Source organism: Rhinoderma darwinii, chromosome 4 (assembly GCF_050947455.1).
Source record: "Rhinoderma darwinii isolate aRhiDar2 chromosome 4, aRhiDar2.hap1, whole genome shotgun sequence".
NCBI classification, from domain to species: domain Eukaryota; kingdom Metazoa; phylum Chordata; class Amphibia; order Anura; family Rhinodermatidae; genus Rhinoderma; species Rhinoderma darwinii.
The window spans coordinates 228,269,040-228,413,218 of NC_134690.1; the positions used below are offsets into that span (position 1 = coordinate 228,269,040).

The window sequence follows — 144,179 nt, forward strand, 5'->3', positions numbered from 1 at the left end:
GTAAAATTATACATTCAGACTCTAAACCTACACAGTGTGAACAAGGCTTCGGGTTTTAGTGGCCATATGTGTACGTGTAACTAGTTTGCTTTATTTTCCAACCTACACTAGGTTCGATCTGACTGGATGCTATTGGTAACCCTAGACAGAGAGTGTTAATGTAGAATACTATTGTACTATCAAGAAGAAAAGAGATCCTGGCTTTTAATAGAAAACAGTGGTACATCACCAAGATGTCTATATATGTGCACTAATTTATGAATGTATGTCATCATTATGTCAATAATACACTCAGTTGTGTCCTCACAAAATAGATACTGAACATTTGTAAAATGATACATTACAATCTGCATTGTGTATATCACATGTTATAGCACCTTTTACTAATACAGTATATGATATGTTACTACACCACTGATATGTATATGGCATGTGATTAAAGTACTGATATGTAAATGGAATCTTATTACAACACTTATGTGTAATGTAGAGTATGTTATTGCGCTACTGATATGTATATCGAACGTTATATCTGTAAAGTTTTCATTTTAAAAGGTTTTTATTAGATTAGTGGTTTTGGACAGTTTCTATGTATAATATGGTTCTGTTCATTTTTTTTGTGGCTCATCCCACTAGTACAAACTACTATAAAAGTGTTATTTCGCAGCAACTGTCCTTTAAAATCTATTTGTATTTTTGTTGGTAGTTTTGTGAAGAAACAATACAATTTATTCATGTTAAAACAATGTTCAAGCTTTATTTAAGGGGTTGTCTACTACCAGACAACTGATGACCTTTCCACCGGATAGGTCATCAGCATTCGATCGGTGGGCGTCCGAAACGCGGACACCGCACCGATCAGCTGCTACGGCTGCCTCCGGCGCCATATGTCCATGCCGGAAGCAGTTGGCTCTGGTCACGGAATAGAGGCCGAGCTGCATTACTGCTCCTATTCAAATGAATAGGAGCAGAGCTGCAGTTCGGCAGCATGGCCGCTATGCAATGTATGGAGCCAACTGTTTCCGGCTTCGTACATACTGTGCAATAACATCCGGTGCCCGCAGGCAGCCAAAGCAGCTAAACGATGCGGGGTCCGGGTGTCGAACCCCCACCGATCATATACTGATGACCTATCCAGTGGATAGGTCATCAGTTGTCCATTAGTGGACCCTTAACCACAATTTTCAACCGCCCAACCCAATCTCAAACTAACATATAGGGAAAGTGGCGCAGCTATTGGGTGTGCAGAGGTAGCATTCATACCCGGGCCCTGGTGCCTCAGGGGGCCCAAGGGCCCCTCTACTATATAACATGACACTAGTATTATAAATAAACCATCAATCAACAACCAAATGAGTCCACAAACACAAGTCCAACGTTGTGGGTGTATAATCCCTCTCTTTCTCCACCTTGAGGAAAGGCAACAGTACGATGAGCAGGCTTGTTTGATGTTGGTTAACTGGGCTTTGAAGTTCTATCGCCGTCTCACTCTCTTCAAGCAGACCTGATTTGAGAGAGCTGACAATAGAATAGCACCGCCAGCCTAGCGTAATTATTTAAGGTTTATTGGTACTCCCAAAAGGTGGTACAGTTGTAGCCATCTTTATCTGGACTCTGATAATTTGCAGCGTGATATCACACAACAAAAGTAATTGAAAAAGTCAAAATAAAGAACCTTGCCACTGTGTATTTAATGTGTAAAAAAAGTCAAGATAAAGACAGCTACATCTGTATAAAACAGCATATAACAATAAAAACGTAGCACTCCAAGTCTCTGCTCAACCCTGGATTTTGCAGTGTCGGCTTCTTCTGGGGTCGGGCGTGCTAAATTTTTTTATTGTTATATGCTGTTCTATACCTCCTTTTGTGAGTATCAATAAACCTTGAATTGTTATGCTAGGCTGGCGGTGCTATTCTATTGTCAGGTCTCTCAAATCAGGTCTGCTTGAAGAGATTGAGATGGTGATAGAACTACAAAAGCCCAATTAACCAACGTCTAACAAGCCTGCACATCTTTGGGCATGTTCACACTGCTTATTTCGTGGATATTTTTCGGACCGTAAACGGTCAAAAAACCGTTGAAGAATTGGAATCAGAACTCCTCTAAACATCTGCCCGTTGATTTCAATGGAAAAAACAGCGTTCTGTTCCGACGGGGCGTTTTTTTACACGGCCGTTTTGAAAAACGGCCGTGTTAAAAAACGCCCGCGAAAAAGAAGTGCAGGTCCCTTCTTGAGCCGTTTTTGGAGCCGTTTTTCATTGACTCTATAGAAAAGCAGCTCCAAAAACATCCGAAAAAGACACAGCGAAAAACGTGAGTTTGAATAAAAAATGGCTGAAAATCAGGAGCTGTTTTCCCTTGAAAACAGATCCGTATTTTCAGAAGTTTTTTGCTAAGCGTATCAACATACCCTAACTGTTATCTTTCCCCAAGGTGGATAAAGTGAGGGATTATACTCTCAGAACGTTGAACATGTGTTTGTGGACTCATTTGGTAATCTGAGCAGCTACGTATATTTTATTTGTTGATTGTGAATTTTAAGGGAGTTTTGGACAACTCTTTGCTTAGCCTGCTCTGACCATTTTAGAGAGTGTGTGTAGTATCTTCATTGATTGCTAGTATTATAAATAGCACATGGTGGGTAGGGGAACCTGTTACATGTTTTGCATTGGGGCCCAGGAGCTTCAATTTATGCATCTGTTAGGTTGGTTTCATTCAGTGTGGATCCAAAAGGAAGCAAAGGTATAAAGAAAAGACGGATGTATCTCCTTTATTTTGTGTCTATTTCTGTGTTTGGCTAAAAAAAACTGTGCCGAAAACCGCATCAAAACTGTGTGTGTGATCCTGGCCAAAGAGGAATTATTTGTCTGGATCCCTACAATGGAGAGCTGGTGATATTTGGTAATTTTGTTTCCATGACTAAAAAATAGCAGAACTGCAAGGTCAATGTCATTTGTAATTTGATTTTTAAAGGGCTTTTTCCACAAAACACACTTATCACTAATCCACACACCCGCACATCCGTCGTGAGGAGTAGTTACAGAAAAAGTTGAGCACTGGACTTGGCGATTTACATTACTTCCATAACTCTGTATGGAGCGGCAAGATGCATGCTCAATCCGCGCTCCATGAAAGCGCTTTCTCAATGCGGTCATGGGTGATCAGTGGTGAGGCCCCCAGCAATAAAACATTTATAACCTATTCTGTGGATAGGTGATAAATGTTTTTTGTGAGAAAATCCCTTTTAAGGATACGTTCTCACGCAAAACAAAAAACGGCTGTGAAATACGGAGCTGTTTTCAAGGGAAAACAGCCTCAGATTTTCAGCCGTTTTTTATGCATCAAGTGGTTTTTGATGCCTTTCTTACGGACGTTTTTGGAGCTGTTTTTCTATTGACCCAATGAAAAACTTAACCAAAAACGGCTCAAAAAGTGACATGCAGTTCTTTTTTAAGGGGCGTTTTTAGAGCACTTAGAACACTTCATGCTTCCCTCTGCTGACCATTTTTATGGAGATGCGGATTTCATTTTTCAGCATGACTTGGCACCTGCCCACACTGCCAAAAGTACCAATACCTGGTTTAATAACCACAGTATTACTGTGCTTGATTGGCCAGCAAACGCGCCTGACCTAAACCCCATAGAGAATCTATGGGGTATTGTCAAGAGGAAGATGAGACACCAGACCCAACAATGCAGACAGGCTGAAGGCCGCTATCAAACCAACCTGGGCTTCCATAAGACCTCAGCAGTGCCACAGGCTGACCCCCTCCATGCCACGCCGCATTGATGCAGTAATTCATGCAAGAGGAGCCCCGACCAAGTATTGAGGGCATATACTGTATATACTTTTCAGTAGGCCTACATTTCAGTATTAAAAATCATTTTTGAAATTGGGCTTATATAAAATTCTAATTTTCTGAGAGACTACATTTTGGGTTTTCATTAACTGTTACCACAATCATCAACATTAAAAGACAAAAATGCTGGAAATAGATCACTCTGTGTGTAATGAATCTATACAATATAGGAGTTTCACTTTTTGAATTGAATTACTGAAATAAATTAACTTTTTGATGATATTCTAGTTCATTGAGAAGGACTAGTGTATATATGTATATGCTAAATTAATAGCTTGTTAGCTTATAATTATTGGTTAAGAGTTAGAGAGGAGGAAGTATTCGCTTTACAGGCTCCTAGATAAGGACTAGAAGAAGTAATTGGTGGGATCCCTGGAATGAGAGTGGGCAGGTAAGTAAAAGTTTGGGGAATAAACAGTCCCATAAATTTGTAGCTGAATTTCCAGTTTAGACCTTATAAGAAACATTAGCATGAAAACATTTATTTGATTGTTTTATGATAGTTTTTCATTTCCTAGTAAAAGAAATGTTTATTCTTGTAATAAAATGTTGCCTAACTCCACAAGCAGTGTATGCATACATAAATACCTCAGTTTAACTGCATACAGCAAGCTTCTACATATATATCACTGTGTACAGTAGACACCCACCATGATAACTGTTACATATTGCTAGTACAAAAATGACTGTGGTTATGGGACAGCTACAACCATCCCTACAAGCATTGTGTGCCAGCTATATAAAAATGTATTGTGTCAGAGAAATGTGATATACTTGCAATACAAAGCTAATACTTTAAGGTTTTTGAGAGTTTAACGTTCATATGGCAATTATTCATTTCATATTGTCAATATAATATCTTATAGCACCTGCTGTACAAAGAGTTTGGTGTTTTGCTTGCGATTCCATGCTAGTTATGCCAATGTGTTACAATAGCCATCTACATTTATGTCACCCACATTAAGTGCAATGACCTGTACACCTCTTCAGTAATAAAGATTGGCCAATATGAAAATGACACAACTATTTTACACAAGCCTATGAAAAATAAAAAAAGGTGTCAGAATGGCCTTTCATAAGGCAACATGTTACAAATCTACCATGTTACAGTATTAATGCTATTTAATGATCAGAATTTTGCTTGTTTCAGCTTATCGATATGGTAACAAAGTTTAAGGGCAGGTCCCAGTTTTAGTCCCAGATACTTCATAACCATGTCACTCCTCAGAAGAAGCAAGGCATTACCATCAATCTCCTACAGAAAAAGAAGAAACAAATAATTACAATGAGGCAGTTTTTGGTGTATACCTGTGCAGTTGATGATTTTTTTCTTTTTTTAAAGTAGTTGTCTGGTTTCAGAAAATGAATGCTATTTTTTGTATAATAAAAATGTATACAATTTTCCAATATTATTTTCCTCCTGGTTTTCAAGATCTCTGCTTGTTTTTTTTTTTTTTTTTAATATGAACATTCATTGTTTACTTGCAGTGGATACAATTGTTTATTCCTGTACCATTTCATGATCATTGAGACATGGCATTTTTGGAACTAAGCATTAGATAAAAGTTTGGTTCAAAAAAACTCATCCTGATGAGAGTTGCTGTAGCTTTGTGGTAGGAATGTTCATTTAATCTGATCTCTCTTCATGTACAATCTTTCTTAACATAAATACAGTGCTAGCTTTAAAGGATTCATTTCTCAGCTGCTATGAAATCTTTATTGTAGAGACATTTTTCAAGGGCTAGTTATGTTAAAACATCATTTAAACAGGGCAATACATAGAGCAGAGGGGCTCTATAGCATAGATTCAATTCAGGTGTCCATCTAGTACAGGTATGCATACCTCCCAACCAGGGGCGTAACTAGGAAAGACTAGGCCCCATAGCAAACTTTTGACTGGGGCCCCCCCTCCCCTGGGTGTCACACAACCCCCCCCCCCCTTGTAGCTAGTGCCTTTTTTACAGCCCCCCCTGTAGAGAACGCCATACAGCCCCCCTGTAGATAACGCCATACAGCCCCCCTGCAGAGAACGCCATACAGCACCCCTCTGTAGATAGCGCCATACAGCACCCCTCTGTAGATAGCGCCATACATCCCCTCTGTAGATAGCGCCATACATCCCCCTGTAGAGAACGCCATACAGCCCCCCCTGTAGAGAACGCCATACAGCCCCCCCTGTAGAGAACGGCATACAGCCCCCCCTGTAGGGAACGCCATACAGCTCCCCCTGTAGGGAACGCCATACAGCCACCCAACCCTGTAGGGAACGCCATACAGCGTTCCCCCCCCTGTAGGGAACGCCATACAGCGTCCCCCCTCCCAAAAAAATAATGTGACCTACAGTGTGTCCTACAAAATACATGTATCCCCTCTCCACAGGACATGTGTGATCGCTGGCATTGATAGGGAGAACGGGGGACTGAAAGTCCCCTGAACTTCTCCATGACAAACCTCTGACTTCCGGCGTCTGCGCAGCTCAATAAAAATGAAAGGAGCGCTGGTCACGCATGCGCACAAGCACGACCGGCGCTCCATTCATTTCTACGGAGCTGCCTACACAGACCCCGGAAGTCCGAGGTTTGTGATGGAGAACTTCAGGGGACTTTCAGTCCCCCGTTCTCCCTATCAATGCCAGCGATCACACATGTATCCCCTGTCCTGTGGAGATCCTGTGGAGAGGGGATACATGTCTTTTGCTCTATTTTGCGCCTTCAGGACCAGACACCGTTTAGCCGTTTAGCCATTTTTAGCACGTGTTAGTTAAATGGCTATAACTTTTTTATTTGTTCGGCTAACGACGTGATTTTTGCGACGTTTTTTCCGTAGACAATGCAGGTTTCATTTTTTATCGTTTTTATACACACCTTTTTTGCTATTTTAGAATTTTTATTCATAAAGTTTGAAAATAATAGTAAAAAAATAAGCTTTTTTACATTTCAGCTATTTTTTTTTTGGTAATAACATAGTTTTACCCTAAAATAGACCTTTTATTTGTGATCGTCATTGTCTACCGTAAACTTTTATATATTACATGTCTATATTAGGGTAATTGGGTCAGCACTAGCATTACAACAATGATTGGCGGGGGGGAACGTTTTTTTTTTGGGGTGGGTATTTTATGTGTATTTATTATTTACATTTTTTTTGCACTTTACTTTATTCTTTTTTTATTACTATGGTCTGTCCCCCAAAGGTCAAAGAAGAAAATTGGGGAACTTTATATATATTTTTTCTTTCTTTTACACCATGTTTTTCCACTGTAACTGGAGCTGCACAGCAGCCCCAGTTACAGGGGAAATCAGCCCTCTCATAGTGACGATTGTCACTAATAGGGCTGTGCTGGGTCTAGTAAGACCTAGCAGCAGTCTGCCACTAATGGCACCCGGCGATCATGTGACCAGTCACATGATCACCGGGAGGAATAGAGACAGCGCCGCTGCTGCTGTCTCTATTCCTGTACACAGCGCGCATTGAGCGCTGTGTACAAGTGATCAGAGAAGACAGAAGCAGCGAAATCTGCTTCTATCCTCTCCTCAGGGTCCCCGGCAGTCACTGACAGCCGGAGACTCGACATTCAGCTGCCCGATCGCGCGGGCAGCAAGTTAAAACCCGAGCCGTAGAAAGTCTATGGCTCGGGTTTTAAGGACCCTGACCGCTGGCCGTAAAAATACAGCCAGCGGTCGGGAACCAGTTAATGGCAGAGCGGGGAGATACCTCCCTGCTCTGCCGTAGTGTTCAGTGGCGTCCCGCTGTAGCAGCCATAGCGGCTGCTAGCGGAGCCTCCGGCCATGGTGGGGGCCCGTGCCGGCGGGCGACACGGGCCCCCTCATGCCGCGGGCCCCGTAGCAGCCGCTACTGCTGCTACGGCGGTAGTTATGCCACTGCTCCCAACCGTCCTGGATTCAGCGGGACAGTCCCGGATTACGGGCGGTGTCCCGCTGTCTGGGGCGTCCAGTGGTATGTCCTGGTCTCAAGTGTATTTGCATACTCAGAACGCAGATAAAGTTGAGCCCCCTGCTTCAGCATTAGTACAGAGCGGAGGAGCAGAGGGAGCACTGCCACTCGTCGTGGACTCCCCGGGCCCAGCGCTAATTTAAGCGCTGAGCCCGGGGAAGCCCTTGACCTCTGCGGCTCCTCCAGGAGCAGAATCCCCTGCCAGAGCATTGCCAACACTCTGGTCTGGGATTCTGCTCCTAGAGGGAACCCCTGAGGTCACTGTCCATATATGGACAGTGACATGAGGGGCTACTTCTGGAGCAAAATCCCCTGCCAGAGAACTTCAGATGCTCTGGCCAGAGATTCTGCTCCTAGAGGGAACCCCTGACATCACTGTCCATATATGGACAGTAACATCAGGGGCTCCTCCAGGAGTGGAATCCACAGCCAAAGCGTTGCCGACACTCTGGCCGTGGATTCCTCTTCTGGGGAAGCCCCTGGCGTTATTATCCATATATGGACAGTGACGTCAGGGGCTACTCCTGGAGCCAAATCCCCTGCCAGAGCCTTGTCGATGCTCTGGTCGGGGATTCCGCTCCTAGAGGGAACCCCTGTCGTCACTGTCCATATATGGGCAGTGACGTCAAGGGCTACTCCTGGAGCAGAATCCACTGCCAGAGCATTGCTGGTGCACTGGCCTGGGATTCCGCTCCTAGACGGAACCCGTAACAGTGTGGCCGATGCTCTGGCTGGGGATTCTGCTCCTAGAGGGTGCCCCAATGACTCTATGTACAGGGGGGCAGCGCTATGTACATGGGGTGGCGCTATCTTCGAGAGGGTGTGGTACTATCTACATGGGCACTGTGGCACTAAATAGGGGCACTATCTACAGGGGACAATGTGGCGCTATCAACATGGGCACTGTGTGTACTGTGGCACTATCTACATGGGCACTGGCACTTTATATGTGGGCACTGGCACTAAGGGCAGCTAAGGGGGCACTATACTGTATGGTGGCAGCTAAGGGGACATTATACTGTATGGGCGAATACATTGAGGCAACTGTGGGGCATTATACTGTATGGTGGCAGCTGTGGGAGCATTATACTGTATGTTGGCAGCTAAGGGGGCATTATGCTGTATAAGGGCAGCTGTGGGGGAATTATACAGTATGGGGCAGCTATGGGGCATTATACAGTATAAAGGCAGCTATGGGGACATTATTCTGTATTGGGCAGCTATGGGGCATTATACTGTATGGGGCAGCTATCCGGGAATTATACTGCATGAGGGTAGCTATGGGGGCATTACTCTGTATGGTGGCAGCTATGGGAGCATTATGCTGTATGGGGGCAGATATGGGGCATTATGCTGTATGGGGGAATTTGTTTGGGCATTATATTGCATGGGGCCATCTTTGTGGGCATTATATTGTATAGGGGCATCTGTAGTGGGCATTATACTGCATGGGGGCATCTGTGTGGGCATTATACTGTATGGTGGCAGCTAGAGAACATTATGCTGTGCTACTTGAACCACATCGCCCCTCTTTGCAATACTTGAAAGATGGTAGGTATGCCAGTATGTTTACACAGGCCGGATACACTGCGTAAAAGTACACAGCGTATCTGCCCTGGACGCCATAGGGAATTCCGACTGAAAAGCCATACCAAATTGTGGTGCTGTTTTTTGTCCGGAATGTCTGCTACGGAAAATAGCAGTAAAAAGAAAAAAAAGTTCATACTTACCTGTAGGCATGACGAAGCGTCTCTCTTACTTTCTGCAGCCCGACCTCCATAGAAAACGTTTTATCCTATGCGACCGCTTCAGCCTGTGATTGGCCGCAGCAGTCACATGGGATGAAGCATCATCCCTGGAGCCCGGGCTGGATGCAGAAGCAGAGAGTTCTGGGTGAGTATAATCTTTTTTTTTTTTGTGTTGCGATTTTTGCGGTGGAATCGCAGCTTTTCTGCCGCAAAAATCGCATTTGTTGTGGGTTTTATCTTCCCATTGAATTCAATGGGGTGAACCCGCAACAGAAAACAGATTCCGCAGCGTCTGGATGAGATTTGTTCAAATCTCTTCCACCTTGCTGCTATTGCAATATGCTGCGGATTTTCCGCAATGAAATCTGTTGAAGACAATTTGAAGTATTTACACTACGTGTGAACACGGTCTACATGTCAATACCACTACACATGTAACCAACTTAGACAACAGGACTGTATGTTTTTTATACCCAATGACCTTTCCATGATCTTTGGGTTAATTGCCCACAGGACCTGCAATTGGCCAGGTTACATTTCCTAGGGGGCTCCTGAGGGCAGGAAGCCCAGGAGAAAATTAAAAACAACCAATACTATTTAGAGCTGTAAGGTGGTAGAGTTGAATTGCATTATTATGTGGGCTCTTTACGGCAATATTATGGGGCTCTTCAATGGAGTGTTAATTGAATGTTGTATATTATTTTGGAACTATATGGTGGTGTTCGGTGGGCTGTATATGACAGTAATGTCTTGGCACTCTATCACAATATTGTTTAGTCTAAAATTATGAGGAAAACAATATCATATTTTTTTTCATAAATCATATCCTGTGTACGGTAAATTTAGAATGCATATAGTGCTCAGGTAAATTGTCCCTATTTATATAAAACATTATGTGTACAATTTTCAGATAAACATGTCAGCTAAACATGTAAGCATTAAAAGGTGGCAGTTCTTACACATGTGAGAATTACATGGAGTCAGTGACTATACAGAAATCTTCAAACTATAGATGCAGGAAGGTTAGAAGTGTTCCATGGGCTCTGTCGTTCTAGTGATTAGTGGGGTGAGACGAAGAAATCTTTTATCTCTACAGCATGTAAAAAACTATAGCTGCAATGTGTAGCTGAAACAAAATGGAACACTGTAGCCTTGCTTGCATGCCCTAATATATTAGGGTATCATAAGCATGACAAGCAAAAAAAAAAAACAACAAATAAACAAGTAGACTGTCCCAATGACCATGCTGCCAGAGTGGCATTAGGTGACAGACTTAGAGGGGTTGTCCCAAAATTAATGAAAAAAAAAAAGATTCAGACATAATATAGTGCATGACAATCTCTTTGTTACAAAGCTTGAAACAGCCCTGTATCTTACATGGATCCAGAGATCTCCCCATTCATTGCTCGACTTGATTTTTCATAGGTTTTATAGGCAGATCGTTTCACTGCCCCCCCCCCCATTACATGTCTTTACAAAGGGAGAGCCCAGTCTTTTATAACTCAAGAAGAGGGAGAGCCTGCAGCTTACACACAGTGAGAGGGTGAGCAGGAAAGGGGAGAGCTCCACACTGTATGTAAGCAGTACTTTAAGCAGGCTCTTTTTGTTTATCTGAGAAAACTGCTGGTTTTTACTGTATGAGTCTCTATTCATATTACAAGCTCTACTTCTGAATAAAAGCTTCTCCTCTACTTCTTTATTGACAAGCAGAGAAGGCATTTTCTATTGGCTGGTGGCAGTTGATGAGTGGAATTAAACTAAGTAGGAAGACTCCCTAATTCAGCTAAGTAGGAAGACTTGCACATTACTATACAGATTGAACACCAAGGGGCGCCATTATAAGGACGTAAAGCCAATATCTCGCTAATGGAGCATCTTTATAATATAAGGCAAATTACAAAAAAATTATTTTAATGCTGAATTATATTGTAATAACATTTAATACTGGGACAGCACCTTTAAACGGAGCTGAGCTACAATACCAGACACAGTTTATGGACAAGAGTGTTGTTGTTCCTGGGAAAAATTGGAGACCCATTTTTCTAATCCTAGCCCAAATTTGACTTACATGTTTTCTGAAAAGGTCAACATGTGGGCCCAATGACTGTGGATCAGCATCCTTCACAAACCAGACGACATCTTCCACAGTCCAATTAGATGGATCCTTGCTAGATGGTCTTCCTGTCTCCTGGTTTTCAGGACAAGGGCTTGAGGCTAATAAAAAAAAACAGCAACACATTAGAGCTCATCTGTCCAACATATTTATCTAAAATTTCCACAACCATTGGAAAAATAAGCAAATAAATTGCTATGTCAATACAGATTATTTATATTGATATGCAAAAGCAATGCAGAAATGCAGAGATTAAGCCAAAAAAATGCAATAAAAAATATTGGATACTGTTATGAAAATATCAGAATTCTCCAAAGAGTTTTATGACCATATAAAAATAAGAGGTTTTACCCGTTAGTGATCGCCCCATAGTGTTTTTACGTCGGTCACAGACTTTTTACGTCACTGCATCAGAATAAATAAACAGAGCAGGGAGCTGTCAAATCTCCCTGCTCTCAGCTACCAGATATAGCTGAGGGCTGAGGGCATCCCTGCTTGAACGTGCGAGATCGATATTAGTATTGATCTCACCCGTTTATCCCCTCAGATGCGGCGCTCAATAGCATGCGCCGCATCTGAGTGGTTTTGGAGAGGGGGACGGAACTCCCTTTCATGCCACTGACATCCGGCGATAAGATCACCTAGTGTCTGTGTCTCCGATGGCAGCCGGGGGCCTAATAAAGGCCCTCAGGTCTGCCTGTAGTGAATGCCTGCTAGATCATGCCTCTGGCATGACCTAGCAGATGCCTGTCCGTTTTACACGGACAGGCATAATACACTGCAATACAGAAGTATTGCAGTGTATTATAAATGCGATCGGATAATCGCATACTGAAGTCCCCTAGTGGGACTAGTAAAGAAGTAAAAAAAAAGTTTAATAAAAAGTGAAAAAAAAAATGGAAAACCCACTTTTCCCCCTTACAAACTGCTTTATTATTAACAAACAAAATAAAGTAAAAAAAAGTTACACATATTTGGTATCGCCGCGTCCGTAACGACCCAAACTATAAACTTATTACATCATTTAACCCGCACGGTAAACGTAGTAAAAAATAAAATAAACAACCATTCAAAAATTTTCTTAGAATCCAGCCTTAAAAAAAAGTGATAAAAAGTGATCAAAAAGTCGCATCTACTCCAAAATGGTACTGATAAAAACTACAAGTCGTCCCGCAAAAAAAAAGCCATCCTACAATTGCATTGGCAAAAAAATAAAAACGTTACGGCTCTTCAAATATGGAAACACAAGAAAAACATACAAAATCGAAACAAATTTGGTATCGTTGCAATCGCAACAACCCACTGAATAACGTTATTGTGTTATTTATACCACACGGTAAACGGTGTAAATTTAGGACGCAAAAAAGTGTGGCGAAATTTCTGTTTTTTTTCTATTCCCCCCAAAAAAAAGTTAATAAAAGTTAATCAATAAATTCTATGTACCCCAAAATGGTGCTATTAAAAATTACAATTTGTCGCACAAAAAACAAGACCTTATACAGCTATGTCGACACAAAAATATAAAGGTTATAGCTTTTTGAATGAGACGATGGAAAAACTGAAAAAATGGCTTGGTCATTAAGGACTAAAATAGGCTGGTCATTAAGGGGTTAAGGTTGTAGAAGGAGAGGGCGCTTTCCTGACCGGCATTGATAGATACCCCTCCTCCTTTTCAATGATAGGGTCTGTAGCAGCTAAAACGTGTGTATTATAATGTTCTGTAGTCAATGGAGCACACTATTATACATTGCAGATGCTAAAGAACCTGTGATCAGTTTAAGGTAGCCACAGTTTTCTCTATATAACAACACCTTTCTTTGTTACCTGGACTGTCTGCTTAACCATAGAGCTATGTCCTTCTGGATGAGTGCTCATTTGTCCTTGGACTAGTTTATCTCAACTTCTCCACCTCCTTTTTTATCTCTATCTTCCCCTCTTCCTCTGTTTCATTGTTCTTTCCCTCATTTCTATTGTCTTCCCTCTTCTTTGTTTCCTTGCTTCCTCATCAGAAAAGTTTACATTGAGACTAGTGTTTAATGTGGATGTAACCCATGACCTGCCATGTCTATTTACACAGTCTAGTGACATTATTATGTCAACCTCCTACTTTCTACGTCAGCAGCGCATAGCCAATGAAGGAAGTGATATGTCGTGGGCTGGCTTGGTGGGTATATAAGGTGTGCTATAGGCTGTCTGAACACATATCACTCGTTTTTGACATGGGTAAAAGGGGTGATTTATCAGAGTTGCAAAAAGGAATGATTATTATCTTTCGGGCCAAGGGTGGCATTATTTCTCAGACAGCGCAGTTTGTGAACTGTTCACGTGCTGCTGTGGTGAAAGTATATCGTGAGTGGACAAATGGCACCATTGGGAATAACTGACGTGGAAACAGTGGAGCACCACGTGCCAATAATGTGGGAGGTGAACGTTGGCTACGAAGCTGCGCGAAGGCTGAACCACAAGCTACAGTGGAACAGCTCCCCATGAAAATCAACCAGGGGCTACCAGACCTTGTGTCTAAAACAACAGATCAGCGAACCCTACTGCGTATGGGCCTCAGAAGCAGACGGATGGTCACTGCTCCTATGCTAAAAAAAGGTGCATCGAAAAAAAGGCTTTATGTTGCACAGCGGTATCGTAATTGGACCACCGATCACTGGAAAAGGGTTGCCTTCTCCGATGCGTCACATTTTCTGCTTCATCGAATGGATGGACGTTGTCGTGTCAGACGAGCAACATCATAAAACAAACACCCTGCATCCACTGCAGGAAGAACACAAGTTGGTTGCGGCAGCGTCATGGTCTGGGGAAATTTTTCATGGCATTCTCTGGACCCACTCATCCATGTGGAAGGCACTCTGAACTGATTTGGCTATGAATCCATCATTGCAGATCACGTCCACCCATACACGATGTTTGTCTTTCCTCGGGCAGACGGAATCTTCCAGCAGGACAATGCGACATGTCACATGGCTAGAAATGTCCGACAGTAGTTGAAAGAGCACGACCAAGACTTCCAAGCACTTCCCTGACCCCCTAATTCGCCAGACTTGAACCCAATTGAGGATCTGTGGGACCACCTAGATCGTCTTGTTTGCTCTATAGATCTTCCCCCACACACCTTCCAGCAAATGTGGGCTGCACTGCAGTCAGCATGGCTCCAGATACCGGAGACAATCTACCAGCACCTTATTGAGTCACTCCCAGCCCGTCTAGCTGATGTCCATCCAGCACATGGTGGTTACTCTGGGTATTAGCTGGTGGTCATAATAATGTGACTCCTGTGTAAATCTGAGCTGTCATCCATGCCATCACTGGCACATTGCTCTATATTTACGGTACATTGTTCATCTGCTTATATATATATTTTTGTTATGTGAAAGTTTAATTAACTCTGATTTACTCTACAACTGGCTACTTGTTAAATATATTAGAAAAAGGATGAAATCCTATTGACAATAATAAATTAAGGGAAAGGCAATAATAAAAAGGTTATAGGTTTTTTTTGTATGTCTCTAAATTACCAATACTAAAACAGAAGTTGCAAGAAAACAAAATTAGGTAGTTATTTCAGTGGGTTTAAATTACCCTAATATAAACGGGATTATTTACTGATTGCCTCTACAAATACTATTGGAAGTTTTATGACAATTCATAAAAGTAATTTTTTATTATTTTATCTTGTAGGAAGCAAAAGGGATTTCTATTTTCTGCCCTTTTGGCAAGCAGTAAATAATGTGATTATAACCTCAAACCTATCGGGGGCACACTCATACAATATAGCACATAGTACATTTGCTTGTTGTTCAGTTGATCGTTGGGCCATTTTAAACTGGAAGAGGATTGGGAATGGGCGCTCTGTTTACCATAAAATAATGAAAGGCTAAATGTAACTATTGAAGGGCAAGAGAACAATAAAGCTGACCGATTTAGATGTCCTCAATAAAAAGGACACAGAAATTGTGTACATAGAAAGTGAATTAGTTTGAAAAATATCATTAATTGGTATTGTGATAAATGTATAATGTAATATAAGTTTTAGGCCCCATGCACACAAATGTGCTTTTACAGCCGCAATTCCCCCGAAAATCCACGGGAGAATTGCGGCCCCATTAATTTCTATGGGCCCATGCACACGACCGTGGTTTCCACGGTCCGTGCATGGCCCAGGAGCCTGGACCGCTGAAAGAACGGACATGTCTTATTAGGTCCAGGCTCATAGAAAATAATGGATGCGGCCATGTGCACGGCCCGCGATTTGCGGGCGACTCGCCGGTGACACTCCTCGGCCGGCAGACCCGAAAATCAGGGCTGTGAACATAGCTACTGTCGTGTGCATGAGGCCTAAGAATCAAAGAAGAACCAATGTGCTAAATCGGGATTTAATAGTGTCAACGGCTGTGCAAGAAAAAATGCAAATAACAAAAATGTGAGCAAAGCTAAAACAATGTAATGCCATTGAAAGTAAGCTTAAGCCAAAAGTTACATGTACAGTGCATTAATAGTTCAAATAATAAAACTCAATAATAATCTTGGAAGATATAACATAAGGCTAAATGCTGAAGAATAAAATAAACTCATCATTAAATGTACAGACTCACTTTGAGATTTGCTACATGGACATTGGTCCTTAGCAAAATACTGCAAACCATCACGCTCTTATTAACAGTACATGCTTAAAAAAATTAAGTTTTTAGTCTTTTGCTAATACACATCTGCCAAAGGCTCAAGTGTCAAACATCAGCTAATAGAAAGTCCCCAGTCCCCAGTCCCCCGGCTATACGCCCATGTATACTGTGGGGAATTTACTACTCTGAAAGATAGAGATCGATCTTAAAGACTATCATTGAAAGTGAACCGATCATTAGATTTTAGGGCACTCAACCACCAGCTTATCGTTAGACTGCTGGGGTTCTGGGTCCTAAACATGCCCTTCTCAAAACTGTCCATTTTAGCATTGTGTCTAAAAATAAGTTATATATTACAGCATGCGCTGTATGTAAAATATCAAAAAAGAATCTTGAGCAGCATCCTGTCCAAGCTCTATGCGCAAATGAAGCGGAGGCCAGTACACCTGGACTCATCTCAGGACTCTTCTCTGGTAATTTACATACTGCGTCCGCTGTATTATAACTTCTTATTAGACAAAATGCTAAAACTTCCCTTTTTAGAACGCTAAACCCGAGCAGTATAATGACATTCTGATGGTTTAGTGCCATAAAATCTAGTGACAGGTTCCCTTTAATGACTCAATTGTGACATGCAAGGCTAGCACACACCGGAGTAAAAGAAATGTGGTGTTGAGAATTATCTTATTTGTTGCCATGTTTTAATGGTTTGCCATCCAGGAATATGGTCTCATAATACAATATCAACATGGGTTTATCAGGCTGATTCTGTCAAAGCAATCCGATAGGCTTATATGAGGACCTAAACTGCATGATGGTCATGCCGTTGACATGGTATTTGTAAGTGCCCAAAGTTTTGATACAATCCCAAGTAACAGATTGATGTCGTCACTCATGTAAACATACAAAGATTGGGTCACAGTATTAGTTGTAGCGGGTCCAGTATTGAGCTTTGCTTACAATATATTTATTAAGTAGCTTTTTAGTTGACTTGGAAAGTAAACCATTCATATGTACAAATTATGTTTAACTGCATAGGGCAATTGTATTAAAAAATAATGTATCACGTTAAGATTATGATATTAGGCTATAAGAAGGAATGTCATTCAACTGTATAAATAAGGTCCAGGCCAAGTATTGACATGACATAGACTGTAGCTAGCAATCTGGAGTTACATCTGTAATAAATTCATTATCATAGTGTTAGAAAAGTTTTACATTTATGATTACTTTATCTAATGAAGACTAAAACTGTGTATCTGTAAAGCCTTGACTAACAAAATGTCTAGTATGTTTTATTGTTAAGATAACTGATATTATATATGAGGAGGGGGTAGCTGAATTCCTAAAAAGGGAGATTAAAATTTCCAGACAAAGGTTCAACTTCTAATTAGTTGTCAATTGTGATATATGAAGCAAAATGTAACAAGAACTAGTCCAGACATATTATTCTCAGAATATGTATAAAAACTCTGTCATTCAGGATAGAGGCAGACAGAGACTGAAAGATGACGTTTTGTCTCCTCGTTAACAAGAATAAAAGGCCGCAATACTTCAATTTGTTCCAGTGACTCCTTGAATCTCATTGATAGATACAAAAATTCTTCTAACAATTGGTGCATTGGCCGGGAATCCAACACCTCCTGACCCCTCGTCTACCCGAGGTCTGCATACCGTGCACAGGGTGAGTTATTCTATGGACTCACTAAAAATAAAGACCTCCAGCTGAATTGCTGTCAAGCAGAGGCCAGTCTGATGGGACGCACGGGGTTGGAGTGAAGGATTCTAAAAGAACCTATAGAGAGGAATTGAGGATTCAAGTTTTCATCTGAATAAATTTTGTTTATATATGTTTTTATTATTTTTCATATTTAGATGTATAAGGTTATGTGATAAAAACCTAAGTTGGATTTTAGTTACTAAGACTGGGTCTTAGTTATATTAAGCACAGGTCTTAATATAAAAACCTGGGAATAACGGTTCTTGAGGTTAGTAGTCCATAGCCTCTGTGAGCAGGCTACAGGTAATAAATAACTCTGTGCAGCGCGTAAAAGATAAAGTACTTGGAGATTTGGAGGATCTCCTATAGATTAAGGATTATAGAGTATTACGATTATTTGTTGTGTAAAGTTCAATATTGTGGTTAAAAGTATTGAATGATTGAGATATGAGGGTAACAGCTGTTTGTCTTTGTAAGTGTCTGAATTGTGCTGTGTAAGGTAATAATGTGTATAGGTTTATGCTTCTGTGAATGTAAAAGCCTGGATGAGATACACTGCAATCCAAAATAATAGGACTAACTGTATCACTTGTGCAACATCTAGGCCACATCTGGGTACTATACCTTTCAGGCTATAAGATAAGGAGAACCCACAAGGTCTGCAATGTGTGTTATCTTTATATAATGCATCATATAATCCAGGTGATAAATTATGCAAGACATTGTCTCTATTGTACCCACCTGTGGGGAGAGATGAAATCCCTCCCTTAGTAGTTGCTTACCCAGGCAACTACACCTGCTTTCTGAGGAATGGGCACGGTAAGAAAGTAGGGAACCTCACTGAAGAGTTTTGTGAAACCACCATAGATATTGGTACCGATAATGGTAATTACTCCTCTAATATGTTTACCAACCAGACAAGGGCAAGGACTGATCTCTGATGGCTATTTGGAGAAAGGAAGCTGAGACCTAGGCTACTGGCCAAGTGGCAGGGAAGCTGTAATCTGGTTCAGCTTCTGATGACATCCACTTGTTTTCAGCCCCTGAGTTTCAGAGAATGACAAAATAGCCCTGGAGACTATCTGAATCGCTATAAGCGGTCTATCCCTGGAGGTTCCTTTGACCATAGAATATACATAGATGAAGTAGGAGTACCCCGAGGGGTGCCAGATGAGTTTAAGGCCCGAAATCGGATTGCATCAGGCTTCGAGTCTGTATTTTTCTGGTGGTCTACGATAAATAAGAATGTCGACTGGATTAATTATATCTAAAAAGAATCAACAGAGATTTGTTAACTATACGAGAGATGCAATAATGTGATTTGCAGATCAGTTGGGACCTATATCTTTAATGACATGGTGAAATAGAATGGCTCTCGATATATTACTAGCAGAAAAAGGGGGTGTCAGCAAAATGTTTGTATCTTCTGTTGTACTTTTATTCCCAATAATACAGCTCCTGATGGTAGTATTACCAAGGCAATGGAAGGACTCAATTTCCTGTCCGAAGAGCTTGCGGAAACTCCGGAATAAATGACATCTTCACTAACTGGCTTGGAGGATGGTTTGGAAAATGGAGTAACCACATATCCAGTCTAATGATTTCCTTAGCAACCGTGGCAGCCATACTTGTAACTTGTGGATGTTGTTGCATTTTTGGAATAAGGGGACTAATTCAGAGACTCATTCACACTTCAATTACTAAAACAATATACCAAAAGATTCCAAATGAGGACTTAATACGATGGCTTGGAAACACCTCATGATAAAATTCTGATGTATGAAAATATTGGTGAAAACTTAAAGAAGAAAATCTGTTTTGGATGTGTCACAGAACATTCCTTAACAAATTTACAACAGGGAGGAATGTTAGAAAAGTTTTAAATTTATGATTACTTTATCTAATGAAGACTAAAACTGTGTATATGTAAAGCCTTGACTAACAAAATGTCTAGTATGTTTTATTGTTAAGATAACTGATATTATATATGAGGAGGGGGGTAGCTGAATTACTAAAAAGGGAGATTAGAATTTCCAGACAAAGGTTTAACTTCTAATTAGTTGTCAATTGTGATATATGAAGCAAAATGTAACAAGAACTAGTCCAGACATATTATTCTCAGAATATGTATAAAAACTCTGTCATTCAGGATAGAGGCAGACAGATGCTGAAAGATGACTTAATCTGATGTCGTTTTGTCTCCTCTTTAACGAGAATAAAAGGCCGCAATACTTCAATTTGTTCCGGTGACTCCTTGAATCTCATTGATAGATACAAAAATTCTTCTAACAATAGCAAGAAATAAATTGAGCTTTACCATTTCGGTTTCCCTCAAGGTAACTTCCACTTCTGGTGGGACTTGATGTTTGGCGCCTTAATCCTGTTGATGATTGAACTCCTGAAGACATCTGACTTGATCTATGGTTACATGAAGAAGAGGAACTTCCAGCACTACCACCTCCGAGCCGTCCTTCTCCATTGTTTTGTCTCACAGGGTAAAGAGATCCCATGTAGTTGTATGCAGAATCGGAGGGATCAACACTGTATCGTTTTGTATTCACAGGATCAACCAAGTAATCTTCTGGAATAACAGTTTCTGCTGAGGGAAAGGTAACTTAGTAAGTATTATAGTAATTAAATACATATTAAACGGGTTATACGTATTCTGAAGATTTTTTTTATTATCAATGGCTGCAAATTAGATATATAAGCATAGGAGGCAGTAATTACCTACCTTTTCCTATCCTATCCAGCGCTGATGTTTCGGCTGCACTCCCAGTTATTGTTTATATGCATGTAGTATGTGACCTTTGCACCGGGGCTAAGCGCTGACGAATCGTACAACTCATGACCGCTGAGCCCCCTGATTGGCTGCAGAGGTCACATGCTACGTGCATGTAAATAATCACCCGGAGTGCCACTGGAGTATCAAAGCTGGATCGCCAGAAGAAAGAATAGATAAGTACTTCTTATGCTTATTTATCTCATTTGCAGCCATTACCAAAACATTTTCAGAACCCAGATAACCCCTTTAATGCTAAGCAATGTAGATGGCCATTATGGCAAAGATCTACCTGGTAAACATAGGAACGCTTCTCTGGATAGATTATTCAATTGTTGTTTGGTAAGTAACTATTAAAATCTGAACATAACTATGAACAAAAATACACTCATGCCTTTATTATGATCATATATATATATATATATATATATATATATATATATATATATATATATATATTTATGTGTGTATAGATATATATATATATATATATATATATATATACATAGCATCACATACAACAGGGGTGCAGACTAACTGCTTTTAAGGAATTCCAATTATAGCTAGCTTCTTTTCAGGAGTGTAGAATTCTATGAGAATAGAAGCAAATTTCCCAGCACATTTTCCTGGTGTATCCCCATTCCCTGTTACAGTGGCCACAACTCGAAAACTCATCATAGTTGTTATCCTAATACTAAATTCTCTGAAAGCACAGACTTAGCGGCACCACTAACGCTCCTAAATTGTTCCAAATGGTAATGCTTATTGCAGATTATCCCCGAACTAGGGTCATGTAATACCTACACAGTGATGCCACTATTCAAATTATACACACTAAAGTGTCTACACAGTAATGCAAGCTAACTAATAACCAGCACAATAATAACATCAAAACAGAGTTGCTATTACCAAATACAAAGTGTGGAAAAATACAAAAATAGTACTTTTCCAAACTCTGTATTTGTTTGAATGTTGTATAATTTTTTTTCAAATGTATTATGATAAATGCGGTTTATGAAAAATAATTGTGACAATCAATTGTTTTTATAATTGTATTTATAAATTTTTATACCTTTTTATAAACTTTTCGAATCCACCAATCACATTCAAGTGATGTCAGCAACCAATACTGACTTCCCGGTCAGTGGCGTAACTACCACTGTAGCAGCTGTAACAGGGCCCGTGTCATGAGGGGGCCTGTGCCGCCGCCGACACGGGCCCCCCATGCCCGGTGGCGCCGCTAGCAGCCGTTATGGCTGCTACAGCGGTAGCAATGCCACTATGGAGCCCACGTCACCAGGCCCCTAACATTTATGGGCCGGGCAGCACGGGCCCCCTCTTGCCTGGTGCCGTCACTAGCAACAGTGCTAGCAACAGCCACATTCACTCAGGACGCAGATACAGTTGGTCACTATAGGCTGAAGGCCACGTTAGGCCTGCAGCATATAAGGCGATGGAAAGACTCCATGCGCAGGCCGGCGTGATTACGTCAATGCATCCTGCTGGCCTGCGCAAACGTCTCAACAGGAGGATGCGCAGTGCTCCATTCGTGGCACTATATACAAGGGGGGCTGTGTGGCACTATATACAGCAAGGTAAGTACAATATTTATTTTGGGGGGGGGAGAGCCGTATGGTAATATACATAGGAGGTTGCTGTTTAGCACTATATACAAGGGTGGAAGCAGGGTGGCACTATATACAAAGGAGGGTCGCTGTGTGGTCCTATAGACAAGGGGAGGGCTGCGTGACACTATATACAAGGGAGGGGGGCTGTGTGACACTATACACAAGGGAGGGGGGCTGTGTGATACTTTATACAAAGGGGGCTGTATTGTAATATATACAAGGGGGGGCTGTGTGGCACTATATACAAAGGACAGGGGCTTTGTGGCACTATATACAAGGGGGAGATGTGTGGCACTATATACAAGGGCGGCTGTGTGGCACTATATACAAGGGTGACTGTGTGGCACTATACACAAGGGGGAGCTTTGTGGCACTATACACAAGGGGGAGCTGTGTGCTACTATATACAAGGGGGCAGGGCCGGCTCCAGGTTTATGTGGGCCCTTAGGCAACACAGACTTAGTAGTGCCCTTTGCGGGGGAACTCACGGCGGCAGTGAAATGGCAGGAAATGTCACTTTGTGCCCCCATATAGAAGTTAGGCACCCAGTTTGTACCCCCATAAATTTCGTGCCTTCTGTAGATGTGGCACACAGCCCCCCTCCCAGGTAGTGCCACACATCTCCCTCCCAGGTAGTGTCACACAGCCCCCCTCCCAGGTATTGCCACACAGCCCCCACCTCCCAGTTAGTGGCAAACAGCCTCCGCCTCCCAGGTATCTATAGGGGTCTGTGTGTGGCGCAATCTACAGGGGTCTGTGTGTGGTGCAATCAACTGGAGTCTGTGTATGGCGCAATCTACAGGGCAATGTGTGTGGCACAATCTACAGGGGTCTGTGTGTGGCGCAATCTACAGGGGCGTGTGTGTGCCGCAATCTACAGGGTTCTGTGTGTGGCACAATCTACAGGGGTCTGTGTGTGGTGCTATCCACTGGAGTCTGTGTATGGCGCAATCTACAGGGCAATGTGTGTGGCACAATCTACAGGGGCCTGTGTGTGGTGCAATCTACAGGGGCCTGTGTGTGGTGCAATCTACAGGGGCCTGTGTGTGGCGCAATCTACAGGGGTCTGTGTGTGGCGTAATCTACAGGGGTCTGTGTGTGTGGCGCAATCTACAGGGGTCTGTGTGTGGCACAATCTACAGGGGGACTGTGTGTGACGTTATATAAGGGGGGCTGGGAGGCACTATATACGAGGGGAGGTGTGGCACTATATACAAGGGGGGGCTGTGTGGCACTATATATACAAGGAAGGGGCTGTGTGACACTATATATACACAAGGAGGGGGGCTGTGTGACACTATATACAGGGGAAGCTGTATGGTGCTATCTACAGGGGGGCTATATGGTGATGTCTACAGGGAGGCTGTATGGCACCATCTACAAGGGGGAAGTGGGGGCGCTATCTACAAGTGGGGTGTGACCCTGTCCACAGGGTGGGGCTGTATAGCACTGTTTACAGTGAGGCTGTATGGCACAATCTACAGGGGGTCTATATAGCACTGTCTATAGGGGGCTGTATGGCACAATCTACAGGGGGCACTATCTATAAGGGGGCGGCTTGTGGCACCTAGGAGAGGGGGGCCCAGTCAAATGTTTGCTATGGAGCCCAGTCTTTCCTAGTTACACCCCTGTTCCCGGTCTTTTTAGGCATGTCAATTTTTACCATTGTCATTTATTGTAAGACCTGAAGAAGAGAATGGTATGGTTCCGAAACCCGTAGTCAGAAAAAAAAAAATTACCTTAAACCAAGAAACAAGTCTGGTAATATCGAGTGAGCGCCCAAGGAAATCCTATTGTTGTTTAAGTGCCTGGGGCCCTTTTGTCTGAGACAACAAAAACCCAATAGTTGCAATAAATAGAATAGGAAGTATTTAACAATATAAATATACAGTAACCAAGGATATTAATTATATTCTTTAACATTTACTATTTGTTGTTTGTCTAGACTAGACACACTTTACCAAGTGCACCTCTCCATTTTTAACCACCACTTTGCCCACTTGGCTCAAGATTTACGGTGGGGGTGTCTACCTTGATATATACGAGTAGTATCATGGCACAGTGGAAGAATGTACCGTATCTCTTACCTGACTCCATCCTTCCAGTATCATATTCCTTGGGGTTATCTGAAGTGGTGCTATACTGTACAAAGGGTTGATTGCTGAACAGATTGTCACAGATGAGGCTGCGGCACAGCTTTTTCAGAAATCGTAGAACATATCCTATGCTGTTCACCACAGGAATGCTGAGAAGATGTTGTTTTCCTTCAAATGAAGCAGAAACTAAAAAAAAAGGAAATAAATAAATAAATTATTACATGTACTTGTACGGTAGTGTAACCTGTTGTTCGAAGTAATTCCATGAAGCGGTATTTCTTCTTAAGCATTTATTGCTTATCCACAGATGGCATCTCCGGGACACTCACTTATCGGAAAAAAGTTTGCAAATTCTGTGTACCAATAGACTTGAGTGCGGTCCTCTCTACTGAAGTGTATGGATGTTACAGATAGAGTACTACTTGTGTGGCTACCTCTTCACTAAGCTGAATGGAGAGTGCAGCAGCTGGGAAGAAGCGAATGGTGTCACTAGTATCCTGCTCTACCGATAAGACTCGGACATATCAAGCTCTTATAGTATATTCTGTGGCTATACCATACCCTAAACGGTGTTCAGTGTGCAGACCGGAACTGCATAGAGAGAGAGAGTGTTGTAAAGAGCTGCTGTGGAAGTTGTTATGGAGCTGCTGGAGAAGCGATGGCCCATCGCTGGGTCTGTGGCAGAGGTCTTGGAGTGAGTTGCGGGTAGTAGACAGGAGTCTCCCCACAGTAGTGTGCGTGATCACATAAGCAATGGTGGGTGCGGCAGGAGTCTTCCCACAAAGACAAGCAAGCATAAGTCCAGTTGTGGCCTACTAGGCCTTTGTATAGTCAGACTAAACCCTTGTATCAGGGAGGGGCGCCCTGGGTCCTGTCTGCGACCACAGATACAAGCAGCCAGCTACCGTCCACCTGACTTGAGCCATAACTAATATTGTGCCTCTCATGCGGAGAAGTCTGAAGCACTCATGTTTGTTGTGTGTACAATCAGCGCTAGCTAAATTAAAGTTACATTGCTGCAAAAACTCGGACTTTATTTCATCTTTGCCGTGACACCCCTGCTAGGGCCATATATCACCTAGGCCCTACCTTATAGTATTACTAGAGCATAGTTTTTCTCTGCCACATTAGTTCAAGTTTCAGGTGTAAATGTTGATGTATTGTGACATTTCATACAATGGAATAATAATAATACTAAATATTCTTAGATTTCTGTTACTGCATAGTTTCTTTATTTCAGCTCCAAATGGCTCTTATTTAAATGGCACAATTTTTCCTAGGCCAGGAAATGTGTCAGCTATATGATAATTGCACAGGTGTCAGTTGACAGGTGCTCCATCCAGGGTTTGGAAAATATAAACGACAGTTAGAAAAGACGCCTCTGGCGCCAGGTGGAAATGAAGAAATAAGGGACTTACACATCCAGCCTTAGGAGTTTAATTGTAACACTACATTGTCATTCATTCGCACAGCTGCTTGATTTAGCAGCAATGTGTGACATAACCTTTTTGAAAGACAGTATTTGATAAATATTGGACAAGTCTCCAACAGTTTTCAAAACCCTCTTAGGCTAGATTCTACACAGTTTGGGGTCAACGATATTGTAACATGCCCATAGACTATGAATAGCAACACGTATGGGAAAAGAGTGTCCGTTTGGGATATGTTTGACATGGAAGCGTCAGTATACCTTTGTCTCAACTATGTTGAAAAGCGCAGTTGACTATGCTTTTTAATACAACTGTATGCAAAGAAAAACCTGTATGGTATGTCATGGAGGTTTGCAGGGGTATGCAACTGTATAGACAAACATTTGATCACCTCTGAAGCAAATGGTCCCGCTGAAACTAGAGCCTAACTTCACATTTACTGCTGTCATACATTGATAACTGTACCCCATTGTGTCTGGGAAAGTTATCCATGACAACAGGAATAAGTGGGTGGGTAGTGAGACATAAAGCACAATATGTTAATTCATTGTAAATAATCATATGGAGTTTTCTTTCAAAATAAGTAGATAAAAGAGGTAGTCCACTTTCAGCAAATTAATGTTATCTTTTGTACATTTTCAAATTACACAATTTTACAATATATTTCTGTATTAATTCCTCAAGATTTTCAAAATCTCTGCTTGATGTTGAGTAAGAACATTCATTGTTTAACTCTAGTGGATAAAATTATGTCCATGGTCATGTCATTGACAAATAGGTGCTGGAATTATTAGAAGACACAGCTCTGATACACATACCGTTATTGTAATGAGCCATGCACCTGTGTGTCCATCACATGACCATGGACAGAATTTTATCCACTGGAAGTAAACAATGAATGCTCCTACTGAATAATAATAATAGGCAGAAATCTTGAAAACTGTAAGAAATAAATGCAGAAAGTATAATAGAACATTGTATAACTTTAAAATTGTACAAAAAAATAACATTAATTTGCTGAAAACAGACAACTCCTTTAAGACTTCTTAAGCACTTAGAATATGAAAAAAGAGTGGTTGTGTTTTTCTTCTATTTATAATTTGAGATGTTCAAATATCAGAAATTCCAGATCAAATAGTTTTGAAATATTCCACATGTAATGGAAAAATAAAGAATTTTCACTCAGTCTTTACCGATTCCAATTATCATCCTCATGTCAGGCAATTTGTCTGTTGGAATACATTTTTTATCTACGACACTCACTGATGATGTCGTAAATGTGGAGCATGGTGATACATTAGCTGCAGCTCTGCCATCCACTATAGTATTCATAGGTTTGTCAGTACGCTTTAAAGTGTGCGCTAGATCTTTTCTTGCTCTAATTAATTCTCTTTGTTGGAACGACAGCTTACTAATTATCTCAGCAGCTACCGAATCATGAATGGCTGAGCAATTTTACAAAAATTATTTTTCTTATGCTGAGTCTACCCTTCAGACGTGCCAGTGTTTATATACACTTTCTACACTGTCATGCCTGTTTTATCTTTTCCCTTCATTTAAGACTGTTTTTTTTTAATGCCCTTTCAAAAATAATCTCTCAAATGACCATGGACGTTAAGGGTATGTTCACACAGGGCGGATACTATGGGTAAAAGTACACAGCGTATCCCGCAGGGAATTCGGCTGAAAAACCACATCAAATTGTGGAGCAGTTTTTTTGGACGAAATGTCCGCTGTGGCAAACAGTAAGTTAAAAAAAAAAAAAAGCTGATACTTACCCTTGTCACAACGACGCGTCCCTCTGATGTCCTGCAGCCCGGCCTCCTGGGATGATGTTTCATCCCATGTGACCGCTGCAGCCTGTGCTTCGCTGCAGCAGTCACATGGGACGAAAAGTCATCCCAGGAGGCCAAGCTGCAGGACATCAGAGGGACGCGTCGTTGTGACAAGGGTAAGTATCAGTTTTTTTTTCTGAGTTGCGTTTTTTGAAGCGGAATTTAAGCTTTTCCTCCGCAAAAGTTGCAACACATAGCTCTTTGTTGCGTGTTTTACCACCCAATTGAATTCAGTGGGGAAAACCTGCAATAGAAGGAAAGCGATTCCACAGCAAAAATTTACATGCTACGGATAATTAAACCGCAGTGCAGGTAAATTTATGAACGTTTTTGCATGGCTTGTTACAGTTACAGTAAGTGTAAGTGTATCAGAGCTGTGTCTTCTAACAAACCCAGCACAGTGTGTCCATCACATGACCATGGACATAATTTCAGCTACTGAAAGTACACAATGAATGTTCCTAGTGAATAGCAGCAAACAGAGGTCTTGGAAGCAGTGCACAATTAATAAAGAAAATATATTGGAAAACTGTATAACTTTTAACCCCTTCCCGCACCTTGGCGTAAATGCACGTCCAGGTGAGCAGTACGCACCTGGGCGTGCAGTTACGTCCGCGCTTTAACAGTTAACCGCCGCGCGGCGCTACACCGCAGCGGCGGTTAACTGTGCAGGGTGTCAGCCCTGCTCTCCCCATTGCCAATCAGCGGCCTGTCGCCGCTGAAATCGGCAATTAACCCCTTCGAGTAGTGTAATGTACTCTAGCAGCGATCAAAGCTGCAAGTCTAAGTGTCCCCTAGTGGGACAAGTAAAAAAAGTAAAAAAAAGATAATAAAAATGTTTTTAAAAAGTGTAAAAATAAAAGTTATAAGTGACATAAACAAAGAATGCTTTTTTTCCTATAATAAGTCTTTTATTATAGGAAAAAAATTAACACGTTAAAAAAAGTACACATATTTGGTATCGCCGCGTTCATAATGACCCCAACTATAAAACTGTAATATTATTTTACCCGCACGGTGAACACCGCGAAAAAAATAAACGAAAAACAGTGCCCGAATCACAATTTTTTGGTTACCAATCCTCCCAAAATATACAATAAAAAGTGATCAAAAAGTCGCATGTATGCCAAAATGGTACCAATACAAACTACAACCTGTCCCGCAAAAAACAAGCCCTTACAGCGCTTTTTTGACTGAAAAATAAAAACATTATGGCTCTCAGAATATGGTGACACAAAAATTTATTTATTTTATAAATAAGTGATTTTATTGCACAAACGCTGCAAAACATAAAAAAATTATATACATCTGGTATCGCCGTAATCGTACCGACCCGCAGAATAAAGTATAATGGTCATTTATAGCCCAGGGTGAAGGCCATGAAAAAACGAATAAAAAACATTGTCAGAATTGATAGTTTTTGGTCACCTTGCTTGCCAAAAAATGGAATAAAATGTGATCAAAAAAAATTCTGGTACCCCAAAATGGTACCAATGAAAACCTACAGATTGTCCTGCAAAGAATAAAACCTCACACAGCTCCGGTGGAGAAAAAAATTAAAAAGTTCTGGCTCCCAGAATATGGCGATGCAAAATGTGCAAAGTGTCCAAAAGCAGATAAGATCAGGCACCATTTATCAGTGCGACACCGGTCACATATCTGCGGATTATTATTTATTTACTGCAACTACCAAGCTACATCTGCGCCCCAAAAGCCAAATGCCGTCCCTCTCTTCTGAGCCCTGCAGCGTGCCTAAACCCCAATTTACGTTCACAGATATGGCATCGCCATACCCGGGAGAACCCGGTTAATATTTTATGAGGTATTTGTCTTCAGTGGCACAAACTGGGCATAACATATAGTGCACTAAAATGGCATATGAGTGGAAAATTTTAATTTTCACTCCGCACCATGCGCTGCGCATTAACCCCTTTGCGCACCACAACATAGCATGTCTTAGTGTGGGGGGTGATGTATGGAGCGTCTCACGTGAAAAATAAAGAATTTAAAACTGCAAAATCACTGTTTTTTTGGTCACCTTCGCTCTACCTAAAAATGTAATAAAAAGTGCTCAAAAAGTTGTATGTACCAAAAAATGGTACCAATAAAAACGACCGCTCGTCCCTCAATAAATAAGCCCTCATACCGCTCTATTGACTGAAAAATAAAAAAGTTGTGGCTCTTGGAACGCGGGGAGGAAAAAACTAAAAAGGAAAAGAAAAAAATAGATCAGTCCAGAAGGGATTAATTACTTTCTAATGAAAACCATTTATGACCACACGTGGGGTATTGCCGTACTCTGGATAAATTGCTTTACAAATATTGGGGTGCTTTTTCCTCCTCTATCCTTTTATCCTTTGTGAAATTGAAAAAAATGCAACATTTTAGTGGAAGAAATGTTGATATTCATTTTCACGGCCTAATTCTAATAAATCCTGCAAAAGACTTGTGGGGTCTAAATGCCCACTATATCCCTAGATAAATTCTTTAAGTGGTGTAATTTCCACTTTTGGGGAGTTTCCACTGTTTTGGCCTCTCAAGGGCTTTGCAAATGCGACATGGCACCCAAAAACCATTTCAGCTAAATTTGAGCTCCAAAAGCCAAATAGCGCTCCTTCCCTTCTAAGCCTTGCTGTGGGTCCAAACAGCAGTTTATTACCACATATGGCATATTTCCATAATCGGGAGAAATTGTTTTACAAATGTTGGGGTGCTTTTTCTCCTTTATTCCTTGTAAAAATTAAAAATGGCTACCTTTTTTCAGAAAAAAGGTCGATTTTTACCTTTACAGAATAATTCCAATGAATTCAGCAAAACAACTGTGGGGTCAAAATGCTAACTTTACCCCTAGAAAAATTCCTTGATGAGTGTAGTTTCCAAAATGGGGTCACTTTCCAGGGGGTTTCCACTATTTTGTTCCCTCCAGTGCATATCAAACGCGACATGGCACTGAAAACTATTCCAGCAAAATCAGAATTTCAAAATCCAAATGGTGCTCCTTCTCTTCTGAGTCCTGCTGTGGGTCCAAACAGCAGTTTATTACCACATATGGGGTATTGCTATAATCAGGAGAAATTGCTTTACATATGTTGGGGTGTTTTTTATCTTTTATTCCTTGAAAAAATTAAAAATTTCTACGTTTTTTCAGAAAAAAAGTAGATTTTCATCTTCACAAACTAATTCAAATAAATTTAGCAAAAAAACTGTGGGTTCAAAATGCTAACTATACCCCTAGATAAAATTCCCTGAAGGGTGTAGTTTCCAAAATGGGGTCACTTTCCAGGGGTTTCCACGATTTTGTTCACTCCAGTGCATTTCAAACGCGACATGGCACTGAAAACTATTCCAGCAAAATCAGAATTTCAAAATCCAAATGGTGCTCCTTCCCTTCTGAGTCCTGCTGTGGGTCCAAACAGCAGTTTATTACCACATATGGGGTATTGCTATAATCAGGAGAAATTGCTTTACATATGTTGGGGTGTTTTTTCTCTTTTATTCCTTGAAAAAATTAAAAATGTCTACGTTTTTTCAGAAAAAAAGTAGATTTTCATCTTCACAAACTAATTCAAATAAATTTAGCAAAAAAACTGTGGGTTCAAAATGCTAACTATACCCCTAGATAAATTCCCTGAGGGGTGTAGTTTCCAAAGTGGGGTCACTTTCTGGGGGTTTCCACTATTTTGTTCCCTCCAGTGCATTTCAAACGCGACATGGCACTGAAAACTATTCCAGCAAAATCAGAATTTCAAAATCCAAATGGTGCTCCTTCCCTTCTGAGTCCTGCTGTGGGTCCAAACAGCAGTTTATTACCACATATGGGGTATTGCTATAATCAGGAGAAATTGCTTTACATATGTTGTTTTTTCTCTTTTATTCCTTGAAAAAATTAAAAATTTCTACGTTCTTTCAGAAAAAAAGTAGATTTTCATCTTCACAAACTAATTCAAATAAATTTAGCAAAAAAACTGTGGGTTCAAAATGCTAACTATACCCCTAGATAAATTCCCTGAGGGGTGTAGTTTCCAAAATGAGGTCACTATATTGTTTTGGCCCCACAAGACCTCTTCAAACCTGACATGGTATCTAAAATATATGCTAAAAAAAAGGAGGCCCCAAAATCCACTAGGTGCTCCTTTGCTTCTGAGGCTTGTATTTCAGTAAATTAGCGCACTAGGGCCACATTTAAATGTAGAAAAATGCTAATTTTTACACATTTTCTCCAAATCTTGGTGTTTTTTACAAATAAATATTGAATTTATCAACCAAATTTTTTCACTAACATAAAGTACAATATGTCACGAGAAAATAATCTCAGAATCGCTTGGATAGGTAAAAGCATTCCGGAGTTATTACCACATAAAGTGACACATGTCAGATTTGAAAAATCGGCTTCGTCCTGAAGGCCAAAACAGGCTCAGTCCTGAAGGGGTTAATTATACAAAAAATAACATAAATTTTCTGAAACCGGATAGCTCCTTTATGCGCACTACTTAGAGATTACTTTGACATCTTCCATTGGAGAGCTAATGCAAATCTGAGCTCTTAGATCTGCACCAATATCATGTGAACATGTCTAAAGGCCCTTTTAAATGGCCCAATGATTGGGCAAACTAACGTTTATATGACGGTGAAATGCTTGTTTAATCGGCTGATCGCATTTTTTATGTACTTAAAAAAATTATCTCTAGTCGGCAGCACACCTCCCTGTGTAAGCATGGAGATGTAATGCTGACATGATACAAATGAATGGAGATGAACAATCATAGTAATGATCCTTCGTCCCCCACTAAATGATCACCGCTCCATTTAAAGGGAGCAACAAGTGCCAATCGACAAGCTGTATTGTCGATCAGTGCTCATATTAAAAGTGGTAAAGACGGGCGATATCTGCCCATGTAAAACCACCTGAAGTAACATGTCAGAAAAATTTGGTTTGGGGTACCATTTAGGAGCTGCAGCTGACCCTACCAAATTTAACTTTGTCAAGACAGAGATGAGAGATAAGTAGTAACAGCTCCTTCTGAGTGTAAAGCTGGTCATACACTAAATGTCACGGCTGTGACTAAAGGAGCGCTGGTTTACTTCAATAATATCATAATAATTTTAATTTACTTTGGTGTCTTCAAATGAGTCAATACAATTTTTGGACACCAAGGTAATTATTTCAGGCACGAATTTACACCCTGAACTCTTCACTAAACCTACGGATCGCAATACTCTTATCCATTATGACAGTTGTCACCCCAGAAAAATTATAGACTCCCTACCATTTAGTCAGATGCTATGTGTGAGAAGGATTGTGGATGAGGAAGAAAAAATGTATCCCACTTTTAAGTTCATGATAGAGAATTTTAAAAAAAGGGGATATCTACAACGAATCATCACTAAACAGAAAAATTGGGTACAAAAATTTTCCCGAGAACAGGCACCGTGCAAACATCTTTAAGAAACAGGATTTAGATAGAATGCCTTTTGTTTCTACCTACAATGATTTAAGTCACGAGATAGGGAATACCATTAGACACCATTGGCCATTAGTGAGGGATGGCCACAGTGATATTAACCCCTTAAGGACACGGCCAATTTTGGCCTTGAGGACAGAGCAATTTTTTTACATTTCCCTCTTTGCATCCCGACGCTCATAACTCTTTTATTTTTTGTACGACGTAGTTGTATGAGACTTTGTTTTTTGCGGGACGAGTTGTACTTTATGTAGGTACCATTTTTTGGTACAAATACATTATCGTTTAATTTCTATACATTTTTATTTTGGCGAAAATGCAGAAAAAAAGCAGTTCCGCTGCAGTTTTAATATTTTTTTTTACACCATACGCCGATCATCATAAATAATGTTATACATTTGTTGTACAGGTTGTTACGGTCGTGGCGATACCAAATATGTCTATATTATTAAATGTTTTGGGACTTATATTTTAAAAAGTTTATTTATTATAAAAAAATGTGTGTTTCTGTGTATTTTTTTAACTTTTTATTTATTTATCATTAATTTTTTTTTACATTCATTTAACTTTTTTTTTAAATCCCATAAAGGGATTTATCATTTTGATTTTTATTTTGTAACTGTAATGTACTGGCATAGATCTATATGCCAGTACATTAGCCTGTGCACTGATTGTACACAGGCAGTTGTTAGGGCAGACCTCAGTATGCCCTAACAACAGGAAATATTTTCAGACAGCCCTGGGGTCCTTCAATGGACCCTGGGCTGTCTGGCCATATGAGTTGTGGGCTTTGATCGCGTCACAGTTATTTTCTGTGACGCGATCAATGTGCAGTCCCCCCTCTTTGAACACCGCGATCAGCTTTCATCGCGGCGTTCAAAGGGTTAACGGCGGAGAGAAGATGTTTCTCTTCTCTCCGCTGTCAGAACGGGGCCGTGGCTGTGTAATACAGCCGCTGCCCCGCTCTCGATCGCGCGCACATACGCGCACAGACGGATGTCACACAGGACGAGTATGCTCGTCCTAATGCGCGAAGTGCTCGCCGCTCAGGTTCGAGCATACTCGTCCTGTGTCGGCAACCAGTTAAGCAATTCAACGTTTGTCCACTTATGTCGTATAGACGTCCCACAAATTTAAAGGATAGATTGATGAAATCTGACATTATAAGTAACACTGTTAAGAGACAACAATATTTGAAACCACGTAAAATGGGGTGTTTTCCGTGTTTGGGTTGCATTAATTGTGCATTGATGGTAAAAGGCAGTAATTTCATACATCCAGACAGCGGTCATAGCTTTAAAACAAAGCATTTCTTGACATGTAGCTCTGATTGGGTTGTATATGTAATCTGGTGTCCGTATAAATGTTGGAGAAACAATGTGTGACATGAAGACGCGCCTCAATAATCATAGGTATACCATTTGCAAGGAAAGGAAAGATCTACCGGTGTATAAACACTTTTTTGATAACAGACACGGTGAACGTGACCTTTGTTTCATAATTATTGACCATATACCGGCATTGAAACGTGGGGGTGATAGGCTCACTGCTCTAAAAAAGCGTGAATTAGAGCGGATTTACAAACTTAACACATTGAGACCTAATGGACTCAATGTTGACTTTCAAGTGTCAAGAGTGATGTCCAGACAATCCTATGGGATATTATACTTGGGAATTGTTCTTCTTAAGTGGGGGTTTTGCCTTCTTTCCTCTATTATTTATCTGCCAATGTTTGATGAAGTGTAATGGTGACATGATAAAAGTCATTTTTTTAAATTGCTCTTTACTTTTTCTCCCTTTTAAAATTGAAATATCGTATGGGGACGAGCCACACACCGTCAATGAACAACAGACTCTGTACAATAAATTGTGGTGCAAGCTATATATATCTATTGATATTTTTTCTTCCTCTACTGTCTGTTAAAGCTCAATAGTCAACATTTATTGCCCATATTACTATAGATTATACGAATGTTATGTTCTAGGGATTTGCCTACTCCAATAAAATACTCTTTAAACTCCTATTGCATTTTGGTGCTAATATAAGAGACCGTTATGTCTATAATGGATAGCCACCACACGAAGGTGTGGGTGACAGACCATATTAGACATGGAGCTTGTCTGATACACTACATTGTAAATGTTGGTGTCCAGATAATGACCCGGTCTGCTAAAGTTCTTTTTGATACTATGGAGTATAGTAGATTTAAGTAGCAAGTGAGACATATAATGTCAATGGCCATTCTAAGCTGAATGTGCCTGCTCTCGTCAGATCGCAGACGTTACACAGCTTAAGGCCTCGCTAGTACCAGTGTGGGAGACTGTCTGGGAATCAGATGACTTTGGCATTTTCCCTTGAAAAAATACATTTTACTTACAATTCATATGTTGCTTGAGTGTTGTCAAGAGCTGAGGGTTTGTAACTCTCACTACGGGACAAACTTGTTTCTGATTGGCTGCAATAGACTTTTGTCATGGCAACCTGGGACGCCATCCGCTGATTGGATGTTTGCCCTTCCTTGCACAACGTGTTGTTAGTGCATGCTCTGTTGACTATTGCAGACACTGGAGGATTGTAGATTTTAATTGAAACAGCACCTGCACGATTTGGTCTGAGGTTCTGCGACTGGTGAGTGGCTCGTAACTCCCCCCCTTCCCTAATACATATACTTGTTCAATGTTAGTGTAATGGATTAAATACACTGTTTTGTAACACAGAATTTTTATATACACTTTATGCAATAACTGCTTGTACATTGTTATATGGTGCTGTGCACTTTTTTACATTTGTATTAGCCAAATGTTGGCCTTTTTTTATATGCTTGTATGTTAATCACTGCTGATTATGCTTTGTTTGCACATGGGTGTAAAAACCCTGCTTTTCACATGTCACCTCAGCTTGAAAAAGGTCCTGTGAGAGGACTGAAACGTAGCTTATCCTTTGAAACATGGGACAATAAACTACATTTTTGTTTGACATCAACCTATTGGAGTGCTGCGATCATTTCTTTACATATCTATCTATCTATCTATCTATCTATCTATCTATCTATCTATCTATCTATCTATCTATCTATCTATCTATCTATCTATCTATCTATCTATCTATCTCACACCAGCAGCATAAAAGCACACTGCATAAAGTTTGATTTAATGCTGAATCCATGTATTGGGAAAGTTTGGGAAAATGTATCAAACAATAAATCAGAATCCTAATTTATACCACCAGTATATGGGCCGTGAAAACAAACCTTCATCAACAAAACAGCTCGTTGGTCGACGCTCATTTGCTTCTTTCAAAAGGAGCAATGATTGCTTAGGCCCCATGCACACGACCGTGCCCGCAATCACGGCCCGCAATCCGGCCGGCCGCTGACTGACAGCCGCATTTTCGGGCCGTGCTCCCATACAAAGTATGGGAGCACGGCCCGCAAAATGCGAAAGAACGGACATGTTCCATAATTCCCGGAACATTTCCACGGCACTGACACCCTTCCGTAGTGCTACGGAAAGGTGTCAGTGTTCAATGAAAGTGAATGGCTCCGTTCTTGCGGACCGCAATTGCGGTCCGCAAAAACTGAGTTTTTTTGCTGTCGTGTGCATGGGGCCTTATGTATGGGAAGGAGCGCTCATTACTCCGATGGCTCATCCCCATATATTTTCATCATGTCAGCAGTAGGGATGCACGATGCATCGAAACTTCGATACTGTTTCGATACTGTGCACCCTGAAACGGTTCGATGCTGTTGTTTCATGTATTTTGATACTAAGCTGTGCGGCCACACGGCTTAGTATAGTAACACATGAATGTATGAGAGCGGGGCTGCAGTTGTGTAATACTGTCATTGCCCCACTCCTGAGTCCTGACAAGTGTGTCACGTCAGCATGAGGTGATGCGACCAGTGCTGCACTAATGAGCGGCGGCACTGAAGACAGAACATGGCGGGCGCACTGCAAAACACCCCCATGTTCTGTGTTCAATGCCTGCGCTCATTAGTGCAGAAGCGGCCACATCTCCTCATGCTGACCGTGCGCGCACTTACTGTCAGTAGGAGGACAATGGCTGTATTACACAGCCGCAGCCCCACTCTATACCGGCGGCGATCAGAGAAACAAACCTCTCATCTCTGCCGCTATTCTCCTGAATGCTGCGATCAAAGCTGACTGCAGCATTCAAGAGAAAATGAGAAGGGGGGATGCCCCTTGGATCGTGTCACAGGGAATTCCTGTGACGCGATCGAGGGCCATACGATATATGGGCAGAGAGCCCAGGGCTGTCTTACCATATTTCCTGTTAGGGCATACTTAGGTATGTCCTAACAACTGCCTGTGTACTATCCGTACACATGCTAATGTACTGGCATATAGATATATGCCAGTACATTAAAGTTTAAAAATAAAGTAAAAACATACAGTAATATTAAATTTAAAAAAAAACACATACACCTTTTTTTTTTACTATAAACATTAAAATAAGTTTCAATACATAAAATATACACATATTTGGTATTGGCGCGGCCGTAATAATCTGCACAACAATTTCTTTGCGTCATTTATGATGTGTACACTGTAAACAAAAAGAAAATAAAAAATGTCACTTATTAATGTAAGGCACGAGGTGTGCGCTTTAATAGTAATTAACTCCATCATGTACCTTACACATTAACCCATTATGACCGAGAAACATGATGGGGTTAATTACTATTAATGTGAGGCACATTCAAAATTCATCACACCTCGTGCCTCACATCAGAAAATGGAAGAACTTTTTTTTTTTTATTACTGTTGGCAAAGTATTGTTTTGGTATCGAAATCGCAATACTACACAAAGTATCGGTATCAAAGTCCAAATTCTGGTATCGTGACATGCCTAGTCAGCAGCACAGATCTCCCTGTTGCTGCCGACAACGATGATTTTTAATGCTACATAAAAGAACAGATCAGCCGATTGCTCGTGCATGGGTTGATTGTTGCCCTGTTTACACAGGGCAATGATCGGTAAAGAGCGTTCTTATGATCGCTCGTTTGCCCTAACTTTGGTCTGTGTAAGACTTTTACACTTTTTACTGGCTTTCCACATGGTTTGGGTCCTAAACCAAAATAGTTTCTTGTCCTTTTATATCGAGGCCATAATATTTTTAAGACGATTTTGAAACAACGGCCTATATAATTCAATGTGGCAGTTCACACGGCCGTTGTTTCAACGGACCGTGTGAAGGGTCCGTGACAAAATGGGACATGTCCTATTTTTTCATGCTTCACGCATCCCTCCATAGACTCTGATGTATGGGGGATGCGTGACATCGCGTCCCGCACCGCAGAGCACTGCTGTTTTTCACGTCCGAGATGTGCAGCGCTCGTGTGAATCCGGCCATAAGATCATGAATCATAGAAGCTTATCCACCACTTTTACTCACATCTCAATGCTTGTGCATATACTGAATTCATTCATATAAAAAGATTGTTTATTGCTAGCTCTGTCCTCTGGACAAGGTGAGCCTTTCCAATTTGCATTGAATAAATGCAAATGCACACAAACACAACATTGGATGCATCTAGTAATGTTTATTTAACTACAAATCCAATATTACAATGTTTAATATTTTATAATATATGTTTTTTAGTGCACATTTTGACCAAATTGTGTGAGATCATTTGCTACATCTTGGCAACCTCATTTCAATGGGTCCCTATGCTTAGGCTATGGGTAAAGACCGTTTAGATCTGAAATTCATCAACTGTTTATCTGTTATTTGAATGCGGCTTTGCTGATTTTTATGAGAATAAAATAAAAGTCAAACTTTATACATCTTTGGTGCCGGTTATCTGATTTTTCAAAGCAAGAAGATTTGCCTGTTTTTTTCATTGGCCTAAGCCTAAGTAGTGCAAACTTAAGGCTCATACAGACTGCCATACTTTATAGAAAAGCACACAGAGGAATTTTTCTTATGATTTCATAGCGAATCCATGAAAAAAAAATTGTGGTGTGCTCCAACTATCATAAAGCTATTCTCCCCTAGAAGAATTGTTTCTAGGAGAAAATACAGTGCCTCATAGAAGTACTATATGGTGGCACATGGGGTGCCAGCAGGTACGTGATATGGACCCTCATGGACTCAGTATGCTGCTGCAGAAAGTCTGTGTACGTGGCTTTACCTTATACACAGATCCATACGTAGGAACAAGCTATGTTCATCACTTATTAATGTAAAAAAATCAAAGCTATAAGGAGGTCACTGTAATGTCCGTGGCTGAGGGCTGTCAGCTCCAATCCCCTCCTGACAGCCGCAGCCATGAGTCAGCAAGCGCTGGCCCCAGCCTTCTCCTCAGGAGATGCCAGCACTCGCTTCCACTCACCTCAGCCGGATCCCGTAGGGTGCACACGCACGCACATGCCCGCTCTTAAAGGGGCAGCGTGCGTACCAGACTTTTGATGAACTTGGACCCGTGAGTACCCTGGACTATAAGAAGGGTCCAACCCTCTGCTTCTATGCCTGAGCGTTGTTGATGTTTCCTAATTTGTCTATGTAATGGCCTCCTAGTGTGTTTCCTTTTTCCTGTTCCTGTTCCAGTTCCTGTTCCTTGCATTCCATACCATCCTGGTCAAGCACTGTGCTGTGCCAAAGTCGTGTCATGCTGTATTCCACGTCTGACCTGCTTCACTTCACATTACATCTACCTGCTGCCTAGTCCTTGCAGAGCCTGCCCTGCTGCTGTCTGAGCTGCCACAGGTACCTATACGAACTATACACATTCACCTGTGCCCTGATGGCCAGCTGCCTTACTGCCAAGGCGGTATGGCTCAGTGGATCCACAGACCCTTCGTGACAGTCACTAGGACGTAGTAGATAAATACACACAATTTGATCTAAATGTTTACTAAGAACTTCATATTTTGATAAAATATTTACATACTGTACAGTTCTATAAACATTGCCACCTGTATCCATATAGAACTACAATTTGTGTTTGTGTAGATATTAATTTAGCAGTAAATATTACCCTGTTGGCATCTGGCTAAATCCTTTGTATTTTACAAAATGCTTTGACTGTTATGCTTTGGGTAAAAATGATTTGCATGTGAGTTGCAGCCTCTTGATTGTGGAGGCAACTTGTTATCCTATACATCTACAATTTACAGATAATGGAAATACTGGCTCCCAAGACATGTTATTCTTGTGGAAAAGTATCATATATTGTATCATAAACAAAATCACAGTACATCGAAAACAATAAATACATTATTAACAATGGTGATCACCAGAAAATAAAATAAAAATAAGAATAAAAATACGATGCTAATAAGCAACTTAAAAAACATCATCTATATACCAAAGATGGCACTATATAGGTTAGCTGGAATAAACTATCCAAGTTCAGGGATAATGTATCTAGACGAGGTTCGTGGTCCTGAAAGAAAGCAACTATAACTCAAAGATGATCTACTGAGGAAGAAACTAAGATAGCTCTGAAACGTGTCTCGCAAGTGATCACCGGCTATATTCTATTATATGAGTCTTCCGTCCATTATATGAGTAATCAGTATATAACCGTCTACTATCATATGGATTGGAGATGAGGCGAGTAATAGTGCAACTTCATGGCACTACAAATTCCAGCAGACCCAAAAATAAAGGTCCTATTACACAGCCTGAAATGGGCTGTGAAAATGAGCACCGATCAACAAGACAGCTCGTTGATCGGCGCTCATTAGCTCCTTTCACAACGAGCAATGATCAGTAATGTATGGGTAGGAGTAATCATTACTACGATCGTTCGTTCCCATACATTTCTATCATGTCGGCAGCACATTTCCCTGTTTACATAAAGTATATGATCAGCCGATGAATGAGCAATGAATGGTAACAAGCAATCAATTGAAAGCTTGTTTGCCCTATCACTAGCCAGTGTAAAAGGGCCTAAAGACGTCTTGGGCGCTAGTTTTTCCATTATCTTATTTAATATTTGTGGATACCAAAAATATTTTTTCCTAGTGAACTTGTCGACTTATTCATTGTTTTTGATCTTTTGGAGAGCTGCCCTTATATACATATATATTTTTTTGAAATTATAATATATACTCAATTGTCATGTACCTACTGATACAACAACTAAAGGTGTGGATGTAAAGATTTCTTAAATATCAGATCAAACTTTCACATCTCCACAAATTATTACCAGATGTTACCATCTTAGCTCAAAAACTGCAAAGCAGAGAAGAACACTAGCTGTTTTTGATTATCTGATAAGAGTTGAGCTGGAAAGGCTTGAAAAAAAATCAAACACTGAAGCTCTAATATGAAACAACACACAAAATATAAAAAGATAGGGACATGTCTTCATTCCTCTTTACCTGAAACCATTTCTCCTCCATAACCCTGTTTTACAAGGGAGAACACACTTTTCTGCTGATGAGCACAGTCAATGCAGGCTTGAACTGCTTGCTGTAACACCATGGAAGGACGCTCTGGTCCAAAGTGATCGGGGAGTTGCTGGACCTTTTTTCTGTCAAGATAGGGTCCAGTGTTACCTTGTTTGTTCACATAAATACAAACTGCAATTTAAAGAATAAGACAAGAACATTTTGTTAGTGTTATGTAATAACAAAAATGTGTGTTACAACTTAACCATTTATTTAAATGGCCGCACTATAGCTCTGTTTTGTACGGAGCCATCATAAGGCTCCAATTAAAGTGTACGGGTCCTCTACTCTACCTCCATATGTCTTCAATTTCAAACAGAAACACACACAATAGCTTCGTACATATGGTGCCCATGGAGCATCAAAGGCAGCACACGGAGACTGTATGGCTCCGCCATGGGCATAAGGCCTAAAAATGACAACTGAAACATTGATGTTGGTCTTCTGTTGAAACACAGATATTATAATATAGTAAATACATGTTGATCAGTACCTAACTTACATTTTAAAGGAGCCTGTAGGCACAAATTTTCTGGTGCCTTAAGGCCCTTTTACACCGACACTCGGCCGGTGCAGCGAGCACCGATCAACGAGACATCGTTGATCGGAGCTCACTTGCTCCTGCCACACGGAGCTATGGATGGGGACGAGCAGACGTTACTCCGATCGCTCGTCCCCATACATTATTATTATGTCGGCAGTGAGTCTCCCTGTATACACAGGGAGATCTGCTGCCGACAACGATAATCTTTTACTTTTTCAAAACAATACGACCAGCAGATGATCAAGCATTTGCTCTTTCATCTGCTGATCGCTGCCCTTTGGCAATTATCGGCAAAGAGCGTTATATTAACTCTCGTCTGGCCGATAATCGTCCTGTGTAAAACAAAACCCCCTTTAGACTCGGTCCAGTAAGTAGGTCACACCCAAAGCTATGTATGGCCTTAAGATCTTTATCTTCTCTTGCAAAATAAATCAGAACATTGTGGTGTACTTCTCACCATATCTTACACCTGCTGCCGTCTTCCTCTTGCCCTCCTCTCACTGAAAGACCACAAGTTTGCCTTATTAACTTATAATTACACTTAATCTGCATATTAGTTCAGAATGTTAAGTGTATTCATCAAGTAAACTTCAGGAGACTTCTCTCTCTCATGGCCGCCTATAGGTACAGGTGTCAGGGATCGGGGAATTCTCTGGCATACCCTCACTCCATCTGCCTGGTGATGGTATGCCAGAGATCACACCTGACACGGCATTCCATCTGCTTAGTGAGGCGCACTTCTGCTCTGCTGACCCCTGCTGTGATTAAGCCGAAACTGTGGCGTCCTGTTGCTACGGAAACATCAAAGCTCCCTGCTCTGCACTCTGCGCAGCTGATGTGCAGGATCGAGGCCCGAGCCACAACAGAGAACTTCAGAGGCTGGAGACCATAAATGGGGACTGCTCCTGAGAATTCCCTGCTTGCTTCAGGTGGTGAGTTTCCTGCCATTTTTCCTGTTACTCCCTGTGATTTCCTGTGTTTGACCCAGCTTATCTAGACTTTGCTTGATCTGATAATCCATGTACCGGCCTTTTGCCTGACCCTGACCTTGCGTTCTGATACTGTTTTCTGGACCTGATGTTGCTGCCTGTTACCGACACGGACCCAATTGACCACAATATTGCCTATACCCGCTTTCTGCAACACTGATCGTCTATTGGAGACTATCCTGGGGACCACGACCTGGGAATCCTATCGGCAAAGTTCATAAAGCCCTGCAGGGTCTAAGGGTAAAGATCGGGGATTCCTTAGATGCTACACCATGTGCCAACTCAATAAGGGTTCATGTTCTTGATCCTGTATGCCTGCTGCCAAGCTTCTCCTGTGCTACAATTAACTTTACTTTCAAAAAGTTTGTATAGTGCTACTGAAGTCTATTCTTGTTTCGCTGTGCTACTCTGGATCACCACTTTTGAGCCATCACCAAAGTTTCATCCAACGCTAGCTGGGATTCGGCATCCAGGTATGCTCCTAGGCTTATTGGCAGTACAGGGCTTACAACAGGCCTTCTGTAACTATAGGTAAATCTGGCACTGATGTAGGTATAATACCAAATGTATCATTCTGATCGCTTATTCTACATAACAGCCAATGATATGATATACCACTGTATATGATGAAGTCATGCTATATAGGATCTATATACTCTATTATAAATATTTGATTTGAGAAATGATTCTGTCTACCAAGATTGTGCAATAACTAAGATACGGTCAACTTGTATGACCTAGTGACAGGTCCTCTTTAAGCAGGCCATAGACCTAACAATTGTTAATCCAACAGCTATTTTCACCGACTACTTCAATGACATTCCTATTCAGATTGGCTGTTATTTATATACACAGAGGGTGATAAGTGACTGCTATTCACCTAGTGGACCACTTATATTTTTGAAAACAAATGATCTGACAGGTAAAGATCCAACATGTTTCATCCTTGTTTCCCCCAACAGGGGACATTGTGGGGACCCTTGAGCTTAGCCTTCACACAACAGATTGTTGGTGGATCCTGGTGATATGGGGAGGGGGGAGTCTACAGACAATAATCTTATATCGATAGCTGGCATCAGGAGATAAAGTGGTTGGCATTTAGTTATCATGTAGATACTGAGCACATGTAAACATCAGATTTCTAAACAGAGTATTTTATCTTAACTCACTCCTAAATACCCATGTATAAACCAGACTAGATTGTCGGATCAGTGCTATTTTACCAGACATGATCTCATACCTGTAAGTGCCTGTGGAACAGCAGAATTGGGTACAGTAGCTGCATCCTGAGGGATAGAACTGATGTCTGGTTCTGGCGTGCTGCGAGGAGGCGAAATTGCTAACGGAGTCATTACAATGCGGGATTTCAGCTGCAAAAACAGATGGAAAATGTTCAATGGCAAAAAAGTGGACACTGGCAGAATATATATCAAAGGCGGTGAATTAGGTGGCTATGAAATGATAACTATAGCAGATGAAGTAGCATGTCAATGTGACTGAATAAATTGGGTAATAAATTTGTAGCTTCTTGAGTATTTACACTGATTTTGTGGTATTTGTTCTGATGATTGCTGTTTTTTTTTATTTACAGTACTGATAAAGCGAGCATCTGATAGAATGTTAAAGTGTCAATATCATTACATTTTTAAATCAGCATTGTGGCCGCTTCATTCACGGATCGGTGAGGGTCTCAGAGCTTGGACCCCCACTGATCTCAAAGTAATTGCGTAATCTAGCGATATGCGATCACTTTATAAGATGGGAATAACCCTTTACAGAATGGCTGATAGACCAGTTTATATGTCAAGGTTCATTTTAAGTAGATCATAATGGGATATTTTGTTTCTAAACCTTTTTAAAAACATTCAGTATTTCTATTTATTTATTAAAAAAGAATGGGTCTTTAATTTTTTATATTTGGGCTACATATTAAATGATAATATCAAGACCAATTATTATTCCAGGTTTTATTATCTGCATCTTAATCAGTTTGCAAATATGATATAAGAAATGTAATATATTACAATGTTTTCTTGGCAGCAATGTAATAACACCTAGGACGTCTTCATAGTGATCCCTATGAAGAAACAGGTTGAGAGATTTATTACAACTTTATAAAAAAGAATAATCAATACCAATTAAGTCACAAGATTATATTAAAGCCTATGTACATCTTTGAAAAAATATATATTTTTAATAAAAATGTGTATCAGTTTTTTACTTTTTGAGATACAGCTGCTTTGTATCCAGTATACGTAGAAGCTGTATCTTGCGCTGAGACCTAAATCCGTCAGGTCAGCGGGACTGATGTGTTCAGTGATAGCGGATCACGCAAGATCGAGCTGTTACCGATCACATCTAAGTTCATAACTTAGATGTAATCGATAATAGGTGGATCCTGTGTGCCAGAGACGCAGGACCCGCTGACACTGAACCAGTCAGTGCCGCTGACCTGACGAATTTAGGTCTCAGTGCAAGATACAGCTGTTCTGTATCCAGGATACAAAGCAGCTGTATCTCAAAAAGTAAAAATCATTTTTAATAAAAAGTAATTAGAAAGTTGCATCAAACACACTGATACACATTTTTATTTTTTTTAAAAACAAAACTTTTTCAAAAGTAAACATAGCCTTTAAACTTGGTATATAAACAGAAGTCAATGAAAGTTGTTTAAATGTAAAAATAGGAAAATGTTTATGATCTTTAAGAATTGGGAAAGCTAAGACATTTGCTTCAAATGCTTTGTCCTTGAGACATCCCAGCTTGAGACTAATCATTTGACTGATGCAAGCAGTGAATTGATCGGATGTATTTTCTGAAATATTGCAGCAAATCACAAAACGGTTGCCTCCAGTGTGTTTGGGTGGCAAGTATATTTTATCATTAACAACTAAAAGCATATTTATTTATCGACAGGAATATAAATCTAGTAATGCCATTCATTCTTAAACGTATTGGAGTAGTAAATTATTCTAAGGTTAAAGCAATCAAATAATACAACATCATCCAGGAAGTAAATCCATCTCTACAAAGTAATAAATTATATTTACTAGCACATACATAGTGCTGTGAAAAAGTATTTTTTCTTTATTTCTTCTGTATTTTTGCATAGTTGTCATACTTCATTGATTCAGATATTCAAACAAATTGTAATTTAAGGAAAAGACAACCCAAAATATGATTTTTAAAGGTCATTTAATTTATTGAAAGAAAAACGCTATCTAACACAAAATGCATGAAAAAGTAATTGCCCTACCTACCAAAACCCCTCTAGGAGCACATTGAAAACTCATGCAGAGAGTCAGAAAAAAACTCAGGGGAACATGTAAAGAACTGCAGGTCAACATTCATGATTCCACCATTATTATAGACTGGGCAAAAATTGTATCCAAATAGAAATTGTAAAATGAAAAGGATTAATAAACAAGAGGAAAACAAAGGCTAGTGCTACATTTGTCAAAAATCACCTTAAAGGACACCAAGAATTTTAGGATAATGTTCTGTGGACTGATGGGTGTAATGCAAGGGTTCTGTAACAGCTAAGTAAAGCTGACACATCCTTCAACAATAAGAAAATTAAACCGATAGTCTAATGTGGTGGTGGTGGTGGTGGTGGTGGTGGTGGTGGTGGGATGACTTGGGTATACTTTGCTACTTCAGGGCCTGGATGGCCTTCTACCCAAAAATAGTGAAGCAGAATGTCCAGCCATCGGTCTGTAATAAATGAAGTAATCGTTTAACAACTGTATCTTGTGTATACTCAGGTTGTCTTCATCTTTTATTCAATTCTCTTTGAAGATCTAAAACAATTAAGTTTGAAATATATACAAACATAAAGAAATTCGGAAATATTTTTTCACAGCACTCACTAAATACATATTGTGCTTTTTGCCAAATTATTTTTTGCTGTTTTTTTTTTTACATTAATTTTATTGAGGTTTTTTTAGTGGAGGTTTTATGGTGTGATTGTAGTATAAATCAGGTTACATTTGTTTTGTACTTATCTATTGAATCAATATTTTTCCATTGCAGTGTTTGGATGCTGAATTTATGCTCAACTGAGTTTACAAATCAAAGGTCACATTCATGTAAGCAATGTTACAATTTGATAGGATTGATTTATGGGAAATCTTAACGTATAACTTAGGGCCTGTTCACATCAGCGTTGGCTTTCCATTTCGGGGTTCCGTCTGAAGTTTCCGTCGGGTGAACCCCGCAACCGAAAGTGAAACTGAAACTACAGCTTCCGTTTCAGTCACCATTGATATCAATGGTGACAGAAACATTGCTAATGGTTTCCATTTGTCACCATTCCAGCAGGTTTCCGTTTTTCCGACGGAATTAATAGCGCAGTCGACTCCGCTATTGATTCTGTCGATAAAACGGAAACCTGCCGGAATGGTGATGAACGGAAACCATTAGCGATGTTTCCGTCACCATTGATATCAATGTTGACTGAAACGGAAGTTTTGGTTTCAGTTTCACTTTCCGTTGCGGGGTTCACCCGACGAAAACCTCAGACGCAACCCCGGAACGGAAAGCCAACTCTGATGTGAACAGGCCCTAAGGGCCTGTTTATATCAGTGTCAGATTCCGTTGATGGTTCCGTCAGACCGTTCCATCAGGGGAACCCATCAACCCTTGTCTCCGTTCCGTAAGGTTTTAGTTTTTTTGATGGAATCAATAGCGCAGTCGACTGCACTATTGTTTCCAGCAAAAACAACGGCGACCTTACGGAACGGAAACAATTTTTATTAACGGAAGCGTTACCATTGAAATCAATGGTAATGCTAATGGAAAGCTATGGTTTTCGTTTGCCTTTCCGTTGATGGGTTCCTCTGATGGAAAGGTCTGACAAAACCATCAACGGAACCTAACGCTGATGTGAACAGGCCCTAAGAGACATTACTTTTCTGCTTATTGTGAATGAAAAACAAAAGACAAATGAGCTCAGGTATATTCTTACCCAGAAAAAAAAAAGTATGCATGTAAAGACAAAAGGCTGGTGGTGTATCCTGAATTTTTAAAAAAAAAAAGAAAAAAATCAAATACTCACACTCTGAAGATGCAATGCTTGAAGATTTATTGTGAGGGCATGCAGAGAGTAACAACGTTTCGAGTTGGCTATGGACCCTTCATCGGGTAAGGTGAACAGTGGTGCGGGAGCCCTTATATACTAAAACATAAGGGAGAACAGCCCTATCAGTTCCCATTTTGGATACACCACCCTTTTCGTCTTTACAAATGATGCATAGAAATGAATCACACTACTGTTAATACACGTTACAAAATGTATTTTTGTGGTTAGTTCAGTGATGCACATGGGCGCAAAATATGATCTATAATTTAAAAAAAAATGCACATTTACTCATGACTTTGATATCTAGAAGAGAAGCAAAAATTAACTCCTAATACTGTTCAGCAACCATTCTATTAGGACTATTCCTTTCATGTTTGTACAACCCATGTGGACTTTACAAGGGGTTACTGTGAATAGCTACCCTGTCATCTTGTTTATGGTACCGGCAGATCAACAAACGAACCACCTACCGATTATAAAGTCTCTAAACATTACTGCAGGGAAGAAGACAGGAGAGGGGTGCAGCAGATCCTAGTAAGTACTCTGTCATGGGAGGGTGGTTTTAATGCAGAGCATTTGTAGGCTTTTAAATCTATATGGCGGCTTTAAACTATGTCCGAACACTACTGTTTGCTCTGCTGTTGGGAAATTTGTGGGACTATTCTGGAGCATTATTGTGGGGAGCGTAAAGTTTAACATTGTGTCAATATTATATGCAGCATAACAGTAGTATAATATGCTTGTGGTGCTACTTTGGAACTTTATGTATGTGACAGTTAGCTATATAACTCTATTGTGGGTCAATATCAAATATGAAGGTGTGCCGGGAGGAAATCTTTACTGTCCAGAAAGAACATCAGCAAAAGATAAAAGTTTGCCCATGAATGCCAATGCAAAGACCAGTACTTCTGGAGCAATGTGCTCTAGACAGATGAGGCAAAGGCAAAGAAACAAAGACAGCAATTCACCACAAGAACCTGATATGAACTGTAAAGAATGGCGATGGAAACGTTAAAATGGGTGTCATGAGGACAACCCCTGCCCATATGCCCTATTAGTACATATGACCATCATATAGGGGAGTCTCCCGTTTTCATGGGAACCCCTTCAATGAGCCAGGGCAGAGAGCAATTCTGTAAGAGTGGCTCCAGCTCTGGAAAACGTGAGCCATCCATGTATACAATGAATGTCAATTCATATAAATGGCCACTATGAAATACTAAATGGCTTCCCCCATCAAATCGGCGGTTTGCCAGGACTACCGGGAGCTGGACTCCTTCTGAAAGGAATATTCTCAATGGTGGTTGGGGCTGCTTTGCTGCAACAGGGCCTGGGCAGCTCATCATCATAAAATGAATTCTTCAATGTACCAGAGGGTGTTTGAGGACAATAAGAGGCCATATGTCAGAAGATTGAAGTTAAGCTGAAAGTGAACCTTGCAACATGAGAGTGACCAGAAATATACCGAAAAAAAGAAAATGGCTGAATAGCCAATTTAAAGTCCAGCTCCGAAACCCATAGATATACTGTGGGGGAATTTGAAAAGGGATCTGAATGCCAGGAACCTCTTACATTGCACAGATTAAAAAAAATTCTCCTCATCAATATCAGGTAAGCAGGAATTCCATAGAGGGAAATGGCATACCTGCGATTTTTTTTCCCGATTTTTTTTAAATACATTTCAAGTCAATTTATTCATGTTTGTTTAATTTAAAAAAATAACAAAAAAACTTTTTCACATAACTGTATGTGAGGTAGTTGTATATCACTACTATAGGTTAACATGCAATGTAGCAGTATAGTGGGTAATGTGCTTGTGGAACTATCTGCTATATGGCAGTATTGCATGGCAATTTGTTATACGACTCTACTGTGGGTTACTATCCTATTCGACACTACAATGGTCTAATGCTTGAAGGCACTATATGCTATGCGGCATTTTGCAATATGTCCCTACTGTGTGCCAATATTCTATGCAGCAATACTTTGAATCTATATGATTTATAATATTAGATCAAGTAGCACCACTGTATGTCAGTAATATGCAGCAATATTTTAATGGAATAATACAGAGACTCTACTAGAGGAAATATGTTATGTAGAACTGCTATGTCAGAAATATATGATAATCTCTGACCAAACAAAACCTCACATGGCATCCTCCAGACCAGCGCTTCTGAAAGTGTGAGTCTCACTGCTGGATGAGGCGCAAGTTCCCATCTGTGTCAGCCATCGGCAGCTTAATATGAGCAGTAAGAGGTTCTCAGAAACTATTCTTATGCACTTCTTTCAAAGTGACATGCCAAAAGTTTTAAACAGTGGGGGGCCGAGCATTGAGACCCCCACCGTTCGCTAAAAAGAAGAGGCAGAAGCCCTCGGGTGAGTGCAGAGCCACTTTGTTTCTGATCGTCTTTTATCGAAAAGCCAAGCAATTTGTGTACAGGCTCAGTGGAAAGTCTATGAGCCGTACAAAAACTGCTCGGCTTTCCGAGAAAAGCCGATCAGAAACGAAACGGCACAGCGCTCACCCGAGCGCTTCTGCCGCTTCATTTTAGCGATCAATGGGGGTCCTAGTGCTCAGACCCACACCAATCAAAACTTATGACATGTCAGAAGTTTTTGAAAAGTTTAGATACGCTTGACTAGCCTAAGTAGAGTCATGTGCTGATTAAACACTTTACCTTTATTCCCCTTCTTTCAACTTCCCAATAAAGACACGTGACAACCGAGGTTGGATGTGAAATGGCCACAGCAGCCGTTTATTTATTTAACATAAATTAAATGCAATTTAATCCAAAACATTCGGATAACTCTTTTAGGAATTCGACCAGAGAATTCCTACTATAATTCACATGACCCAACGTGGGTCAATTAACACTAAACAGAGCAGGGGAAGTCCTTGAAGACATTTTACCGATTTCCTTTAAATTAGCCATCTGCACACCACCACCAACTATTTACCTCCAGCCGTAAACCAGCTCGGAAGCACCGCTCACCCCTGCAGATGGCTCCAACCACCAGAAGACCACTTCAAAGGGATAACACCCTATGAAGTCTTCAAATGATCTACCATTTTTTGGGGGACGCATACCCCCGATGCGACCCCCCCACCATTTTGTACTGACCAACCTCAAGGACTCACCCCGCCACAGCGAAAAAGGCCTTGACCACCTCAAGCCTGTGAGTCCCTCCAAACCACCACCACCCTCTCAATTCCTTCTGCTAAAGCCAGGCTCCACATATCAATTCCAACCTCGGTCAAATGTACCCCATCACTCCTCCAATAATTACCGACTCCTGACTCCAAATCCTTGTGTCGAACACAAATGCCCCCGTTTCTAGCAACAAAACGTGACACCGCCCGGTTTACCTTAATAAGGGCTTTATTAACCCTCTCGACCGATCTTACCAAACGCCAAAACTTCCTCGGAACGATGTCCGACCAAACAATCACCAGGTGAGGATAAGCTGCCCATAGACACGATATATCATGTTTAATATCCCGCACTAACTCGCAAAACGGGCGCACCCCCAGATCATTCCCCCCCGCGTGTAACACCAGGTCCTCCGGAACCCTGTCTAACTGAGAGTATGTCTGAAACTCAGCAAGTACCCGGCTCCACAACATACCTCGGAAGCCCAGCCAGTGTACAACCGCATCGTGCCGCGGAATGCGAAGCTGGCGGCCATCTGGGCGAACGTCCGCCCGCAATGCCCCCCAGTGCACAAAAGAATGTCCTAAAATCCACACTAAGCAAGGGTGATGATCTGAAAAGAAAGAACAAAACCGCACATGTCAAACAATAAAAGCCACCTTACCGACACATCCTGAAAACCCCGTAATTTGAATCCAAACGCCAAACCAGCAACGAAACGATTCACTTTTGCCGGGGAAAACCCCGCCTCCCAAGCATCCCCCAACCAGTACAATAACGCCACCAACCTGTCTTGCGTCGTGCTGACGTTACCCAACACTCTTACCCACTCCTCTCCATGCTGCCAACACGCCGAATAAACGCTCCACGTCGCACTCGCCAACGACCTTTCAATCAACCGTTCCACGGGACCGAAATCAGACCCCAGAGAAGTTCCGGGCAAGCCAAACCGACCAGCTCCGCTCCCGGTGCCATTTGACGAAAACGATCCTACTGCGAGCGAGAAAGAGCATCAGCAATACAATTGGAAACCCCAGGTACATGCACCGCAACCACCCACGTGTTTAACGACAAGCACACCAAAACTAGATGACGCAACAACTGAACCACTGGTGGAGAAGATGCTGATAAGTTGTTAATTGCTAACACCACCCCCATGTTATCGCAGTGGACACTAACCTTTTTATCCCTGAGCCTGTCCCCCCAAATGGTCACCGCCACCACGATGGGGAACAGCTCGAGCAGGGCCAGATTTCGCGTAAGACCACCAGTCACCCAGCTGTCCGGCCAGTTCCCCGCACACCATTGTCCTCTTGCATACGCGCCAAAACCACCCGACCCTGCCGCGTCAGTAAACAGCTCCAACTCGCCCATCTCCTGTACCTGCGACATCCACAATGATCTACCATTATACTGCCCGAGGAACTCGTCCAATACCTGCAGATCCGCCCTATGCTCCCCACCAATCCTCACAAAATGATGGGGCGCCCGGATACCCGCCGTCGCCGACGCCAACCTCCTACTAAAAATTCTACCCATTGGCATAATTCGACAGGAAAAATTCAACTTCCCAAGCAGCGACTGAAGATCGCGCAAAGTGATCTTCTTCAATTGGCAAGCCCGCCTTACCTCCTGTCGCAATGGCAATAATTTATCCTCAGGAAGCCTGCACTCCATTGCCACTGAATCAATTTGGATCCCCGAAAAACAGATGGTGGATACCGGGCCCTCTGTTTTCTCAGGCGCCAAAGGGATTCCAAAATCCGTCGCAACCTTCTGCAAGGAATACAACAAATTACCGCAAACCGGGGACCCGCTGGGGCCTATGCACAAAAAATCATCAAGATAATGTATTAAGGAATCGACCCCAGCTACACCCTTCGTCACCCATTCCACGAAACTACTAAACGCCTCAAAGTATGCGCAAGAAAGGGAGCACCCCATTGGAAGACACCTATCAACATAAAACCCCCCGCTCCAGAAGCAACCCAACAGTCGTTGGCTTTCTGGATGTACCGGCAGCAAGCGAAAGGCCGCCTCAATGTCAGTCTTTGCCAACAACGCACCGGGCCCCGCCTCCCGCACTAACGCCACCGCTTTGTCAAGTGAAGTGTAAACAACCGAACATAAGTCGTGATCTATCCCATCGTTCACCGACGCTCCACTGGGAAACGACAAATGCTGGATCAAACTGAATTTGTGAGGCTCCCGCTTTGGCACAACTCCCAAGGGTGATACCACAAAATTCTCAATCGGCGGCTCGGCAAAAGGACCGGACATCCGAACCAAAGACACTTCTTTCAAAAGCTTTTTCGAAAAGACCGCCGCGTGCAGATAAGCCGACTTAAGGTTGCGCCGTGTAACCAGAACCTCATATGGAGGGGGGAGAATAACAAAACCAAACGAAAACCCCTCATAAATTAACTTGGGGGCCACAACCCTATCCGGATATTCACTTAGATACGGGCCCATCCTTTCCACCCTCACCGGCGACCGCCCCTTGACCAACTGAAGCGGACTGAGGGCCTGCCCGCCTACCTTTCCGCATACATTTTGAGGCCCCGTGCGAGGAGCCATTGCACTCCGAACAGACATGCTTAAATTTACAGTTGGCACCGAACCTACACTGGCCATCGTTGAATTGCCAGCAGAAACCCACTTTTGACCCGGAACCTTGCCCGGGTTGACTAGATTGGCCCCCTTGGCCAACGCTCCCGGGAAAGGACTGCTTAACCGGCGCCGTAACCCGCAACCACAACGCAATATCCTTTGGATCCCACCGGATCGCCGTCCCGACCGCCTTCCGCTGGCGAAATTGCTCGTCATACCGCAACCACGCCTGGCCCCCGTACGCCCGATAGGCCTCCCCGATGGCATCAAAATAACAAAACGCCGAGCAATTTTCTGGCGCCTTTTCCCCGATCACGCTTGCCAACATAGCGAAAGCTTGCGACCAGTTGGCGAACGTCTGCAGGATAAGCCTATACCGCCGACGTTCTTCCTCCTCTTTCTTACTCTCATCCCGCTTGCCCTTATCCAAATTGAACTTTGCAAGCGGCAGAAGAGAAAATATCTCCACGTATTCATCCTTCCAAATCCGTTCCCGTACCTCTTGCTTAAGATGATCCCCTAAAGGGCCCTCGAAACAGACGTACACCTCGCCCCGAGCGCGATCATCAAGCCGAATCCTATCCCCATCCTTCTGCGCCTCGGTTTGGACAGACACAGCTACCGCTTCTTTTGCCACCCCCAGGACCTCCCCAACCATGGGCTGCGACTTTACATCACGAGGACCTTCCCAAACCACCACCGGAGACCCCGCCGGCACTACAGGCGCTGCTGCCCTATCTAAGCGCCCGACTAGCTCGCGCAAACAACCCACTAAATCGGTTAAGCCATCGCGCCCGGCAACGCCACTACCGCCAGTCGCTACCCCGCTCGCTGACCCACCCCCAACACCCGACATGAAAATTGCTGGATACGGTAACGTAGGAGTTACACACTCACCAGGCTGCCCAGGCGCTGTATTCCCGCCAGCCGGAAAATACTGACCGCGTTGCGACTCATCCAGCTCTCCATCTTCCAAATCCTCTCTCGCTGCCGACTGGTACTCGCACCGACATCTACGACACGGGGATCCCGGCACGCTGACAGATGGGCCGACAACCTGCCACCCGACCGCAGGGACCCAGACTTCCGACCGGACCTGTTGCCTCGTCGTCGTCGCTGATCTTGGCATCCTCACCGATGCTCTCGTTGAAGCCTGCCCCCTGGCCGGAACATCACCATGCGGGGCGGCCGTATACTGCCCTCCAAACACAGCATCTGAAGGCGGGGGTGTGACAGGGAGCCCGGCCTGCGACTCCCTGTTGACCGCCGAGCCCCGTCGCGGCTGGGGATTCCTGCCAGGACGCAGGCCCTGGGAGGAGGCCCCGTCCCAGCAGCCTGGCCTGCAGCGTCCCTAGAGGGGCTCCCCCTGCGACGCCGGGCCCGCGGGGCCACGTCCGGACTAAGACGCTCTGGTGGGCGAGTCCTACAGGAGCAGCGGGGTGACCTAGCCTGGGCAGCCGCCGCTCCCGCCGAAGCCCTCTGCTTTATTACAGCAGGGGCAGACATTAACAGTTCTCCCCCCACCGCCATATCCCCAGCGTCTGAGAGGGGGGCGGGGAGCGCATCAGCGCGGGCTGCCGACCCAGACGACGGGCCTGCCTGAGGGATCCGGGCCAGCGCCGCTACAGTCTCCTCCAGCCAGCCCAGATCGTGATAAGCAGCTGCTGCCTGCAGCTGCTCGAGAAGCAAGATCGGGGACGCCATTGCGGTAAGCAGACCTCTCTAACCTGACCGCAGCTAAGATCTGCCTGTTTCTCCTCCCGCTGCTTCCGGCTCAATGCCGAAAACAGCGGGAAGAGCAGTTACCACACCCCGGCTCCTCCCATCTCTCCCTCCTCCCTCACCTACCTGTCCTTCCTATTGGCTGAACCCTCTCTCCTACGGCAGTCATGGAGGCTTCCCGTTAAGCCCTCCGTGCTGCCGTCCAGCCTCTGCTTTAATGCTTACAGTATTCTGAGCTGCAAGCGTGGAGCTGCTAGACAGCTCTAAATAATGTCTGCTAGGCTCCAATATGCACCTAGCTGAGGTGTACTGAAGCTGCTGAGCAGTCCCGTGCTGGGAGCTCAGTATGAGGGGGCAACAAAGCAGGACTTTGAGACAGTGAGCAGGAAAGTCTCTAAAGTGCAGCAGTGCAGCTACTGGACAGTGCAGAAACTGTCAGGTTTTAAGCAACCAGGGAACATGTACAGCAGAGAGGGTTTTCTCTGCTGTTGCTTGGGTGTAAAGCCTGGAATATGGCCTGCTTTGCTGGAGTGTGAAGGAGAAGGGCGTCTTCCACTCCATACAGACAGTCTGTGTCTTGGGCTGTCTGATGAGCCTACTAAGGCTTCACCTGAGGCGGCTCTTTAATTGAGGTGTGTGATGTTCACACAGGGCTCTCAGTCTGGGGAAGACAGGCATGCTAGCCTGTGAGAGTCACCAACGTGTGAGGTAAAACTGTGAAGGTTGTGAGGTGCTGGGCACAAGGCTCAGTGTCTCGTAGTGAGGGACACTGAATGTGTTAGTTAGAGGCTGGACGGCCTAGGGTTTATTTTGTATGTTTTTGTTGTAACACTGCTTGCTGTGGTGAAGACAATAAAGCTAGCTGCGGCTGGTTTAAACTTTTATGCAATGAGTTGGAGTGAACTTTATAAGTGTGCCAACCATCTCACCCTAGAGATGGCGATCCTGTGAGCTAAGTGGTCCCCAAGATCTCACATATGGCGGAGAATTGCTTTGGGCAATAAAATGGCACAAGAAGTGTGCAGGGAAATTTAAAGGACCAGAAGCCCAATTAAAGTGACTGTTTTTTCGTTGCAATGGGTCTTATTGAGGAACTCTTCAAAAAGATGGTGCAGATGGATGCAGAGCAGCAGGAATCAAATGCCAAGCAGAGGGAGGATAACCAAAGGTTCCTGGCATAGTTGGAAGCAAATGGAAAGGCTTTAAGGGCACAAGTGCTGTCCAAGGATACGCAGCCTTCCAAACCAAGTGGATGCTTTTCAACACTAGCTGCATTGATGCCGGGTAGTCCTGACGTGTTACAGACAGTTCGTGGAGAAGAGCAAAGAGCATGCATACCTGTGATACAAACTGAGAGTACCATTGCTAAGGGCAACCACCCGGACTCATGGTGGGAATGTTGCGAGCGGATTATGTGAATTTAAAAGGTGTTCCCGTTCCCAAGCAACCTGGGGCAGCTGTTAAAAAGCCAAGTATGCTAAATCGCCCAGATGTGGTTAGTGGGAGCAACCAACCTCGACAGCATGTGGTGGCTGTTGTTCAGCAGGAGGAGAGCTGTTGGAGATGCCATCAAGCAGATGGATGTGCACCTGATTGTTCTCTGGTCAGGAGGCTGGAGAAAGAGCAAGAGAAAACAAGTGAAGTGTTAGTTGGTGGGATTCCGCTACTGGTCCGTCTGGATCTTCGCCAAGAGGTCTCGAGGGTGCATCCGGACATTTTGCGGTTTGTGAAGAAGGATCCTGAGTTGGATGAGACTGTTCTGATTGACTTTGAAGCTGATTTTGGGACTGTGCAGCACAGACTTATAAAATGTCAGGAACTTGATGAGGAGTTTGTGCTGGGAAGGGACTTCCCTCATTTTTGGCAGTTGTGGGAGAAAGGCAATATCTTCGATAAGCATTGTAGCTATTACAGGAAAAAGTCCTCTGCAGGGTGTGCTGCTCCACTGTCAAAAAGGGAAAATGCACCAGTGGTAATGATGTCAAGTGATATTGTGATTCAGGAAAGGCCTGCTAAAAATGCTGCACATAATGTATTTGATGCAAAGCGTTTATGTGATGACACTAGTGAAATGTCAAAAATGGTACCAACGAGGACACTACTGCCATGTATAGTGTGGGAAGGGTTGCTGCTTCACCCTTAGAAGTTCTGCCCCCTGCTGGTCTTTCTCATGTAGACGTTGAGAACCATGTAGCGCCCACACTTTCCCAGGAGGTGAAAGAAGCCATAGAGGTGGTCTTCCAGGCTTGTTCAATGAATACTGATGCAGAGTGTGCTTTAGCCATGGAAGCTGCATGTAACACAAGACAGGTTGCTAAGGGCAACAAGCGATGCTATACCACTAAGCAGTATGAGGGAACTAACACTGCTGCAGAGACTACCACTACCGGGTCTGATAGAAGTAACTCAGAGAGGTCTGGTCAGTGCGGTGAAAAATTGTCTCTGGACGGACAGTCTGAGAGTTTAAATGATGAGACACAAAACTCCACGATGGAGGGCAGTATAGCATCTGAAAGTGGTGTTGTAGATGATACGGGGTATACCATAACTCATAAGATGAGTGTTGCTGAACACTATGAGCCAGTGACTAAAACAAGGGGTGACACACAAAGCCACTGTATGGATGCGGAAATGTCCCTGAATGTAGGGCACAACACATGTAAATACGGCTGTGATCAGCAAAAGCTTGTAGTGCCTACAAGGGATGAGGATACCATGCTTGCCAACATAGAAGAGTTGCTGGAGCACCCGTATAATACATCCACGGGTGATTATCAAATGTAAGGCTCAGTGTCTCGTAGTGAGGGACACTGAATGTGTTAGTTAGAGGCTGGACGGCCTAGGGTTTATTTTGTATGTTTTGTTGTAACACTGCTTGCTGTGGTGAAGACAATAAAGCTAGCTGCGGCTGGTTTAAACTTTTATGCAATGAGTTGGAGTGAATTTTATAAGTGTGCCAACCATCTCACCCTGGAGATGGCGATCTTGTGAGCTAAGTTGTCCCCAAGATGTCACAAAAGGTAAACTGGCAAATAAGGGGGAAAAGTGGGTAACACTTATTGGGCAATGTGGTTGGCATTTACAGGGGCATTATGGCTGGCACTTATGGGACAATGTGGCTAGCATTCATCGGGTAATATGGTTTGGCATATACAGGGGTATTATGGCTGCCAATTATGGAAACATTTTGTGGGCACCTATAGGGCAATGTGGTTTCCATTTACAGTAGCATTATGGCTGGCACTTATGGGAAAATGTGGCTGGAATTCATGGGGTTAATTTGGTTGGCATATACAGGGGAATTATGGCTGGCACTCATGGAAAAATGTTGTGGATACTCATGGGGCAAAGTGGTTTGTATTTACACAGGCATTATGGCTGGCACTTAGGGGAAAGTGTGACTGGCACTTATGGGGGCAATGTGACTAGCTTCTATGGATGGCAATGTTGCTAGCAATAATGTAGGCAATGAGGCTGACATTTATAGGGCAATGTGGCTGACATTTATAGGGTAATATGGCTGGCACTGCTGGGAACTACTTTGTGTTCAACTGTGCTATTGTTGGGGAGGTATTGTATTTTATGATGAAATGTGGTACTGGAGCTGCCGGTTTATTTTTAAAGCAAACTTGTCACTCTGAGGGCAGCATAAAGTAGTGACACACATGCTTATTTAGAAGGACACTAACATTTCAAACAACTTATGCTAATCTAATAGTATACGTATCTGATAGATATATATCAAGTTAGTGCCACTACGTGTCTCCCATCCTTGAATTTGCAAGTAAAATGCATCTCTAGTTACAGAGCAGAGGAGACGGACTGCAGGAATTGGGTTGGTGTCTTTACCAAAGCAAACTCCATTGTGTTCACTGCCTGCACATAAAAGTCTATGCAGAGGGAAGGGGGGAGCAGGAAAAGAGAGACACCGACACTGCTGCCTATAGAAATCTAAAGAGGGGGAGGGAGGAGCAGGGAGAGAAAGATAGACACTGCCTATAGAAATCTATGGAGAGACTAGAGGGAGCAAAAAGCGGGAGAGAGACACAGATACAGCATCCCATAGAAGTCTATGGAGAGGCGAGGGGTGACCGGGGAAGTAGCAGAAGCAGAGAGAGAAACGCAGACGTGCTGTCCAAAGAAGTCTATGGAGATTAGAGGGGGAGCAGAGGGAGAGAGAGGAGACACTGGCGCTGCTGTCCATAGAAGAATATGGAAAGGGAGGGGGGAGTAGGAGCAGAGAGAGAAAAGACACAGGCTGCTGGTAAGAGTTATGTCACCCCAGTGCTGGATTCTCAGCTACACTGCTCCTTACTGCTTTATAATGTCCTCCATATTGCTTCTGCTTCTAAGGTTGTGGTACAGAGAGATAGCGGACCAGGATGTTCCCTACTCTGTGAGTGATGTGTATGGGAGACATGATAGCAGTTAGGCTGCACCCACTAGCTCAGAGAAACCTCAGAATCAAAGATAGAGCTTGCAGAGGGGAAAACTGATAAAAAATGGCATATACAAGTCATATAATGGCCAGAAATAGTGTCATTCCTCAAGTACGCAAATATGACAGCTTATTTTGAAAAGTAATTTGAACAGTCCATCCGCCGATGAGCGACAGCTTTCTTCCTATGCACAGTAAGGGTATGTTCACACGCTGTGTTTTCAAATGTAATTCGGGCATTTTACACCTCAAATTATGCCTGAAAAAACGCCCCTAATACACCTACAAACATCTGCCCATTGCTTGCAATGGGTTTTATGGTGTTCTGTTCCCACGAGCTGTCATTTTACGCGTCACTGTCATAATACGGCGCGTAAAAAGACGCCTGCGAAAAAGAAGTGCATGTCTCTTCTTGGGATGTTTTTGGAGCCATTTTTCATCGACTCCATTGAAAAACAAATACGCCGCGAAAAATGCAAGTTGCTACAAAAACGTCTGTAAATCAGGAGCTGTTTTCGCCTGAAAACAGCTCCGTATTTATAGACGGTTTTGGTCACTGCGTGTGAACATACCCTTATAGGGAGAAAGCTGTTCATCATTGGTGGCTGGTCGGGCGAAAGGGCAGCTCATTAATACGCTGGACTCCTTCCTCCCAGCTCCCACATTGCACAGCAGGATTCAAATTGTAAGTTATTTTAAATCACTAAACTATCAGACAACTACTTTATGCTGCAGCATGCAGTCAGTGACATGTTCCCTTTAACCCCTTAAGGACACGGCCAATTTTGGCCTTGAGGACAGAGCAATTTTTTTTACATTTCCCTCTTTGCATCCCGACGCTCATAACTCTTTTATTGTTTTGTACGACGTAGTTGTATGAGACTTTGTTTTTTTCGGGACGAGTTGTACTTTATGTACGTACCATTTTTTGGTACAAATACATTATCGTTTAATTTCTATTAATTTTTAATTAGATTAAAATGCAGAAAAAAAGCAGTTGCGCAGCAGTTTTAATATTTTTTTTTTTACACCATACACCGATCATAATAAATAATGTTATACATTTGTTGTACAGGTTGTTACGGTCGTGGCGATACCAAATATGTCTATATTATTTCATGTTTTGGGACTTATATTTTAAAAAGTTGATTTATTATAAAAAATGTGTTTCTGTGTATTTTATTTACTTTTTATTTATTTATTTATTTATTTACCATTATTTTTTTTTTACATTCATTTAACTTTTTTTTTTAATCCCATAAAGGGATTTATCATTTTGATTTTGATTTTGTAACTGCAATGTACTGGCATACATCTATATGCCAGTACATTAGCCTGTTACTGATCGTACACAGGCAGTTGTTAGGGCATACCTCAGTATGCCCTAACAACAGGAAATATGTTCAGACAGCCCTGGGGTCCTTCACTGGACCCTGGGCTGTCTGGCCATACGAGTTGTGGGCTTTGATCGCGTCACAGTTATTTTCTGTGACGCGATCAATGTGCAGTCCCCTCTCCTTGAACGCCGCGATCAGCTGTCATCGCGGCGTTCAAAGGGTTAACAGCGGAGAGAAGATGTTTCTCTTCTCTCCACTGTCAGAGCGGGGCCGTGGCTGTGTAATACAGCCGCTGCCCCGCTCTCGATCGCACACACAGAGACGGCTGTCACACAGGACGAGTATGCTCGTCCTAATGCGCGAAGTGCTCGCCGCTCAGGACGAGCATACTCGTCCTGTGTCGGCAACCAGTTAATGCTGCATTGTGGTGTTTGTTTGGCACCGCTGGGGAGGTATTTTACACTACATTACGGTATTTGTTTGGGGCCGCCAGTCAAGTATTTGCTGCACAGTGGTATTTGTTTGGCGCTGCTACGGAGGTCATATGGCCTCTGCAAGGTAGTAATTGTTCGCTGGTAAGGCCCCGGCATCACCATAGAGTAAAAAAAAGTAAAAGAAGCCCTGCTCCAGACTGATTGTTTTCGATTGCAGTATTACGTGCCACCATGGTGACACGCAGGAATGTCAATTATGTCAATGCTTTTGTATAGCAGTGCTTAGTAATTTGTTATCTGATGCTGACAAGATAAGGCTAATTTACCTTTTATATTGTGTCTTATGGTTATACTCATGAGGGACACATATGAGTCTTTTTACTCCCTCTTGCACTGCAGTATTTCCTGTTTATTTGTAACTGATGTGGTTCATACAAACAGATCAGAGATTAGATCTCAGAAAAGACAAGAGAAATATTAAGTGAAAGCAGACCTTAGAGAGCCAATGTTGATTTTCCAGATTAAATTTTGTTGCCATGGTGATAGAGTCATTGAGACCGTCATGGATTGCCTACTCCTGATGAGTTCTAATAAGCTGTTTGAATAATCTGTGACATTCAGAAATGGCTAATAACAGCCAAAATTGTCAGATTGGGTATCGTAAAAGTAGAAACAAATTACAAAATTAATCAAGTGAGTATATAGAAAATCCCCACGCTGCAGGGTTCAGGAATGGATAGATAAAATTAAGGGGGGAAAAAAAAAATCGATACAATGAAAGCCATAATTTTAAAGAAAATGTAGCTTGTAAAATAAACTTTAAGGGGTTGTACAGGATTGATAAAAAAAATAATTCATCCAGTGCCACACTGGTTTACAGGTTGTGTGTGAAATTGCAGCTCAGCCCCATTAATTCCAATAGAGCTGAGCAGCAATACCAGACACAATCCATGGACAGCTGTGGCGCTGTTTCTGCAAGAAAGCAGCAATCTTTTTCTAATCCTGAACAACCCCTTTAATTTAGCCAGATTCAACAGCTACTACCCCAGGATTAGGAGTGAACATATATAACCAGCTGCTCCAGCTGCACAGGAGACTTTTGATACAGGGGTCTCTTGAATTGATTTCCATTTTATTTTTATTATAGGAAATAGACTCTAAACATGCCACAGGACTCCTATGCCTCTTTCTTCCACTGGCCTTGGCCATCATTATCAATGCGTACGGACATAGAGGTAGCGGTTTTTGTAGAAATCACATGACATTGTACATAAAAATTTGGGTCGTATGCTCATTGTACATAAAAATTTCAGTCATTTTATTATTAAAACGAAAAAATGCCAAGACAGAGGCTAAATGTAAATAAAGTCAATATGTTATGTTCAGTAACAATTGTACCCACTGGGGGCAGTCATGAGGCTAGGAAATAGCTTGCCATTTATACTTATAGACATTTGTGGTGAGCACCCTCAGCCATTCAGCAGAGCCTAATGAGATCACATGACAAGCTTCCCTACAACCCTGACTTCTCACAAAATAAGACTGTTACACTGGGGACTGTTATATCGAGATGGTTGATACTCGCATGCAGACAAACATGTCAGCAGATGAACAATGGTTCATGAGATCGGAGTTAAAGGTCCAAATTGAGCTTCATATGATGCTACAAAGGTTGAATATAAAGTGTGACAGATATTTTCGCCATGGGCGGGTGCTGGTTCCTGCATCGTTAATTATATTAGGTGCAAACCTGTGAGCAGCGTGTTTTATAATGTCAGCAGCGATTTTTAAGTCTTAAATCTATGGGAGTTTTGTGTACATGTTGTAAAAAGTGCCATAAGTTTAAAAGGTTTTTTACATGCGTTTTTGGTGGTTACACAGTATGGTCAAAAAAAGATATATGTCCATCAAGTTCAACCAAATCCCATGTGACTGCTGCAGCCAATCACAGGCTGTAGCGGCGGTCACATTGTATAAAAAGTATTCCCAGGAGGCCGGCCTGGATGATGTCAGAGGGCCGGCCTCCTGGGAAGACGTTTCATTCCATGTGACCGCCACTACAGCCAATCACAGGCTGCAGCGGTCTCCTGGGATGGAACGTCATCACAGGAGGCCGGCCTGCCAACAGGCCCGCTAATGCTGCAGTTTTTCACAATTGGATGCAGTTTTTCATCTGGTATTCACTGCAGCCACTGGGGCGGATACGTGTATACGATAATGTGTACCTTTACGCAGCATATCCACCCCGTGTGAACTCAGCCTAAAGGCAGCTTGTCGCCTCTGGAGATTGAACCTTTTTTTCTCCAGACCGAAGGAAGTGCCCCCTTGTCTTTTGAAGGGATTTTACATGGAAGAGGTTTTAAATATATTTCTTGTATGGGCCATTCATATATTTATGTAAGTTAATCGTGTCTACCCCCCCCCCCTTAGTCTTCTCTTTTCAAGGCTAAATAAGTTTAATTATTTTAATCTTTCCCCATAACTTAGATTCTCCATGCCCCTTATTAGCTTCGTTGCTCTTCTTTGTATTATCCAACTCCAGGGGATCCTTTCTATGAACTGGAGCCCAGAACAGAACTGCATATTTTAGATGACGCCACACTAAAGCTTTGTAAAGTGGTAATATTACATCCCTGTCCCGCGAGTACATGCCTCTTTTAAAACACGACAATATCTTGCTGGACTTTAAAGCAGCTGATTGACATTGCATGCTGTTATTTAGTTTATAATCTACAAGTACACCCAGATCCTTCTCAACAAGTGACTCCCCCAGTGTAGCTCCCCTAGGACATATGATGAATGCAGATTGTTGATACCCAGAGGACATATGATGAATGCAGATTGTTGATACTTAGATGCATAACTTTACATTTATCCACATTAAACCTCATTTGTCAAGTAGATGTCCGAACACTTAGTGTTTCAAAATCGTGTCATTTTGTACATGCATTTTCCTGGCAGTTTTGAAGCCTATGGGAAAAACACCAGAAAAAGCACCATACCTAGAGCAGGATTTGTTTTGAAAAACACGCCACTGCCGCGAAAAACGCTACAATAACACAACAAACCCAAACTCTGTGTATGTAGGCTTACTCATATTGTAACATATATTTTAAAGTTTCATCTGTCAGAAGAATTTTTTCAAAAAACGCCACTAAAAACGTGAGTAAAAGCTGTGTGGTAATCCAGCCAAATACTTTCAATAACATAAATTCTTCATTTAATTGCAATAAAGCAGTGCTGCAGATGGCACTAGAAGTATGACCTCCTCTAGTAACGACCATCTGGTCTACTCCCTGTCTTCTCCTTGGTTTTAATGAGATATTGTTAAATTTTTACTGCTTGTGTCTGCTGACTTTATTTCTCCATGCTGATGTAACAGATTCATTTTACTGCTGTGCTAGTGTGTAATGTCCATGCTTGTTGCCACCACTGCTCCCCATCTGTTTTAGATGGTCAGCCTATTCTGTATAATGTCATATTATACGCTGTCCTCTCACATAACTTGTGTTATTACATTATATTGTAATTGTGTGTCCCATCTCACAACGCTTTGTGATATTACGGAGTTAAGGCCCCAAACAGTGTAACGCCTGCATATGCAGCGCTATGGAGGGGGCAAAATTCTTTGTGGAAGCTCCTTGGAGATTATTGTCTACTCCCTTTAGGTTCACAGTCTTATAGGTTTCTACTCAAGAAATCGAAGGTTAATGTGCTTTTTAGAATTGTGACCCTGTTTAGTTTAGTCAGCACATGATTTAAAACCACTTTGTCTTGCCTCTTAAATGTGGACTAATATACTTTAGTCTATTTTTTAAAGTGGGAACTGTAGAATGAACACAAATATGTGATGCGTTACAAGAAGCTCCAAACATCTAAAATGAAAAATTAAGTAATATTAGAAATAATCTTTATTGGAAATACTGTTTGGTGTTTAGAGCTCCTATGTAGACCTATGTGTTTTTCTTGGCTACAGATGACAAACAAACCCTGTGTAGTCAGATCATGTCTTATATCCTTACATTTTTTCCCTACTTCTTTGCTATTCTGTTTCCATCAGTCCTATAAACTTTGAATGGAATGGCATACAAACTTCTCCTTCCTGTAGAAGTCGTACTGCTGGAGGGAGGGGAATTATAGCTATTGTAAGGGCCCAAGCAGTCGTACCTCCACTGTTCTAACATTGATTAATTTATATATTCCTCTTTAATATTATTATTTCAAGAATGGAAGCATCATATCTTTTACATCTAAATAGAGCTACTCATGGGATCTGCTCAAGATATAAATATACATCTAACAGAGAAACACTACCTAAACTTAAAGGGGTTGTTTAAAATAATTAAAACAATAAACTCTGTCCATACGGTATGCCCTATCAGGGCTTGTGGACATTACAAAGGGGGGTAACCAGAATAGAACTCCCTCTATGAGCCAGATTAGAGAGTTGCTCAGAAAAAAAGCTGCTGTTTACCCTGACGAACTCGAGTTTTCCGTGTATTTGAATGGCCAAAAGAAATATTACATTTTCTCTGCAACTGCCGCTACAAGGAAAACGTATGGCTGGACATGGTTTCCCTTGTCGATAACAGCTGATTGCTAGAGGTTAGAGTAGCTGGATCCACTGTGATCAGCTGCTTCTATATATAATGGGGTTGTGTAGAGAGATGTTTAGAATAATACCTTAAAGCCAGGCTTTCTGCCTCTCTTCTTTGGAATTTTTACAGTTGGGATGCATCCAGCTGTCCCTGAATATAAGTTGTGGACAGTCATTTTCAGGGGGTTGGAATGAAGTGGGGGTCTCCCTCGTTTCCTGCCAGGTATTCTAGGAGACTGCATGTCTGCAGTGTGTTCTCTCACGGTAAGTATAGAATGATTCATCCACCACTAAAGATCTGAAAGGAAAAAAAGAACAATACTTTGCTCAATTATACAAATACAATTTGATTAACAAATGCGTTTTGAAGGTATTAAGTTCTCTATGTGTGAAGTGAACATATAAACACTAATATATCAACATGAATGAAGATAGAAAAGCAGAAGTGTCTGATCCCAAGAAACATCCATGGGATCTCTTTGCAGTATTTGACACTGTAGACCACCAACTTCTTCTAAGCATGCTCCACTCTATTAGACTTTAGGATACTGTTCTCTCTTGTTTTCTTCCTATCTCTTTGACCGTTCATTTAGTGTATGGTTTGTTGGCTCTACTTTTTCTTCACCTCTTCCCCTTGCTATCGGGGTTCCTCAGGGATCAGTCTTATGTCTTCTCCTCTTTTCTCTTTACACAGTCCCTATTGGACAAACTATCAGCAGATTTGGCTTCCAGTACCATCTCCACGCTGCTGGCACCCAAATATCTGCCTCTTTCCGTGACATCACCCCCGCTCTCATACAAAACATCAGTGATTGTCTATCCGCTTTCTCTAACATTATGTCTCTAGTTGAAACTGAATATTTTAAAATCTGATCTTACTATGTTTACTCCATCTACCAACCTACCTAAACCTGATGTCTCTATATCTGTGTGTGCTACTAACATATCTCCTAGGCAGCATGCCCGCTGTCTAGCGTTATGTTTGACTTGTCTGCTTATGTTACTTGCACCTAAATAGCATCTCCAGAATCCGCCCTTTTCTTCCTGTAGAAACAGCAAAACCTCTCATTGTCGCTCTGATTCAGTCTCGTCTTGACTACTGAAACTCATTACTGATCAGTCTTCCCCTCACTAAACTCTCCCCCCTCCAATCTATCCTTAATGCAGCAGCCAGGCTAATTTTTCCGACCAAACACAACACCAATGTCTCTACCCTGTGCCAGTCACTGCACTGGTTGCCTATTCACTTTAACAAATAATTTAAACTTATTACTCTAACCCACAAAGCTCTCCATAGTGCTGAACCTTCTTACATCTCCTCCCTCATCTCTGTCTACCATCTTACTCGCGCTCTATGTTCTACCAACGACCTTAGATTAACATCCTACATAATCCAAACCTCCCACTCTCGTCTACAAGATATTTCTTGTGCTGCACCAGTTGAGTGTGCCCTGAAAATACATATTTTTAAACAGGCCTATCATATTCCCGAATATGACTCCTTTCCTTTATACCACCACTACATTATTTCTCAGCCAACTATTTTACCCACACTCCTTGCACCTTAATGCACTTCATATCTGTCATACTCCTCTTGTTTGAATTGTAAATAACTTTTGTCACTATGTGATTTCTGATATTGTCTCTATATGTTCCCCCTGAATTGTAAAGTGCTGCGGAATATGTTGGCGCTATATAAAGACTATTATCCATCGGATGCTGAGATTTCATCTGACACTTTCTTCTTCTCGCTACTTATACAATATCTGGCACGCTACAAAGTGGAAAAATGAAGAGGAGAAAGATGAAAAATTATCAACATGGTAAGGTACATTTTGGAATTAAGATTCTATTTATACACACAAAACTACTGCCAAAGTTCTAAGGATAGGATTATCATAAGTCTTACAAAGGTCTACTGTTATGGAATGGAAACATAACTGAACTATAACTATATACACCTTTTTAAATCAAATCCTAGTTTTGCCGGAAAAAAAAAACTGTACTGTGGAAACAAAGCATCTAAGAATATTATGCCATAACATTCTGATCCAACCGATCCCGAAATACAATTTACAGCAGCATTCCCAACTGAACAGGACGGTGTTGCAGTTCCCTGCATTGCGGGTGACTGGGAGCGTAGCTATGCAGGGAAAATCTGTGTAGGAGCAGCAGCGCTTACTAGAGATTCTGCCCCTTCGTTCTTTGGACCTGTGTGGTTCCCAGGCAATAAGACACTTATCAATGAGGTGATGATTGCCTATCCTAGCGATTTTCCATAACTTCTTAGTGGGAAAAGCCCTTTACTCTTTTACACTGTCTAAGAGGCAAATATTATAATATTATGTCTAGCAATAGTGTATTTCTGCTTAGTATAGATGTTTCTAAGGCTTGTTTTCCTTTTCTTTGTAAATCACCCAAAAAAAAAAATGGGCGTAGTTGCTTTATAAAAACTGTTCTCTCCATTTAAGGAAAACAAACATTCATTGTGAAGATTAAAGAGTTCCATTGTGCAGGAACGCAACGCATTCAAACATCAGTGTGGTGTAGTTTATTTTTATTACCAGATTTTACTTTATGTGGAATATTGCTGCGACTCCTTATGACTGTCTGCCTTCATTTATGAAGTTTAGCTAATCAGCTTTCTAGGAAATAGTGGCATTGCAATAACAGCACAATATCGGTGGAGGTCTCAATTCACAGTAATTATTGATTATTTATTTCTGTGTGCAAACATTCTGCAGCGCTGTTCAAATATTGTCATCTTTCACAACACTCCCTGTCTACAATGAGGCTCACAATCTAAATTCCATATCTCTCGTCACACACTATTGCCAATTCCATAGGAAGCCCAAGAACCTACAGAATTATTTGGACAGTGACACAAGTTTTGGCATTTTAGCTGTTTACCAAAACATATTGAATATACAGTTATATAATCAATATGGGCTTAAAGTGCAGACTTTCAGCTTTAATTTGAGGGTACTCCCATCCTAATTTGAGGCAGGGTTTAGGAATTACAGCTCTTAAATATGTATCTTCCTCTTTTTCAAGGGACCAAAAGGTAATTGGACAATTATCTGAAAAGCTATATAATGGGCTGCATGGGCTATTCCCTCGTTAATCCTTCATCAATTAAGCAGGTAAAAGGTCTGGAGTTGATTCCAGGTGTGGCATTTTCATTTGGAAGCTGTTGCTGTGAACCCACAACATGAAATCAAGGGAGCTCTCCATGCAAGTGAAAGACCATCATTAGGCTGAAATTTTTTTAGAAATCCATCAGAGAGATGGCACAAATGTTAGGAGCGGCCAAATCAACAGTTTGATACATTCTTAAAAAAAAAAAAAAAGAGCGCTCTGGTTATCTCGCGAACTCCAAAAGTCCTGGACGTCCACAAAAGACAACAGTGGTGGATGATCCTTTCCATGGTGAAGAAAAACCCCTTCACAACATCTACCCAAGTGAGGATTACTCTCCTGGAAGTAGGTGTATCAGTATCTAAGTCTACCATAAAGAGAAGACTTCAGGAGAGCAAATACAGAGGGTTCACCACAAAGTGCAAACCATTAATCAGCCTCAAAAATAGAAAGACTAGATTAGACTTTGCCAAATAACATCTAAAGAAGCCAGCCCAGTTCTGGAACAGCATTCTTTGGACTGATGAAACTAAGATCAACCTGTACCAGAATGATGGGAGGAAGAAAGTATGGAGAAGGCTTGGAATGGCTCAAGATCCAAACCACACCACACCCTCTGTAAAACATGGTGGAGGCAGTGTGATGGCATGGGCATGTATTGCTGCCAAAGGCACTGGGTCACTAGTGTTTATTGATGATGTGACTGAAGACAGAAGCAGCCGGATGAATTCTGAAGTGTTCAGGGATATACTTTCTGCTCAGATTCAACCAAATGCAGCAAGGTTGATTGGATGTCGCTTCACAGTACAGATGGACAATGACCCAAAACATACTGCGAAAGCAACCCAGGAGTTTTTTAAGGCAAAGAAGTGGAATATTCTGCAATGGCCAAGTTTATCACCAGATCTCAACCCGATCGAGCTGCATTTCACTTGCTTAAGACAAAACTTAAGGCAGAAAGACCCACAAACAAGCAACAACTGAAGACAGTTGCAGTAAAGGCCAGGCAAAGCATCACAAAGGAGGAAACCCAGCGTTTGGCGATGTCCATGGGTTCCAGACTTCAGGCAGTCATTGCATGCAAATAATTCTCTACAGAGTAATACAAAAAAAACATTTTATTTATGATAATGTTAATTTTTCCAATTACTTTTGAGCCCCTGAAATGAGGAGGCTGTGTAGCAAAATGATTGCAATTCGTAAACGTTACACATGATATTTTTGTTCAACCCCTGGAATTAAACCTGAAAGTCTACACTTCAATTGCATCTCAGTGGTTTCATTTCAAATCCAATGTGCTGTCATGCAGAGCCCAAATAATGAAGATTGTGTCACTGTCCAAATAATTCTGGATCTAACTGTATCAGTATGATTTGGAGTGTGGAAGGAAATCAGAGAATCTGTATGAAATCCACACAAATACGGCGGACCAGTGTTTCTCAATTCCAGTGCTCAAGTAACTGGACATGTATTAAAGGATTTACATAATCTTGCTGAGGTTTTTTTCATGAGTATCAATGCATCTGCAACTTCCACCATTGTCCTCTGTATGGGAAAATCCTTAAAGGGAGTCTGTCAGCACATTTCAGTCTTACAAACGTCTGGCGCTGCTAGTTAGCGATAGTGTAAAGAAAGATGTACATACCAGTGAGGTGGATCATAGGGCTTGCATAAGGGTAAAAAAAAAAACTTTTTGTTCCATCATGCACCATATGCTAATTAGGTTGGTGTGTGTGCTCCAACCGCTCCCCTCCCCTTTGCAGCTGATTGGCAGTTCTGCTTGTCTTTATCGCCATACAAGCAGAGCCATCAATTACTTGCAGAAGGGAAGGAAAGGTTGGAGCTCTAGATGCCGGACACTTCCTGATTCGTTGGCCTTTTCAAACTAATTAGCATATGGAGCGCGGCAGAATCAAAGTTATTTTTTACCTTGATGCAAGCCATATGAGCGACATCACTGGTACATACATATTCCCTTACCCTACACTAACTAGCCATTTGTTTTCCTAAAATGTGATGACAGACTCTTTTTAAAACATAAATTAGAACCTATAATACCTTCAGGCATCAGTATATATACCGCCTGACGAAGGGTGTGAGTAACCACAGCCTGTAATATTGGATTAAGTAAACATTGTAGTCGCTGGTATTTTTTGATGGTCTCAATAGAGGCTATGGTCTTAATTATGTTTTAATTTTTGTATGTAATTGTGGGAAGGTGGTGTCCATGTCTATGGACGAATAAAATATAATTTTTTTAACTATACGGGTCTAATTGTGTATTTGTTTTGAGACATATTTTGGTTTAGTCTCTTTAAAACATTACCTGTCGGGGGCATTTGAGGACTGGAGTTGATAAACACTCATCTAGCCTACTATGTCTTTTCCTGGGTACAGTAGATCTGCTGTATGGCACTATTACTGTAAATGGTTTGGGAGGCATTTTTTACATTGGCACTGGGCCCTACAAATTCCAGTATTGCCTCTTTCCCAAATTACAATATTTCATAAAGTTCTCATATATATTTATTATCTAAATACTCTTATGAATCTGTACTTGAAGAATACAGCGCAGCCATATACAGTCATGTGAAATCGGTCTTACAACTGATCTAAATAGACTGGCCAACATTTTTCCTTCAAGTCAATGGGGGGGGGGGGGTCAGATTTGTTGTGAACAGTTTTTAGCTGTTTTCCCTCAATAAATACAATAATAATTTACTGAAAAAGTGGACTGTTTAATTGCTGCAAACTGCTCCGGTGTAATTTGTCTACGTTAAACAAGATAAGATGGATGGATGGATAGATAGCTATAGAGAGAGATGGATAGAGAGAGAGAAAGAGATCGATAGATAGATAGATTAGATATATAGAAAGAGGTGTAGACTCATCAATCTACCTGGGTATTCATTAGAACAATATTGTATCTATCTCTGTGTTAATAATTTACCAAAGTAGGAAAATGCATTTGAACGGAAGGAGTAAAGCTTTTACTCTATCATTACTATGTACTCAATGCTACTGCTTAATGAGCTGCAAAATGGAAATGGTTAAAAGCACATAGCAACCATCAACTAAAATATTTCCCTGCTATAGAATAGAGGTCCGTAACCTACTAGAGTAAATATTGTCTGCAGATAGTCATTGTGGTACCTTTACCTGTTTCTTTTTTATATATTTTTTCATTTTTGATTGTCCTAATCACCATCCCCAAGACATTGTAAAGAACTCATCCGCCCATGCTGTCAGTACAGGGACACACACATCAATTTTCAGTTCTTATTGATCTATCACTAAAACAGAAGAATGAAAAACGGATTCATCCCATCAGAAGCCACATAAGAGCCATTACTGAGCGTGAGCTAGCCATTCAATTACATTATATTAATTAAAGGTTCAGAGTGTCGCTATATCTAAGCAGAAGTGAAGCAAGTGAACCCTAATAGCAGCTTCAAGCCTGACACCATTTTTTTTATTATGGGAAAACATACCAGATTTAGCTTATAAATGCAAAACACCAGAGGGAGCAGATAATCAATCATGAAAAACACTGCTCCACTTGACTTCTGAGCTGTGATGCGTGATCCGGAAGAAGTATAGACAGCTTCTTTTAAGGGATCAATAACCATCATTTTAAGCCTCTGTGTATCACGGGAGATATTAGCAAATCTGAGTATGCGTTCATCATATTGTCATATTGATATATATTATCATATTCATATACATTATGGTATTGTCCATTTGTTGTTGCTATGGGTTTCTACTCATTTCATAGAAAGAGGAGCCATTGGTTTAAAAATAAAACAAAAAACTTTTACAAATCATTTGGATTTGATTTTTATATCTGAAACTATTTAATATAAATTTTCCTGTAAAAAAAATTAGGCAGTGATACAATCATTCTGGTTCTTCTATGGTCCCACTTGCTCATTATTGCTTCATTAATAATCAACTTATCAATCATCATACATATTAGCCTAGAAATGCCCTTATACTCTTGCTGATATATATTTTTAAGTGTTATCTACTTGTGAAATCTGGCAGCTTTCCAAAGAACATGGCCATTAGTCAATAGTTAATTAAAGAGCTGGAAGGCATTGGGACAAAACAGATGGGAGATTAAAGAATTTCCATTGCATTAGCTGAGAATCACACTAGTTGCTAGAAAATTGGAACCCACCGTACAATTTTTAATTCTGGTGCTTGGAAAAAGTTACATATTTTACTGGAAAAGAATACTGGGAAAAATACTAAAATGGTACTGTCCTGTACAGGCAATACTTCAAAAGCAAGGTTAATACGGAAAATATCTTCTCATTGAAAATAAGTATTAACAGTGAAGAGGGAATGTATGTAATGGTGGCCTCAAGTGGATTTCTACAAATTCTTATCCATGTTAAAATAAAATCATAGTAATATCAAAGTTCTTAATTTTTTTCAAAGTTAAGAGCCCAAGCTTTGTTCACACCTGCGTCGTGGATTTGTCAATAGCTTTAAGTGAGGTCCATCGGGAAAATGTATTTCACTGTATGCATATACAGCAGTATATGTTGAAGCCTTCTGTCGGAGGTTTACGTTGGGAGTCCTCCTGACATATACCTCCGACGGAAGGCAGTTAATGCGATGTAAAGTGGGTCTAACTGTGAATATTGAACTGTACATACTGTAAGTCATCAGTCTTCTACCATACACAAAAGTACTGTGGACACTTTGTAGCCAAAGATTTCTCTCAGTGAAAGGCATTTCTGATGAACAGAGAACCTCAAGCTTGTTTAGCACAAAAGCCTCATTCGAGTGTTGAATAACATAAAATCTGTTGAATCTGGACAAATGTAGCCTTCCCTCCGATCAGTTGACCGTTGGGGATCTCATCACGGGAGCAAGATTCGTGCAGGCACACATTTCCATCCTGCTGATTCCTCTAGATGAGAGCTGCTTCTTCCAATGGCTCTTTGGGCCAGAGGAGAGTCTTGAGCACAGCACCCCCATGTTGATTAATAGGCCATATAGAAAGGGGTTGTTCAGATGGCACAACCAGGGGCGTAACAAGTAACCATGGAGACCCATAGCAATACTTGGAATGGGGCCACACGCCAAAATGACCACCTTCAGTAGTGAGTCCTGAACATGAATAGCTTATGATTAGCACTAGGGCCCTACTCTGTTCAGTGTCTTTCCCTATTGACATCAGCCATCATGATTACAGGTGAGAATTCACATGGTAAACTATGACTTTCATTGGAGTTTACCTTTAACACCATTTAATAAGCGCCACCTACATATTGTACATATACTTTACCAGACAAAGATTACACCGTATCGCAGCAAAAATGTGGTGAAATCGCAATCGTTCTGTAGCTTCAAGGTTACTATATGAAACAAAAAGTTGCAAGGGATCAGGTCCCCAGCCAAAGACTCCAACCATAGGGAAACCTTGAATTTGATTTTATACACAGGCATATAATCTTTCATATTGAATACAACAGACAAAAATGGGCCATACTCCATCGAATGCAGAACTATGGACATATTCTCCCCTAGATGCATTGATTCTAGAGAGGAATACCTCTTACCAGTGTACATTGCCAGACGGAGGCACCATAAAATGGCCCACAGAGTGCCTATGGCTCCGTACATGCTCCATGCGCTGCTGTATAGATGTGCCCTTAATAAAAGTTGTATCTCAATGAATTTGCTATCAAAGAATATTTGAAGCAGCTGCCGCTTGGTTCTTTGATGAAAGAATATCGAATAGTGGATTAATATTGTATGTCTTTGTAGTCACTGCAGGAGATCAGACATTTTAAGGAAGTTAATTAAAAGCCACTCAATTATCCTTTAAATGATGAATAAGAAGATGTATATGAGAAAACGGAATACACATTATTAGAGGACTGCTATCGACACGCTATTTTATTTTTGAATAGAAAAAAATCATTAATGGGACTTTGCAGTAATGTGTAATCTGTTGAATAATAACATTTTAGGTCATGATGAAAATTTAAGTTTGAATTTGTTTCTTTATTTTATAAATATATTGTTACTTATTACAGGCCACAATATAAGGGCCTGTTCACATCACCGTTGCCCTTCCGTTGAGGTTTCAGTCGGGTTAACCCCTCAACGGAAAGGCAAATGGAAACCTAAGCTTCCATTTCCCTCACCATTGATTTCAATGGTGACGGAAACCTAGCTAATGGTTTCCGTCTGTTACCGTTGTGACAGGGTTCCGTTGTTCTTGACGCAACCAATAGCGCAGTCGACTGCGCTATTGATTCCGTCAAAACGAAACCTCGACGGAATCCCTCAACGGAACACAGACAGGGATGTGAACACAGCCTAAGTTACTTTTACAACCAAATGCTTAAGCGAACAACAAACCAAAGAAATTAAATTAAAAAGTTAAGAGTGAGACCTCATCTAGAGGGAGGGAGAGAACAATTGGTATTTAAGTAACTCCAAAATATACCCTTGGTTTGTGAATCTACACTTTAAAGCATAAGTTTGTAACAAGCAAACCTGGAACACTAATTTAGCTACTTGGGCCAGAAAACAAGGAAACATAGCTGGAAGGGAGTAGAGAGCGCTCAGTATTTACAGTGTTATGGGAACAGTCCATGAAGGGGGCGGGAAGCAGGAAGTCTTTGTGGTGCAGCTTCAGCTAATAGCTGCAGAGAGCTGCCGGGGGTGGTGTTGAAATGAAAACTTGTGACTTTGGTTAGGGACCCATGGTGTAAAGAGCATGTATTTGGGTAACCAGAGTAAAATAATGAACTGCCCATGTATGTTAAATTACCCTAATAGGTCAATTTTGCTAATCATGAAATTTTGCCTGGTTTTACTAATGCTCCACTAATATTAACATGAATAGCTACCCATAAAAAAGCATCTGAAATGCCAGATTTGGTACAGATGTGTCCACCCTTACTTTTGTTTGAATTTGATTAAGAACTACAATTTATCATGAAACAGATTCTAATAAAACGACATGCTAGCAAAACCCTTGACAGGATGCAATTCACATCACTACCACTGGGTGGCCACACATAGAAACATATATCATAGACCTCTCGTGACAGGGTATCGCAAAATTATGTATTTTTTTAAAGATGAACATCTCACGCCACACATCTCATGATATAGTGAGATAAGAGAAAAGTTAAGGAAGGACACATCTGTATATAGAAACTCCTTGGCAATTACTCTATCCTATCTGCACTTCAACAGTCTGCTGTCTGCATGGATATGGATATGGGCCTATCCAGACACACTTACCAGACACACCATGGCACATGTCAAACTATAAATGGCAAGCACGTAAACTGGAAATATATATCAATCTAAAAATATATAGTGTCATAATCAAATTCATTAAAGTGAAAAATAGAGGACAAATAGTCCAAAATCTAAAGTACATCCACTCTTCCCATAACCCTTAATTAATAAATTTCCGCCTTTTTCATTATATATTTATGTACTTTTTCATTAAATTACTTATTTGGCCAGTGAGTTTTTAAAAGGTTGCGGTTATGGGAAAAGAAAATGTACTTCATTCGATTTTGAACTATTTGTCTCCTATCTTTCACTTTAATAAATTAGATCATAAAATGCTATATTTTTAAACTAATATATATTTCCAGCTCTAGTGCTTGACATTTATAGCCCACAATATGTGCTCTGGTGTGTTGGATGTATTTATACTTCATTGGGCGTTGAACGCCATATTGAGATTTTCTTTGATTATTTAGCTAGATCATTGACACAATCATCTGGTCTGTGGTTTTTTCCATCTCTTTATTTGTCATTTTTTTGGATGAACCATAAAGTAACAAAAATACATAACATTAAAAAAATGTATTGAAACAATTTATAGAGCGGATACATTCAGTGTCTCTATATATACCCAGTTGTGTTCATTTTAACAATGGTTTGTAGCTAGGACACTGTAACAAATGATCTCCGTGGAGCCTTTTACCAGCCTTGGTTACACAGTGATCTAGAGATACCTCTGCTGAAAAAGGTCTCCGTTTGCTCATGGCAATGTCTGCCACATATAATCAGCCTCACTTTGCTAACCCTCTCCGCAAGTCAAAATTCTTATCTTAAATATCTAAAAAATAATTAAACCTTACTATAGTCGGAAGATACATTATGCATGACTCGTGAAGGTGAGTATATTAACATACTCTGTGATCCTCTAATTTTATGCAGCTGTAATGTATTTTCAAAGTGGTTAAAAAAAAAAATGAAGCAGCTAATTCCATGAAATATACAACAAAAATATCACTCACTGTAATTGGATTAATAGAATACTGTAGATGACACTGGCATATTCATGGTGATGACAATGATTACATTAATGAAGTGAATTATATTAACAGATGACAAAATGCCAACATTACATTTTAGAAATTTGTTGACACATTATTGTGAATAAAATAACATAGCTCTAAATAAATTAGAACAAAAATAATAGGTAAGTAAGGCTTCATTCACATCTGCGCTAAGGCTCCGTTCCGTCGCAGCTTTCCGTCAGAACGGAGCCCTGACAGACACAAACGGAAACCATAGGTTTCCCTTTCCATGACCATTGATTTCAATGGGGACAGATCCGATGGCAATGGATTCCGTTTGTCTCAGTTGTGCAAGGGTTCCGTCGTTTTGACGGAATCAATACCGTAGTCGACTACTCTATTCATTCCGTCAAAACTACGGAAAACTCCGGTTTCCATTTGTGTCAGACAGCGTTCCATTCCGACAGAATGCTCAGACGGAACGTCGGAATGGAACCCTAACGGATATGTGAACGAAGCCTTAAAAGGTTATCCTACAAAATGATGGTACAAAATTAATTAAAATATTTATTTACTTTGAGAATTATTTTCAAAGAGATGTAACTTGAAGCTCCTGGGTTCCAATGCAAAATCTGTAACAGGCCCCCCAACTACCATGTGACATTTAAAATACTGGTATCTTATTATGTGGCAGAGGGGCTCTTGGGCCTCCTCAGGTACTATGGTTCCGGTGGAAAACCTACCTGTGTATCCCGTTTGGACATATACAGGCAGCAGAGGGCTTATGTAAAAGAACAGTATATGGGCCCCTTACTCTCAAATAGCTCAACATAGAACACCCCATATGAGTCTCTACCAATTGTGAGCTGTGAAATTTATTATTTGAGTGTCTTACATACATGTGATCAAAGAGACAGTAGTAAGCTGCTTTTAAATATGCCATTAGGCCCCTTATCTCTTGGGCCCCTGTGCAACTGCACACGTTGCAAATATGGTATGTCCACCCCCATCATCCACTCGAACTACGCCCCCGTCTTTGCCTATATTAATATCTCTTATTGCATGATCTATAAAAATAAGGTTCTACTAAAAATTTTAAGGGTTTTACGAAGATGTGGAAGGATAATGGTAGAAGGGGAGGTAGTGATGACTATTTTAGAAATCGTGTTGGTAGGGTCTTTTTTTTTTCCAGAAAAGGAGTAAGAAGATGAGCAGTTGTGGATCTATTCACCCTTCTGTGACTAATTAGGCTGTTTAATGGCGTCTGGATCGCGGCATCTAATAAGTTGCACCAAACACTCGCATCACTTACACAAAAAACATCTATAAAATTGATCAATTTTACACTGTCCCTTGGTCTGAACCTGATCTTTAGTGTAAAATCCTCTGACTGCTTCTCTAGAGATGCCCGTTAGATGCTACAGAGAAGAATGCCTACTAAATTTCTGACTGATGGAACACATTTGTGTCAGTCAGAAATGCCATTTCTACCCTCTGATTGCTGCCATAAATCTTATCTAGTTACAAAAAAAAACAAGTATAAGTTAACGCATTAGATTCATTTAGGGATTTGTGATTATAGATTAGGGTTAGAGTTCTCCTAGTGGTATGGAAATAATATACCTATATAATCTCCAATTTTATTTGCATGCAAAAATTGGTTACCACTTTCCCGCAGCTTTAGCATTTCTTTAACACACACACACACACACACACACACGCACACGCACACGCACACACACGCACACACGAAACACACGAAACACAGGATCAACACTGCCGAATAATAGGCTGAACTAGATGGACACGTCTTCTTTCGGCCTTACAAATCATGATATTATGAAACTAAGAATAGTTTATGTATAAACTCCTCACATCTTACAGTCATTTGCCGAGTTCATTTTGTTTGCATAAAGGATCTGTTTGAGTAAGCGTTTTAGTCACTAATTGGAAATTTTGTGCAATTTTTGCTTATAATATAAAATGCAAAGCTGCGTGAAGATGGTTGTGCATGTAAATTATTAAGTTATATCTTTATACTTGGCATGCTGTGGGCTTTCTCAAAAAATGTATATGGGTAGCATAGTAGTTTGCGGTGTGCACTATATATTTCTATCACCTTTGCAGATGAAGGCCAAATATTCCATGATCTCCGTTTCAGCGGTTTTGAGAGCACAAACTCTTGTTAACGTAGATGCTTGTGATTTATATGAACTTTGCACAAGTGGATCTATTACTTTTACAGTGTATTGTCTGTGTGTAAGCCTCTGCTTGTATGTGACTTCTAGGTACAAATGGTAGATTTAATCAATCTTTTAATTTTCAAAAGTCAACTGCGCTATTGATTCCCTCAAAAAAACGGGAACCTTATGGAAAGGAGACAAACGGAAACCATTAGCAACGAAAGCATTACCTTTGAAATCAATGGTAATGCAAACGGAAGCTGTGGTTTCCGTTTGCCTTTCCGTTGATGGGTTCCTCAGACGGAAAGCTCAGACGGAACCCATCAACGGAAAGCAAACGCTGGGTGTGAACAGGCACTTATTCATGTCCATGTTAAACAAGAAAGCAAACAAATAAATAAATCAGTTAGGAAGTAATGTCTACTAGTCTAAGGCTGGGAACACACGTCGCGGCCAAAATGCATTCACGGCAAAAAGAATGCATTCTGAACACGAAGTGTGAACCCAGCCTTACAGAAACATAATTAAAACTGCTCTACATAACGTGTTCCTATAAATCTCAGGAGATCAATATGACGTCTCCCAAATTAATGCAGGCAGAATCTAATGTCTACTCATTAGCTATTGAGCGAGGAAATTCCTTCCCGTTTCAACAGTGCTTGCTCCTCCTATTAAATATATGAGCACAATAGCTGAAAGAACCTTCATCTCTTTTGTATTACCATGTTTAAATATGTCTTGTCATGCCTCACGCTATACTGTGTTCGCCATTGTTTGACTGGAATACTGTGCTGCTTTAGTTACAAATTATACACTCTTTCCTCAGACCAGAAATCTGTGTATTTTGCATACCTTTGGGTACGCACAAGATTTTATATTTTGCATTTGTGGAAAAAAAACTCACTTGTCATTTTCCAAGTAAATAATGATAATAACTCTGCCAAGCATAAAATTGACTATGAATAAAAAAGGCATTATCTTGGACACAGAAAAATCTGTTTTTTTTATATACATCAGAGAGCCATATACAGTCATGGGGAAAAGAAAGTACACCCCCTCAACACTATTGCGATGAACAAATGTCCTCAAACATCAATAGACTGAAGTAATGCTGCAAAGAAGAGTGAGACTGATAACTCCTGCAGAAAATAATTACTTCGAGTCATTGTTGCTAAAGGTAATTCTACATGTTACTGTAGGATAGGGTGTACTTACTTTGTCTTATCTGTTTTCTGAATGTTGGTTAAGGCTCTATTCACACGACAGGATCCGAGTGTCGGCCGATAAAAACGGCCGTGTTTCCGTTTTTAACGGCCGATTTTGACACGTTCTGCAGCCGTTTCTTTTCCCTGTCCATTTTAAAAACAGATGAAGTTCATTTGTAACGCCTCGTGCACATGACCGTTGTGCCACTCGGGCCGTTTGTGACAGCATCCGAGTGGCACCCATTCACGGACCCATTAACTTTAGCGGGCGAATCGGGTCCGTGAAAAATTATCAGACTCTTCGATCTGAGGAAAGATAGGACATGTACTATCTTTCCTCGGATCACTGACGGGACTCGACCGGCACACACGGTTGTGTGCATGAGGCGTTAATTTTTTGCCATGTACTTCACTCTGTAGATAATGCCACACACTGCGCCCTCTGTAGATACTGCCACAGCCCCCTGTAGGTAGTGCCAGACAGGCCCCTGTAGGTAGTGCCACACAGCCCCCCTTGTAGGTAGTGCCACACAGCGCCCCTGTAGGTAGTGCCACACAGCCACCCCCTAGAAAGTGCCACACAGCCACCCTGTAGGTAGTGCCACACAGCCCCCTGTAAGTAGTGCCACACAGCCCACCTTGTAGGTAGTGCCACACAGCCCACCTTGTAGGTAGTGTCACACAGCCCCCCTTGTAGGTAGTGCCACACAGCGCCCCTGTAGGTAGTGCCACGCAGCCACCCCCTAGAAAGTGCCACACAGCCCCCCTTGTAGGTAGTGCCACACAGCGCCCCTGTAGGTAGTGCCACACAGCCACCCCCTAGAAAGTGCCACACAGCCCCCCTGTAGGTAGTGCCACACAGCCCCCTGTAAGTAGTGCCACACATCCCACCTTGTAGGTAGTGCCACACAGCCCACCTTGTAGGTAGTGCCACACAGCCCACCTTGTAGGTAGTGCCACATAGCCAGCCCCCCTGTATGTAGTGCCACAAAGCCCCCCTGTAGGTAGTGCCACAAAGCTCCCCTGTATGTAATGGCACACAGCCCCCTATAGGCAATGCCACACAGCCCCCTATAGGCAATGCCACACAGCCCATTTTAGGTAATGCAACACAGCCTCCCTGTAGGTAGTGCCACATAGCCTCCCTGTAGGTAGTGCTACACAGCCCCCTTTTACATAGCACAACCCATAGATAGCAACCCCCTACATTCCTGTAGATAGCGCCACTGTAGGGGACCGTTCCACGTGAAGTCTGACTTCAATGTCCATATATGGAGAGTGGTCAGGGACTTCTCCTGAATAGGAAACATGGGCCACAGCGCCGGCGATTCCGCTTCAGAAGTCCCTGACGTCACTGTACATATATGGCCGGGGATTCCGCTCCTATAGGGAGCAAAAAAATACCCTCCTCCTCACATGTACTTTGCACACGGCCGGGAATCCCTGTCGTGCGAATAGGGCCTAACTTTTTGGAATGTGTTGTGTTTTTGTTGTGGTCACCAGAGGTTTTGTATTTGTTTATAGAGGTTGGTAAGGATTTATTTTTTATTTAGACCCTAATAAATAAACATTTTGAATTTAAGGAAGGGTGTATTTTATTTTTGCCCAAGCGTGGTGCTTTGACTTTAATGTAACTTAAAATGGTATAATAGTTTCAACAAATAAAGGTTATTCATTGTATACTTTCTGTATCAATTCTTCATGATTTTCAAGATCTTTGCTTGTAGTTAATCAATTTGAATCTACAGGGTGGGCCATTTATATGGATACACCTAAATAAAATGGGAATGATTGGTGATATTAACTTCCTGTTTGTGGCACATTAGTATATGGGAGGGGGGAAACTTTTCAAGCTGGGTGTTGACCATGGCGGCCATTTTGAAGTCGGCCATTTTGTATCCAACTTTAGTTTTTCAATGGGAAGAGGGTCATGTGACATCAAAATTATCGAGAATTTCACAAGAAAAACAATGGTGTGCTTGGTTTTAACGTTACTTTATTCTTTCATGAGTTATTTACAATCTTCTCTTTGTTTACAGCCGTTGACATGTCGCAGAGGTTAACACGTGAGGAGCGGATAGAAATTGTGTTGATGTCTGGTGAACCCAGTACCCGGGTCACTGCAGCAGATTTCAATGCAAGACACCCTACGACACCACCCATCTCCCATGCTACAGTTTGCAAACTGCTTGCCAAGTTTTGTGAAACTGGTTCAGTGTTGGATTTGCTCAAATGTGGACGCATGAAAACTGTCACTAATGAAGAAACATCAGTGGCTGTCCTAGCTTCATTCAGCAAGAGCCCACAGCGTAGTACTCGCCGCATGTCACTGGAGAGTGGCATCAGTCGAACATCCCTTCGGCGGATATTAGCTACTCACAAATGGCACCCTTACAAACTCCAGCTGCTGCAGCATCTCAACGAGGATGACCCAGATCGGCGCACTGAATTTGCAGAATGGGCAAAACAAAAATTGGAACAGGACCCTCAGTTTACACAGAACATTTTGTTCAGCAATGGAAACCTCAAGGCCACAGGATATCTGAAATTGCTACATGATGATGTGTTTCCCTCTTTATGCACTGAAGCTGGCACGTTCCCTGAGTTTTTCCAGCAAGATGGTGCACCACCACATTATGGGTGTCAGGTCCCAGCATTCCTAGATGAACAGTTTCCTGGAAAGTGGATTGGTCGTCGTGGGCCAGTTGAATGGCCCCCTAGGTCTCCCGATCTGACCCCCTTAGACTTTTATCTTTGGAGTCATCTGAAGGCAATTGTCTATGCTGTGAAGATACGAGATGTGCAGCAACTGAAACTACGGATACTGGAAGCCTGTGCTAGCATTTCTTCTGCGGTGTTGCTATCAGTGTGTGAAGAGTGGGAGAAGAGGGTTGCATTGACAATCCAACACAATGGGCAGCACTTTGAACACATTTTATACGTGGTCAGAAACTTGTAAATAACTCATGAAAGAATAAAGTAACGTTAAAACCAAGCACACCATTGTTTTTCTTGTGAAATTATCGATAAGTTTCACATGACCTCTTCCCATTGAAAAAAATAAAGTTGGATACAAAATGGCCGACTTCAAAATAGCCGCCATGGTCAACACCCAGCTTGAAAAGTTTCCCCCCTCCCATATACTAATGTGCCACACACAGGAAGTTAATATCACCAACCATTCCCATTTTATTTAGGTGTATCCATATAAATTGCCCACCCTGTACATTGTATCTTCCAGAGAATAAAAATCTGTATATGGCCATGTGATGGACGTATAGGTGCGCGGCTCGTTACAAGACACAGCTCTGATACACATACTGTAACTGTAACGATCCCAGCACCTGTGTGTCCATCGCATGAGCATAGACAGATTTTTATCCTCTAGAAGTAAACAATGTAGATTCCAATTAAATGACTGCAAGCAGAGATCCTGCTAAATATGAGGAATAAAAGTATATTAGAAAGATGTAGAGCTTATTATTAAACTGAAATACCCCATTGAGATGGCCATAAAAATTAGATACTTGTTGGTGGATGCCACTGGTTTTGACACAAGTCATCGACAATTTTTGTCTAAATGGCTGCTTATCACCTATTAAAACAATATACAACACCACATAAATGTAATTAAATAATTTTTTTTTGCTGTTGAACTGAATATTCCTTTTAAAGGTTAACAAATTGGTAAGTTTACTAAACTTGTAGTGTTATATCAATATAATATATAGTATAAAGCTATATTCACACGGGTCAGATTTGTCATAGGCAAATCCAACCCAGGGATCCGAAGTACTATTCCGAGGCTTACCCCTGATTTCTACTGCGGATTTGTAGTTTGATGTGGGGCATTCAATGGGGCTAATGAACAGGGCTAATCCGCGTTTCCAAATCTGCCAGCTTACATGTCACAGCGACCACACATCGATCTTTGGCCATTCAACCTGAATTGTGGCCAAAGTTGCTGAGTAGCCGGCCCGTAGCCTTACAGTAGTATTCAACCCAGGAGAATTGCTTTTAGAAAAGAATAACGCCGACATACAGTGCATTGTATGGTGATGTGTGGAGCCAGAGAGGACTTTGTGTGCCATGGTACAGATACAGCCTCTACAGTTTGCACGAGGCCTAAGCTTAAGATGTACTAAAGGACTCATTCAGTGCATAGAGCTAGATCAGAATGTACTATTAACGTGTGAATTTCCATGCTGTTATTAAGAGACGTGGTGATGGGCAAATCATTTATTGGTGATTCTATATAATATACTTTGGGGACATTTAAATAAATAGGAGGTGAGTGAGAAATTGTACAAAATGGACACAAGTTCCCAGTGGATTTTAAATGTAATTGCTGCTATTATTATACAATTCAAATAGGTCAAACATGACGCTGTCGTCTAATAATGGCGTGTCTTCTAGTGATCTATTGCTGCCAGTATTTATAGAAAACTACAGTATCTGACACATTGCTGAGTCGGCTGCTACATGTCAATGCCTTGTGTGTAATTAGGACACAGTCAATTTATGCCAGTACATTAGTAGGCAATTTCAAATTAACTATTTCCTTCCAGTGTTGCTTTTTAAAGTAACATCTGTAGCTAAACTTTTAGGCCACGGCTACACCTTGGAAAAAATAACATTTTTCATTTACACAGCCAAATTCTTATAAAGTCTATGAAATTCCAGTGGGGTCCAAATGCTCACTACACCCCTATATTAATTCCTTGGGGTGTAGTGTGCAAAATGGTGTCTTTTGGGGTGCTTCCTTTGTTTTGGCACCACAAGACCTCTTCTAACCTGACATGGTGCCTAAAATATTATCTAATAAAAATAAGGCCACAAAATCCCCTAGGTGCTCCTCTGCTCCTGAGGCCAGTGTTTCAGTCCAGTAGCACACTTGGGCCACATGTGGGATATTTCTAAAAAACGACAGAATATGGGCAATAAATATCAAGTTGTGTTTCTCTTGTAAATCCTTCTGTGTTACGAAAAAAAAAGAATTAAAATGGAATTTATGCAAAAAAAATGAAATTTGTAAATGTTACCTTCACTTAGCTTTAATTCCTGTGAAACGCCTAACGGGTTAAGAAACGTTCTGAATGCTGTTTTGAATGCTTTAAGGGGTGCAGTCTTTAAAAAGGGGTGATTTGTGGGGGTTTCTAATGTATAGGCCCCTAAAAAATGAACTAATCCCTAAAAAATTGACTTTTGAAATTTTCTTGAAAATGTGAGAAATTTTATCTAAAATTAAAAGCCTTGTAATGTCCTAGAAAAATAAAAGGATGTTCAAACAACGATGCCAACATAAAGTAGACATATAGGAAATATTAATTATTAACTATTTTGTGTGGTATAACTGCCTGTCTTACAAACAGATACATTTAAATTTAGAAAAATGTTAATTTTTAAAAAATTTCTAAAAATCTTAGCGTTTTTCACAAATAAGCAATAAATGTATCAACCAAATTTTACCTCTGACATAAAGTACAATGTGTCACGAGAAAACATTCTCTGATTTGCTTGGCTACATAAAAGCATTCCAAAGTTATTACCACATAAAGTGACATGCGAGATTTTAAAAATGAGGGTCTGTCAAGGTGGCTGAAAGTGGCTGAAGTGGGAAGGGGTGAAAATTCAGAGGAAAAACATTCAAACAAAATCACAGACATTACATAGTAACAAACAGACTAACAATTCAAACAAGAGGAGCGAGGACCCTACTCATAAGAGTTTAGACATATATAGGTACAGTGAACTTCAGAGTACTCTTATTTTATCAAAGATAATGTCCACCATTATATTTTTGGGTCCAAAATTCTGTGCTTATTAATTTCATTATACAATAATTTCATATATCCTTATAGGGATTGGAGCTTCAGTTTTCTGATACAGAGATATAATTCCTCTGCTTCCATTCACACACTCCATAGAGTTGCATGAAAAAACTGCATATGAAATGATATAGCTAGCATTGAACTCAACAGGAGACTCATACATCTTTATACACTAAGCTCCCTTTAGTGGTGGTGACTGCAAGTAATACTATAATTGTGTGATGGGAAAAAAGGGGAGCAGTTCAGTGGTTGTTATCAAACCATGGGTCCCTTAGCAGTTGTGTGGCCTGCCTAGGTACCCCACTGCCTCTTTGTCAGCTTTACTGGTTATTTAAAAAACTGGTAGATAGTTGTTTGTTGCTCTGGAGCTGTGTGGGTACTGTTTAGTAGTTACGGAAGTACCACACACTGAAATGGAGACAATTGACAGAATTCTAAATGGCATGTAGCAAATCACAACCAGACGGAGTCCATGCTTTAAAGGCCACCTCTCCTTATATATCTATTTTAGTACGTACATGTATTCCCCATAAAATAACAATTTAAGTATCTTTGCATAGAACTCTTATTCCTCTGTTATTCCTCCGGAAATGTATGAATAAATTAACAACTGGGTGTTACCAGTGTGTGTTGATGGGGGCTGTCGCTACTCACTCTGACGCTGTCCAATCAGACTGTGTAGGGACACGCCCCTTTGATGAGGGGAATGGTAACCCCCAGTTGTCAATTTATTCCAAGTGGGTTAACAAAGGAATGGCACAAAGCAGAGTTCTAAGAAAAGATCCTCCAGAATGAATATTTTATGGGGAATACAAGTATTTACTAAAACAGACATGTCAGGAGAGCTAAGTCATCTTTAAACAAAATCACTACATCAGTTATGCAAAAACAAATGTATTGTTAATGGATTATGAATTGAAATGGCCCATTTGGCAATACTAAAAATTAATACGTATTTTATAAAAATATATAGTTCTTATGCATACTAAGGCACAACACTTTAAAGAGTGTTTGAATATATGAAAAGAAGTGTGAAAATTATAGTCAATGCATAATGCATACTGACCACAGAAGTCCTAGGTGTTTTTTTTTTTAATGAGTCAAAGTAAGCTAAGAAGTTAAAAATAGTAATTCACCTCCCACATGTTGGCATAAACCACTTTACTTAGAATACAAGCGGGTACACAATTATTCATGCACATACTGTAGTTATAAAAGACTGGATAAAGGCAACACAAAATTAAAGTATGGCTGCCATTCTGAAGCTATGCATAAGTCAATGCACAAGTATACAATTGAACCTCTCTCACAGTGTGACATATAGTAGAGCAGGTCGATACAAAATATATTAGTTCCTTGCTGAAATAAACTGTAGATCTACACTGCAGCTACCGTCCAACATAAAACTCCCGACCTGCACAGTTGATTTACTCTGAGGCTGATGTACAGAAATAGTTCTATTTTATCTTCAATAAATAACAAAAAATTACTTCCACGTGAGAGCCTCTCTGTCTGGCAAGGTCTTCATTCCAGAAGAAAATCAATATGCATTACAGAGCTGAAATTCAGGGCTAATACAATGTCTCATTTATATCCATGTCTATGGGAAGCGATAGCAGTAACTGCGATTTCCACATACATCTGAATAATTAAAGGAATAACAAAGCTAAATTAAAGACGATGGGGGAGATATAGCAAAACTGGTGCAAAATGGCGTTTTTGCCCATGGCAAACAATCAGGTTGCTGCTTTTATTTTCCAAAAGGCCTCTGAAAAATGAGAGGTGGAATCAGATTGGTTGCCATGAGAAGTTACTCCACTTTTCCTTTGCACCAGTTTTAAAATATCTCATCAGAGGCGTAGCTAGCGGGGGCAGTGGCCCCAGGCCCACTGATATTGTGGGGCCCAGGGCTGGTCCCCCAGTGGTGGCATGTCCCGGTTTCAACTGTAACTGCGTCCTTAGGACGCAGATACAGTTGAATCCAATGCTGGTGCAGGGAGCTGACGGCTCCTTGATCCAGCATTCACTATGTAATGCCAGCTGTGAGCGGCTCGACGCAGACACGCGCAATGTAGTGACGTAATCGCGCCTGTCTGCGCAAAGCCACACACCCGTGGGAACGGGGATAGGTAAAGATTTATTTTACTATTTTTTATTAGGCACTATGGGGCATTATACTGTGTGGTGGAAGCTAAGGTGGCATTATACTGAGTATGGGGGGCCGTAATGTGGAAAATATACTGTATAGGGGCAGCTATGGGAGGATTATACTGTATGGGGAGCTATGGGGCATTATACTGCATGGGGCAGCTATGGGGGCATTATATTGTATGGGACAGCTTTGGGAGCATTATACTGTGTCAGGAAGCATGATAGGGGCATTATACTGTGTGCGGCAGCTATAAAGGCAGTACACTAAGTGGGCCCACTAAGCGGTCATTATACTGTGTGTACAGTGGGGGTTTAACCCGGCTGCCCGGGCATTTTTACTGCTTCTGTCCTCTACTCAGTTCTCATATACATAACGCCCAATGAGCTCTATGCAACTGGGCAGATTTCCCTCCCCTGTAGTTGGGGCTGTTGTGCAGCCCCAGTTACAGTGTGATAGTGTAGAGTAAAAAAAATAAAAAAAAATAATAATAAAGTCCCCCTTATGGACTTTTCTGACCTTCGAGGGAAAGGCCATAAAAATAAATAATAAAATAAATAAAATAAACGATCCTCCGCCAATCTCTGTCATACCGCTAGTCAATTCCCGATTACCCTAAAATAAACATGTAATACAATACATCAAAATTTAGGGTTGTCAATGACTAACACTAATAATTAATCTTATTTAGGGTAACACTATATTATATTAAAAAAATAGCTAAAAAAGTAAAAAAAGCATATTTTTTTACAACTTTTTTCAAACTATAAACATAAAAGCTCTAAAAAAAACAAAAAAAACAAAAAGAAGAGCAAAAATCATGTATATAAAATATCATAAGAACCTGAATAGCCCAACAAATACAAAAGTTATATCCTTTAAACTAAAAATGGCTAAACACGGTTTGGTCCTGAAGGCTGAAAATAGCCTGGATCTGATAATTGCGGACAACTGAATGGCCTTTCATGTGACCTCACATACAGTACAACAGAGAAAGTGTTTGGTCAAAGTCCTCTATTATCAAATTTCCAAACTTCACTCAATAGATCCACTTAGACCTCATGCACACGGCCGTGCCCGTAATCAAGGACAACCACAAGGATTTTAGGCCCGTGCACCCATACAAAGTATGGGAGCACAGCCCGTAAAAACCAAAATATACAACATGTTCTATCTTTTGCGGTACAGTTCTACGGCACTGACACCTATCCGTAGCTATACGGAAAGGTGTCCGCGGCCAATAGAACTGAATTGGTCTGTAATGGCATAGGGCCTTATTGATAGACAAACCCTTTAGACTATAAAATATTGTAAAAAATTTAGCTACGGGACAATAAAGAGTAAAAAACTGAATTTAACTCAAATATTGCCACAAGAAAGTATTGTAATATAAAAATTGATTATGAATTAAAGGTGACAGAGTTGTCTAGCACTGAACTGATCCATTGAGCTTGAAATACTCAGAAACAATAGCAAGCCATTTCAAAATTGTCTCTTGCTAAAAGACCTGAGATCAGGTTGCTGCATAGTCATGGAAGAGAGTACAATGTGCAGATTCAGTACAGATTCAGTTTGCTTTGTCAAATGTGTTGCCTATGAACGATGCTGCATGTATCGTCATACTGATGCTGTAACTCCAGCAAATGGCATCATTGACAAATAGACATGCTGTGGGCGGTATGGAAAGGTGTCTATATAATGCCATTCATCAAGAAAGTAAATACAGCTGGTTTTCTTTACAAGAAAGCTACAAGCTAAGGCCTAAGGACTTATTCACACGGACGTGTCCGTTTTGCACGCGCAAAAAACGCTGCATTTTGCACGCGCAAAAGGTCCGTGTGGCATCAGCATATGGTGCGCGGCTGCGTGATTTTCGCGCAGCCGGCATTATTATGACACTCTCTTTTTATGTTTACAAACAGAAAAGCACGAGGTGCTTTTCTGTTTTCAGTAATTTATTTTACTACTGTAGCGCACATCACGCGCGGCACCTGGAAGTGCTTCCGTCTGCTGAGCTCGATTTGCACGCAACCATTGACTTCAATGGGTGCGTGCTGCGTGAAAGACGGGCAAGTATAGGACATGTTGTGAGTTTCACGCAGCGCACATACGCTGCGTGAAAATCACTGACCATCTGAACGGCCCCATTCACTAACATAGGTCCGTGCGACGCGCGTAAAAATCATGCGCGCAGCACGGACGTATAACACGTTCATGTGAATAAGGCCTAATTCACACGAGCGTATTTCACGTCAGTGTTACGCACGTTAAAATAACGGACGTCACAGGGACCTTTGCAATTCAATGGGGCAATTCAGACATTCGGGTTTTTTCACGCGGCGTGTGTCCGCTGTGTGAAACTCACTGCATGTCCTATACTGAAGTCAATGGGTGCGTTAAAATCACGGACAGCACATGAGAAAAAGAAAAACACCTCCTTCAGTTTTTTTGCTGACTTAAAAAACGTGTGACATACGGATGACATACGCGTGTAAAAAAACGCAGACGCGCACCGTACATGGATGTCACACGGAACTGCAACATGCACAAAATGTTGCGTTTTTTACCCACGCAAAACGGACACGCTCGTGTGAATAAGGCCTAAGGCCGGATTCACACGAGCATGTTCAGTCCGTGATATACGGTCCGTATGTAGGCCGCAATTCCCGGACCGAACACACTGCAGGGAGCCGGGCTCCTAGCATCATAGTTATGTACGACGCTAGGTGTCACTGCCTCGCTGCGGGACAACTGTCCCGTACTGTAATCATGTTTTCAGTACGGGACAGTAGTTCCACGCAGAGGCAGGGACACCTAGTGTCATAGATAACTATGATGCTAGGAGCCCGGCTCCCTGCACTGTGTTCGGTCCGGGAAATGTGGCCGAAATATGGACCGTATATCACGGACTGAACACGCTCGTGTGTGGGGCTCCTAAGGCCTGGGTAAGCATAATAGGAGCATGATCACATAGTCCTTCCTCTGAGAATAATTTGGCTAAAAATAATCAGTCTCGATGATTGTCTGAACTAATGTTTGAAACGATCCATGCAAAAAAAAAAGCAATTTCGATATTAGTCAACCAAGTGTACACATACAGTTCATTATTATTGGACATTTGCTACTTTATTATGATTGGATCAGATATTGCGAGTACATTTATAAAAACTGCTGTGTTCCTGACTACAGAAAACTCTGAATTTATTTCAATTATATTGGTTTTATTAAGTACAATTTATTGCTTGTTTGCAGCACTGGGGGCACAAACCCGTAGGGTTTGAATACAACCAGGATGACATTTGTACAGAACTTACATGTTATTCATCTGTTCATGTAAGTTTCTTCCAGATAATATAGTTTCCTCCTATACTCTAAAACAATCTTAAGTCTAATTAGTTTCCTATGAAATTAGAATCCTTGAGAAAATATTTAGAACCCACTTTGCACACAGAGCATTTAGCCAGTGCCATAGCTATAGAGGGCACATTCACATCCAGGCCCTGGTCACGGAGGAGATTCAAGGACCTTAATGATGCACGTCAGAGCAGCAATACTATAAGGGAATAGCATAGAGGGGCGAGCTTTCAAAATGGTAGTCATTGCATTTATTAAAGGTAATTAATGTCAAAAACAAGAAATATAAGGGTTCGTTGGTGCAAAAAAACACAAAAGAACAATATATTTCAGTATATAACCAAAAAAACACACAAAAGTGATACAATAAATGAATGTGCGGTGTACCAAATCCTAGTTATAATCGATAACAAAAAGCCACAGATTAATGGGATCATAATTAGCAAAGAAGTAGGTTGATAACTTGTCACCAAGAGTCAGGTAAGCCCGATATCCATATCCATGTATTTTCTTAATGGTATTTTTTTTACTATATCCATGTATTTTCTTAATGGTATTTTTTTTTTACTATGTCCATGTATTTTCTTAATAGTCCCCACTCTGTTCCGTACGAGCCGTATCAGCACGGAGGCCCCAACACGTGGCTACAGCCTTTGGCCCCACACAGTGGTCTTTCATTAAATTCTAATGTTATACAGATATATTCTAAATAATTGAGCCTATGGTGACTACAGGTTATTTATTCTAATCATAATTGGAATTACTTGGTACATTAGTTTGTTTGTGGACAGGTTTCGGCTAGGTCTGTGAAGAAGCTGCACAGCATTTATGAATTTTCTACTATAAATTTTAGATATAAGAAATAAATACTTTTTTACTTGATCTCGGTCTGAGTGCTCATTGTGATTCCATTATTCTGTGGCTTTTTGTTATTCCAGTTTATAAACAAATGCTTCTTGATGACGTTGGCCCTAACCTCTAACCATGTATTCAAGGCCAGTCCTTCCCTGCATTGTTCTTCAGGCGAGCTTTACTGTACAGTCAACCAAAGTAAAGGTTTACTGTTTCCACTTCTTTCTCTCTCTCTCTCTGTTCTCAGCTGTCATGTAGAAGACTAGTTGCCTCCCTTTATTCACAATTCTTTTAGAATATGTTTGTAAAGTTGAATATGAACTTATATTGAGTTTAATAGAGGTGGCATATCAATGGACACGGAATATCTGCTTGAAAGTGCAACAACAGGTAATGAAATATATTAGGAAACAAAAGTTTGATTTTACATGTTTTAATACATTTACCAATAAAAATAATAGGTACTCTTTAAATTAGTTTTCTCATAATGATCATTCATCACTTATCCACAGGACAGGTGACAAATGTCTGATTAGTGGAGGTCCGGCTACTAGGAACCCCACCAATCTTGAGAATGGGTGTCCCGAAGTGCCCTAAGTGAATGGAGCAGTAATGTGCAAGCTCGACTACCGCTCCATTCACTATCTATGGGGCTGCCGGAGATAGCGCTCGGCTATCAATATAAGAAAACCCCTTTAAGCACTGTTTATCTCCTTGTGACAGTTTTTGTGGTATACTGGGTCTATATTTTTTTTCTACAATTAACTATTTTTGAACAGTTTTGGAAAGTCCTGCCAAACACATTAAATAACTGATGACCGAACACTCATTCAGCTGAGAGTTATTTTTTCCGACACCCCCAAAAACATACAGGCTCGGCTTGGAGGACCAGGCATATTGAAATCCTACGTGCCTGATCCTCCTTTCCCCCAACATCTGCCATCAGGGGAGGCTCCATACACATTAGATCATCAGCCTATCCCACTGAAATTTGAAGGTTCAACTGAGCTTTGTCATGTGCATGGGCACCTTTAGGGTATGTTCACACGGCCTATTTACGGACGTAATTCGGGCGTTTTTGCCCCGAATTACGTCTGAAAATAGCGCCTCAATAGCGCTGACAAACATCTGCCCATTGAAAGCAATGGGCAGACGTTTGTCTGTTCACACGAGGCGTATATTTACGCGCCGCTGTCAAATGACGGCGCGTAAATAGACGCCCGCGTAGAAGAAGTGACCTGTCACTTCTTTGGCCGTAATTGGAGCCGCTATTCATTGACTCCAATGAATAGCAGCGCTAATTACGGCCGTAATTGACGCGGCGTTCAAGCGCCTGCACATGCCGGTACGGCTGAAATTACGGGGATGTTTTCAGGCTGAAACATCCCCGTAATTTCAGCCGTTACGGACCCCCGCCGTGTGAACATACCCTTAGGGTCAGTTCACATGTTGCGTAAATACTGTGGATAATCCGCAGCAAATACAGTAGCAGCAAAGTGGATGAGATAGCACAAATCTCATCCACACGATCCGAAATTGACCTGCGGTGTGGTTTATTCCGCAGCATGTCAATTGTATTTGCATAAAAACTGCTTATTTGTTGCAGGTTTTCCCCATTTAATTCACTGAGGAGGTAAAACCCGAAACAAATAGCAGTTGTTGCATTTTTTTGGGGGCGGGTTCACAGCGATTCCGCTGCAAGAAACGCAACTCAGAAAACAAAATCTTATACTTACCCAGAAGACTGTGTTACTTCATCCAGGCCGGCCTCCTGGGATGACGTTTCATCCCATGTGACCGCTGCAGCCAATCACAGGCTGTAACAGCAGTCACATGGGATAAAACTTCATCCCAAGAGGCCGGCCTGGATTACATCAGAGGGCCTGCCTCCTGGGATGACGCTTCATCCCATGTGACCGCCGCTGCAGCCAATCACAGGCTGCAGTGGTCTCCTGGGATGGAACGTCAGCCCAGGATGCCGGCCTGCTAGCAGGCCAGCTAATTGCTGCTATTTTCCGCAGCAGACGTACCGGGCCAAAAACGGTACCATAGTTTGGTGCAGTTTTTCACTCGGAATTCCCTGCAGTGCACAGGGCAGATACGCTGCGTGCTTTTACGCTGCATATCCGCCCCTTGGGAACTCTTAGTGTTAGAGGCTTTTCTCCAATTTTCTCATTAGTCGCTACTCCTATTCAACAAAGGAACACATTCAACTGCACAGTAAATACTGTAGCGATAAGATAGACTCAAGGTTTAGTGTCTTGAGTTCAGTATGGTGGAATTGTATGGGACAATTTATAGTAAAATACATGTGGATGGCTATTTTAAAACCTCATTCACATGTAGCAGGAAAGATCCATGCGTATTCCGTTTGATAGCAACCAGTGACCGTGTAGCTTTTTTTCTTCCCAGCCTTTTTTTTTTTTTTTAATAGGTCAAAAATGAATTTCTTAGTATAACTTCATAGCAGTCAGAGCTCTGTTTCCTGAAGCAGACCTCCAAATCGCCTGTATTGCCATAGTGTAAAATGATAAAATTCTGGCTTCCTGCAGCCACCACTAGAGGGAGCTTATAAGCATACTGCAAACTGTTTATACACTGAGATCAATAACAAAACAGTATACAGTAAGCTACATTCCATTTAGTGGTAGCTGCAGGCAGCCATGATCGTATTTATTAAATCTATGTCAATGCAGTGGAATTGCAGCTCTGTATCAGGAAAACAGAGCTCCAACCAAAATAAACATATATTGAGAAATTTATAAGCACAACATTTTGAGCTTTAAAAAGACATTATGCTAAAAAACAGAGATTTATAAGTAATGAAAGCTGAAATCTTATTGGCTGCTATGGGCAACAAGGAAAGTTTTTCCTGTTAGTTTTGATAACTGAAGCCCAATTGTGTTAACATTTTGAGGAGGGAATCTACAGGAAGAATGCAGAAGCAGGGAGCTTGTACAGCAGCTTTAGGCTCATCCTAGTGAGTAAGAATTAGTCTGCTTCCATTGAGTTGTATTGACATAGACTTATCCCTACAGACATTTGCAAGAATGAGCCTGCAGCCTGCTGTGCAAAACGCTAGAAATACATATATCATTTAACACTTAATATGCAATTTACACATTAATATTAATTGAAATAGATGGGACCCTTTAAAACTGCCTAATCTAACTAAAGCTGCATGAGTGAGATTTTTTTTTTTCAGACAAAATTTAAAAAAAAAAAATCCAGGAAAACATCTTGTAATTAATATATTTTAATTGTAATAGCAGCATGTGGACTTCAGCAGGTGGCAGAAGTTTAATGTGCTTATTTATCAGTTTTCTTCTCTCTGTTGAGTCAACAAAATACTAGCTGATAAATAAAAAATGTAAATGCGATGATTTATTGAACTGTAAGAAAACTATATTAAAGAAATATCTGCACCAGCTACAATTACTGTAAATTATTGTTGTCACTTATGACGAGTATTACCAAAGTCTATGAATCTTTATGCCACCAAAGCAACTGTTATTGGTAAGGAAACCACTTAAGCTTTGGCTATATAGTCAGTATATAATAATATATAGTCAATATCAGTATATACGAATACGTGGCTGGACACAACTACCCCTTGCAATGTCAGCTAATCACCAGAGTTTTCATAAGGCGGACCTATTGAGATCAGCTGATCGATGTATATTTCTCCAATTCCACAAATGTACCCGATTTTGAGCATCCGATTTCCATCCACCTTACGCACGCTTGGAACTAAGATTGTGACTTAGTTCTTAGGCGCTATAGCGATGTCAGATTTTGGATTATGTATATTTGGTATAACCAGGAACAATTTGATTATTTTTTTTTGTAGTTATTTCCTTGTTTGAGCCAACTGAATAAAATTTCAAACAACCAAAAAACACGTTTTTTTTTCTATTTCTGCATTTAGTGATTTCTTAAAGACCAAAAGGGTTGTCCAATGATTAACATTTATAGTATTCAATAGGTCATAAAACCCCATTGATCTGAGAATGGTAGTGTCCAGTCTCCTATAGAGTATATTGGATAATGGGTCCCCCGTTTATTTTAGCATTTTATTTTACAACATGATTATTTTGCTTACACATCTGCATCATATCATCATATTCTAATGCTAGAATAGAGATGTTTCCCTGTTGCAAATGAGAATCCAATATTCCCTTATTTTTGAAACAATAAATCTACATGTTAAATCAGTGTATACACATAGTTTCAACTAGGATTTAAAGGACCAGAATCAGCAGCTTTTAACTCCTGTACTGCACGCAAGGGAAATTCTTGATGAATTATCTCCTTACCTAAAGCAGTCTTCCTGATTCACATCTGTGTTTGTATTTCCGTTGTACTGCTCCGTCAGGGAAGCAAAATAATGAAAATACCGGAAGCGCCGGTTCCATTGTACGACGGAACCCATTAACTTTAATGGGTTTTGTCGGGTTTCGTTCGGGGTGTCTGTGGTTTTACCGGAAACGGTAACACAGCACATTTCATCCGTATTTCACGTCTAGGCTTTCATCCGAATCTACAACGGTGGCCCTTAATGGAGCCTCCAACACAGATGTGCCCTTAAGAGCTGATGGCCAGGAGCCTAGTTGATGGTATCACTGGCAATCGTCTGTTATTAATAGGGTATGCTGCAGGTGCATAGACACAAGTCAACGAACAACCATGTTATATATGGTTACATGGAGTCCTTCAAAGGGCTCTCTAGGCCACCCTCTATGTGACATCTATATGTCCTAATAGAATATATGGACATTGCTTGTAGTCAAATAAAATTTCAGTCATTAGGTACTTTTACACTGATAAAATGTCTGTTCACATCCATGATGCTTGGACCTAAAAATCGCACAACACTAATTTATATATAAACAGATCAGAAATAGAGTCTAATGCCAAATAATGTGAAGGAATAACAAATCTTTATTGAATACATATAAAAACATACATGTTAAAAAGGTAAATGAGGGGAGAGACTCTACATAGTACACACAGATAAGAACCAGATCCAAGTATATGATATATATTCATCTAGAGACCCTATATTAGGGACATATAGCTAGGGTAAAGAGGATATCAAAATGTAACATAGGTGGTTGAGTAAAGGCTGAAATGTTGAGAACGGATAGCAAAAGTAAGTTCCTTCTATAGCCAAAAACCCAAACAGTTGGTGACGCAGATTGTCTTACCCATAATGGTCGTCCTGATGGTCTGGATGTCTGTGTGTGGACCCCGGACCCCGACGCGCATTTCGCGATGATCGCTTCCTCTAGGGGAAGATACCCCTTGAGGAAGCGATCATCGTGAAACGCGCGTCGGGGTCCGGGGTCCACACACAGACATCCAGACCATCAGGACGACCATTATGGGTAAGACAATCTGAGTCACCAACTGTTTGGTTTTTTGGCTATAGAAGGAACTCACTCTTGTTATCCGTTCTCAACATTTCAGCCTGTACTCAACCACCTATGTTACATTTTGATATCCTCTTTACCCTAGCTATATGTCCCTAATATAGGGTCTCTAGATGAATATATATCATATACTTGGATCTGGTTCTTATCTGTGTGTACTATGTCAGAGGCGTAGCTAGGTTCTCCAGCACCCGGGGCAAAGATTCAGTTTGGCGCCCCCCCCCCTCCCCCAACCTCTTTCCCGACATCTCCTTCCCCCTCGCCGTGTTTGTTTTCTCTACCAATCGACGTGTCATTTCTTTTTATGTAACGCGAGCATAAAATTATTTGTACATTTCACAAGCAATATGGTTCTATACACAACACCAGAACCAAGCTCAGTACATATATACAGCCCCAGCACAAATACAGCTCAATTTAGTGCAACCCCTGCTGTATAGGTTTGTACGGCGTAAAACTACAGCTCCCAGCATGGCCCGAACAATGGTAAGGATATGCTGGGAGATGCCGTTTCACAAAAAATAAATCCTATCATAATCCTACCATCCATCATCTCGCTGCAGATCATACAGTGACTACAGTGCTGATTAGAGGCAGAATGAACATTTACATTAAGTGACTCACCGGTGACGTCTCAGATTCTAGTTATTTTTCTCCATTTGGTCCAGACCTCTATGATGAATTCTCCCGGTCACAGCCCATTTCTGCAGTTTGCCGCTCACATGTCTTCAGCTTCTCACTTTTCCAACATTTCTGCACCTATAAATAAATATAAAGTTATCATTATACCACACACTACGCCCCTAAATATAATAGCGCCATACACTGCACCTCTAATTATAATAGCACCCTACACCATGTCCCATACACACACACACACACACACACACACTGTGCCCCCTGTAGATAGTGCCTGCCATAGAGCCCCCTGTAGATAGTGCCTGCCATAGAACCCCTGTAGATAGTGCCCCCATATAGACCACCCCTGTATATAGTGTCTCACAAATAACTCCCCCTATAGTGCTCTACAGATAGCCCACCCCTGTATATAGCCCCCTGTAGATATAGCCCACCCCTGTATATAGATCTCTACAGATAGCCCAACCATGTATGTAGCCCCCTTGTAGATATAGCCCACCCCTGTATATAGTGCTCCACATATAGCGTTTCACAGATAGCCCACCCCTGTATATAGCCCCCCTTGTACATATAGTCCACCCCTGTATATAGTGCTCCACTAGATAGTCCACCCCTGTATATAGTGCTCCACAGATAGCCAACCACTGTATATACTATATACAAGGGTGGGCTATCTGTGGAGCACTATATACAGGGGTGGACTATATGTACAAGGGGGCTATATACAGGGGTGGGCTTTCTGTGGAGCACTATAGGGGGAGCTATTTGTGGGATACTATATACAGGGGTGGGCTATATCTACAGGGGTGGGCTATATCTACAGGGGGACCATATCTACAGGGGGACCATATCTACAGGGCTGGGCTATACACAGGGGGGCTATATCTACAGGGGTGGGCTATACACAGGGGGGCTATATCTACAGGGGTGGGCTATACATAGGGGGGCTATATACAGGGGGAATATATCTACAGGGGGCTATATCTACAGGGCGACTATATACTGGGGTGGGCTATCTATGGAGCACCATATACAGGGGTGGGCTATATCTACAGGGTGCTATATACTATATAGCCCACCCCTGTATATGGTGCTCTATAGACAGCCCACTCCAGTATATAGTCGCCCTGTAGATATAGTCCCCCTGTAGATATAGTCCCCCTGTATATAGCCCCCCTGTAGATATAGTCCCCCTGTATATAGCCTTCCTGTAGATATAGTCCCCCTGTATATAGCCCCCCTGTAGATATAGTCCCCCTGTATATAGCCCCCCTGTAGATATAGTCCCCCTGTATATAGCCCAGCAGATATAGTCCCCCTGTATATAGCCCAGCAGATATAGTCCCCCTGTATATAGCCCAGCCCTGTAGATATAGTCCCCCTGTAGATATAGTCCCCCTGTATATAGCCCAGCAGATATAGTCCCCCTGTATATAGCCTCCCTGTAGATATAGTCCTCCTGTATATAGCCCAGCAGATATAGTCCCCCTGTATATAGCCCAGCCCTGTAGATATAGTCCCCCTGTATATAGCCCAGCCCTGTAGATAAAGTCCCCCGTGTAGACAAAGTCCCCCCGCAGATACAGCCACACGTCTATTACAATTTAAAAAAAAAAAACATTTCAAACTCACCTTATTCCCGCTCCCATGCCGTCCGGCAGCCATGGAGACCTGCTCTCTTCTGCGCAGGTCTCCAGGGGGTTGAACGCGGCGTCTATGAAAGGCGCTGATTGGCTGGGCAGGATGACTTTCCCTGCCAGTCAGTCAGCGCCTTTCATCGACGGAAGCGTCACTGGTACAAAAGGTACCAGTCGCTTCATTCATGGAAAGGCGCTGAATGGCCGGGCACGGAACGTGCCCGGTCATTCATTGCTTCTAATTGTACCTGTGTCCTTCACATTTATTCCTTCACATTATTTGGCATTAGACTCTGTTTCTGATCTGTTTATATATATTAAGGATAGATAAGCTCTAAGCATATAATGGTTATAGGCTAGGTAAAGTTTGGAGAACAAACTTCCCCCCATATTACGTCAAATAGACTGCTCCATGATTATAGAACCATACCGAAGAAAAAGAGCTTTACCGTCTGAGTATACAAGAATATATAAATTTTATTGATAGAAAATAACATACATTTAAAAACACATCATAAGAAGACTCTAGTACTAGTACCGTGGTACACAATACAGCACAGGACAAAAATAGGTAGCAGAGTGGTATATTAGAGCAGACCCATATTCACTACCCATACACTAAGGTATATAGTGGTATCTCATCCAAGTGGATCATATACTGATGGTTCTCAATGTCCTAATGTTTATGTGGCAACAATGGATATATACCTGGCCAAAATAGAATGACATAGGGAAAATCAGTGAATATATGGTGAGCAGTTATAGTGATGCTGTCTTACCCATTAAAAAGTGAGAGTATCAGGATATGTACGTGCTGGGAGGTCCACAGTACATAGCGTTTCGCTATCTTTGGTTGCTTCCTCAGGGGGTACATTAAGCCCATAGTGTGTGTAGTCCTTTAAGGAGTTGCCTTTCCATTACTTAGGGAGGTTAGTCATTCGCGACTTTACCTAGCCCATTACCAATCTTGTATGTGGAATTATTGAGATTACTAATTTATAAAAGCTTTATTTTTTATTTTAGTCATGTCCCATAGTGCAATGCTTCCAGCTGTCACCTTTTTAATAATTCCTAGCGTGGGAGGTGCTTAGCGGTCACTGTACCTGCCAATTGACACCTGTGTAGGGAGAGGTAATTAGCATATGGCTGACACACAATGTATCAGTGAATATAGGGAACACAAAACCTTTACAATGTAGAGGTAGAGAATACACATGTAGACAATTCTTCATGATAAGGATCATCTCTGCAAGTGTGATACATGATGTGAGGCACATGTTATTGGTAATAAAACACATATTGGTTGCATGCCTGTGGTGAGCAAATCTTTGGTTTGGGAGATGGACACAGATATATGGTGAAATTAGATCAGACGTGCATATCTTTGAAATATTGTGTCGTATGGACCACAGATAATCCTATAGTGTACTGTAAAAGCATCTCCACAATGCTTTGACTAAGAAATATATATCATTATGCTGCACTGCAGTGTTGGTAAGCAAGGCTAATAATACACGTGATAAATTCCCATTCATTCAGAGTCCAAGGAGCTGCAAATCTGAATTGTATATAGTAGTATGTAGGAAAGCATGGCATCTACACAAAGAGAGCAAAATGTTCAAAGTACCGGCTTCATGTGTAATTCAAACAGCAGGAGGGGAGGGGAGAATCCCTCAGCCCATTCCTTCTCCAAGCCGCCAGCCATATGCATGTCTTCTAATACTCTTCCTACACAATATTTACAATATGAAACTGAAGGCATTCATCTTAGACAGTGTTTAGATACAGATCTCAAATCCAATGGATTTCTGGTATATGAATTTTCTGAATGTTGGTCTGTTGGAGCCTGCATTTATCTGATTAAATATTTTGCCACGAAAATTGTTCCCAGGCTAGCGATATAAAGCTTTGCTGTTCCCCTCCCCCGATCACTATGTACACATTACTATGGCAGTGTTAACAAGGAATTATTAAGGCAGGTTAGATATTAATTGGATCTGACAGGTATGACTATTTATATATATATATATATATATATATATATATATAATGGTCAGAGGCGTAGCTCCGGGTTTAGCACGTGGGGGCAAAACACATCTGAGTGGGTCCCATCCCAGTGGTCCTCCCACATAGTTTAATGACCCCTTAGTGGCCCACACAAAGTATAATGGTCCTTATAGCTGCCTCCACACCAGATAATTCCCCTATAGCTGCCCCCACAGTACAGTGCCCTTATAGCTGCCCCCACACAATATAATGCCCCTATAGCTGCTCCACACACACGTGGTGGAGATCCCTCTGCTCCTCCGGTCTGTGCAGTGTGTGGTTTGGCCCAGACAGGCGCGATGACGTCACTACATCGCGCCAGTCTGCTCCAAGCCGCTCATGGCTGGCATTACATAGTGAATGTGAATACACAGTCAGCTCCCTGCTCCAGCATTGGATTCAACTGTATCTGCGTCCTGAGGAAACCGGGATATGCCACCACTGGGGATGCGCCCCGGGCCCCATCACCTCAGTCGGCCCAGGGACACCGCCCCCTATTCCCCTGCTAACTACGCCTCTGATAATGGTTATCTCCATGATCTGAAATTGTCAGCCAGACTAGCAAAAATAACTATATGTGTATTCAGTCTTAATGGTCATTGTGGAATATTGTGATTTGTAACTTAAAAAATACTACAGATTGGCAGTAGGCTGCCAGGTCCTCCTGGTCCCATTTAGTGCTTTAGTAATACCTAAAGTATTAGGCCCTGTTCACATTGAGTTTTTTGGCGCTGATTTTGACGTGGAAACCGTGACGGAATCAGCGCCAAAAAACGTCCCAAATCTCCTCACATTTTTTTCCCAAGCGTTTTTTGTTCGCTCGCAGTAAAAAGAGGTGACGACTTTTCTTGAGGCGTTTTCCACCTCAAAAATCCCATTGAAATCATTGAGGAGTTCTTTTTTTCGTGTTTTTTTTCCTTTGCCTGTTGAACAAACACTGTCTCAAATTCTGCCTCAGAAACCACGTGTGGTACAAAACTGCATAAAAAAAACTATGCTGATCTTTCCAGGCAGAATTTTCTGCCTGCAAAAATCTCGGTGTGAACTGACCCTTACAGTAATATTCCTTTATGCCAGTCTGAAATTTGCCAGATCATCAAATATTCTGGATTATCAGACAGTCCTACCACATAAAACAAAATCTACTTGTAAGGGCATATTCACACGAACGAGTGCAAACGCGGACATGAAAAACTGCCATTTTTCACGTCCGAGTTGCACCCATGCGGGTCCCGTTTTCACGGATCCCTCATAGAATTGAGTCTATGGAGGGATTTGTGAAAACGGAAGAAAATAGGACATGTTCTGTTTTTCAACAGACCATTCACACGGTTCGTTGTTTTAACGGCCGTCACATGGATGTATAATGTGGTCGTCTGAATCTGGCCCATTATTTGGTTAGCTCTGCTTAGTCTTCTGCATCTGGTTCTGTTAGATTCCAAATTATTATGCTGTTGAGCTGGAAACAAACGCTGTACTATCAGAAACTTTGAGTTTCTTTACTTCTTGGATGAAAGGAATATTTAACGCTGATTGAAATGTTAATATTTTTACTTGGGCTGTTAATTGTGTGTTCTTTGGTCTGCATTTCTCTTTTTAGGTATAATACATATTTCTATATAAGATGTAATGTTCTTATAATTATTTTAAACCCTAATGCCTTGCAGAAGGCAAATCAGCAGAACCCACATTGTTTCCTTTATTTTCATTTTGTTCCAAACATATTGTAACAAACATAGGCAATCATAATTACCAATGTTATACATATGTGTATTTACATTAGTGCAGAGTTCATTCCAATGTAAGTAAAAAGGATGTCAAAGATGAACCCAGCATCTGTTCCATAGAAAACAAATGAACAGTCATCTGCATGAATGGACGGCAACAAGCTTTATTGCGAATTATGCTATGGATTGCATAAGGGAGATTTCAAAGCGTATAACTATAACTTTTTAGGTGACTTTTTAGAATAAGTTGTCATGTGTGTCCATTAAGGAATAACTATTTCTGCACATTATATGACTTGTATTCTGCATTTTGTTTAGCAGTTTTCCCCTCTGCAGGCTCTATTTCTAATTCTCAGGTTCCGATGAGCTTGTAAGTGGAATCTAACTGCTGTCATGTGTGCCGTACATTGCACACATAGAGAAGAGAACATCCTGCTCCTCAATGTCTTTGTAACATACCCTCAGAAACAGCAGTAGCATGGAGGATATTATACAGCAGTACTGAGCAGTGTAGCTGAGAATTTAGCACTGGGTGAGATAGAACACTTAATAGAAGCTGTAGCAGAGTCTTTGTGTGTCTCTCTGCCTCTCTCTCACTCTGCTCCTGTTCTCCCCCTCCTCTCTCCATAGACTTCTATAGGCAGCTATAACCTGATCCTTAAGTGAGCTGATAGTCTGTCTGGTCTTTCAAGACAGATTTTAGCACTGACTTGAGAGTGAGAGATCAGTGCAGGAGGCAGGGGCCCAATTGCCTGATAATTGGAGAAAGAGGTATTTTTCTTTAATAAAATATATTGCAAAGATTCTTAGATTTGCTTGTACTATTGATTCATGCAAAGTTTGGTGAAAAGTTAATGACTAGGGATGAGCAAATTTCCCTAAACTCATTTAGTGTCTGATTTGGTTAAATCGGCCATCCAATTCGACTCATTCAGAATAAATTTGCCATGAATTGCAAGTACCCTAAATGCCCTGAAAAATGGTGTCTAACACTCTGATGTCTTCTAGGACAATATTAGACTCATTTTCAAGCTCTTTAATGCCAAGCCAGAATTGGTAATGTCAAAGTGACAGCAACATATATGGGCAGAGGAAGGAATAAACGCCATGCACTTTAGGAACGCTGCCTGCAAGGCATTATAGGGAAGCCTTACCAAGTTAATGTAATCCTATTTCTAACCTATAAAATGGGAGCTAGCACATGCCAGCGGCCACCATTTTGCCGCAATCTGTGCACCACTAGCCCCAAAAGATTTGGACTTACGAACCGAATTGGATTTATGTAGAATCGTTTCGCTCCTCTCTATTAGGGGCCATTTAATCCTGTACAAACATAGGTACCGTATTTACTTCAAAGCAACTGTTCATCCTCCCTCTTAGTTAGGCTCATTTGCCTCAGTATACGAGTGGCAGATCCTTTATAATTTTCTTGTTCCCATTGGTGGTTTAGTAGTCTGTACTTTATAATCATGCACCTCTTCAGGCATTGACGTCCTGGTGAGCTTATGGTGGACTTGTATTTGTACTCAGTAGTGAATCTGAGGAATCAGAGCTGTAGTGGGGAGGGAGAGCAGAAGCCCGAACCAAAGATTAAACAGGAGCTGGTTTTCAGACTTTCTGTAGGCACTGTAGCTAACCCGTAGTGATAGACCGCAGATCTGAAATCTGCCCTACAAGATAGGAGTTAAAATCAGCCAAGCAGCAAGTATTGAGAAAAATAAACAGCAAGTATGGAACACCTGTAGGTATTGACTTACGTATCATTTTAGAGCACAAGGCAAATATATTATCATGGTGATTTAGATGCAAACACTTATCTATGTCTACAGTATATTGTTTCCAATACATGTCTATTAGTGCAAATGAGTATCTTGTCCAACTATATAAACAGCTTAAAGCTTGTCCATTTACCAATATCTGCCTGATAACTAATGAGTCTCTATTACAAGGCTTAGTAGGGAATAAACGACATGCTTCTAACGGACTACAACCAGACCATAACCATGAAGTCTACTACTATATAATACTTAATTATACTATAATACTAAATATTAACTGCCCTCTAGTCCTGGTAAATCTGAGGGACACTCAGCCAATCTGAAGTATTGTTACTGTATATGTTAATCTATAGAATCTATTTAATGCTGCACAATCTTGAGTAGGTAACATTTTTTTTTTTATGACAGCACAGGTGTTATCCAGTTACTGGCTAGGGTCTAAAATATAAGAACTGTGTAAGTGGTACAAATGTAAATGTTAGGCGATAACCACTACGGCCACCACTACAGCTTCAAGATGGGCCACTCAGTTTTCCTAGAGTTCTGAATTGAAAATTTGCCTACATATGCATTAATACAGAAGTGGGAGATGTGTCACTTAATAACTAGAAGCAATATATATATATATACACATACATATACACATACACCATAACTTCCTGATCAGTGGGGGCCAAATGCCTGCACCCCTACACATCCTCAGAATAAAGAAGCTGCCGTGCTAGTTAAGCTCTGTGGCTCTTTCACCGTTTTTTCTTTCACAGTGACGCTACCAACTGCATGCTGTGCAGGGAACTGCAACACAGCCTCATTCACTTAAATAGAGCTGTTCCCTGAACACAATTGGCTGGGAGAACCACAGAGCAAGAAAAAGAATTAAGGGGCCTCAGTTCCTTAATTCGCAGAATTGGTGGTGGTACCTCAGGTTGGACCTCACCAATCAGAATGTTATAGAATATTCTAATGATAGCATAACATTCTAAAATGGGAATACTTATTTAAGTCACAATGACACAATTTTGCCTCCTGTGTTGCCTGTACAGATGGTAACTATGTAATAAACGAAGTTTGCAAAATTGCTATACTTCAGAAGGAAGAAAATTGTTTCTCTAGTCTTACATATAGATCACAACCCTGTCAGTTAATGTCCAACCCTTTATAGAATCTTAAAAAAGGGTTGGACATTGACTTACAGGAGAGCCACTGTGGGGGTTTAGCATCAGGAGAGGTTGGTACAGCGGTTTCTTAGTAGCCAGAGACAGGGACACCGTGCATTAAAGTTCATAACAGGGCTTTGCCTGTGTTTTATTCTTGTCAAAGAAACAGCCTCTTGTACAACAAGGCAAAATACAAAATAAATCCTGCTCGTCTGAGCACTAACTAAACAAGATATTATCGAACTATACCAAGTGCCTTCCTACCAGGCACTGGACACAAAGTAGCACAGGTCTTTACTCACATAGAATACAGGCTACTCCAGACTTAGTAGTCTCCAGTCTGAGTCAGGGGTGAGACTGACACACACTGTGTCTGCACCTTTTTATATACAGGCTGCAGGTGCAGCTAATTGAGCAGCAGCCTTGTCCTACAAACAGAGATGGACTAGGGATTGGGGAACCCGCCCTGCTCTTCCCCAATCCAACTCCAGGCCCTTTTTCCGGCTTTTCCTTAAGCCGAGATTGGAAAGCTAGAGCTTTCTATTGCATAAACTACTCATTCCCTGGAGCCTAGGATACATATGACAGGATTCTAGGGGAAATGTACCTTCCCTCAATGACTTTACCTGTCACTGTCTCACATACCATCTTCCTCTGTTCGAGCCCGTGGGATCGGACACATTTAGCTACAAGGCAGTGTGTCCTAGACAAAGCGTCAGCATTGCCCTGCAGTTTTCCTGCTCTGTGTTCCACAGTATATTTGAAGTTCTGCAAAGTAAGAAACCACCATGTAACTCTTGCATTTCTCTCTTTAGCTTGACACATCCACGTAAGAGGAGAGTGGTCTGTAACCAACCTAAACCGACGACCCAATAAATAATATCTATGGGACTCAAGTGCCCACTTAATTGCCAAGCACTCCCGTTCAACTATGCTATAGTTTTTCTCAGCCGGGTTAAGCTTTCTGCTCAAATAGGTCACAGGATGTTCCTCACCACCCACCTCTTGTGACAGAACTGCTCCGAGCCCCACATCAGAAGCATCAGTTTGGACAACAAACTCCTTTTTGAAGTCAGGAGTGACTAAGACTGGTTGGTTACACAGGGCCAGTTTCAACTCTTGAAAGGCGCTTTCAGCCTTCGTGTCCCACTTGACCATGACAGACTTACTTCCCTTGGTAAGATCTGTCAGGGGCGCTGCTGTGCTGGCAAAGTTTGGAATGAACCTGCGGTAATAACCTACAATTCCTTGAAAAGCTCTGACCTGCTTTTTGGTTGAGGGCCGGGGCCAGTTTTGGATAGCCTCAACTTTGTTGACCTGTGGCTTTATCACCCCTCTCCCAATTATGTACCCCAGATACCGTGCTTCCTCCAAGCCTAAGGAACATTTCTTTGGGTTTGCTGTTAACCCCGCGGCTCTGAGGGAGTTTAGTACTGCTTGTACTTTTGATAAGTGGCTTTCCCAGTCATCACTAAATATTATAATGTCGTCCAGATATGCCGAAGCATACCGACGATGGGGTTTGATGACTATGTCCATTAACCTTTGAAAGGTCGCTGGAGCCCCATGTAGCCCAAATGGTAAACAAGTATATTGAAACAGACCATCCGGGGTGATGAACGCAGTTTTCTCTTTGGCGCCCTCCGTGAGGGGTACTTGCCAATAGCCTTTGGTTAAATCAAGTGTTGAAAAATACCTTGAATGGCCCAGTCTCTCTATTAACTCGTCAACTATTGGCATTGGGTATGCGTCAAACTTTGACATCTCATTTAACTTGCGGAAGTCGTTACAGAAACGTAATGACCCATCTGGTTTCGGAATCAATACAATGGGACTTGACCACTCACTTTTTGACTCTTCAATAATCCCAAGGTCTAGCATTTTCTTGACCTCCTCAGATATGGCTTGTCTACGAGCTTCAGGGACTCTGTAGGTTTTCAAGTGGACCCGAACCTGAGGCTCGGTCACAATGTCATGTTTTATTATACTAGTCTGTGCAGAGAAACACAGACGTGTTTTCAGAACTGCCAGGACAAACTCTTTTGTCTCCTGTTTCTGTGGCTTTGCGAGGGATTCTGACACATACACATCTGGGTTAAGACTATAGGGGGTACTTACTGCCACGAGGGTCTCTCTTTCTTTCCATGGCTTAATTAAGTTTACATGGTATAACTGCACTGTCTTCCTTTTACCTGGTTGGTAAACTTTATAATTTACATCCCCCACCTTTTCAATTATCTCATACGGCCCTTGCCATCTAGCAAGAAATTTGCTTTCTACGGTTGGCACTAAGACCAACACTCGATCACCAGAGTTAAAATTTCTAACTTTAGCAGTTCGGTTATACACCCTGCTCTGAGCATCCTGAGCTTGCTCCAAGTGTTCCTTAACTATTGGCATGACCGCAGAGATTCGGTCTTGCATCAACGTGACATGCTCAATTACACTCCTATAAGGTGTGGACTCTTGCTCCCAGGTTTCCTTGGCTATATCCAGGAGACCACGGGGTTGTCTGCTGTATACAAGTTCAAAAGGAGAAAACCCTGTGGATGATTGAGGAACTTCACGTACAGCGAACATCAAATAGGGCAGAAGACAGTCCCAATCCTTCCCATCCTTACTAACCACCTTCCACAACATGCCTTTTAATGTCTTATTGAATCTTTCGACAAGACCATCAGTTTGAGGGTGATATATAGAGGTATGCAGGTGTTTAATTTTCAGCAGTTTACATAATTTCTTGGTGATTTTGGACATAAAGGGAGTTCCCTGATCGGTAAGGATTTCCTTAGGTAAACCAGTACGGGAAAACATGTAAAACAACTCTCTTGCAATGGCTTTTGAAGAGGAATTTCGCAAAGGGACTGCCTCAGGGTAGCGTGTGGCATAGTCCAACACCACTAGGATATATTGATGTCCTCTAGAGGATTTGACTAAAGGGCCGACCAGATCCATGGCAATTCTTTCAAAAGGGATCCCAATGATAGGCAAAGGCACCAGCGGACTCCTAAAATGTGGCATAGGAGCCGTTATCTGACACTCCGGGCAGGACTCGCAATACCTCTGAACTTCCGTATATACCCCCGGCCAGAAGAATCGTTGTAAGATACGCTCTCTGGTCTTTTCGCAACCTAGATATCCACCCAGCACGTGTTTATGAGCCAGGTCCAACACCGTTCTACGATACGGTTGGGGTATCACCAGCTGTTCAACAACCTCCCCACGTACGTTATCTATCCGATACAGCAAATCCTGGTTAACCGCCATGTGTGGAAACACCTTATCAGCCCCTGGATGTTGAGGCACTCCATTTAATACCTTAGTATTTTCCCTGGCTTTTACCAATGTGGGATCGCTAAGTTGAGCAGTCCCAAAATTGTTACGTGATACATTTAACTCTGGTATATCAGAAATTTCCTCCTGCTCATCTGTTTCACCAGCAAAAACAACCAGAGGAAATTTATCAGGCTCAGTGGTCACCCCTACTGCTGGCACCTCAGCATCCTCGTTAAAGGGTTCTGGGCTAATCACAGCGCACACATTAATACTATCATTAACATTTACAGTGGAGGTTACATCTTTCTTCCTCCACAAGTCCCAGAACACTGGGAAGTCTCTCCCCAGGATCACACTGTGCATCAGGGACTTGACCACACCCACTTCATGGCAAGCGGTTCCACAGGAAGTCTCTAGAGTGACCAAAGCGGTGGGGTATTCTTTAGTGTCCCCATGAATGCACAGGACCTCTATACTATGTCCTCTGAATGTTCCAGGGTCTATCAGGCTGGCATGCACCAGGGTAACCAGACTCCCAGAATCCAGCAAGGCACTCACAGTAAACCCTTCCACTTTTACGACACACATTTGTTGTTCAGTCTCGTAAACCGTCTCAGCAGAACAAACAGGACGTGCAAACAAGGATATTCGCCTTGCTGCATCACACTCCATTGGCTCAGTAGTCAGGGGACTATTGGCAGCAATATGCCCAGGTCCATAACACCGCCAGCACTGTATGCGGCCCCGGTCCCCAACTTGAGACCCTGGTCTGGCCTTCAGTGTCTCTCTGGGATTTCATCCCTCCGTCTGCTCCCCTTCTGAGCCACCTCCCTTAAAGACATTTCTCACGCCTGTAGTAAATGGAACAGTCTTACCGGGTGCTCCGCACGATTTGCTGTTCCTGGGGTTAGAACATCCAGGCGGTACTTCTTGGAGTAGATCCTGAGTAGCTCTGTACCTTTCAATCAGGTTCACCAGCTGTTCCGCATCTGTAGGATCTCCTTGACCGACCCAACGCTGAACTTTCGGTGGTAAGGAGCGGATGTATTTGTCAAGCACCACTCTCTCCACGATCTGCGCAGGGGTTGATTCCTCTGGCTGTAGCCATTTCCTTGCAAGATGGACAAGATCATACATTTGTGATCGGGCAGGAAGGTGTTCCACAAAAGTCCAGTTGTGCACCCGTCGAGCACGCACATTCATATTAACACCCAGATGGGCAAGGATCTCACCCTTCAGCTTGGAGTAATCCTTGGCATCCTGCTCATTGAGATCAAAGTACGCCTTTTGCGGCTTTCCGGTTAGGAAAGGTGCCACCACTGCTGCCCACTGATCTGAAGAAAACTTCTCTCGTTCTGCCACTCGCTCAAACACCATGAGATAGGCCTCAACGTCGTCGGTGGGTGTCATCTTCTGCAGAGATGTCTGTACCGCTGCACGAGTGGTTTGGCGCAAACCATGAGGACCCGCTGACCTCTCCACTGAGGCCTGAATTTGGTCTTGCAAATGGCCATTAATTTGCTGCTGTTCTTTTAAGGCCAGTCTGTGGGCTTCACCCAGAAGAATATAGGTTTCAGCCTGTGCACGCATGGCTTCCTCATGCACCATTCGCTGAGTCGCGCTGGCTTCTTGCAAAGCTGTGCTTATCTTCCCCTGGTTGATATTAGCCTGAATCAGCTGTTTAAGTATTTCATCCATTTTAACAGTCTCTTTTTCTAGCCCTGTTACCGCCTTCACCCAAGACATACACTTCCAAGCACTCTCGGGGAGAAAAAAAATTGTGTTGTTGCCCCTAGCAACGATTTTCCGCTTGGAGCAGCAAAAGTCCTTTTAAATATGTGTATGTCTCTTTAAGACCGTGCCCGCATCGGCCACCATATGTGGGGGTTTAGCATCAGGAGAGGTTGGTACAGCGGTTTCTTAGTAGCCAGAGACAGGGACACCGTGCTTTAAAGTTCATAACAGGGCTTTGCCTGTGTTTTATTCTTGTCAAAGAAACAGCCTCTTGTACAACAAGGCAAAATACAAAATAAATCCTGCTCGTCTGAGCACTAACTAAACAAGATATTATCTAACTATACCAAGTGCCTTCCTACCAGGTACTGGACACAAAGTAACACAGGCCTTTACTCACATAGAATACAGGCTACTCCAGACTTAGTAGTCTCCAGTCTGAGTCAGGGGTGAGACTGACACACACTGTGTCTGCACCTTTTTATATACAGGCTGCAGGTGCACCTAATTGAGCAGCAGCCTTGTCCTACAAACAGAGATGGACTAGGGATTGGGGAACCCGCCCTGCTCTTCCCAAATCCAACTCCAGGCCCTTTTTCCGGCTTTTCCTTAAGCCGAGATTGGAAAGCTAGAGCTTTCTATTGCAAAAACTACTCATTCCCTGGAGCCTAGGATACATATGACAGGATTCTAGGGGAAATGTACCTTCCCTCAATGACTTTACCTGTCACTGTCTCACACCACCTACAGGTGACACTAGAGAGACAGTTTTTTTTCTTTTTATTACCAGGGAGCATTGCCCTTAAAGGGGTTGTCCAGGCATAAAAAAAATTGATGGCCTATCCTCAGGATAGGTCATAAATATCTGATCGTTGGTGGTCCGACTCCTGGCACTCCCACCGATCAGCGGTTTTGAAAGGGCCGCGGCCAGGGTTGGCCTAAGGGGTGTGCCACCTGTGCGCTGAACCCTCCCAGTATGTAGGGGGAGCCACTGGGCTCTGCCTCTGCTCTGTCCTCATTACACACATAAAGGAAACAAGAGCCAAAGAGGAAGCTCCGCCCACAGCCCGTCCTTCAAGAAGCCTGTGAGCCTGTCAGCAAGGAGAGATGGTAAGTGTCTATGTGTGTCTATGTATCTTTGTGTTTGTACGTGTATATGTTATCACTGTGTGTTATCTGTGGTGTTACATAGGACTGCAGGTGACATATACTACATTATCTGTAATCAGAGAGTTATCACTGTGTTATCTGTGTTATTACATTGGACTGCAGGTAACACTACTACATTATCTCTATTCAGAGAGTTATCACTGTGTTCTCTGTGGTATTACATAGTACTGAAGGTGACATCTACTACATTATCTGCACTTTGTATATATAGGTATGTATGTGAATGTGTCTTTGTGCTTGTGTATATGTGCCTTTTATGTATTTGTATATGTTCCTGTCAGTGTATTAATGTGTGTGTGTGTGTGTGTGTATATATACAGTATGTGTATGTATGTCTATATATTTACCCTTATGTATGTATATATTCCAGAATGTGTGTGAATATATTTTCCAGTTTGTCTAAATATGTCCCTCTATATATGTACAGTATATATGTTCCGGTATGTGCATGTCTATGTATGTGGTTAATTTTTGGTTTGTGGGGGGGCAGCAATAGAGAGTCCCACACAGGGCGCCATCTAACCTAAGGGCGGCCCTGGCCGCGGTGCTCCTGCAAGCACTGCTTCTCCTTCATTACTGTTACTTAAATAGGAGAAGGCTGTAAGTCTATGAACCGCCACTACAAGTGTGTTGGCGATTCACAGTACGAGCAGATAAGGAATGAAGGTGAAGCGGTTCTCATATGAGCACAGCGGTCTCTTCAAAACAGCTGATCATTGGGGGAGTCAAACTCCCACCGATCAGATGTTGATGGCCTATCCTGAGATTATGTTTGGACGACGGATTTCCAGTTTATGTGCCGCTCATCTATGATGTGTACACTACATACAAAATAACAGCATTTCAAGGGGAATTCCCATCTCGACATATATGGCATATCCACGGGAGCGTTTTGCTATGCTGTTACCGGAACTCTCATAGAAGTGAATAGAAGTTACGGAAACAGTGTAGCAGAGCGAGCTACACTGTTTCTGAAACTCGGGAGCTACAGAATCAGCATAGATCAGTGAGCTCTGCTGTTACCAGAAAACCTGGGTGATTCATAACACAGTGGCCGGAGCCCAGCAGCAGAAGGTAGGACGGGGATCAGGGGGCCACGTTCTAGAGATCGGTGTGGGTCCTAGTGGTGGGTCTGCATGTATCACACATTTATACCATAAATGTGTGAGATGGAAATACGCCTTTGAAGCTCCACAGACACTTCCAATGCTAAGCAGTTGTTTTCCATAGAGCAAGCAATTAAACAGAAATATTAACATGTTAGACATTACAAATGAGCCTGGTGATTTGAGTGCACAGAAGAGGCTAACTGAGGTCTTCCTTTGTATATCAATCAGGCTCCTCAGTTCCTCCCCTTGACAGGGAGGAGGGGGTAGTAATATTGTCACTGGAGAGAAGCACTATAGAATTTGACTGTCCAAATTCATATTGTAATTGTAAGAGAGAATCTCAGATACACAATTTATCTTTCATAAGTAAATTTCGTAGTACCTACATGAGACCATAAACACCAGAAACCCCAAAATAATAGTAGATATATCAGAAACCTATGCACATAAAAAAACCATTAAAAAAACAAACAGCCTTTTCACAAGCCAACTCAAATACAAAGCCATTTCATTCTATACATCAGCTACGAAAAAAGACTATTTGGAATAATACAAGGAAAGAGGAATATGGGTCCAAAGGGGGGAACGGCAGTGTGTGTATATATATATATATATATATATATATATATATATATATATATATATGTGTGTGTGTGTGTGTGTAAAAACAGCCCTCAAAGGCACCTTCTTCCTATACCCAGGACAACAAATAGACATTATTGTAAAATATGATTTTCTGAGTGTAGGCGATGACAATAAATTCAAAGCCTTTAATGAAACACAAGGGTTGTGGATTGTAGATTCAGTTATCAAATCTAATAATTCCTATTCTGTCATTTCAAATGTATTGTACTAAAAATACAAAAGCTCATTGTTGACACCGAATGAGTGAAATCCATCTTGCTCTATATGTGCTTGTTTGAAGTACATTACTAATAGGATGACATTACGCTATTTACGTTGCTAGGTTACTAGATGTGAGTTTGCATATTCGGTTTATATTATGTGCATTGCCGATATACAGCCAAGTGACACAGGCAAGGACAACTATATTGGTGCAACTTAATCATTTTGGAATCTAGTTAGAGAGATTAATGTAGAAATATAGATGTATGTGTGTTTGTGTGGGGGTGTGTACAATGTTTCTATTTATCTATCTATCTATCTATCTATTATCCATCTCTTAATCTATCTATCTATCTATCTATCTATCTATCTATCTATCTATCTATCTATCTATCTATCTATCTATTATCCATCTCTTTATCTATCTATCTATCATCCATCTCTTATTTATTTATTTATCTATCTATCTCTTATCTATCTATCTATGTATTATCCATCTCTTATCTATTTATTCTGTAGACCATAACCATACAAAGCAGTCGCATTACATTGCATAGCTGACGCATGTTAATGTTGCTTCATAGTTTTTTTTCCATAGAAATATTTGTATTTGTGAAAAGGTAAATGAATGATCATGGGCAAATGAAATGTAATAGTTTACCTTTAGTACAAATCCTCATTCTACTTCTTGTAAAATTGGTCAGAAGTTTGATCAATTTGGAAAGGATGGTTGTATTAACAAACACACCTCCAAGCAATAAGGTTGTCACCAGTCCAACTTCTCTTATGTAAAAAAAAAAGCTAAATGTCTATATAAGTGACCATGTAAGCCTAACACTCCATTTGTACACTCTATCTGAAGGGGTTAAATGCCTTTCAATCTGCAAGATATCCCTGTATAGCTTTATGAAAACATTACAAGAGATAATAGTAAAGCTGTATTAGTGGAGATTACAGCATCTCCCAAACTGAAGTACACAAGGTAACAATCAAATGACCAGCAGGATATACAATCCCCTTAAAGGGCCACGTCCAGTGAGAGAGCTATTCTTTCTATTACAAAACCGATCATGCAGCTCTAACATGAGTCTGACACTTGCAAGTAGAACTTACTGTGCAAAGTGCTACTATTAGGGCTCATGCAGGTCAGCTTACAAGCTCATTCACCTGGGAGAATTGCAGCCTTCCCATGACAGTGCACTCAGAAATGTATTTCTATTACCAATAAGCTATGAAGAATACAGACTCTGCAGCAAACACATGTAGGGTGATGTAGTACTAATTCTACATCTAGAAATATTTTATTTTGCCTTACAATAATATGTATAATACAATAAAAAAAACAACACCAACATAATCAAAATAATAATAGTAAATATTATGATAATTATTACACAGACAGTGCTAAACAATGCACCCTATATCGTATACACAAGAAATGATATAGTATATGATATATATAGGAAATCCAGCTGTTTACACATACTATATATGTGTGTATAGTAGAGAGGGGAGTATATGAATCTGCCTGAACTCTTTAGAATAACATACTGCATTCTGCTAGGAAAAATCACTGTCAAATCCATCATATGTATTCAGCGGTAAGATATGTTTACTGCCTATGACTAGGACTGTCTATCCATGCCTATACCCAACACAAATCAGAATTACACACATCAGAATGGCACAGGGCATCTCTACAGCTGCAGCTTGGGAATATGCACGAATGGTGCCCAGGCAGAAGGGCATGGCAGACCGCTTACCTTTGCCTTATTGCAGATCGGTTGTCAGTGCGTTCACAGGGTGTTGTGACTGGCAGGACAGCTGATTGCCAGGGCATTCACACACACCAGAGCCATCTTCTCCCTGTCTGCTCTCAAGCTGTACGTCTCCTCCAGCAGCTCAGCTCTCCAGCTGCAAACATCTCATTAGACTAATGCATTCAGCACAGGCAGAAAACTCCATTTACCATAGCTACAGCAATGAATTTCCATTACGATGACAGATTCAACCACATCATGTCCGGAAAAGCAGCCAACCACTGGCTTGTACGGAACACACACATTATACATACACAAAACGGGGCCTGTGTGTTGTGTCCCTTCCTCTAAGCGGCTCAGCACAAAAAATGTCACTCTACAAAAGTAGAAATGTAGTGCAAATGGGCAGCATGCGCCCTGCCAGCTCTGCCCTGACATCAATGGGTGACATTGTCTGCATCACAATCTTACACAACACAGAAACATCACAACATTTTGGATCCTATTAAGAATTTTGGTTCTAACTACATCTTTCTGTTGCCATAGAAACCAGACTGTAACATCTCTTTGTCCTCATAATGCAGCAGGCAGGTCTTCTACACAGCAAACATGTCACCCACACACATATATATATATATATATATATATATATATATATATATATATATGTATATATATATTCCTACACTGGCACGCTGAGATAGTGAACAATATACATAGAAAGAATAGGCTTGTGCTATTGACATGTTATTATTTATGCAGATGTAGTCATGCTACAGGAATATTAGACCGCCTTTCAATCAGCAGACAGAAAATTCATCATTTGGATAATCTCTTCCTAGGTGATTGTGAATTTAATATTATTAGTGGGGGGAGATACTGCTGCCGCCTCTACATTCTCTCCCCTCCTCCACCTAATTGTAGCCTTCGCCTGCACCAGAAGACCTATCTGCCAACAAAAACACACAATAAGCGTAACTGTGTACTTGTTTTATAGCAGCATGATAGGAGAATGTGGCGCAAATATTGTGGGAAGAGACACGTTTTGTATGTATGAAGTATTGCTCAAATTTAGACTAGAACTACACCTTGTTTATCTCTACAATCACAAGAGCTTGCAGCCACTTCTACACCTCTTCCGCCCTGTCACATGTGGTTTGTGTCGTGGTGTCCTCTGCTATTGCTCTGAAATGAATGAGGCACACTTAAGTATTCACTTCCGCTTATTTACTACACAAGAGATTGTAAGAAATATAGAGAGAAGATGTTTACATATTATATTTGATTTATTTCGTTATATAGCGCCAATATATTCTGCAGCGATGTACAGAGATCATCAACATTTATATTAGTCGCTGTCGCTAATGGGGCTAACAATCTAATTTCCCTGTCTCAGAAACACACATAAGGCTAATTTTGTAGGAAGCCAAGTGACCTTTCAGTATGTTTTTGGGAGTGTAGAGGAAACCAGTGTACCCGGAGCAAACCCCCGCAAACATGGGGCCAACATTCAAACTCCTTGCAGCTATAAAAGACATGGGGAGATTTACTAAGCAAAATGAGTCTGAATTTTAGCACAAATTTTTACACCTACCTCAACAGTTTTGAAATGTCAAGATAAAGTGGGGTGGCTAAGAGTCACCATTTTTTTTAATTTTAAAAAAATGCAGCATTTGTGTGGCATGAGAACGATGAGAAACATGTTTGACATGCCTAGTGAGCTTAGTATTATGCTGCATGCCCAATTTTTTTACATTTTGTACAATTTGCCTATTTTTTTAAATTCATGCATCCTAGGACACTATTAATAAATTGATACATCTTCCACCAAGAAATGAGTGAAAAATAAATACAATAAATGTGTAAATTTTTTTATAAAAAAAAAGGAACAAAATTGTCCTCCTTATGCTGGTTAACTACACCCCATTCCCACTACAAAATAAGGGCTATGCACTTATTGGCCTCCTACCTCCACATCCCATTTAGGGGAGGACAGTGTGATCCTCAGACCAGCTCCTCCCTTGTGTGCTAATGAATTTTTAGTGCATATGGACAGAGACAGCCTTGCATACGTCAAGATTTCCTGTGAGAAATAGGAGTGAGGCTAACCTGAGTACATGGACTGCAAACCCTCCAGCTGCATACAGTAGGTACATCGAATATGATTCGAATATGTAAAAAAGATTAAGGCTAGGTTCACATCACCTTTTTGGTCAACACCTGACGTACACTGCAACAAAAAAAGGACTCCGCTCTATACTTGTTGGCAATATCCACACGACAGTGGAAAAACGACTGTGAGATGGACGTTTTTTTTAACGCCCGTCACACAGTTGTTTTCAGAACAATGAAGATTTATGGGTGTATTCACATGGCATTTATTTTAACGGCCTGTGAACTCTGGCCATCAAAAAAAGAACATGTTCTATTTTTGTCCGTCTTCACGGCACGGCGGCTCCCTTAGAAGTCAATGAATCAGTTTGAAACCCCAGTTTTCAGAAATCAATCCTTGTGTCGGCCGTTAAAAACTGATCCTGGCCCTCACAAGTGGACGCCCTGGGCACAGCGCTATATATGGACAGTGACATTTCTCATCCAGGAGGGAAATCCTTGGCCAGAGCATTGCCAATACATTTAACTATGTAGTCCCCAGCCAGAGAATCGCAAGCTCTTTGGTTGGGGGACTCCTGTCTTGGGAAAGCCATTGACGTCACTGCCTATACATGGCCTGTGATATTAGGTGCTTTGTAATGTAAGAATCCCTGGCCAGAACTTTGGCAACACTCTGGCCGGGGATTCCGCTCCTAGCGGGAGCCCCTGACCTCACTATCCATAAACGGACAGTGACGTTAGGGCTTTGAGGTGCCAGAATCCCTGGTCAGAGCGTCGACACTACTCTGGCCGGGGACTCTGTCCATGGAGAGTGGCCAAAGCGTCGACAATGCTTTCGCTACGGATTCCGCAATCTAAAAAGGGGGCGGGTGACGCTATCTACAGGTTGGGGTAGGTGTCGCTATCTACAGGGTGGGGTGGGTGCAGCGCTATGTACATGGGGGTGTGGCGCTATCTACATGAAGTGGCGCTATCTACAGTGTGGGGTGTGTCTGGCTATCTACAGAGTAGGGTGTTTGTGGCACTATTTCCAGGTGCTGTCTGTGGCTTTTTATACATCGGCACTATGACACTATAGGGGATATTGTGGCACTCTACATGGGCACTGTGTGTGGAACTATCTACATGGGCACTGTGGCACTATGTGGGCACTGGCACTCTATATGCAGGCACTATCTACAGTGGGCACTGTGGCACTATGTGGGCACTTTCTATGTGGACAATGGCACTATCTATGTGGGCACTATCCACAGTGGGCACTGTGGCACTAACAAAAGAGGCGGGAATACCGCTCCTAGATGAAGCCCCAATGGCGCTGTCTACAGAGGGGAGTGTGACGATATCTACAGGGTGGAGTATGTGTGGTGCTATCTACAGGGGGTGTGGCGCTATCTACAGTGGAGGTGGCGCTATCTAAATGCGGGTTGTAGTGGCATCTACAGGGTGGGGTATGTGTGGCTATCCAGGGTGGGGTGTGTGTGGTGCTATCTACAGGGGGTGTGGCGCTATCTACAGGGGAGGTGGCGCTATCTAATTGGGGGTCGTAGCGCTATCTTTAGGGTGGGGTGTGTGTGGCTATCTACAGGGTGAGGTGTTTGTGACACTATCTGCCGGTGCTGTGTGTGGCGTTATCTAAATGGGCACTGTGGCACTATATAGGCACTATCTACAGGGAACACTGTGGTGCTAACTACATGGGCACTGCAGCAATAAGTAGGCCCTGGCACTCTATATGTGGGCACTATCTACAGTGGGCACTGTGGCACTATCTATGTGGACACTGGCACTATCTATGTGGGCTCTATCCACAGTGGGCACTGTGGCACTAACTACAGGGGCATTGTGGCACTTGCTATATGGGCCCTGTGGTGTTTTTAGGGGGTTGGGACAAAAAAAATCCTGACGACTGAAATTCATCTTTTTTTTAACGTTTTTTTTTAACGGTAAGAAATGGATGGTAAACGGATTACAAACAGCCGTTAAAAATGGTCAGACGGCTGGGAAACAGCTGAAAATTTGGAGACACCCGGATGCAAAATGGCCATGAAAAACTGACAGTGGATCCGTTTTTAAGGGCTGTTTTTTTTCCACTGTGGTGTGAATACAGCCTAAGAGTTAGGGTATGTTCACACGCAGTGAGCAAAATCGTCTGAAAATACGGAGCTGTTTTCAGGCGAAAACAGCTCGTGATTTTCAGACGTTTTTTTAACAACTCTCGTTTTTGCTGCGTTTTTTACAGACGTCTTTGGAGCTGTTTTTCAATGGAGTCAATGAAAAACGCCTCCAAAAACGTTCCAAGAAGTGTCCTGCACTTCTTTTGAAGAGCCATCATTTTACACGCCGTATTTTGACAGCGACGCGTAAAATAAAGGCTCGTGGGAACAGAATATCGTAATTCCCATTAAAAGCAATGGGCAGATGTTTGTAGGCGTACTAGGGGCATTTTGTTCAGGCATAATTTGAGGCGTAAAACGCCCAAATTACGCCTGAAAACACTGCGTGTGAACATACCCATAGGGGGAAAACCCTGATCCTTAAAAAGGGACTACTTTCTTTTGCATTAATATGGCTAGTAATGGCGTTTATTTATGTTTGCTATGCCTTTTTATTATTTCCGTCATCCCCAGGAGGTGCCTGATCCAGAAGACGTTATATTGTTATTTATTTTCACTGTAACATTACTTTTACTTATGCCAGGTGGATGATGGTTGGCTCACTGGCGATCTAAATTACTTGGTGCCGGGATGGACCGCCTGAACGCCATCTTGGTAAGTGTCCTTCTGCGCCATAACTGCGCTGGGAGCAGTGCTTACTTTATAAAATGGCTGCTGTTACCACCAAGAGTGGTCAGTGCGTGGGCTAAAGGCCCATGGAGGAAGAAATGCTGCTGATGTGCCTGTGGGTCACAAGTGCTACTGTAGTGTCGGAAGGTTGCAGAGTGCGGGTAAAGCCTGAGGAACCGAGTGTGACGACCTACTGAAGAGTGAGCTGCTGGAGAGTAAGCTGCTGAGACTGCTGTTGAAGATGCTGGTGTGTGGGCCTCAGCAAAGTTCCAGGAGGCGTTTGCAGGTGAAGGGTCAGAAGCCTCACCACATGTGTACGGTACATCGCTGTGTTAGTTGGTTGATGGGCAGGAACCCCCCCCCCCCCAGACGTGAGACATTCTACTTCACACGAGAGTGTCCAATTTGCATCTGCAAAAAAAGGAAACAATTGTCATGCATAAGAATGTCTGTGTTGCGTCTCTGTGGTTTCCAAGTGTCGTACGTTTTTCTCGTCCATTTTTCTCCTCTGTTAGCACTTCCTGGTTTCACTTCTGCATTTCTACAGCAACTGATATGTGAAAAACGGACAGCATACGGATGTCGTTTTTTTTCACGCACTCATAGGCTAATGGGCGAGTTAGGTCTGCAAAAATGGACAAGAATAGGACATGCTGTGAGTTTCTCACAACATACACCCGCTCCATGAAAAAAACAAAAAACGGATATGTGAATAGCCCCATTGAATTGTATAGGTCTGTGAGCTGTCCACTGTTAAAACAGACAGCACACTAACGAGAAACACGTTCGTGTGGATAAGTTCTAAAGACTTTTTTTCCATCACTCCTGGCTACATACCATCCCTCCCACGACAACCCTGTATTGGGTCGTACACGACCTAGGCCAACATAACATACCAATTATATAATACCTCCCCACATTTGCATCCCCATTCACGTGACACTTTTAAGCCCGCCCCCGATCCACCCTGGAACGCCCCAAAACATCCTGGGAATGCTCTTTTTTTTTCGTGCAGATTTACATAAATCCCACCCACTTTACGACCCATTTGATGGCCAATCACACGAAAAATTGGCTGGTTGGGATGTATGATTATATAGGGGACCCCACTGGAGCAAACTAAGATTAGAGAGGAAAAGCATTCTGCTCTAAATCTAAATTTAGTTTCAGTAGTCAAAGTGCTCATCTATAGAAGAACATTGAAGGAGCCTGGGGAGTCACCATTTAATCACTTCATCAACCTAGACCATGAAATATTGTCACCCCTTTACCACTCTGCATTAAAATTAAACCTAAAATCACCAATTATTATTTAGAAATGTATGGTGGTATTCAGGGGCGTAACTAGGAAACACTGGGCCCCCCTCCCCCTACATTGAGATTTTTACCCCTGCTGTAAAAGCCACTTTGCGTGAGTTAACGTCCTTCAAATCTACCTATGTTTACCTTGGTGTAGGTTGACTTTTATGACTATTTTCAGTTAATTATTAAGAAGTTGCAATTATTTGTGGCCTACTTGCTGTTAGTGTATTGACTCACCACATGTGCTCTAGTTTGGCTGCTTTATTTATTTATTTTTTTTGTTAAGATTTCTCTGGGGATATTACTGTTCCTCAGCATTTCTGCTTTTTTTTTTAGAACTAGGGCACTAAGATTTGTAACTAAATCCAGAATGATTCCCCTATTAGTATATGAGTTTATCCTTGAGTTACCTGTGCTGTCACTTAAATTTTTTAGCAGATGTTCATTCTTTATTTCTAGTAGATGCACCTATGGTCTATTGTCTAGTGCAGTTTTAAAGAGGCTCTGTCACCACATTATAAGTGGCCTATATCGTACATGATGTGATCAGTGCTGTAATGTAGATAACAGCAGTGTTTTTTATTTAGAAAAACGATTATTTTTGACGGAGTTATGACCTATATTAGCTTTATGCTAATGACTTTCTTAATGGACAACTGGGCGTGTTTTACTTTTTGACCAAGTGGGCGTTGTGGAGAGAAGTGTATGACGCTGACCAATCAGTGACCAATCAGCGTCATACACTTCTCTCCATTCATTTACACAGCACATAGTAATCTTAACTAGATCGCTATGTGCTGTCACATACACACACACACACACATTAACGTTACTGAAGCGTCCTGACAGTGAATATACATTACCTCCAGCCAGGACGCGATGTCTATTCAGAATCCTGACACTTCGGTAACATTACAGCACGACTGGATGCGCAAGCTGCAGTTCTCCCGGCACCTGCTCCTATTGCCTCTGCTGTTCCTACTACTACACCTCCTGGCAGTACGGATCCTCCGACTACACCTCCTGGCAGTGCTGACTCCCGATTTTCTGTGCCACTTCTTAATCACTATGATGGACACGCGAGGACCTGCAGGGGATTTCTCAACCAGTGCCAGATCCACTTCAGCCTGTATGCCAAAGCATTTTCCACTGACGGTACAAGGGTCGCTTTCATCATCTCTCTCCTCACTGGCAGGGCCCTAGCATGGGCAAACACCATCTGGGATCAACAAGGACCAGAGACCCGTGATTTCTAGGGGTTCCTACGGACATTTCGTATGGTATTTAAGGAACCTGGACGGGTCTCGTCATCAGCCGCCTTCTTTCTGAACCTTCGCCAGGGAGACACTTCCGTGGGCGAGTACGCCATTCACTTCCGCACCCTAGCGGGAGAGTTGTTATGGATCAACGAGGCCTTGGTGGCAACATTTTGGTAGGGACTGTCCCCCGTGATTAAGGATGAGCTTGCCGCCCGAGATCTGCCATCTACCCTGGACGATCTCATTCTTCTGGCCGACCGGATTGACATAAGGATCCAAGAACAGTTCCTGAGAGGCTCGTCGGGAGAGTGGACTCCTTAGTTCGGCTCTCACATTTCATCAACCCCTGCTGTCCTCATCTGCTGTTCCAACTGAGGAGTCTTTGAAGACGGACCATCTCAAACACTCTATCCAGGAGAGACAACGCAGACACACCTCGGGACTCTGTCTGTATTGTGGCCTTGGAGGTCATCTTTAGCGTCTGTGCCCCCAAAAGCCCCAGAACCTAGGGCTGGTTGGAGAGACAACTCTGGGTGAGGAGGGACTTTCAAGTTGTCCATCTCCGTGACCAAAGTGTCCGGGGAGAGAACACACCGGGTCTCTGCCTATCTGGACTCTGGATCCGCAGCTAACTTTATTCGGAGATACCTGGTGGATATTCTCCAGTTGCCCACAATCCCTCTGGAGAGGCCTTTGATTGTTGCCTATTGTAGCTGTGACCAAACCACTGAAGCTCCAAGTAGGAGCCGTTCATTCTGAGCTCATCTGATTTTTTTGTCCTGCCCAGGACTGTCAACCCAATGCTGTTGGGTCTCCCCTTGCTCCGACTACATGCCCCAGTTCTGGACTGGAATTCTGGAGAGGTTCTCCAGTGGGGTTCTGAGTGCCTCAACTGTTGACTGGGTCCGATCCATCCGGCCCAGTCTCCCCAGTCTCGGTCATTGGCAGGATTGCCTACTCACTACTCTCAGTTTGTGGATGTCTTTAGCAAGAGGGAGGCGGAGACGCTGCCCCCTCACCGAGCGTATGACTGCCCTATTGAACTGGTTCCTGACGTGTCCCTCTCTCCTTGCCAGAAACTCAGTCTTTGTCCACCTAAATTAAGGAGAATTTGGAGAGGGGTTTCATACGGAAATCCTCCTCCCCGGCCGGGGAAGGGTTCTTCTTCGTCAAGAAGAAGGACAGATCTCTTCGACCCTGCATCAACTACCGTGGTCTCAACCAGATCACGGTAAAAAACAGATATCTGTTGCCATTGATTTCAGAACTGTTTGATCGCATACGAGGAGCCAAAATTGTCTCTAAACTAGACCTGCGGGGGGACTACAACCTAATCCGGATTCGCTGGAGTGACGAATGGAAGACGCCATTTAACACTCGAGACGGGCACTATGAATACCTGGTAATGCCCTTTGGTCTGTGTAACGCTCCCGCGGTCTTCCAAGAGTTAGTCAATGACGTCTCTCCTGATCTCCTCTATGTCTGTGTTGTGGTCTATCTCGATGACATTCTAATTTTTTGCCCAGATCCAGTGACTCATCAGCAGTGGCGGATTAAGTAGACCATAGGCCCTGGGCTGTTCCACAAACTTGAGCCCCCCTTCCCCACCGCTGCTCTGCCGTGTCTATAGTGAACACCACCATTCTGTGCGAGCATTGACAAATGGTTGTTACGATTCCCCATGTCAAAGGGCTGTGTCCCTACATACTGACAGTCTCCAACCATCACTGACAGTATCACACTATGTAGGGACACTTCCTCTTGACAATGGGAATGGTAATAGTACTCGTAATATTGTTGATTTAGAGACGAAGGTTATTGTGAATAAACCCATGGTTGATTATTGCAACAGCAGTTGGAGGTGGATGGACCCACACTGCACAGAGGGTTTTAATTCGGATAATAGTTTTCATCTGGATGAATCACTGCTTGGTTGATGTATCGTGTTGTCAGAGACTAAAGAAAGTGATATCGGACGGCTAGATGGATCTGATTAGTAGTTGTGTACCAGTTTCGATTAGACGGTGTCTGTGTGACAGGAGTCTAAATAGTTTCGATTAGATGGCGTCTCTGTGAATAAAATTGCCTATTACTGGCCATAATGGGCAGCGAACAGTCAGAGTTCATCTGCCGATGAAGTGACTTCTGTTCAGGTGGTACAACACTACTCAGGCATATTAGCTTTGCGGAATCACTGAAATTTTTTTAGGAAAGCTGGCATGCCTAAGACAGGATATCTGGATAAAGACAGGTGGGATAAATTTTGCGCTGAAAGTAATGGGTGGATAAAAGATAATGAATGTAAATATGCGGTAAATGAATGGTGTAGATCAGGGGTCTCAAGCACGCGGGCCACGGGCCGCATGCAGCCCCTGGGGCTGTCATCTGCGGCCCGCGGGACACAGAGCCGCTAGTACAGGCTCTGCTCCGAGACTCTGGAGTTCCCTGACATCGCTGTCCACATATGAACAGCGATGTCTGGGGCTTCCCCAGAGCCGGAGTCCCGTGCAAAGCGCTAGTACAGGCTCTGCTCCGGGACTCTGTGGAATTCCCTGACATTGCTGTCCATATATGGACAGTCAGGGTCTTCCCCAGAGCGGAGTCCTGGGCAGAGCGCTAGTATCGGCTCTGCTCCGGGACTCTGTCGAATTCCCTGACATCGGTGTCCATGTTTGGACACACGATGTCTGGGGCTTTTCCAGAGCTAGAGTCCTGGGCAGAGCGCTAGTATAGGCTCTTCTCTGGGACTCTGGGGAAGCCTCTGACATCGCTGTCCATACATCGACAATGATTTCAGGGGCTTCCCCAGAGCAGGAGTCCCAGTGATGTCAGGTGCACAGCTGGAGTCCCAGGAAGAGCCTACTAGCGCTCTGCCCGGGACTCCAGCTCTGTCCATATATGTGGCATTATCTAGGGGTGTGTCGCATTATCTACAGAGGGCCTGTGGCATTATCTACAGAGGGCACTGTGGCAGCATCTACAGAGGACTCTCTGGCAGCATCTACAGAGGACACTGCGGCAGCATCCACAGAGGGCACTGCGGCAGCATCCACAGAGGGCACTGCGGCAGCATCCACAGAGGGCACTGCGGCAGCATCCACAGAGGGCACTGCGGCAGCATCCACAGAGGGCACTGCGGCAGCATCCACAGAGGGCACTGCGGCAGCATCCACAGAGGGCACTGCGGCACTATCTAAAAAAGGGCTGCCCAATCTTGACGTGTGTCTGCCAAACGCTGCTAACTGAGCCGCGGACTGCATTTAGCGACACTTCAACTGGATTGTTGAAATAAGCACAAGGAGAAAGATCTCAACTTTTAAACCTAGCGCTATTATTTATGGTAATGTAGTATTATTATTATAGTAATATAGTGTTATAGTAGTTCAAATAACTAATTGATTAACAGTAATTTTGTATTGTATCAAATTTGAAAGTAATGCGGCCCATCAACTTCCCATTTTTTCTATATGCGGCCCACTTACCCGGCCAAGTTTGAGACCCCTGGTGTAGAGTGTCTAAAAAGGTATGTGAAGGGGGATAAAAGGAGAAAAGAAATGTATATGTACAGTGGTGTGACAGGATTAGATGACAAAATTATAGGTGCAGTGCCGGCTCCTCCTCCATACCCAAAACCTTCATTGCATCCAGTCAAACCTGAGGGTCCACAAGGATAGACATGCCCTTGCTGTGGACAACAGAACACACCTACCGGAGACTATTGCATTAGTTGCCGGCCAGATGGGCCATGGAAACATGGTTTGTTCCCCATCATATTTCGCACCCATGTTGTCCGCAGGGCTGTATGATGCGGAGGGGTGGTCAACCAACTTTTGTGGAACGGCAGGTCGCCAATTATCAATCCTGGAGTCCCAAAGACCAGTTGTCCATAATAAAGGGAATGCCTGATCCCTACAAAGCCCCAGTCCCCTTTTTAAGACAACTCCGTAGGGTACATGATGTAACACCCATGGCCACGGGCCGTCGGGATTACTCACCTCAGCAATGGATCTGTGAGCGCTGGCCCGCATCTCCTCCTCAGGAAATGCCAGCGCCCACTTCCGCTTCACTCTGCTGTGTCCCATAGGGTGCGCGCGCATGCTCGTGCCCGACCTTAAAAGGCCAGCATGCGCACCTGCAAAGTATGTAAAATGAGCCCATGATCACCCTGGACTATAAGGAGGGCCCTGACCGACCCTTCCTTCATTGCCTGAGCGTTGTTGTGTTTACCCGTGTTAGTCTTTGCAAATAGTCCCTTAGTGTTTTCCAGTTGCCAGTGTTCCTTAGTGTTTTCCAGTTCCCAGTGTTCCCGTACCTGCTACGTGTATCCCGTGCTACCTTATTCCTGTGGCATAGAGAGCTAGAGTGCCGTATACTACGCCTTCTGTGTTACACCACGCCTGATGTCTGCCTGCTGCCAAGGTCCCATCGCAGCCTACCATCGCTACTGTCTGAATTACCACAGGTACCCTTATTCATACTATAGACATTGACTTGGTATCCTGTTGGCCAGCTGCTATCCCGTTACGGCGGTACGGCCCAGTGGGTCCACATACCCACAGAACGTGACATATGATGCATATCACTGTCCCTAGCAAGACTTAAATTCCCTAGTCCGATCAGTGGGAGGAGAACCATTGTCTATCCGCACTTACACTACCATTCAAAAGTTTAGGGTCACTTAGAAATTTCCTTATTTTTGAAAGAAAAGCACAGTTTTTTTCAATGAAGATAACATTAAATTAATCAGAAATACACTCTATATATTGTTAGGCTGGGTTCACACGACCTATTTTCAGACGTAAACGAGGCGTATTATGCCTCGTTTTACGTCTGAAAATAGGGCTCCAATACGTCGGCAAACATCTGCCCATTCATTTGAATGGGTTTGCCGACGTACTGTGCAGACGACCTGTCATTTACGCGTCGTCGTTTGACAGCTGTCAAACGACGACGCGTAAAATGACTGCCTCGGCAAAGAAGTGCAGGACACTTCTTTGCAACGTAATTTGAGCCGTTCTTCATTGAAGTCAATGAAGAGCAGCTCAAGATTTACGAGCGTCAAAGACGCCTCGCAAAATGCGACGAGGAGCATTTACGTCTGAAACGACGCAGCTGGTTTCTCCTGAAAACAGTCTGTCTTTTCAGACGTAAAAGGTAGCTAGCGTGTGCACATACCCTTAATGTGCTAAATGACTATTCTAGCTGCAAACGTCTGGTTTTTAATGCAATATCTACATAGGTGTATAGAGACCCATTTCCAGCAACCATCACTCCAGTGTTCTAATGGTACATTGTGTTTGCTAACTGTGTTAGAAGGCTAATGGATGATTAGAAAACACTTGAAAACCCTTGTGCAATTATGTTAGCACTGCTGTAAACAGTTTTGCTGTTTAGAGCAGCTATAAAACTGACCTTCCTTTGAGCTAGTTGAAAATCTGCAGCATTACATTTGTGGGTTCGATTAAACTCTCAAAATGGCTAGAAAAAGAGAGCTTTCATGTGAAACTCGACAGTCTATTCTTGTTCTTAGAAATGAAGGCTATTCCATGCGAGAAATTGCCAAGAAACTGAAGATTTCCTACAACAGTGTGTACTACTCCTTTCAGAGGACAGCACACACAGGCTCTAACCAGAGTAGAAAGAGAAGTGGGAGGCCCCGCTGCACAACTGAGCAACAAGACAAGTACATTAGAGTCTCTAGTTTGAGAAATAGACGCCTCACAGGTCCTCAACTGGCAGCTTCATTAAATAGTACACGCAAAAAGCCAGTGTCAACATCTACAGTGAAGAGGCGACTCCGGGATGCTGACCTTCAGGGCAGAGTGGCAAAGAAAAAGCCATATCTGAGACTGGCTAATAAAAGGAAAAGATTAATATGGGCAAAAGCACACAGACATTGGACAGAGGAAGATTGGAAAAAAGTGTTATGGACAGACGAATTGAAGTTTGAGGTGTTTGGATCACACAGAAGAACATTTGTGAGACGCAGAACAACTGAAAAGATGCTGGAAGAGTGCCTGACGCCATCTGTCAAGCATGGTGGAGGTAATGTGATGGTCTGGGGTTGCTTTGGTGCTGGTTAATTGGGAGATTTGTACAAGGTAAAAGGGATTTTGAATAGGGAAGGCTATCACTCCATTTTGCAACGCCATGCCATAACCTGTGGACAGCGCTTGATTGGAGCCAATTTCATCCTACAACAGGACAGTAACCCAAAGCACACCTCCAAATTATGCAAGAACTATTTAGGGAAGACGCAGGCAGCTGGTATTCTATCTGTAATGGAGTGGCCAGCGCAGTCACCAGATCTCAACCCCATAGAGCTGTTGTGGGAGCAGCTTGACCGTATGGTACGCAAGAATTGCCCATCAAGCCAATCCAACTTGTGGGAGGGCCTTCTGGAAGCATGGGGTGACATTTCTCCCGATTACCTCAGCAAATTAACATCTAGAATGCCAAAGGTCTGCAATGCTGTAAATTCTTTGACGAAAGCAAAGTTTGAAGGAGAAAATTATTATTTCAAATAAAAATCATTATTTCTAACCTTGTCAATGTCTTGACTATATTTTCTAGTCATTTTGCAACTCATTTGATAAATATAAGTGTGAGTTTTCATGGAAAACACAAAATTGTCTGGGTGACCCCAAACTTTTGACCGGTAGTGTACATACCGGCAGGGCAAGCAGTCCCACCTGACATAACAACTTTACAGTCAGAAGTGGACTTTATGGCCATAATTGAACGATGGGTGACAGCCAAAAGAGAACTTAGTCAGGATCAACTTACGGATATAGTCCAGAAAAAGGATGAAGATGTGACCACCTATTATGCACGTTTGGGTATTACTTGACAGGACATGGGATATGTGCTGGGTCAGGAAAATGATGACAAGATCCTCAGAGAAGCTTGCGTTGAGGGATTAAATATAAGAATACCAAAAACAAATTGTTAAAAATTCACCCAGAATACAGATCAATGAGGTCTGAAGATCTTATGACAGTATGTAGAGGTATTGAACCACAAAAAGATAGGAAACCAGCCCCAACTATCTTAGTAGCCCAAAGCACCACTGGAGGTAGACCAAATTTTAGACATCAGGGGAAAGGAAATAGGGGGTACAATGGGAACAACTACAATAAGGGAAGTGACCCCAGTCACATTAAGTGCTACAACTGTGGTCAGCTGGGGCATTACCAGAGAACATGTACCCAGCCCCGCCCTGGCCATGTTCTGGAACAACCTAACCCGCAATAGCAGATAGGCAACCCGGATGTCCAGCCCCCCCCCCCTTTTAGCCATGATTCTCCAGGAGTCAGATAGCACCACCTCGCTCAATTTACGAGTCTCCAAAACTCATTTTACTCTTGGCCGTCCACACCTGACACAAAGACACCGTATACAATTTGTAAACTGCTCCTGGGGACTCCATCCCCCCAAGAACTCCACCTGGTGTATTTTACACCAATCCGATGCACGGCCCATTTTCGTGCACCTTACCATCAATTTTCTGCCTCCAAGGAACCCCATCTCCCCAGCACAAACAGGCTACAGTGACACCTTACTGTCAACCGTCCCGCCACACCTGAAGGGTAACAAAACGGGCTCTTTGTTTATCTTCGCCCTAGCCTTATTAAAGCTACCCACGGAACGTGCCTGCTGCCAGGCTCGTCTTGCCACAATATCCGTCCAAACAACCAGCATATTCGGAAAGACCGACCATAGCTGCAACAAATCCGGCTTAATATCCAGAACTATGTCCCTGGAAGGCCTGAGCGCAAGATCAAGACCCCCGACGTGAAAAAGTAAAACATCATGTCTATCCAGACCCCCGTAAAATTGTACCTCTGACAGCACTCTGTTCCACAGCATTCCCCTAAGCCCCAGCCACCGCACCTGCATCTCCGACCATGCTAAACCCAATTGCCGACCGTCTGGGTGCACATCCGCCCGCAGCGCACCCCAGTACACAAATGAGTGGCCGACAATCCAGGCCAGGCAAACATCAGCGCCTGAAAAACAGTAAACAAAACATGACATGCAATCCCACATGCAGCCCATGCAGACAATCCCCATATCCCACCTAATACAACAATTGAGGTCGAACATAACTCTTAAATCTGGCAGACACCCATCTTCCAATTCTCATAATCACAAAATCAGACAGCCCCCACCTAAACGCCTCTGTGGCTGCTCCAATCCTAAATAAATGTGAACAACATTCTCGCGCCTCCATACCCAATGAGACCAAACATTTCCGAAACACTGCTTCAAACTGATACAGGGATAAAAATCTACCATTCACATGCAACAAAAGAGGTGCACCATCCAGTGGCCGAACTACCAATAAATGCTCCACACAATCAACTGGACACAACGAAGATCCCTCCAACCGCGTCAATACCACCCTCAAACCTCTACCCATCTGATCAGTTTTGGATCGCCGGATCGTACAGGACACATAATACACCTCAATCCGCACATCACCCAACAACCAACCATTGTCCCACTTCGCACCACCAACTCTGAAATTCGAAACACTGCAAAGAACGGCAAAAGAAAATGCCACCCTGAATAAACAAACCTCATACACAGAGGAACACACCCGTTCCAAACACTCACTCAATGATCCCAATAACTCAAAAGTAAGCGGCCGGTGAGAATCTCTCCACACAACCTGTTTCCAATAACCCTTCAAGGCGTGCTTAACCATAAAGGACAGAGAAACATCACAAATGCCCCTTAATTTGCACCAAAAAGCTACAGCCGCCACCCACTGTGAAGCCACTGAAAAAGAAGTCCCTTCACTAAAAGATAAATCCACGAAGTACAATATCAAGGATCCCATCGCCCAATCTGACTCATGCATCCCCACCTGGCCCAACAAATACTCCCAACTAGCCCATACTCTGAAATACGCAGCCCAGGTAGCAGAACTCATGGACTGACGTATTAATGCTGCCAACACCCCTGGACCACGTCCCACAGGGGCGTCGGCAGCTGGTGCCAACCTGCGAAATCTGTCCCACTGAAACTGAGAGAGAGAATCAGCGATGTCGTTAACAATTCCAGGCACATGAACCCCCACAAAGCATGCATTCAAAACCAGACAACGTAACACTAACTGGCGGAGCAATCGAACCACAGGAGGTGACTTGGACGTCTGTTTGTTTGTTTATGGCTTGCACCACACCCAGGTTATCGCAACAAAAACGTACCTTTTTCTTGCGAAAATGTTCGTCCCAAATTTCCGTTGCCATAACAATGGGAAACAATTCCAACAAAGCCATATTAGTCACCAAACAATTCCAAACCACAGGCCATGTCCCAGCGCACCACTCACCCTGAAAATATACACCAAACCCATGCGCACCCGAAGCATCCGTATGCAATTCCATATCCACACTAGACACCACCGCGTCTATCCACACAGACCTGCCATTGTATTGAACCAAAAATTCCTCCTACTCCCCCAGATCAGCCCGTAATTCCGCCGACAAGCGAATACAATGGTGAGATACTGCCACCCCTGCCGTAGCTAAGGCCAGCCGGCAGCAGAACACTTGCCCCATGGGCATAATCCGACAGGCACAATTCAACTTCCCAAGTAGGGACTGGACCATACGCAGCTGCACTTTACCTGCCCCCCGTACTCTAGCAACCGTTTCCTTCAGATCAAGAAGCTTGTATTCCGGCAACCGACACTCCATGCGGACAGTATCAATGACGATGCCCAAAAATGTTACCATCGTTTCTGGTCCTTCCATCTTCTCAGGCGCTAACGGTACCCCGAACAACGCAGCCACGCGCTCCATTGTATGCAACAATATGGAGCAGACATTCGATCCCGCAGGGCCCACAAACATGGAATCGTCCAGGTAGTGTAAGACTGAACACTATCCGGCTTCCTGCTTCACCACCCACTCCAAAAAGGAACTGAACATCTCGAAATATGCGCACAAGATAGAACAGCCCATAGGCAAGCAACAATCCACATAAAATTCCTGCTCCCAACAAAACCCCAACAATGGAAAACTATCCGGATGAACTGGCAACAGCCGAAACGCCGCCTCAATGTCGGTTTTAGTTAGTAGTGCCCCCTCACCAAATTTCCTAACCCAAGAAACCGCCGAATCAAGCAACGTATATGAAACTGAACGCAAATCAGGATCATTGCCATCGTTGACCGACCCTTCCACCAGGATAGATAGATGATGAATGATGCGAAATTTACTGGGCTCCTTCTTAGTAACAAGTCCCAAAGGGGAAACCCACATGCCTACCCACTGTGGAACACTAAACGTGCCCGCTATCCTCCCGCGGTCCACCTCCTTCCTGATTTTTTCTTCTACCACCCTTGGCATAGCCAGAGCCGACGCCAAATTCTTATGTACGATCAAAGGCCCACCTGGGTTACTCGGGATATGAAAACCGTCCGTGAACCCTGCCCGCAAAAATTCCGCCGCCACTTTATCTGGGTACTTCTCTAGATACGGAAGCATCCTTACTACCTTCATCGGTGTCGCCCTTCTTTTGTCCAACCTCCTGTCCTTTTCCTTTACTCCGCTTGAAGCATCTGGACAAGCTATGTGTGCCACCACAGCCGAAGCACTCATGCTTGTAACAGCAGTCAGACAGGAATGTGCAGTGTCATTGAACTGCCATCAACAGCCCTTTCTTGTCCCAGCCGAGGACTCCGAACCCGAGGCACCCCCGGAAGCCCCAGGAAAGGACTGCCCGCTACTTCTTGGCGCAGCCATAAGCCGCATCCACAAACTAATATCCTTATGGTCCCAACGTAGCGTGGGATGGTCGCTCTACAAAGAAATCGGTCTTCAAAGTGATACTTTTATATAAAAAGTGTTGTTTTTTTTATTTCACCTGCTATACATTAAATTTAGCAAAAAACTGTGGGGTCAAAATACTCACTACAGCCCTAGATAAATACCTTAAGGTGTCTAGTTTTCTAAATGGGGTCGTTTATGGGGAGTTTCCATCGTTCTGGTAGTTCAAAACCTCTCCAAATGTACAGTGGGGCCTAAAACATTTTCAAGCAAAAATGAGACCTGAATGCCTCCGGTTGCTCCCTTCCTTTCGGGCCCTGCCGTGTGTCCAGGCAACGCATTAGGGTCACAATGTGGGCATTTTTGAAAACAGGAGAAACAGGGTGATAGATTTTGGGGTGCATTTCTTCATTCTCATGGTCGCTTTACAAAGAAATTGGTCTTCAAAGTGATCATTTTATAAAAAAAGTGAAATTATATGATTTTACGCCTGCTTTGCATGAATTCTTACAAAAAAACTGTGGGGTCAAAATACTTACAACACCCCTTAATAAATACCTTAAAGGGTGTAGTTTTCAAAATGGTGTCACTTGTGGGGGTTTCCACCATTCTGACACCTATGAGCCTCTGAAAACCTGGCTTGGTGCAGGAAAACAAAATGTACTTCAAAATGTATAAAATCATTACTAAACTTGTAAGTCTTCTAAATTGCTCAAAAAAAATTTTTTTTTCAAAAGTGCTGGCAAAATAGAGTAAAGCAATGGAAATATAGATTTAATAAAAAAAATTGTACAGTATGTACATATGTGACATATTGCAGTTAAAAATAGGGAAAAATTAGAATTTTTACAAAATTTCTTAAATTTTTCTATTTTTTCATTAATTTCCGCAAATCGTATCAGTCTACTTTTACCACTAAAATAAAGTACAACATGTGACGAAAAAACAATGTCAGAATTACTTGGATATTCAAAACTTTCGCACAGTTATTCTCTGATAAAGTCAGACATACCAGATTTAACAAATCTGGCTTGGTCATTAAGGTCTTTTCAGGCCCGGTCATTAAGGGGTTAATAGTCAAAAAAACACTCCAAACGTTAGTATTTTACGGTTATATATTTCTTTAAAGATCAACCATTAATGTCTATGAGCACCAAAACTATAATTTAACTTGTGTGTCGTATTGGTTGGATGCTTTCAGCAAATGTACCTCTCTGTGGTCAATACTGTGAAATCCTGGCAGGTTTCCATGTCACTGTAGTAATGTTGATGTGAAAAAGATGTATTTTCAGTGACTGAGACTGCTCCAAGGGTTTTCCCTGGTGAGATCCAGTATCAGTCCAGTCAGAAGCAGTTTTTCTTGGCCACAAAGGTTGCAGTTACAGTAAATCCCTCAATACAACCACAGTTACAATACACGGAACGTGTATTCATTAAAGAGGAGGTGCAAACAAAAATAAGTAATAAACGGAAGAGGGAAGTCGTGCTCAACTACATTCTGCATAATATAAAATGTATATAAAAAATGAACACCAGGGATAAAACACTGTATGGCCAAAAGTATTTGGACACCTCTCCTAATTATTGAGTACAGGTGTTTCAGCTACATCCATTGCAAACAGGGGCATACAATTTAAGCACACGGTCATGCAATCTCCAAAGACAAACATTGGTAGTAGTATGGACTGTACTGAAGAGCTCAGTGACTTAAAACGTGGCACTGTCAAAGGATGACACCTATGCCACCAGTCAGTTTGTGAAAATTCTGATCTGATAGTTCTGCCCCAATAAAGTGCTATTACTATAGTCCCACTATCTTTGTATGGATTCCCAGACTCTGTCCCTCTCTGTGCTAACTGCAGAGCTAATTTGGCTCAGTAACGTACCCAGTAGCTTTACTTGAGCTAACTGGGCTAGTGGTATTGCCCTTACTCGCGTGGGGAAGGGAATGAACGGTCCTACTACCAATCTGCCATTCTATAGAAATCCAGTCCTAGAACACACATTTAACAAAAGCCTGGGCAAACTAGGTTTGCTAAAGAAAACCTAGCTTTAACAAATTCCTTTGTTTTACCCATCTAAACATACTGAGTGAGATATACACCCCTCTAGCACTTTTCCTTTAGGCTAAAAACTGAGTTATTTTAATATATAAGTTATTTTAATATATAAGGAAAAGGTTTTTCAGAAGAGTAGATATTGCTGTCTTTAGGGTGATCAACCCCCCTACCCATTTTATGATGTAACAGAGTCCATGCCGTTCCTATAGCTAACTTGGAGCTTTACATGTATTCTGTAAAAACATGGTTATAACCTGCGCAAATTTGCATTTAATAACCGCAGAGAGTGTTATTTTCCCCTTATAATAGGGAGTATATCTTTATTTTAAAAGATTGTCTTTATGCGTATTTGCTTGCATATTTTAACCCCTTCCCAACATTTGTCGTAAGTATACGTCATGGAAAGCCAGTGCTTCCCGCAAAATGTCGTATACTTACGACAAATGTTTGGCACCGGCTCTGAAGCTGAGCCGGTGCCATCATCGCCGGATCTCAGCTGTATCTGACAGCTGACATGCGGCTGTAAAGGCGGGGACCGAAATTAGCTGCGATCCCCGCCATTAACCCCTTAAGTGCAGCGCTCAAACGCGATCGCTGCACTTAAGGTGTTTGCAGCTCATCAGAACCCCAGCAATGAAATTGCCGGGGTACCGGTGGCTGCAATGGCAACCGGAGGCCTAATACTGGCCTCCCGGTCTGCCTAGCACCGAAGCCGGTCAAGATCCGCCCGGCGGCGGAGCCTGATCGGCTTCCGTAGCCGCCGGCAAGATGGCGCCGGCTCAGGAGCTGATCCGGCGTCATCAGCGGTGGAAGTCAGCTGTATGTTCAAGCTGACATCCACCAGTAACGGCAGGAACCGGAGCTAGATCCGATCCCTGCCATTAACCCCTTCGATGCAGCAATCGAAAGCGATTGCTGCATCGTAGCAGTTACTAGCAGATCGCCAGCCCTGACAGGCAATCAGGACTGGCGACTGCTGTTATGGCAACAGGAGACACAATGGTCTCCTGCTCTGCCATTACGGAAGCCGATTTAGGCCCCGCCGGGAGGCGAAGCCTAATCGGCTTGCTGTCAGTGAGTGACTGACAGATCTAATACATTGCACTACGTAGGTAGTGCAATGTATTAGAAAAAATATATATCTGACCATTGGAACTTCAAGTCCCCTAGTGGGACTTGAGAAAAAGTGTAAAAAAAGTATAAAAAAGTGTAAAAAAAAGTGCAAAAAATAAAAGTTTGAAAACAATAAAAGTTTCAAGTAATAAAATAAAACACAATCCCCCTTTTACTCTTATCAAGTCCTTTATTATTTGAAAATAATAATAAACCTATACGTATTTGGTATCGCTGCGACCGTAACGACCTGAGGTATCAAAATATTATATTATTTATTGCACGCGGTGAACAGTGTAAAAAAAAAACGTAAAAAACTTTACCACAGTTTCTGTTTTTTGGTCACTTTGCCCTACAAATATTAGAATAAAAAGTGATCAAAAAGTCGCACGTATCCAAAAATGGTACCTATAAAAACTATAGCTCGTCCCGCAAAAAAGAAGCCCTCATACAGCTCCGTCGACAAAAAAATTAAAAAGTTATGATTCTCACAACTTGGCGACAGAAAAAAGACATTCTTTTTACAAAAGTAATTTTATTGTGCAAAAAGTTGTAAAACATAAAGTGCTATAAATTAGGTATCGCCGGAATCATACTGACCCGAGGAATAAAGTTAACGTAATTTATAACGCATGGTGAACGCTGTATAAAAAAAACTAAAGAAGCTGTGCCAGAATTGCGTTTTTTTGTTTACCTGGCCTCCCAAAAAATAGGATAAAAGATGATCATAAAGTCGCATGTACCGCAAAATGGTACCAATAATAACTACAGCTCGTCCCGCAAAAAACAGCCCTCATACCACTACGTCTATGAAAAATAACATTAGTTACGGCTCCAATAAGTCAGGAAATAAAAAAATATGCAGTTGTGCAGGCCCGAGGAGAACATTTCTTCTCTGTTTCAAGAGGCGATTTATCAAGGACCTAAAATTAGGGAACCAGGAAGACGAGAGCCCAAACATATCCACTGGAAGCGACGGTGCCCGTATTATACCAGGACAACACTTTCCCAGCAAAATTCCCCAAACTGCAAAATTGCGGATTGTGGACCAAAAGGGGGATAAGAAAGGACGCCATTTATCAGTGCGACACCGGCCTGTGCAGAAAGGATTGAGCACAGCGTAACACACATCTATGGATCATTTTATTGTTTTTTTTACCCCATTATTATACTACCTGACTATGCCCCTTATATACTCCGCCCGGCTTACATGTACCCCCACATTATAAATGGAAACATCAGCAATACTCAAATAAATCTACTACCAAGCAAAATCCGCTCTCCAAAAGACAAATGGCGCTACCCTCCGCTCTGAACCCTACAGCGTGCCCTAACAGCAGTTTCCTTCCACATATATGGCATCGTCATACCCGGGAGAACCCTTTTAACAATTTTTGGGGTGTGTGTCTCCAGCGTCATATGCTGGGCATGACATATTTGCCACTGAATGGCATATCTAGGGAAAAATATAAATTTTTAATTTGCACTATCCGCAGTGCAATCATTTATGGAAAAGACCTGTGGGGTGAAAATGCTCACTACACCCCTTAATAAATGCCTTGAGGGGTGCAGTTTCCATAATGGGGTCACTTCTCAGGGGTTTCTTTTTATTATTTCACATCTGAGCCTCTGCAGTTGTGAACCAATACTTTGTAAATCGCCAAATTAGGCCTCAATTTGACATGGTACGCTTTCACTCCTGAGCCTGGTCGAATGTCCAGGCAAAAGATTAGGGCCCCATGTAGGGTGTTTCTAAAACCGGGAAACCCAGCATAATAATTAGAGAGCTGTCTTGTTATGGTGGCACAAGCTGGGCACCACATATTGGCATATCTACGGAAAAAAATCCAATTTTCACTCTGCAACATCGAGTGCACACCAATTTCTGCCAATCACCTGCAGGGTTAAAATTCTTACTACACCCCTAGGTAAATGCATTGAGGGGTGTAGTTTCCAAAATTGGGTCACTTCTGGGGGGTTTCCACTGTTTTGAGCCCAGAGGCGCCCAGAAACCAATCCAGCAACATCTGCACTCCAAATGGTGGTCCTTCCCTTCTGAGCCCTGCCGTTTGCCCAAACAAGCAGTTTATGACCACATATGTGGTATTGCCGTACTCTGGAAAAATTTCTTTACAAATGTTGGGTTCTTTTTTTTCCTTTATTTGTTGAGAAAATAAAAAAAATTGCGCAACAGCTACGTCTTATTGAAGAAAAAGGATTCTAATAAATTCTATGAAACATCTGTGGGGTCAAAACGCTCACTACACCCCCCCTAGGTGAATTCTACAAGAGGTGTAGTTTCCAAAATGGGGTCACTTGTGGGGGATTTCCACTGTTTTGTCCCCTCAGGGGCTTTGTAAATGCGACATGGCCTCCGCAAACCATTCCTGCTAAATTTGAGCTCCAAAAGCCAAATAGTGCTCTTTCCCTTCTCAGCCACGCCGTGTCTCCAAACAGCCGTTTATTACCACATGTGGGGTAGTGTTTTACTCGGGAGAAATTGTTTTACAAATTTTACGGTGCTTTTTCTCCTTCAGTCCTTGTGGAAATGAGAAAAAAATTTGCTAAACCTACATTTTCTTTGAAAATATTTAGATTGTCATTTTCAGGGCCTAATTCCAATAATTTCTGCAAAAAACCTGTGGGGTCAAAACGCTCACTATACCCCTAGATAATTTCCTCAATGGGTGTAGTTTCCAAAATGGGGTCACTTGGGGTTTCCACTGTTTTGTCCCGTCTGGGGCTTTGTAAATGTTACATGGCCTCCGAAAATTTGAGCTCCAAAAGCCAAATAGTGCTCTTTCCTTTCTAAGCCCTGCCGTGTGTCCAAACAGCCGTTTATTACCACATGTGGGGTATTGTTTTACTCGGGAGAAATTGCGTTACAAATTTTGCCATGCTTTTTCTCCTTTAGTCCTTGTGGAAATTATAAAAAAAATCACTAAACCTACATTTTCTTTGAAAAAAATTAGATATTAATTTTCACGGCCTACTTCCAATAATTTCTGTAAAAAACCTGTGCGGTCAAAATGCTCACTATACCCCTAGATAATTTCCTTGAGGTGTGTAGTTTCCCAGATGGGGTCACTTTTGGGGGATTTTCACTGTTTTGGCACCGCAAGAACCCTTCAAACCTGACATGGTGCCTAAAATATATTCTAACAAAAATCAGGCCCCAAAATCCACTAGGTACTCCTTTGCTTCTGTAGCCTGTGCTTCAGTCCATTAGCACACTAGGGCCACATGTGGGATATTTCCTAAAACTGCAGAAACTGGGCAACAAATATTGGGTGCATTTCTCTGGTAAAACCTTCTGTGTTATAAAAAAAATTGTATTAAAAATTTATTTCTGCAAAAAAATATGAAATTTGTACATTTCACCTCTACTTTGCTTTAATTCCTGTGAAATGTGTAAAGGGTTAAGACATTTTCTAAATGCTGTTTTGAATACTTTGAGGGGTGGGGTTTCTAATATATAAGGCCCTCAAAGCCACTTCACAACTGAACTGGCCCCTGTAAAAATAGCCTTTTGAAATTTTCTTGAAATTGTGAGAAATTGCTGCTAAAGTTCTAAGCCTTGTGATGTCATAGAAAAATAAAAAGATGTTCAAAAAACGATGCCAATCTAAAGTAGACATGTGGGGGATGTTAATTAGCAACAATTTTTTGTGTTATAACTGCCTGTCTTATAAGCAGATACATTTAAATTGAGAAAAATGCTAATTTTTGCAATTTTTCGCTAAATTTTGGTGTTTTCACAATTAAATACTGAACATATCGAGCAAATTTAGCCAGTGACTTAAAGTGCAATGTGTCACGAGAAAAACAAACTCAGAATCGCTTGGATAGCTAAAAGTATTCTGGAGTTATTACCACATAAAGTGACACGTCAGATTTGAAAAATTAGGCTCTGTCAGGAAGGTCAAAAGTGGCTAAAGAGGGAAGGGGTTAAAAAAAATAATGAGTAAAAGTTATATTTTTATTAAACTCTAGTCCAGTGATTTATTTATAATTCTAAGTAGAGTATCAATATTCAATAATAACCTTTGGTGGAAGGTTCCAAAAACACCACTGACATCTAACTGATCTATTTGGGATATGGCAGGCTTTATTGCAAACACCTCAAATATAGAAACCTGGCTAAACCAGGCAAAGGAAGTTTTCTCTGAGAAGGACTTTCTCCAGAAGAAATATACACCGTCACTCAAAACAGCATTTACTGAATTAAATAAATGCTACAAAGAAGCCATTTCTTGGTGGGAGGTACAATCATTTGACTACATTAAACACAGCATAGTCCCTAGGGGACTAAGAATTACACTTATACCAGCAACTAGACTGCAAAACCCGGAACTAATGCGTAGGTGAGAGACAGAAGCAACTAACAGTTCCTTAAGGCTTATGCAAATCCTTTTGGACAAAGAAAAATTTATATTGGAAGTTGCAGCAAAAAAACTTAAGGAACAAATTGAAGTAACTTTGAAATTTAAAACCAATCCTGAGTACATTGTGAAGGAAACACATTTACAGAACACCTTTGAAAAATGTCAATATAATTTGACTGAAAGGAAACACCATCAATTAGTTCGGGATTTACAGGACTTCAGAGAAAACAAGGCATATCACTTTGAGGAAAGGAAAGGAAGAAAAAAAAAACAAAATGGATCAATCCTCCTCAGATACGGATTTAACGGAACCTGAACAAAAATATAACAAGAATAGAACATCTAGAGGAAGGAATTACTCCAGACAATACAGGGGATGGGTCTCTCTAGAAGTAAGAACCCCCAACAAACATGGGAAACCTCACAAATAAACCCAAGCACTTCGTCCTACCAGCATCAGAATATTTATTCAAATACAG

The 144,179-nt window shown here is 42.0% G+C and overlaps 1 protein-coding gene across 6 annotated transcripts; it reads right to left on the reverse strand.

The window, feature by feature from the left end:
• Positions 1-1,969: 1,969 nt before the first annotated feature.
• SCML4 (Scm polycomb group protein like 4) lies at positions 1,970-118,383 on the reverse strand. Of its 6 annotated transcripts, XM_075862237.1 has the most exons (10): positions 117,909-118,211; positions 99,651-99,785; positions 66,675-66,886; positions 48,272-48,391; positions 44,456-44,585; positions 41,614-41,814; positions 24,525-24,719; positions 20,345-20,626; positions 11,632-11,777; positions 1,970-5,116 (listed from the first exon to the last, which is right to left on the reverse strand). In XM_075862237.1, the coding sequence occupies exons 3-10, from the start codon at positions 66,870-66,872 to the stop codon at positions 4,991-4,993; spliced, it is 1,398 nt and encodes a 465-aa protein (XP_075718352.1). In that variant the 5' UTR covers positions 66,873-66,886; positions 99,651-99,785; positions 117,909-118,211; the 3' UTR covers positions 1,970-4,990. The 6 variants fall into 6 exon arrangements, with proteins under 6 accessions (XP_075718352.1, XP_075718354.1, XP_075718355.1 ...); XM_075862239.1 differs by lacking the exons at positions 99,651-99,785; positions 117,909-118,211 and adding an exon at positions 118,220-118,383; XM_075862240.1 differs by lacking the exon at positions 99,651-99,785 and having other exon boundaries at positions 20,345-20,623.
• Positions 118,384-144,179: the final 25,796 nt, after the last annotated feature.

Coding starts and splice junctions, on each gene's coding strand:
- SCML4 (XM_075862239.1), bottom strand. CDS start 66,872: ATGAATCATTCTATACTTACCGTGAGAGAACACACTGCAGACATGCAG. Junction 44,586..48,271: donor AAGCATTGCATCTTCAGAGT/GTGAGTATTTGA, acceptor CTGTTTTTGCAG/CTGAAATCCCGCATTGTAAT. Junction 24,720..41,613: donor TGGAGGAGAAATGGTTTCAG/GTAAAGAGGAAT, acceptor CTTTTTTTTTAG/TTTCTGCTTCATTTGAAGGA.